This window comes from Ammospiza nelsoni, chromosome 2 (genome assembly GCF_027579445.1).
Source record: "Ammospiza nelsoni isolate bAmmNel1 chromosome 2, bAmmNel1.pri, whole genome shotgun sequence".
Lineage (NCBI taxonomy): Eukaryota > Metazoa > Chordata > Aves > Passeriformes > Passerellidae > Ammospiza > Ammospiza nelsoni.
In genome coordinates, this window is record NC_080634.1 from 85,328,454 (window position 1) to 85,460,767 (window position 132,314).

The 132,314-nt window shown below is 39.1% G+C and overlaps 6 protein-coding genes across 11 annotated transcripts; 3 read left to right on the plus strand and 3 right to left on the minus strand.

Annotated features, from left to right (window-relative positions):
• Positions 1–1,001: 1,001 nt before the first annotated feature.
• Positions 1,002–26,370, plus strand: ASMTL (acetylserotonin O-methyltransferase like). 2 transcript variants are annotated; one of them, XM_059466868.1, is made up of 13 exons: positions 1,002–1,133; positions 2,108–2,239; positions 4,005–4,052; positions 4,683–4,747; positions 5,750–5,811; positions 7,720–7,828; positions 11,750–12,170; positions 15,066–15,228; positions 16,953–17,137; positions 18,839–18,968; positions 20,058–20,201; positions 20,702–20,824; positions 26,049–26,370. In XM_059466868.1, the coding sequence occupies exons 1-13, from the start codon at positions 1,041–1,043 to the stop codon at positions 26,261–26,263; spliced, it is 1,890 nt and encodes a 629-aa protein (XP_059322851.1). In that variant the 5' UTR covers positions 1,002–1,040; the 3' UTR covers positions 26,264–26,370. The 2 variants fall into 2 exon arrangements, with proteins under 2 accessions (XP_059322851.1, XP_059322849.1); XM_059466866.1 differs by lacking the exon at positions 26,049–26,370 and adding an exon at positions 22,950–26,042.
• A 3,156-nt stretch (positions 26,371–29,526) lies between these two features.
• On the plus strand, positions 29,527–33,241 carry SLC25A6 (solute carrier family 25 member 6). Its single transcript, XM_059493444.1, has 4 exons — positions 29,527–29,724; positions 30,888–31,374; positions 32,019–32,159; positions 32,571–33,241. Exons 1-4 carry the CDS (start codon positions 29,614–29,616, stop codon positions 32,726–32,728), a joined length of 897 nt encoding a protein of 298 aa, XP_059349427.1. The 5' UTR covers positions 29,527–29,613; the 3' UTR covers positions 32,729–33,241.
• Positions 33,242–35,150: 1,909 nt separating this feature from the next.
• LOC132087346 (granulocyte-macrophage colony-stimulating factor receptor subunit alpha-like) lies at positions 35,151–54,696 on the minus strand. 2 transcript variants are annotated; one of them, XM_059493439.1, is made up of 13 exons: positions 54,479–54,696; positions 51,269–51,399; positions 46,746–46,863; positions 46,438–46,574; positions 45,352–45,472; positions 43,982–44,111; positions 43,717–43,892; positions 42,718–42,857; positions 41,017–41,049; positions 40,008–40,137; positions 39,302–39,395; positions 38,585–38,666; positions 35,151–35,903 (listed from the first exon to the last, which is right to left on the minus strand). In XM_059493439.1, the coding sequence occupies exons 3-13, from the start codon at positions 46,831–46,833 to the stop codon at positions 35,844–35,846; spliced, it is 1,191 nt and encodes a 396-aa protein (XP_059349422.1). In that variant the 5' UTR covers positions 46,834–46,863; positions 51,269–51,399; positions 54,479–54,696; the 3' UTR covers positions 35,151–35,843. The 2 variants fall into 2 exon arrangements, with proteins under 2 accessions (XP_059349422.1, XP_059349421.1); XM_059493438.1 differs by lacking the exon at positions 54,479–54,696 and having other exon boundaries at positions 51,269–51,458.
• A 7,697-nt stretch (positions 54,697–62,393) lies between these two features.
• LOC132087350 (granulocyte-macrophage colony-stimulating factor receptor subunit alpha-like) lies at positions 62,394–64,793 on the minus strand. The gene is made up of 4 exons (XM_059493446.1): positions 64,650–64,793; positions 63,520–63,649; positions 63,253–63,428; positions 62,394–62,874 (listed from the first exon to the last, which is right to left on the minus strand). Exons 2-4 carry the CDS (start codon positions 63,645–63,647, stop codon positions 62,666–62,668), a joined length of 513 nt encoding a protein of 170 aa, XP_059349429.1. The 5' UTR covers positions 63,648–63,649; positions 64,650–64,793; the 3' UTR covers positions 62,394–62,665.
• Positions 64,794–68,047: 3,254 nt separating this feature from the next.
• LOC132087347 (granulocyte-macrophage colony-stimulating factor receptor subunit alpha-like) lies at positions 68,048–81,648 on the minus strand. 4 transcript variants are annotated; one of them, XM_059493440.1, is made up of 9 exons: positions 77,848–77,878; positions 75,282–75,411; positions 75,014–75,189; positions 74,113–74,252; positions 73,460–73,498; positions 72,589–72,730; positions 71,950–72,040; positions 71,291–71,372; positions 68,048–69,145 (listed from the first exon to the last, which is right to left on the minus strand). In XM_059493440.1, the coding sequence occupies exons 2-9, from the start codon at positions 75,407–75,409 to the stop codon at positions 68,927–68,929; spliced, it is 1,017 nt and encodes a 338-aa protein (XP_059349423.1). In that variant the 5' UTR covers positions 75,410–75,411; positions 77,848–77,878; the 3' UTR covers positions 68,048–68,926. The 4 variants fall into 4 exon arrangements, with proteins under 4 accessions (XP_059349423.1, XP_059349426.1, XP_059349425.1 ...); XM_059493443.1 differs by lacking the exons at positions 68,048–69,145; positions 77,848–77,878 and adding exons at positions 70,009–70,228; positions 81,584–81,648; XM_059493442.1 differs by lacking the exons at positions 68,048–69,145; positions 77,848–77,878 and adding exons at positions 70,009–70,231; positions 81,584–81,648.
• A 10,589-nt stretch (positions 81,649–92,237) lies between these two features.
• LOC132070067 (interleukin-5 receptor subunit alpha-like) lies at positions 92,238–106,513 on the plus strand. The gene is made up of 11 exons (XM_059466647.1): positions 92,238–92,405; positions 94,001–94,201; positions 94,528–94,682; positions 94,814–94,961; positions 95,498–95,606; positions 95,695–95,882; positions 97,917–98,053; positions 99,558–99,702; positions 102,795–102,882; positions 104,060–104,147; positions 106,355–106,513. Exons 2-11 carry the CDS (start codon positions 94,099–94,101, stop codon positions 106,475–106,477), a joined length of 1,284 nt encoding a protein of 427 aa, XP_059322630.1. The 5' UTR covers positions 92,238–92,405; positions 94,001–94,098; the 3' UTR covers positions 106,478–106,513.
• Positions 106,514–132,314: the final 25,801 nt, after the last annotated feature.

Sequence of the window (132,314 nt, forward strand, 5' to 3'; positions counted from 1 at the left end):
CATGCCATTGTGAAAAGTCTCTCTCTGACTTCCCTGTTTTTGGCCTTCAGGTGCTGAAAGGTTGTTTGAGATCTCCATGAAACCTTCTCCAGGCAGAACAGCCCCAGCTCTCCCAGCCCTCTTCATAGCAGAGGTCCTCCCACTCTGATCGACTTCATGGCCTCCTCTGGACTTGCTCCAAAACTTTCATGTCCTTATGTTAGGGCTCCTTCTGAGCTAAGAAGAAGTGATAACACCTCTTTTCCAAACACTTCATGCCAGCATTAGGGGAGCAAAGGGATGGGATGTTACACATTATGTGAGCACTGGTGAGGCCACCTCTTGAGTAGTGTCAGTTCTCTGCCCCTCCATTCAGGAAGGACATTGAGGTGATGGAGTGGATCCAGATAAGGGGAGTAGAGCTGATGAAGAGTCTGGAGCACAAGTCCTGTGAGGAGCGGCTAAGGGAGCTGGGATTGTTCAGCCTGGAGAAAAGGAGGCTCAGGGGGGACTTTATCACTCCCTGGAACCCCCTGAAAGGAGGCTGTAGCCAGGCAGTGGTTGGCCTCTTCTCCCGGGCAACCAGAAACAGGACAAGAGGAAATGGCCTAAAGCTGTGCCAGGGAAGGTTTAGGTTGGACACAGGGAGGAATCTCTTCACAGATGGGGTGATTGGACACTGGAATGGAATGCCCAAGGAGGAGGTGGAGTCACTATTCTTTGAGGTATTTAAGGAAAAACTGGACTAGTGTCATGGTCTATTGGACTCGATCTCAGAGGTCCTTTCCAATCTGACCGACTCTGCGTTTCAAGGCTGCTGTCAGCTGGTGGGCAGGGGATGACCGGGACACCTGCAACCCTTCCCTTACGGCAGGTTGGCCTCGGAGCCACTCTCCCCACACGCGGCCGCCCCGTGCCGCAGGGATCCGGCCCCGAGGTTCTCCGCCCCGGCCTGACCCGGCTCCGCCCCGCGGCCCCGCCGCCACATAAAGCCGCCGCCGCCTCCTCCCCGCCCCCGAGCAGCGCGGAGCGAAGGCTGAGAGTCGCTGTGCGCCGCCGCCATGGTGTTGAACCCGGTGCTGGGGAAGCTGGTCAGCAAGCGTGTGGTGCTGGCCAGCGCCTCGCCGCGCCGCCAGGAGATCCTCACCAACGTGGTGAGTGCGGCCCGCGGCCGCTGGCCTCGCACGGGCCGGGGGCTGCGGGCGGCGGCTGCTGCCAGCGCCGGCCGGGCCTGCGGGGCCCGACGCCTCCCGTGAGAGCAGTGGGAGGGGAGCGGGGCAGTAAAGGAGATGTGTCCTTTCTGAAATGCACTGGTTAGAGCAAAGGAGGCCATAACCTGTCATTGAGACTGTTCAGCCCCTGCGGAGCAACGTGTGAGCCTCGCTAGGTGGGCTGCGGGAGGCTTTTGAATAGCACTTGGGTATCACCTATCGAACTTAGCTTGCTTAGTATTACCATTCTTAATTCTCCCGATAAATTGAACTAAAGTGGAAGAAATAACTTCAAAATACGGATGTGTGGAGAAGCACCGAGGTTCAGTCATGCACCAAGCTATTAGAAACACAGCATGCCTGCTGAGTGCAGTAAATGTACAGGTGTAACCTAGAGCAAAAAGTTAGAAGAACAGCTGGGTATTGTTTGATTAAACCAATCAGAAACTGTCTGGTTTTGATTTTTGTTTATCATGTGTGTAAGGACACATAAAGTGCAGTAAAGCTCCTATAAGAATGTGCACTACTGTTGCATGAGTGAAGTGCTATTTGTGGATTCAGTTTAAAAAATCAAGTAATATAATCCTTTGTTTATGAAGTATCTAAGTTTATACTGTTAGTTTTTATATGAAAAGAATAATGAAATTACAAATGTGATTAGGTTCTAATAAATATGGGCAAAATCAAATATACACACCAGTTTAAGCTTTCTGCTTGTTTTGTTTTAGATTGCTTGTAAAAGATATGTATGCACTAGACACTGATAGAAGCACTGGGGAGTTTTTTTATGTGTGTTTGGGGGGGAGGTGTATTAACATGTAAAAAGCAGATGTCAAATTTGCTATTTGCTTAAGATGCCTTGGGAGTAGTGTTTAATAATGAGGTCAGATTGACTGCATCACTTTCCTGTGTTACAGGGCCTGCGGTTTGAGGTGGTTCCATCCTGGTTTAAGGAGACACTAGAAAAGTCATCTTTTACAGCCCCTTACGAGTATGCTGTGGAAACAGCAAAACAGAAAGCTCTTGAAGTAGCAAACAGAATGCATTTAGTAAGTTAGTAACTATTATGCAATGAGCTTTTTGTCTTTAGGTGGTGCATGTTACTGGGACTTAATTTACTTGCCCTGCTTAAGTGATCTCTGAGTCCTTTTTCTCCACTGAAGGCTAATGTATGTTTTCCTGTCATTTGTGAAAGATGGTGTCTTGAAATTGCCTAATCAGAAGTCTAATGCCTGCAGTTCAGGCTTTCCACAAAATGAAGTGGCCTGCATCTTTTGTCAGCACCATACCTACTCTTGTATGGGATACATATTCCATATTTTTTTGAACAGTCAGGTATGTGGCTGACCTCATTCCACGTATTTGATGTATTTGTTGGCTGTGGAAACAGACTCCACAGAAAAACACTGATGGGATTCCAGTGCTTTGCAGTAGCTTTCACTGAAGGAATGACAAGAATAGCTCAGGAGTTGAGTATAGTGGTACTGGATGAAAGCAGAAAAAAAATTACTCTTTCTTTGGCCAAAATGTTTTAAAACAGAATTTGTCTATCTAATTTTAAGAAGGCAGAAATTGATACTATTTCAGATTCTGTTAGGTAAGGCATCCATTTTGTATTGTAAATTTTATCAAAACCAGTGATGCAACTTACACTTGCAGTGGTGTTTGACTTATGCCCTTGGCTGTGATCATTGTTTGAACACATAAGGCTCACCAGAGGCTTGCTACATAAGGCTTGCTACCAGAACCTGTTTAAAAGTTGAGCAGATTAAATCTCACAAAATGGACCATAGTATTTTCTTAATAATATAGCTCTGAAAGAGAGGGGTGTTTGCTGATCCTATTCTAGCAGCAGAAAAGGAATGTTGAACACTTTAAATTAACAGTGTTGTCAGATGTCACCATTCTTCAAAGCAAATATTGCATGATCTCCAGTGTAAATTGTTACCCAGTTTTCTGTCAACTACCTTCCAGACAGTGGTACAGCATAGGAGAATGGATTTTAAACCCAACCTCAATAAATTACTTACTTTGGGCTTTCATTGCAAAACACTGTGCTGGTGATAATGCTGGTTCAGTGGATTTCAAAATGTTTCTTCATACAGGAATTAGTAGAACTAATTCTAGATATCATTAAACAGTTTAGAGCGCATCAAGTCTTTGTCTAGAAGAATTGCCTCCCTATAAATGTTTTATTGTAATGGTCACACAGACAGGCTTCATGTCATGCTGTGATAAGTAACAGCAGTATGCCTTGTAATATGCAGGTAAATCAAAACTTAGCTATAAGGACAGGTACTGTTTAAAATCAAGAAAGTTTTACAAGGAATTTTTATATATTGCTGCCTCTCATATGTAAAAAAAAATAGATTGTGTTCCCTTTTAAGGGAAAAACACAAAGTGTAGCTAAAAAATGGGGATTTATTTTTCAGTAAAATTTTGCTTGGAGAAATGATCCTCGAGGGCTGTATTCTCTGGTCTCCAAGTACTAGGCACTTCTTTAAAGGAATTGTTTGCCACCTTGAAGACCAGAATGACTTTTGAGAATGCGCTTTATTTCCTGGATGCTTTTATTCATCAGTAACGTATTTGGACAAATTTGTGGCTTGAGAATGGTGTGCTCAAGCCTCACTTTTATGGTGATACAAATGTGTACTATTTTGCAAAAAGTGCAAAAGGAGAAATAGTGTCTTGCTTACAGGTCAGTGTACAGCCTTGCTTCTAAACCAGTAAACTGCTATTTTCTCACCTTATATCTTAAAAAATTTTGTTCTCTTTCCATCTTCTGACAAATGCCTTCTTATGCTTTTGCAGAAGCATATGAGAACACCTGATGTTGTCATAGGAGCAGACACTATTGTGGTAAGAAGTCTTTAGTGATTTTGCATTATTTTCATTTATGACAAGTGTAGAAAATACTTGTATCTTTAGGTTTAAGTTTGAAAGCTGCCTTCACTGTGAAGTTATATGCATTATGATACCTCTTTTTGGGATGTGTTGATGTGGCTTTTAGGGCTTTTTTTCCCCAACAAGGTAATTTTTGAACTCTTGAGAGCTAGAAGCCTTGCTGTTGGTTTTGGGGACACTAATACTGCCATAAATATTGCCTTGGATCTCCTTATATATAATGGAAATTCTGTTCTCAGGTGGCTTGTCTGTCAGGAAATCCAGATCATGTGAACAGTCCTGTGCTGTGTCTTGTAGGAGGAGGTCACTTTGTATGTGACATCTTCACAGAGACAGTGAACTGTTAAGGACATAAAAAGTTGAATTATCCTTTTGTTTGAAAGGTGCAGCCATTGGAGGGTGGAGTATGGCACTCATGTGCTTGACTCTAAATTACCTGTTGTACCAAAGTATTTGTGCTTCTTGCTCTACTCAATAGACTCACGTTTGAAGCCCTGGCTGAAATCATGATATGAACATCATTTCTGATCTCAGTTTTTGAGAAGTGAGAAAAAGCAGCATACTCACTCTGTTTTTCTGTTTTAGTCTGTGGATGAGCAGATCCTGGAGAAACCAGTTGATAAGCAAGATGCCTACAGGATGCTATCCAGGTCTGTAGTTTTAAGTAAGATATGAAATTTGAAGATGCAGTTTCTCTCCATCACTTAGATTCTCAAAAGGGTTCCACAGAAGGGATACATGCAAATTTTTTGGGGTTTTGTTTGTTGTAAGTTTAGTAGGTCAATCTCTTAATTAGGGATATGAAAAGCACTTAAATATTTAGCTTTTTAGAACTCCAGGAAAAAAGGGAGACAAGATGATGCATCTTTGCATATATCCAAGGTGTCAAGTGAAAATTTTCACACAGTTTCATCTTACAATTTGGTGTGGAATCTCCTGGGGGACAGAGCATGTGAGATGCTTCTGATCTCATCCAGAAATATCCTGCTTAGTCTTTACAAGATTATTCCTTAAATAGTCTCTTCAAAGAGTCACATTCCCTTGCTATTATACATGTGTTGCTTACACAGCAGGTAATAAAGTCCTCACAACTAGTTGGCCACAGTGTGGCACTCTGGAGCCACTACAAGTGAGAGCCCGGGGTAAGGGAATCTGGGCTCTTCCTCTGCACTCTGGCTTGCCATGGGATCTCTGGGGACCAGTCTGGATGAAATGAGAACATATGCTCTAGTTCCCTATTACATGTTTAGTCTGGGTTACTTCACCCAGCTATTTATTGCCACCTTTCAGTGAAGATAGCCCTAACAGTAGAATTTATGCCAACTGGCCTTTTCTAATGCATTTGAAATAGTCACATTTCTGATGTACAGTGAATGAGCTGATACCATGGACTACTCTTATACAAGTGGTATTTCAGAGACTTGAAATGACTGCAGCTTTTGGTAGTTTATGTGATTTTTTCTTTTTTTTTTTTTTTTGTGTTTTGCCATTATCTTTTCAGGAATATTGAAATAAAATTTGTTTCTTTAGGATGCATGTCAGATCCATTGAGTGATACATTAATGAAATGGTCTGCTTCTCAGGCTGTAGCAATATAATCATGTAGAATATTTCATAAGACTGTTGCTTAATGGACATTTTTTGCCCAACAGATTAAATGGGAAAGAGCACAGTGTTTTCACAGGAGTGGCTATTATACACTGCCACAGTAAAGGTATGTGTCATTTTATTACAATTCAGTATTTGTATTAAAAACTACTCTCATGATAGCTTGTACAAGTAAAGAAATGGGATGAAAGTGTTTCATATACAGTCTGAATTGGTTTTGTACTCAAAAACTACCTTATCGAAATAAAAATTAAAGACTCCCCACAAAAGCCAGCCTTCTTCCTGTATTCAGTTTTCACACAGAAGGGAAAGTGACAAGACAATGGAGTTCAGAAGTACTGTCTCTCAAAGCTGTGAGACTAATTGAAAGGCCAGTGTAAGTGGTGGAATATTCTAAATTAAATTCAAGTAAGGTACTGTAAACCGTGAGACTAAGCTGCATGTGATCCATTTCAACTTCATTCTGTGTTGTGCTTAGACCAGTTGAGGCTTAGTACCTCATACTGTTAAGAAGCTGTAGGGAGCAATACTCCAATGTTCCTTATCACATAATGTATAGAGAAAGTGAGTCATTTTTATGGAAACTACCATAAATAGAATTTGAGGAGTGTTTGAAGGGCATTGTCTGTTAATTGTGCCAGTAGTCTTTTAGTAGAGCTTTTGCAGACATTTCACTGGACATAGGCTTTCTGTACACAAATCAACAGTTTTTGACTTTTTCTGGAATGGTTGCTCTTAACTCTTGTAAAACGGAATTAAAGTTAGTATTGCAGTACTGCTAATATGCTAGTACAGTAGAGGGAGAGCTGCTGCAAAAGAAATAAAACATGTTTTATTTCTTTTGCCCACAGCAAAGGGCATGTTCCTGTGAGCAACCCAGCAATGTAAATAACACCTTTAACTTTTTACTCTAGGAAGAAGGTTAAATGCACCCAGCTGTGGTAGTGATACTGTAACAGCACATCTCATTTGAAGTGTACAAATTTGAACTGCATCACAGTCAGATGAATAGCAATATACCTTTATATACCCCAAGAGATGCAATCAATAGAACAGTTTTGTGGAATTACTATAAACTGTATTTACAGTTTATAATTACAATGTGCTTTTTAACTTGCTAAAGATGAATTTTTTTTATTAGAATTTGTTATCAATACTGAAAAATGTGGTAATCTGTCTTCATATGCACCAATTTTCTTACTTTGTTTGAGCTTCACACTATCACTGTTAAAGATTGGTTGGCACTCTTCCTTTGGTCTGTACTGTAGATATTTTTTACTCCTCCTCAAGCATTTCTACTGCTACCAGAACTGTGGTAGCAGGAGATGCTTGGTGTTTATAGAAAAGAGTAGAGAGAGCTAATAATCTGCAATGTGCACACTCATCTGTGCAAGGCCGTTACCTTTTGAACATGTTTTGGAAAAGCCTCTGTCTGCAGTGACAGCAGGGCCACATGCAGCAGGGTCCATACCTAGGTCTGCAGTACTTTATTTCACCTTCCCTCATCCACTTCCAGCTACAGAAGTCTGAAATAATATTGTCATCTCTTCAGAGATGGTAGGAAGGTGACGGTGATGATTCCTGATGGGACTGCTGGATACCCAAGTCTGAAGTACACGTGCAGCTGCGTGTACCCACTTTAATGGCAGCTACATGTTGAACTCTGATATGTTGTTCAGAGTTCTTTGACAACACTCATAAAGTTGAAATGGTGGCTGTAACCTTCTTTGTACTCAGTGCTGGATGTGTGTGCCAGCATCCATAAATATCTTTGTGTAAGCATTGGTAATTTAAGAGTATATTCCACACAGGAAGAGCAGTCTGTTATCTCTGAGACAGGACTGCAGAGGCTGAAAATGCAAAGTCACTGTTTTGAGAAAGTTGAATCCGCTGTCCCTGAAGACATACATCTGTGCAATATATTTAATTTTTCTCAAGCAAAATTGTAAAATTATTAAGAAATACAACCTAGATTTTATGCTCTCTAAACTACAATTCCCGTTTCTTTCTGTAGACAATCAGTTAGAGATGGAAGTCACTGATTTCTATGAAGAGACTAAAGTAAAATTTTCTGAGCTGTCTGAAGAGCTCTTATGGGAGTACATTCACAGTGGAGAGCCAATGTAAGTAAGACCCTGATGCCACCACACAACACTTGAGAATAGTCCTTAGGGTACATTGTTAAGCCAGTGTAAAACATCATTCTGTGTTCTGTGAAATTTTGTTCTGTGTATATGAGAAATGATAGTATGGGTGATGCAAGGGCACTATTATTTTGTTCTTGTGTAAAGCTGTCATTTCTCCAGTGAAAGTGAGCTACCTTTTTAGAACCCTAATGATTTTGAAAAGTGAAGACTTTAAATACTCAGGATTAAGCAAGCACTTGTGCAATGTACAATTATCTTTCTGTTAGCAGAACCATTCAGGGATCTTCAATGCCCAAGACAATGCATAGTTCATTACAAACAGGTGAAAAGAGGTAGTGTTGGATAATCGGGGCATCATGGAACTGTATTGGGAGAAAGCTAGAACTTGGTGTATTTAGTTTATCAAAACCACTGCTCTAATGCAAGGAACACCAGCTTAGTTTTTACTAACCCTTGTGAAAAGTGAACACCCAGTTTGTGTGTGTTACTGTGTCAAAATTGTCCTTCAGTTTATGCGTTTCTGCTACACTGGTAGTATAGTTACTGATCTATATAGGCAACATTTACAAAGGCAATATACCAGACAACAGTTATTCCATGGAAAAAATAGGATGAGAATAGAATGCCTAATTACTGCTCCGAAGATGAAGTTCACTAGATTGCTTTAAAAAAAAAAGTACTTATTTGGAGACAATAAGGGAAAGGAATTTGTTTTCCCTTTGTGTTAGCTGGACCTGCCTGAAGGCATAGTTAGCACTATGGACTGCATATCAGGTGATCTGATGTGAACTTTTGTCCCTGTAGCTTCAATTTTGACCATGTAAGAAATTGTGGTGGTTGTTAAACTCATTTGTGCTATAAAACAATAAAGCCACGCTTTACTGGGGAAAAGAAAGCACTGTGGACTTTGGATATACTTCAATGCTTATGTGTAAATGAGGTGTACTTGGTGAACATGTAAGGTTGACAGCTTATTGAATAGACTGATTTTTTAATTTGATAATATGGAGGGAGTGTTTTGGCAGACTGTAGCTTGTAATAAATTCCTACATAAGTTTTTGGAAGGTGATGTTTGCTATGCTAGTTAGTATGATCTTTAGATTTAGTGAGCCATAAAGTTGCAGTTTGAAGGAGAAATGACCATGGAGTTTTAGGAAGACTGTGAAATTGAAAATTATTTTGGAATATTCAGAGTATTTCCTCTGGAAGCAAATATCTTTAGCAGTACTTTGCTGCACCAAAACGGCTCATGAGCAGTGCTGGGTTGTTCTGTTCATTCTCCTGGAAAAGGAGTGTGTCATCAAGGGTTTCTCAAGGACCACAGGTTCAGAGAATGTATTTTATTATTCTATGAGGCTGAAGCAAATTGATCTTTGTTTCTATAATCCTGTTTATATATGTTCCTATTATGTTTATATAATAGGAAGCAATTGTTCCAACTTTGCAAAGGAACTACTAAGCACAGTGTCCTATAAATTTTGCAAAATTCAGTAAGGAGAAGTATCTCACAGCACTGTTTTTTTGGTTATTTTTGTTCCCTTCTCCATGTCCACTCATACAGGTTACATGATTCTGTGGGTTTTTCTAAACACATAAAAAAACTATTCTATAGGTTTTTCTAAACAAAAAGTGACCATTCCTTTTTTTTTTTTTAATTTACATGGCAAAATAATTTTCTGAAATAATACAAGACTTAATAATCGCATGAAAAAATAAAACAAAAATTACTAGTTCTCTTTAAGGATTAAATTGAGTTATTTTTCTATCAAGAAAAAGTGTACCATATGCAGTAGGGTCCATACCCAGATGTGCAATACTTTATTGCACCTTCCTTCATCCACTTCCAGTTACAGGAGTCTGAAATAATCTAGTCCATCTCTTGAGAGGTGACAGGAAGATGACAGTGATGCTTCTTGATGGGACTGAAGAAGAAAATTGGCATATAATATTTAAGTCAATCACTGGTGACAGAGTAATACTAGAAATACATAGCTGATGTAAAGTATGGGTAAGGAAGGAGGAGAAATTGCTGTCTCAAGGTAGTCTGTGATGAGGCTATAAAACCCCTCAAATTTTGGCTTCAGAAAGATGTTTTGCTTTTTATTTTATTCCTGTTCCTCTTTCTAAGCAAGGATTTTCTCCTTGCAGGCAGTCTCTTTCCTTTTTTTCTGTGTATCTGTAGAAAGAAGGCTGTACCCCAGTAATCCTCACTGTTTTGGGCTTGTATAATGAGTAGACTTTGACCCAGCTTTTTGTTTTGTAATCTTTCCCTTATGAACAACTTTATCTGTCTCTGCTTACAACTGCTAGCCTGAAAACTGATGTGGTTTTAGTAGCTCTCCTCTAATGGCAGTGAAACTAAAGGACTCTACTCCATCTTGTAAGGAGGTGATGACTGAGCCTTCAACTCTACTGCTTCACATTTTACTGTGAAGGAATAAAATGTAGAATATAAAAGTACTTTTCAGGATCCATTCCAGAACATAGTGTTGTAGAAAAATAAATGTGTAGCCATTTCTGTTAATCTTCTTGCTGGGGGTATGATACTGCTGCTTTTGATGGTTATAATGTTTTTTGCCTACCTGTAGGCATATACCAAAATAACTATAACTTCATTGAAAAATGAGAAGGCATTTTAGTCATTATAATAGTCCTAATGAAGTTGATGTAAATCATAAGAACGTTATAAAAGAAAAAATAATTTAAACAATGACAAAGTTATAAGGTAGTGCTGACAATGCAAGATTAAAGGAAAATCCCTATTCCACAATTTATAGCAATTCAGAAAATCCTACTTGCTGGTATACTGATTCCTCTAATTGTTTTAGCATGCTATTTAGAAAGGGAATCCAGACATAAGTACTAAAAATAGAGATGTTTCTGATCAAATGTAAGATGAAAAAATTACTGATAATTTTTTTTGTGTAATGACCTTCTTTCTAAAGCAGTTTGTGTAATTCCATACTACCTTAAGTTAATAGATCTGAGACTGACTGACCTTTGGTTTCTAAGCTTGCTGATGTAGGTTTTCAGATTCTGCTATTATGTAGGAAACATAGTTTTAACTGCCTTGTTCCTTGTATTAGAACAGTAAAATTGTTGGGTCTCCTGCAGCTTATCTGACTTGTACATATTTCCATTCCAATCTGTGGAATTTGCATAATTACACCTAAAGACAAATTAGATTTCCAGGGTTAGTTTCTGTGCATGTACATTCTCGTGCCAAATTACCAGTATTACCATGACATCTGAGAGCAGAGTGTTGTGAACCACAACTCTGTTCTGTCTCAGATGGTTGCACAAGAGATGGATGGATAGGGCTAAATAGAGTAGTGGATCTTATTTGAGTAGGTTGCTCTTTTCCAAGGAAGTCTTGTCTTCCCAATCCTCATTTTAGGTATTCCTATGACTGAGATCTGCAAGATGCTTTCTGTAATAATTTGAGTTCTAAAAGGTCATCTTTATTCAGCTCCTTTGGGACCTAAAGGCTTTCCAGCCTCTTGTGGAATTGGGTGAGGGTCATTATGCATCTGGTGACCCAGTGGCAGTGCTGTTCTTGGTGACACTTTTTGGTTGTTACCTTTTTGGTGCCCACGACTTGGTAACCTATGGCAACACACTGACTGCAGTCACCTGCTGCTTAGGTGACTGTTTCACTTGCTCTGTCTGAAGCATCAAGACGTTTGGCTCCTCACCCTTAATAGAAATTCTGATCCTTATATTTATCTTGTTATTTACAAGTTGAAGTGTTGAGCCTACCTGGTAGATCCAGTCTGCCTGTAACTTAGGTACACTAAACTTCTAGCCTCTGTAGTCCTGGTGTATTATTAGTATTCTGTGATATCTCTGCTCTTAACCTTGATTAGATCTTTGTTGGTTTTGCCTTATCTTCCTCAGGGACAAGGCTGGTGGATATGGTATCCAGGCCCTTGGTGGAATGTTAGTTGAGTATGTCCATGGAGACTTCTTGAATGTGGTGGGATTTCCTCTGAATCACTTCTGCAAAAAGCTGGCAGAATTGTACTATCCACCCTCTAAACATAACATACAACATAAAAAGTATGACTCTATCCCTTCTGTGGACACTTTTGAGAACCTCAGTGATGGAGAATCTTCAAATTTCACAGAGCACAAAGTTGCTAGTAAGTTGGACCACAGTGGGATGCATTCCTCAGGAGCTGCTTACACTTCTGAAAACACTTCTGCTGTCAGAACTGGTTTTACAGTACCTTTGGAAAATCAGAATGGAGTGTCACAGAGTGCACCAAAACTTCCATCCAAAATTCTAGAGCTGATGGATGGTTTTAGAGCTTCAAAGGTAAGGGGGAAAAAAACCTACTCATTACATGGTTGTCTGATGCATTTGTTTCACTGGACTTCAGTATGCAGCAGGTATTGTGAAATATTTCAGCTGGAGAAGAAATGTATTAATAATTAGTAAAAAAGGACCACTGATATTCTGGAGAATCTTAAATAGCAGAAATTTCTGGTGCAGTGCAAACATTGCTGGGTTTGTCCCTTTGTATTTGCTTTTATGTGTTCTATGAAATTTCAGTTACCTATTGGATAATTTTATCCCTTGAGTTGAGAGGGAAAAGAATTTGCAGATTTTTCTTTTTTTACTGATCAGAAGAGCACAACCAAGCTGGAATTATATACTCTTAAAAAAAAAATTAATGTGATTAACTCACCTGACTTAACACTGTGACAAGAATTGTATATATTATATTTCCTTTGTAACTTTTAAGGCTTTGCATTAGAATTCTGTGGAAGATCTTAATTTTTTACTGCCTCTTCAGAATATTAATTTTAATAACGTGTTTCATGTTCTGGATGTGTTTAACTGATAATATCCATGCTGTATCTGATGGAGGCATACTCATAGCAGCTCACAAACAAGGTCACATGCTCTGTGTTTCAGCCAGGCCTGATGAGAAATGCATAGCTGGACATTTTAATTACTTCCAGATTTTCTACATAGTTCCAGTGTGGCAAAGACAATAGTGAAGAAGAGGAAGAAGAAATGAAGAGTGATCCTTCTAATAGGTCACTGGTCTCCAAGTTATTTGTGTTTTAGGAAGATGTGGGAAAAAAGTGCTCAAGTGGCAGTGAAATGCAAACTTGGAGCTAAAGATCCAGCAACTTGGAGATGAATGGAGGGGGGGCACACCAGACAGTGAACAATAGTTTTGCTGAAACAGTGGAGAGTTGTGCTCAGCTCTGGAGGAAGACTGTAGTGTGATCATGTGGTTCTGTGGGTGTGCTGCTTGTAGGCACACAAAACTGTCCTGAGAGGTTTGGAATAAAGTGGCTTTGAGGGTGCTGCATTTGTGAACTTCTTGTGTACCTATGGGGAGTGACATATTTGAATGGGTGAGATGATGCTTAGCATTTCTTCCATTTAAGTAAAAACAAATATGGATAATCATCAGAGTGTGGCTGTATATTACTTATACTGTTCACAGTGATGTGATGCTGAATAGTTTCGTGCAGTGAAAGACAGTGGAAGCTGGAAATAAAAGAAAGAACTTTACTTTCTCACTACTCCTGTGTAAAGTCATAGTGTGAAGTACTGAATCACATGTTGAACTTGTGGGATTTTTTTCCCACTAAATGGATCTTTGTAAAATTAATTACCAGTAGTGATGCATTGCAATCTGACAAAACTCATCATGTTTCCATTTGCAGAATAGGTATAAGTATACAAAAGCATTTATTTCCACCAAAACTCTCAAGTTTTTTTCATTTTGATTCTTGGGTGTCGCTTCAAGAACTTTATAAAGTGAGTAAAGTCTCCCACAGGTGAAGGCATTGCTGTCTATTTCCCTGTGAACCACTCTGTTTAGAACAGGAGGAGATCAGGGTTAAATACCTGCACGTTAAAAAACTTTGACGTTCCAAAATTTACATGGTCTGATCTGTACTCATATCTTTTACGTTTTTTCTTCTTTAATTCCTTTTTTATTTTTTTTTGACTGAGAATTACTGAATGGGTTGGTCAGCCAAGTTTTCTGCCTTATCTTCTCACCTTCTTTTTCCTGTTCTAATGGTTTCCAGTTGGTATGAGTCCAAAGACTGGGCAGGTCTCAGAAGCCATCTGGTTGTAAACTAGGTGTAATTGGCTCAGTATTGTGAAAGCCTGAATTATAATAAATCCCAGCAATATGTTCTTATTAAGGTTGTTATAAAATAGAATAAAAAGATGTGAAGGTTATAGAATATAAATACATGCAGTAGCAGACCTACCTCTCAAAGTTAATCTTTTTCTCCCTTTAATTTTTATTAAACAGAATGTCAAGGCCCTTCTTTCCTTAATTACCTTTAGATTTAAATTTCATTATAGTTGCTTGCAATTGTAAAGAAGTGGATTCTGTGATTGCTGCATTTGCCTCCACTATTGTGCTCTCCGCAAGTTCCTTGATTTTAGGTGTTTTACCTGCTTCAGAATACAGAACCTGTAGAATTGCAAATTAATTTTGAATGGAGAGCTATATATTACTATTTTTAATTAATTTTACTCTCTGGTTTGGTTAGCATATCTTGAAAAAAGTTCAGCTAAGGTTTTCAATTTAAGGCAGCCATTACCCATGACTTTTTCTTCACCATGAAGCACTAGCTGTTCTTTTGTCCCCATGTGTACACATCCTGGTAAGGTGTGCTTGTAGTACAGTCGTCCTATGAAGTCTTACTCTTTTTGTTCTTAATCTTTTAGAGTTTTTTCCTTAATTTTGATAAAATAAAGACTTGTATTGTAGCAACTGAAGCTGTTACACTATCTTGGTGGAGACTTTTGAGTTCCTTATGCTTTGGTATCAAATTTAATTTTTCATTTTTTAATAACAATTTTTATTATCAAATTTTGGTATTGGTTCATATGCTTAAGAATGTTCCATTACGTCAAACAGCCATACAGATGGGGAAGTGCTGAATATATAAATAAAGTGGGTCTTCATACACAATTTTTAGGCTGCATTCCAGAATACCGTGAGTTCCCTTCTCTCCCAAACATCATTGTTAAAAGTTCTGTTACTTAGCCAAGATACTGAAACCCTCTGAGAAGGAAGGGAGCAATTTTTAGGAGGTTTGTGAAATTGTGTTGCAGTAGTTTAACAGTAGTTGTGTAGAATAATTGTAGGCAAACAATATAATTCTTCTGTTTTCTGATTTCAGTCTTTTAAACACAGCATGATAACAATTTTTTACCTACACATAGGCTCTGTTTGTAGCCTCTAAGCTGAAGATATTTGATCATCTGAAACATAAAGGTCCAACGAAGGCTGTGGACATTGCAAAAGATGTTGGAGCCTCTGTATGTGGAACTGAAAGACTCCTTGATGCATGTGCTTCTCTTGGATTACTGGAGAAAACACCACAAGGTGATTAATTTACCCTCTGTGCAACTGTATATACTAAAAGACAGGACTGGAAGAGATGCTTTTAAGGTCACAGGTTCTGACTTGAATATTGTGGGTAACTTGGATTTGGGGCAGAGGGAATGGATTCCTTTGCTTCATTATTAGTAGCTGGAACTGTTTCATGTGGTGGAAGGCTTTATGTAATTAACACATTCAAGTCTCCCGTATGGAAACCTTAGATTGTTTTTGCTCTCTGTACATAATGCTGACCAGATTTCTAAGAAAAGATTGCATGGACAGTCCCAGGGAACAGTGTAATAGCTCAGATCTGTACTTGAGTCACAGCAACCCCATGCAGCACTACAGGCTGGGGGTAAGGTGGCTGGAAAGCTGCCCAGTGGAAAAGGACCTGGTGGTGTTGAAGAGCAGCTGAACATGAGCCAGCAGTGCCCAGGTGCCCAGTGAGCATCCTGGCCTCTATCAGCAGTGGTGTGGCCAGCAGGGGCAGGGCAGTGACTGCGCCCCTGTGCTCAGCACTGGTGAGGCCACAGCTTGAATCCTGTGCTCAGTTTTGAGCCCCTGATGACAAGAAAGACACTGAGGTGCTGCAGTGTGTCCAGAGAAGGGTAATGGAGCTGATGAAGGGTCTGCAGTGTAAGTCTGGTGAGGAGTGCCTGAGGAAGCTTAGGGAATGTTAAACATAAAGCAAAGGAGGGTCAGAAGAGACCTTATTGTTCTCCACAACTATGTGTGAGGATGTAGCCAGGTGGGAGATGGTCTCTTTTTACAAGTACCTAACAGCAGAATAAGAGGAAACAGCCTCAAGGTATGCCAGGGGAGATTTAGATTGAATATTAGGAAAAATTTCTTCCCTGAAAGGATGGCCAAGCATTGGAACAGGCTGCCCAGGGAAGTGGCTGCCTCACCATCCCTGGAGGTATTCAAAAGGTATGTAGATGTACTTGGGAACCTGGTTAAGTGGTGAACTTAACAGTGCTGGGTTAAAGGTTGTACTTGATAACCTTAGAAGGCTTTTCCATTGAAGTGATTCTGTGTTTCTATCTAAACTGATTGTCAAATTCCATTTCCTGCTGCAGCAGTGCCATCAGTCTTCAGCAGAGGATCAGGCTTTTAATGGGGAGAATTCTGCAATCTGTCCCTCTTTGTGGACAACAACTTACTGGAACAGTCCATGAATGTGTATGTAAATGAGGGAGTCAGTATTAGCATTAACTTTTTCAATCAACACTATGTGGTTCTAAGTTTGCATGTGTATCATTTACATAGTAAGACTTGAAATAATTAGGTGTAAAGAAAAGAAAATAAAGGAGTCTTTTTAACTCTGTTAGAGGACAAGACAAATGAAAAAGACCCAAAGACAAAATGGAGAAAGCTTAAATTCAGGAAAGAAGCAGTCATAATCTAAACAAAAATAGTCAATAATGAGCAACATCTAATACTGTCCCTTGAATATTAGGTATCTAACTGAGGTACTCTGGTTTAAAATAAAAAATAAATCAGTGTGTATCTACATTTTCCAGCATCTAAATTCTTTTTTGAAATAAAGTACTTGCTCCTTTAAAAATAACAAGATTTTCAGAATTAATTTTTGTGCAAAATTTTTAGTAATAGATCATAAAATCAGGATTACTAGTTATTTACGCAGGGAAACATGCCTTCAGATTTTAAACAAGAGTTGCAAAGTACTGAAACAAAGCTGGTTACAACTGTGTTCTTCCCATAAGGTTACAGTAATACAGACTCAGCAAATACCTACCTGACCTCAGATGGTAAATACTCACTTCATGGCTACATTATCCATTCTAATGACCACCTTTGGCCTCTCTTCACAAACTTGGAGTTTGCTGTCAAAGAAGGGAGCAGGCAGAATCATCGAGCCTTTGGAAAGAAAGCAGATGATCTATTTAAGGTAATATAAACTCTTACTACTATCAAAACTAGCTGTGAGGAGCCCAGAACTGCTCTAGGGACAAATGGAGATAGAGATGTCTGAAGAAAAATTGTCAGTCTCAGAAATGGTAGAGAAACAATGCAATTCACCAGTCCCAGGCTTCTGTTACCTTCAACTTTAGGCTGTGAAGTAGTGGAGCAATCACAGAATATATTGGGAGATTTGAGTGCTGACAAAAATTCTCCAGATGAAGTGTTGCCCATCCCACTGACACTTGGAACAACCTCTGGGCCTGATGAATTGACATTTGTGTCCCTTTTATAATACCAGATAGTACCTTACCACACATGTACTCCTTCCATATTGGATACCAGTCAGTTGATAGTGATGTGCATCCAGTTTAGGCTGTGCTGTGTAGTCAAAGCTGGTTCATGTTGATGCAGTGGAGAAGGGATCTAATCTCCTTTATGAAGTTTTTTAGTTTTGTATAAGCTTCAAGCTGATATCTATTACTGATAAAATTGTAATCCTTCTGCTTTCTGTTTCAATCTGTGGTAATCCTTTCCCAATGCTAGCCCAAGTGGATGTGATCAGGCTGGAGAATCACTTAGGGGTATTACTAGCCTAACTTGTCATTTACTCATCTGGTGAAGAGGTTGAGAGGCATAAATATTTGTGTCTGTGTAAGCAGAGAGCTGGTAGTGTGAGCAGGAGAATGTCTTGGACAGCACTGCTGGCTTAAATTGTACTTCAGACTACATCCTGAGGTCCTTGATTTGTATTAAACTTCAAGATGGTGATGAAGGCAGTCTCCTGAAGGAGATGTCTGCATCCCTCATGCATTGTCAATGGAACAAAATAAGGACTTCTGGAGACTTAAAAGCTCTGCCAGCTTCATGTTATTACTTAAATAACTGGAGGACAAAAATTCCATTGGAAATCATTCAAAGGATCTTTAAAGGGAATTAAGATACTTTGCTTTAAGATAGCTGTTGGAGTAGATTTCTAAATTTATATACAAATTAAGTGGTTTAATTAACCACTGGAGCTTATCCTTTGTTAAATCTGGGTTATCAACTTTGCTTGGGTGATGCTTGTGTTCAGTTTGGACCTGGGCTCCATATGTGTATAGGATGGTGTGCCTGAGCAGAATCTATGGGCTGCCTGTGGCACTATGCACACCACAGCCTGGAGATGCTGCCACTTCATGGTAGTTGCAAAGCCAGGAATAACTGGTGAAATCTGCATAAAGGTGAAAGGTAAAGGGATTTGTGTGTTTGTGTCCTTGAAAAGGTAAAGGCATGAGATTCTGCTACTGAATGCTTGTTTGTTCCCTAATAAAAAAAAAAAAAAAACCAGAATGATCTTTAGCATTTCTGATTTATGGTATGGCCCAATTATCTAGTTATTTTTCCATCATGGGAGAATACATGTTTGAGTGAAATGAAAGCAATTTGTGAGGGTATCAAGAAGGAGCACTTTTTCTTTCATTCTCCTAAATCTGTCCTTTCAAGGTGTCTGTGTGATCAGAATTCTCGAGAGGATGCAAAAATCTGCTTATCACTACAGCAAAGGATTTGGATGAGCAAATAGTCAGTGGCATTTTTAATGGACCTTTTCATTTTGGGAATTCTAATGTTCACCTACTGCCTTGGTTGTACATAGTTTTAATTAACCCTGAAAATAAACCTTAATTATGCTGCTTTTCCCCCTTTTTAGGACTATTATCACAGCCAGGAAGTAAAGCAACGTTTTATGGCTGCCATGCACAGCATTGCTCACCTGACAGCAAGAGATGTGGCTACAGCATTTGATCTTTCACAGTTTAAATCTGCTTGTGATTTAGGAGGTATTGCTTGTAATTGAACTTGTATACAATAAAGGGAAAAGTTTGATTTCAGTTCTGCATTTTATTACTTAAAAGACATGTATTTCTTCACTAGAGCAGTAGTAATATTATCTACTGTTGTTTTTCTGATACTGCAATGTCAGGATAAAAGAGCAGTGCAGGTAATTGAAAGCAGAGTTACCTAAATGATATTAGAATAGCTTAAGACAAGTAAATGTTTGTTTCAATCAGTTACATGGCTCAAGGCTGAAAGTAAGATAGTGGCTCAGGTGATACAGCATTGAGGTGAGAGTGCCATTTTCAGCAGTGTTGTTGCTCTCCTTAGGCACATCCAGGATCTCCAAAAGTAATGCAAGTAGTGAACCACCACTACTGGGGTGTCAGACTTGAAACACTGCACTGCTAAAACAAAAGTTTGATTCTTTTCTAATGGATTTGTTTTGTGTATTGTTGTAGTTATTAATATCTAATATGTCCATCAATATGTTGAAGACCAGTGATATACCTGAAGAAACTCTGCTTTTTAGCATTCCCTTTTTTTTATAGGAAACCCTGTGCTTGGAGCTGCACAGAGGAAGTGTTATTATATAGGGAAAGATCCATTGAAGGAAGAATAATTTATTAAGTGCCTGAGGAGGTGGACAGTATCTCAGAGGAATTAACCCAGTATTGGTACAGCTGTTGCCGCTTGTGTAGAGACTCCAGAACTTCACAATCTTTACTATGCTGGAGAGTGTCAAATTTCATATATCAGTGCTTTGTAAATGTTAAACAGTTACAGGTGTTCTTCTTCAGCAAATAGAAGTATTTGCCTTTTCATTTACATTTTGATACTCCCCAGAAAAACCCTGAGGTACTGATATCAAAGGTCACATTTGCAATTCTGTGTCAGTAAGGAGTCATGCCTGCATTCCACAACCTTTAAAACCTTGCTCTATCAACCAGGAAGTCTTGTTCGTTGTTGAGCTGTCTGTCTCTGGTTCTGATTGGATGCCTCTGTTTCACAATGTTATATACAGCCTTGTCTTTAAAAATGTCTGCAAATTCTGGGAGAAAATAACTGAATTAACTTCTTTAAACTCTTAACAGGTTGCACTGGAGCTCTGGCTTATGAATTAGTACAAGTATACCCAAATCTCAAGGTCACAGTATTCGACCTTCCAGAAGTCATTGCAAACACCTCTTACTTTCAGCCTTCAGGACAGCACACTGCTCCAGTAACATTTGTGTCAGGTAAATGTAGCACATGATCATTTTTCTGGTTTCTCTTGTCCTTGAGCACAAACAGGCTCTTTTGCTGCTGCTGCAACCCCAAACATATCTTAGTACAAGGCAGTATAGGTTCACCCAGGCTAAATGGGGACATAGTATTTTTCAAGACTGTGGGGATAAAAAAATGCTTGGAGAATGTGGCTAAGTAGGTATGAATTAGTAAGTTTTTTAATACCACTGGAAGCAAAAGCTACATGTGCTTGTCTGAGGTATTTAATTTCTAGACAAGTTCAAAATGGTGATTACAAAGAACTTTGTCTCCTTCCTTGCTTTATGTTTACTCTCCAGTGTTTTGTTAGAGAATTCTCGCCTATGATCTGCTCTTTAACTACACTTTCCTTATCTGCAAATCAGGGCATACTGTACCTGTTCATTCTTGTTACTTTTGTACTCTGCTGAAGTGCCTTGTTTTTGCAGTATGTACTCTGTGGTTTCTGTAGGAATGTACTGTTTTCCAACAGGTGACTTCTTCAAGGATAATCTTCCAGAAGCAGATCTTTACATCCTTTCACGTGTTCTTCATGACTGGCCTGATGAAAAGATACACGTGCTGTTAAGCAAGATATCAGCTGTTTGCAAACCAGGTATGTTTTATTATCTTGTGAACTTCAAGGTGCATGTTAATGTACCTTTAATGAGCACTGAGTAATGCTTTTCTAGTATGAACTTAGGATATTTTTTGTTCAGTCATAGTAGCTTTTGCCTGAATGTGTAGGCTTGCATTATGATACCTACTAATAAAAAGAAGGAAACAAACCTGCAAATAAAACTATATATAATAAGCTTTTACTATAGTTGCAGGCTTCACATGCAACTGTATCATATCCCCTGTCTCTGTCATGCCCAGACTTTCTTCCTAAGCCCTGTATCATCAATTAATTAAGCATGTGCTTATTTCTATACATAAAATTAGCCTAACTGAAGTTCCTTTGGGTAAATCAAGCAGCAGCAGTTTGTTTTGCTGTTGTTTTGCTATCTCAGTAGTGTCCAGAATATGGTAAACTGGCTGAAGTTCAGTACTACTTTATGCACACATACCCTGAGAAATATGCAGCCTTTTTGACTTTCTACTGCATTTGAATCATAGAATCATTAGAGTATCTCAAGTTGGAAGTGACCCATAAGGATTATCAAATTGAACTCCTTGCTTCTTGAAGGCTTAACTAAAACTAGTTCATATGACTAAGAACATCATCCAGATGGTCCTTGAACTCCAGCAGGTTTGGTGCTGTGACCAATTCCCTAGGGAGCCTGTTTAAGTGCCTGCCACCCTCTGGGTGGAAAATCTTTTCCAAATGTCCAGTCTGAACTTTTCCTGATGCTTCATTGCATTTCCTTGTGTGCTGTCACTGGTTCACCAGAGAGGGGAGATCAGTACCTTCCCCTCTATTGCTCCCTTTGAGGAAGTTGTCCATGGTGATGAAGTCACACTTCAGCCCTCTGTTCTCCAGTCTGAACAGATCAGGGGACCTCAGCTGCACCTCATGAATCTTGATCTCACGGCCCTTCACCATCGTGGTCGCATACACTGAGGCACCCAAAATTACACACAGAATCAAAGAATATGCTGGGTTGAAAGGGGCCCATCAGGATCCTCAAGTCCAACCTCTAGCCATATGCAGGATGCCCCAGGGGTCACACCGTGTGCCTGAGAACATTGCCCAAACACCCCTTGAACTCAGGCAGTCTTGGTGCTGTGATCACTTCCTGGGGAGCCTGTTCCAGTGCCCAGCCATCCTCTGGATGAAAACCCTTTTCCTGATACCCAAACTAAACCTCCCCTGACCCAGTTTCATGCTGTTTCCTTGAGTCATGTCACTGATCACAAGAGTGAAAAGATCAGTACTTGTCCTCCATTACCCCTTGTGAGGATGTTGAGGACCATCAATCTACTCCAGGCTGAACAAAGCAAGTGACCTCAGCTGCTCCTTATAAGGCTTGCCCTGGAGACCCTTCACCATCTTTGCAGCCCTCATTTGGATGGTCTCTAATAGCCTAATATGTGTGTGTGTATATATATATATATATGTATATATATACACACATATATATATATGTTTTATATTGTGGTGCCCAAAACTGCCCACAGTACTCAGGGCAAGGCTGTACCAGCACAGAGTAGAGTGAGACAATCACCTGTTTAGTGATCATCTGACTAAATCACAGAATTTAGTGATCCTGTGCTTGGATGCACCCCAGAACATGGCTGTCCCTTTAGACTGCCAAGGCACACTGCTGACTCATATTCAGGCAGCATTAAAGATCAAAGAAAACAAAAAGCAGAAAAGCCTGATTCCTTAATGCAAGTGTAGGTCTGACATTTGTTTCAGAGGAGAGGATGCAAAATAAGATCTAGCCCATTAGCTATAATCCTGATGATAAATTGTGAAAGAAAATTTTGGGTGACTGTCTTAATCTTATGCAAAGTTTGACAGATGCTTGCAGGAGTTCAGTTCAAATGAAAGCAAGGCTGAGTTTAAGAGCATAGGCAGGAAGTGATCTGAACTTCTGGAGACAGTGCTCTAAACACTCCCTTGTTTTTAACAATTAAATGGTAGCTTCCAGGAAGAGATAGCTGAAAGTAAATTTTCACTGATTTCCACTGAAGACCATTAAAATCAGTCTGAGGGAACCTCTGTAATTGTCTCTGAAAAAGCACTTTAAAGTTGAGCTGACACAGAACCACTTTTGGTTGTTTTGGAAATGCAGGAAGTGCCTTGCTAGTGGCAGAAACTGTGCTTGATGAACAGAAGACGCACCCTTCAATAGCTGTGCTACAATCCCTCAGTATGACTGAAGGCAAGCAGAGAAGCAGCTCAGAATATAAACAGCTACTGGAGAAATACGGATTCACAGACGTACAAATTAAGATCACAGGAAACTTACTAGATGCTGTTCTGTGCTTCAAGAAGAATCTGTCACTGTAGTGTGCCCACAACCAATCTGGAATGCTGAATTTTCTCCCCTTGTGCAATATACCCATTATCAACCAACTTGTTTTGGCAGCTGAGGATCATTTTGGCCCTTTGTCTGAAGCATAGCTGTTACAGCCCCTGGATACAAGCTGGAGTGCAGCTTCTGCCAGAGTGAATTCTGTGCATTTTAAAAAGTGTCTGGGGCAGGCTGAAACACCTGCATGTGAAATACCTTAATGTCCAGTTCTTCTGTATACTGTATTAAGCTTAGACTTGGCATAGCTGTGTATAGCATGTCAGGTTAAAACTGCAAACTAGTACTGAGCTACATCAATGTCTTAGTTTTCTTGGGCCATAAAATTAAAGAGAGTTCTCCTTCTGCAGTGTATTCAGTGGTTACTACTAATTTTTATCAAAAATAAAAAAATTAATATTGTACCATCTGCTTGAATTTGGGGATGATAGTCCTCTTTTTCACTGCTGTGTGGGACTTTGCTCAAAAACATCTCATATGTAGTCTTTTAAAGCACTTCTTCTACAAGCAAAAGTGAAAACGGAACAAACCTCAAACATGCTCCTACAATAGCTGTAGTGACACAGAGGAACTTCAGCAGCCTCTGGCCTCCAGCCACAGTATGTACCTGCACAGGGTGCAGCTGAGAGCTGTTCATATTTCATGCTGCCACTTCTGGGGTTTTCTGAATATGGTTGAATAGCCATATTTGCTTTCTGTCTCATTAACTGAGATGAGTTTTAGGATTTATATATAAAACCTTGTATGAAAATTTTAAAAAATAAAAGTTTCTTCATGCTTCAATCTTTAATTGGAGAACTGCATACTGTATCCCATCTCTTCAAGTAATTTGTCACAAATGTCACCTCTGCTAGTGTTTATTTCTTTCCTGATACTTCATTGATTTTTATTTTTTCTTTTCAAAGTGTAATGGAAGCCTTTCTGGAAACTAAAGTTACACTTTCAAACTAGCTTGCTTTCTATCATTTGTGAGGTTTTTGCCTGTTGCTTGTACAGCAGTAGTCCCAATAAACCAGTGTGCAAGAGGCTGTGCCAGTACTGAATTACCAACCTCAGCAACTTAGAGAGGGTTAATGAGGAAGGTTAAGTCATCTGCCCGGATGTTAATCAGGAGTTACTTTGCTCCTTGGCCAATGGGTAAAGAGAAAGTGCCACAGTGGCTGACCTCATTAGGAGAAACAGGCTTCCTACAGAGCATTTCAGGTGTACAAAATCAGGGAAATGTCAGACTTTGCCACATTGGGGTTTTTAATTCTTAGCAGAAGGTTTCTATGAATGGAATTTTGACTGATCTTATCTCTGCAGACATTAAAATAGATAATGCCAAATATTCAAATGAATAAATTTAAAATGTTTCTTTTCCACAATGACATGAAGCTTGCTTTCAGCTTAACAGGTTTGTATGTTGAGAGAGACTCATTCTGGCAATCAGATGTGTCTTATCTCATACTTACTCATGAAGTTCATAATGCTGTTCCTTAAGCTGCTTTAAGCTGTTTGAGTCAGAAACAATCAAATCCTAACATTGGTACACCTGTAACTGTTACAGACTTTAAAACTGTGCCCCTAAGTACTATGTCTCTGACTGTAAAATTAGAATAGAATGTGTTTGGCTACCACCCAGCCTTCATTTACTCTGTGATTAATGCACAGCACTAAGCATTAGTCCCTTGGGCATGCTGTCTGTGGTCATGTACCGCAGCTTTGCGCTCTCAGGATAATTAAGTGTTGGAGCAGATGATCCAGGGAGGTTGTGGAGTCTCTGTCCTTGGAGGCTTCCATGTGTGAAGCCAGTCCTGAAGAAGCTGAGCTGATTGCAGAGCTGCTCTGCTCTAAGTGGGAGGCTGGACTAGAGATCTCCTGTGGTCTGTTTCAGGCTCAGGTGCTCTACAATCATGTGATGCAGCCCAGTCACCTGAGGAATTATAAGCTCATCTTACTAATACACAAATTAAGTTTTTCAGCTCCTCTGAATATCTTTTGCTGACTGGTAGAAGGAGTGAATTTAATAGTCTAACACTGAAAAGATTCTAAGCAATGTACATAACTGAGGAAAATTTTCCTGACATGAAGAATGAGGGGGGTTAAGTTTTAAAATGTTATGATGATTATTGAATGTCTGAGCTGTACAAGTTGGAATGGCTCTGAGGAGATTGTCTTAAAGGTCAGAAAGGTATGAATGTTATGCTGCACTTCATAATAAAATCACTCTGAGCTTCTATTTTGATCTCAGTTGGTGTCAGGCCAAAGGCAAGTGTGTATCGCAATGATTTGGTCTGTAGCCCTCTCTTAGCTTCCCTTTCCCCTCACACATCTGAATATGGAGAAGAAGACTCTGTAAATCAGATCATTTAAGTTCTGCTTTCATCTTTAGATCAGTCCCACCACAAAGAATTCAGTTTCTACAGAAATAATGTACAGAATGTATTGAACAGAAACATTGACTTCTCCTCTGCTTCTGTAATGCTTGCCATCCACTCTTCTCTCTGCTTGGCATCATTTCAACATGAGTGTGAAGCAGCAGTAAATCCCAAAGAGATGCAACTCTATTCCTGTCTTACTGTTTCCTATAGTCCTCATGCCAAGTCTACAGAAGTCATCCCCTTTTCCCCTGAAAACAGACGTGACTTGACTTGTGAGTGTTTGATCACTCCATACTGAGAAAGGGAATTTCCTGGGGTTTGTGAGAAGAGTGGATTATTCCTTTAATAGTGGATTAGTCATTTAATAGGAGAGAAAATCCATAAATGATAAAGGAATTCACCCAGGTCTTGTAGTTTGCACCCTTCTGTATGGCAGCAGAAATTTTCTTGCCTGATAATGGATTAGAACTGTTGCATGTGTTTCTTTTTAAATTAGGCTGTGCAATTTTGCTGGCTGAAATGGTGTTGGATGATGAAAAGAAGAACAGGAGCACAGCTCTGCTGCAGTCTTTGAACATGCTTGTGCAGACAGAGGGAAAGGAGAGAAGTGGCTCTGAATATCAAGCTTTGCTGGAACAACATGGATTCAAAAATGTCAAAATCAGAATAACAGGAAATTTGTTAGATGTCATTCTCTGTGTTAAGACTTAGAAAAAAATGTAGTCTGGATGTCTTATACTTGTGTTTGATATTTTGTAATTATCCAAATACATTCTCAACTTCCCATCAATACCATAAAAAAGAAATGTATTAAGAAATGCCATCTTTGTGGTACTACTTTTTAAAAGTTTATTACATTTAGTTTAGACTTCAACAGAATGATGCCAGGAGATTCTGTTGCTGCACAACACGTGTAGGACACAAATGGTGTCATCAGCCCAAGGGCAGTATTCACACTGCTGAGAAGTCACTTTCTTCATACTTGGTGCAGTTAGAATAGCGGAGTTTTTAGACCAGCGCACATTGCTTTGCCGCTGTTCCAGGAGGTTAATGTTGGTATAATTTTAATGATCCATCACCATCCACTTTAGTCTCATTTTATATTGCACCCTCTACTGTAAATAAACACACTCTAATCAACTCTGGAAACTGCTACTGCAGTGGTGTAAGATTGGAAACAAGAACTGGAGCAGCAGCTTCCTGAGAGAGTCAAGATGGACTGCTCTGCTTTGAGAGAGGCTTCCAAAAAAAGGCAGTTATATAAAAGCACAAGTTTCCTCTGTGATTGTAATTTGATATTAAATCTGAGGGCACCAAGTTTGTTTCAAGAACATCATCCTACACCTTTTTAGACCTTCTTAATTTGTGAGTTCTTATAAAAGTGGATAGCAGAATATGAGATGAGGAAAAAAAAAGGTGAAGAAACAGAAGAAAAGCATGGTGATGGAGAAAAAAGGATTTCCCCCTGTCATGTGCAGGTGAGCTCCCAAGCTGAACAGAACATGACAACTACAGACTGAACAAGTTCCCCATTACAAATTATGTGCCTTTTACCTTCATTTTTTCACACTGATGATACTCGAGAGTCTTAGAATATGAAGTTCTTTTTAAATCAATAGAAAATTTTATGGTGAACAAAATCTCAGTCTTGGAGACAAGTATTGTGCTGAGAGAGTATTAACATTCAGTTATGAGCTTTTTAAAAAGGAAAAATTACCACACTGTGTGTGCCTCCCTGAATGAGTGAATGTACCACAGCATTTCATAAATTATGTTCAGAATATGGTCTTCTAACACCCTATGTGTTTAACCCTCTGTGAGCACAGGAGTCACTTCAGTCTCTCTGTATTATGCTTCAGAAGAGCACACAGTTTACTTTTGATCTACTGGTGTGCAAAAAAAAAGTATAGTGACATATCTTGTACTAGAGCAGAGACAAAGGCAATGCCTGTCACCTTTTCTCACAACATGCCCTCTTGAGAGACATGCTCATTTTGAAATCCTGCAAAGTACATACATGTGTAAGCAGTGGTTACTGGCACCTCAGCTACTGCAGCTTTGTGGTTCACCAGTCATCTGTTTAAAAAAAAGGTTTGGCCTTACTGACTTTGGTTGGGAACACCCACAAAAAGTGAAAGCAAGTGATGTGAACTAATGCCCTCCAGCTAGAATAATTTCAACACATTTTAGAAAGAATTCATATAATTTCAGACAGAAGTTTGATAGTTACGTTCAAAATATCAATTTCAGCATACAGTAAAATTAGCAAAGTTAGTGATGGAAACCAGGCCTGTCTTGGTAGGGCCTGAGTCCCTGCCATGAGTGCTTGCTGTGACAGCCTGCAGGGGAGGTTTTCACAACATCTAACTTTGAGTGCCCATACAAGAAGCTGGAACCACCCTGTCCTATTGTTCCTCTATTGTCCCACAGGAAACTGCAGCTAAGTCCATTGTCTTGGATCAGTTCAGTGACATACAGAAAAGCCCAGTGATGTGACCCTAGGCAGTGGCAGTGCTAAGGAGGAGGTGGGAACAGAATTTGGGAACAAGGATATGCCATGGATCAGCATTACCCAGAGTGTGGTGAGTGTGGAACAAAACTGACAGTGCCTGAAATCTGCTGCCCTCCACCTGACAGCTGCTGCCCCACAGGGACCCGATGCAGAAAGCTGTGTCTCCCTCCTAGACTGGCTTCCAGCAGAAAGAGCCTCCAGTTCACTTGCTTGTGCTGCTCATTGACTGCAGCCTGGGCCCACAGACCCACACCCCAAAGCCAGTGCTCCAGCAGCTCACACTCAGCTTCACAGAGTCAGAATCACAGAATCACTTATGTAGGAAATCTCAGATCATCAAGTACAAACTCTGACCCAAAACCAGGTCAGCAGATCATGGCACCGAGTGCCACATCTACTCTTTCCTTAGGTACACCAAGGGACTTTGACTACACCACTTCCCTGGACAGTCCATTCCATTGTCTCACCACTCCTGTGAAAAAATTCCTCCTAACGTTCAACCTAACCCTCCCCTGGCACAGCTTGTTTCCTCTTCTGTTGCTGGTTGCCTGGGAGAAGAGGCCAACTCTCACCTGGCTACAGCCTCCTTTTGGGTGGTTCTAGAGACCAATAAGGTCACCCCTGAGCCTTCTTTTCTCCAGGCTAACCAGCCCCAGCTCCCTCAGTCGCTTCTCACAGGACTTGTGCTTCAGACCCTTCACCAGCTCTATTGCCCTATCTGAATCCGCTCCAACACCTCAATATCCTTCCTGGATTAAAGGGCTCAGAACTGGGCACAGTACTCGAGGAGTGGCTTCAGCAGTACTGAGTGCAGGGGCAGGATTACTGCCCTGCTCCTCTTAGCCAGGATGCCACTGACTTTCCTGGCCTCCTGGGCACACACTGGCACATTTTCCGATGCTGTCACCAGCACCCCAGTCCCTTTTACACGGGGCAGTTTTCCAGCCAGTCGGCCACGGGGTTGTTGTCACCCAAGTGCATTTGGCGTTTGCTCTTGTAGAACCTCATACAAGTAGCGCCCATCGGTCCAGCCCGTGCAGACCCCTCCGCAGAGCCTGCGTGCCGGGCGGTACGGGGGCTGTGCAGGCGGCTGCGGGCGCTACTGGCAGCGGCACAAAGCGATCGCGGAGAGCGCTTGGGAAGGCGACCGTAGTGGTGTGGGCAGCGGCGGACCCGCAGGCTGCCCCGCGGGGGCCGGGCCGGGCCGGTGGCGGGGCCGGGTCGGTAGCGGTGACGGTGACGGTGACGGTGACGGTGACGGTGACGGTGACGGTGACGGTGACGGTGGCGGGGCGGTGGCGGCAGCGGGCCAGCCGGCCCGGGTGACGCGGCGCTGCGACACTGGCGCCGCAGCTGGGCGGAGGGCGAGGGGAGGGGCGGGGGCGGGGCCCTTTCTTCGCAAGCCCAGCCCCCGGGGCGGGCTGGCCAATGGGGAGGGGGGGCGTGTCCGGCGCGGCCCGGCATTAAGCCCATGCGCGGGGCCGCTCCCGCCCTTTCGGCTTGAGCGGCAGCGGCGTTTCCCTCCCGGCGGCTCCGGCGCGGCGCGAACATGGCGGACCAGGCCATCTCCTTCCTCAAGGACTTTCTGGCGGGCGGCGTCGCCGCCGCCATCAGCAAGACGGCGGTGGCGCCCATCGAGCGGGTCAAGCTCTTGCTCCAGGTCAGCGGCGTCGGCGAGAACGGGTGGCGTGGGCAGCGCCCCTCTCTGTCCCCGCGGGCGCCGGGCCGGGCGAGGACAGAGGGACGGGCGGGGGCGGGGGCCGCGGCCAGCGGGGACAAAGGGCGCGAGCCAGGGGGCGGCGGCGGCTGGCGGGGAGGTCACGTGAGCGGCGGCGGGGAAGCCGAAGCCGGTTCCGCCATGCGGGGCGGGGAGGGAGGGCCGAGCCGGGCCGAGGGGGGCGGCCGCCGCTGGTGTCACTTCCTGCCGCCCCCGCTGCCGGCGCCGAGGGCATGGCAGGGAGGGGAGGGCGGCCGCTCTCCGCCGCCATCTTGGCGGCCTTCACGTGATGCGCTCCCGGGCCGCGATTGGGCCGCGGGCGGGGCGGAGCCGGGGCGCGGCCGGCGCGCGCGGCCCGGCGTGACCCGGTGGCGCCCCAAGGTGACTCGAGTGACCTTCGCGCCGGCCCGGCTCTGGCCCCGCGGCTGGCCGCTCCTCACTCACCCTCAGCCCCTGTACCTCGGGCTGGCAGCTCTGTCGCCTAACGCGGCTCTCAGGCGATTCCCACCAAAGGCCCGTCTTTGTCAGTAAAGGCTCGCACCTCTATGTATGCCCTATGTATTTGTCTTATACTTGCCCTTGCACCTCACAGAGTCAGTTTGGTAAAGACCACAGGAAGATCATGGAGCCCAACCTAAAGCCACGTAGTCTAATTTAAAGTAGACTGTGGCACTAAGTGCCATGTCCCGTCTTAAACACCTCTAGGGATGGTTGCTTCACCAGTCCCTAGGCAGTCCATTCCGAAGTCCAATCACGTTTTGTCTGAAGAAATTCCTCCCCTAGTTACTCCTAAACCTTCCTTGGCACAGCTTGAGGCTGTATTCTCTTGTCCTGTCACTAGTTGCCTGGGAGAAGAGGCTGGCCCCCACCTTGCTGCAGTCTCCTTTCAGGAAGTTGTAGAGGAATTGCTTGCGGTTTTCTATTCTTAATTTGCCAAGTCCTGAATTCTGAGAAAGCTTGGAAGCAATTTTAAGTCTTTTTCTTTAAAATAACAACAATGGCCACTCAGAATTAACAACTTTGTTTTATAGTGGAAGCAGGTTTAAGCCCAGCTGCAGCATAGACCTGTCAGGACAAGTGATCAATATCTGTGTTTTTATTTGCAGGTGCAACATGCGAGCAAACAGATTGCTGCTGATAAGCAGTACAAGGGTATCATCGATTGTGTAGTGCGTATTCCAAAGGAACAAGGAGTGCTGTCCTTCTGGCGAGGAAACCTGGCAAATGTCATCAGATACTTCCCAACTCAAGCTCTTAATTTTGCCTTCAAGGATAAGTATAAGCAGGTGTTTTTGGGAGGTGTAGACAAGCACACTCAGTTCTGGAGGTATTTTGCTGGTAACCTGGCATCTGGTGGTGCAGCTGGAGCCACTTCCCTCTGCTTTGTCTACCCCCTGGATTTTGCAAGAACCCGTCTGGCTGCTGATGTCGGAAAAGCTGGTGCAGACAGAGAATTCTCTGGTCTCGGGGACTGTCTAGTCAAAATCACCAAGTCTGATGGTGTGCGTGGCTTGTACCAAGGGTTCAATGTCTCTGTCCAAGGCATCATCATCTATAGAGCTGCCTACTTTGGGATCTATGATACAGCAAAAGGTAATACTTCAGAGGAGATGTGGAAAGCCTGTTTTTAGAATTGTATTGTCTGGTTTTGGATATTTGAAGGTGAAGGGGGATATCAGTGCTACATCTGTGACACTGCTGTACACAAGGGAAAACTTGTGTTAATCACAGCAGCCTACCTGCAAGTACTGGTTTTGTACTTCAAGCAGTTGCTTCTTTTATGTTCAGTGCATAATGAAGTTACACTGGACCAGTCCAAGTGTGTGTGGCTGAATGGGATTGGACAGTGGTTTTGCAAAGTAATTTTTAAGCTTGACATTTGGGGAAATAAGCCATTGATACTAGTTTGTAATGCAATGTTACCCACAGGGACAGTGACTTAATTTAGTGATGGTTCTTTACTAAAAGCATAGTGAATAGTCAAGGCTTCTCATGCCAGTCTAAAAAGAATGCTTGTACTTAAGTTGTAACCTACTGTGATTACTGAGAAGAAAGCCTTGTAAATATGGCTTCAGTATGTTTAAAGTTTGTGAAGTGTTTTGCTGCAGTTTTATTTAGAGTATGGGTTCTACAGAGTTTTATACTAGTTTATCTAGTAAAATAGCTGTCATGCAGGGAGTGAGCCAGAGGAGGATGTGCAAGGTGAAAAGCTAATTGCTGTTTTTGTTTTACTGCAGGCATGCTCCCAGATCCCAGGAATACTCACATTGTTATCAGCTGGATGATTGCCCAGACAGTGACTGCTGTGGCTGGCGTGGTCTCCTATCCTTTTGACACAGTGCGGCGTCGCATGATGATGCAGTCAGGACGCAAAGGAGGTAGGCTGCAAATCCACACAGCTGTCAATGCTTTGTAAAACAGCATTAACAAGATGGAGTTGTTTTTTTACTAGTAGCCATCCTGAGTTACAGTTCGTTGTTCCATAAATCTGGCTTATTATATTGTACTCAAATGAGGAAATGCAGTAAGGCTCAACCTGAGATTATCAGGATTTATGCTGAGGATTTTTCATTATGGAACGTGAAATTAAAAATGATGGACTACCTGTTTGCATTGTTCGATTAAACAAAGATTAAAAAGGAGGCATAATAGTTTTAGTAAGTATTGTGTTGCATTTTTCAGTTGTGGTTTGGGACATCACAAAGCAGTTTAGTGAAACAAAGGGCAAATGTTAAAATTACCTGAGATGAAATAGGGATTAAGAATAACTCTTTGCTCTTTTCCTGCAGCTGATATCATGTACTCTGGAACAATTGACTGCTGGCGGAAGATTGCAAGGGATGAAGGAGGAAAGGCCTTCTTCAAGGGTGCATGGTCTAATGTTCTCAGAGGCATGGGGGGTGCTTTCGTGCTTGTGCTGTACGATGAATTCAAGAAAGTAATTTAAACAGCCTAAATAGAATTGGAAATCAAGTTGAGCAGATCATGTAGAATAACTACCATTATGGACCATTGACCTTCAAGAAATTCCTGTGAGTCTTATTTATGGGAGCCAGATGATACTTGTAGATGGGGCTGGAAACTGACATAGAGGGCTGATCCACTTCTCTGTAACATGCGTGAAAACACTGAATCTGGCAATTCAGTGTGACAGCTTTTCTTTACAGCAGTAAGGAATGAGTGGCGTTGGTTCTGGGTCCAAAGTTGTTAGGTCCAATTTAGGCAGAAAAACTATCATTTGCCTGTGGATCAGCCTTCAGTTTCAAGTCCTATCTTATAGGACCATAAAATTGTATTTGAAAGCGTTTGCTAACAAATCATGTTTTTTTCCACTTGTACTGAAGCACTATGTACCATTTTGCACAGCTGAACATCTAGCAACTTTGTTCTTAAATTGGGGCATTCTGCTGTAAAACAATAAACATACTTACTCGGTCTGTGTTGAAATTATTACATAAAAGCTTTGGAAAAGCCTCTTGTATTTCAAAACTTGTTTCAGATTATGGGTCCTCTGATACCTTTACACAAATAAGCTTTTTAAAAAAATAATTAAATGTGAGATATTTAGAGAGGAGGGGTGGGCAAGCATGGGTTATACTAATAGAAACCACTCCCATTCTTTGTGCCTGATAGTGTATGATGGGCTGCTGCAAGTGGCTTTTTGCATGATTCTTAAAAATTTATTTACAACTTCTATGATGTGAAATTATGGGGTGGGGGTTCAGTTGTAGTGCTAGGAAAACCCAAAGTACCAAGGACTGGTGAAAAGTAATGCTCTTGCCCTTGGTAAAACAGCCTAAAATAAATAATTTTTGGTCAAATCAGTATGGAAAGCATCATGGCATTCATGCAAAAACCCAGGAACCCAGTAAATGCCTTCAACTTCTGAGTGACTTATGTATTGTATTGTTGCTGCAGGTTGGAAATATTGATAGTGCCATTCAGGCACTGTTTGGCCTCATCTGTAGCAGTGGTCAGTGGCTCTGTGGAAGCTTGAATTTAATCTGAAATGAGTTGCAGTCCAATAGGTGAAGTTGAAGGGTTGTGGGGAGGGAATGTGTGTGCTTCTATGTAGCTGTAAAATAATAGATCAGAGTAGGTCAGCCTTCAGTATTAATTGATTGATGTTTAGGGATGGTCAGAAGACCAGATTGAGTAATTTCTCATAACTGCTCTTTGAGATATTGTAATACTTATGTGCTGTTCTTCATATGTATATAATCTTTTGTATTTTGTAATCTGCAAAGGCATCCTAGAGGGACCAGTAGAGGAAAACAAGGCGTTAATTTTCATGTTTAAGGAGCTCTCCCTATATCTTGAGAAAGAAAAAGTGTCACTGTATGACTCATTGAAGGCTGACTGAGCTGTCTTGAGTTCTTCTGTGTGCCTTCTGAGATTGCTATTCAAGATGGAGTATTTAAATTACCTGCTTGGCTTTGGCTGGTTATTACCTTCCTCCTGAGTGTACTTTTTTCCTTTCACTGTTGCACAAGCACTGCTTTCAACATCTGTATGAGAATGTAAGGACATTACACAGCTACTTTGTACACAGGCTACTGGCAGACTTCATGTACCTGCTGCAAGTGGTTCTTGCATCCTGTGGGGCAGTAGCAGCTCCCTCTCGTGCAGGCAGGGCATTTGGTGTTAACCCTGCCAGTCAGTTCTCTGAGGGAGCAGGGGAAGACATTTTGTCTATAAAAAAGCATTAATCAGGTTTCTTTCTGTATCAGTGCCTTGCAAGGGTAGAGATGATTATGGGATACCTCCTTGTGAGCGAGCCCAAGCTTTGTGAGAGAAGCCAAATGTGGTTTCTTCAGCAGCCCCTGACAGGGAAGGACTTTCACACCCAATCTCTCCTTCAGAACAAGGCTTAACCAAAAGAAATAGGAAAAGAAACAAAACCTCCCAAATTTGCTCTAAACCAGGACGCAGAGTTAAACTCGAACTGCAATTTCCTTATGCTGTACATTGAATATGAACTAATTTGTGGTGTTCAGATTTTTTTTATTTTTAATATACGGCTTCCCTTAGTCATGCAGCAGCAATTTCCAGTGTGTGATGCAGTTTAGGGATGTAAGAGGCAAACAATAAATGAGACTTTTAAAAAAAACATTTGTTCTCTGTCTTATTGAAACACTGGAATTCATTCATTTTGAATAGTATAAACAGGAAAACATCCAGCATTTCTAAAAGAAAATACTGGCATCTAAAGCCTATATTATTTTTAAAAGGTGTTGGAAGTAGCATTTGCACCCTTTGAAGGGAGAAACTAAAATGCATTTGTGAGGAAGTTTTACATTTAAGATCTAGCCATTAAATATTAGATTTTATTTCATTTCTCACAACTGTTAGATTTTTTTGAAGGCTTTCAATGCTATTTGTGTTACTGAAGTACGTACTAAAGCTGCACAGGATCACAGTGTTGTAGAGGTCTATTTACAGTTGCAATACTGAGCCGTGAAATGCCTGAATAAGACCAGTATAAATAATTACATTTGACAAGTATAATTTTATTTTTTGTTCTTGCATAAACTTAATTGCACATATTGGGACAGCTTGGTGGTACTGATTGGAAGACCAAAGAGCAAATTTTAACACATTCTAAATAGCTGGTTTGTGCTTTAGAAAATAACTGGGCATATAAAAATTACAGTATAATTGCTGTGGCATTATACAGCAAGGCTGTCAGCCTACAGGAAATCATTATAATGAGAGGCAAGAAGCTTCATAGCAATGACGATGAGTAGTAGCAGCTTCATTCTGGCTAAGAGGGCTTGTCTCACATTGTGAAAAACCTCTTAGCAAGGTTCAAGCATTTCTTCAAAGTAGGTGCTTGCAGAAAAGCTTAGTTGCCAGGCATTGTGGGTTTGAACAAAAGGAAAAGAACAAATTCCACTGGTTTTTCTCCCTTGTTTTAATCTGCTCCATTTAAGTGGATTTTAAGGAGGCAAACAGTTCTATAGGTGATTATATTCTTTTATTGACTGGTTTGAAGTACTTGTCAGCAGGATCCATAATTTTCTTTCATGTTGGGGAGTCAGGTGTGTTTTTGGAAAGTCGGATCACTCAATTGTAGTTATTTTCTCAGTATGACTTTTTGTTGGTAGATTTACATATTCTGTCTAAAGGGAAAGAAAATTTTGTATCATGCAGTAGACCATAAGTTGGTATCATTCTGAACATTAGTTTCAGCAGTACCAAAGGCATCCCATCTTGGTCTTTTATTACTTAATAAATGATTGCAAGGCAGGCGAAACCAGTTTCAAAAGAGTTAAAGAATGTTTCAATATGTCTGAGCAGTACTAGCTGTCAGCAGGAGAAAGAAGCTGGTTTAGACACTGGACAACCTTAGAGAAAATAGAAGGAATTTATTCAGCCAGTATTGGCTGAATTTTCCATATGTAGGAATTGGCTTGGCATGTAGATAAAGTATTTTGGTTGCTATCACACATTTTTACATTGGCTAACCTGGGGTTCTGGGAGAATGCCTGCTGCTAGGTAAGATTGTAGTACTCATAGAGCACTTGGAGTTTAAAGTTTTGAGGGAAGATAAATAACTAAAAAAAAAGAAAAAAGGGAGGGGTAGTACTGATGGGAAAAACAGGTTAAAAAAGCAAGCTTGCTCTTGTACTGAGAGTATGTTGTGGAACATCAAACCAGGGTGTTCTGGAAACTTCTTTTCTAGGAAAGCTGAAGAATGGGTAAAGCTCTGCAGGGCTTTGTGGTCATGGTGTTTTGGGCTACTTTACTGTTCTCCAAGGAAAGTGCACAGAGTGTATCTTGCAAGTTCTTGGACTATATTTAACTCCAAGCAAGAGATGATAAAACTCTGTAATGGTGAGGAAAGCAAATTAGGAGAGTGACTAGAAAATCATTGGTCTGTAGTAAAATGAGTAAAATAGAATGGATTAGAGGAGTGCAAGTTGTCTGATGCACTGAATGATTTGGTAGGATCTTAAAGCAAATAAAATTGGCAGTTCTTTAATGTGAATGTTTTAAGGATGCAGTGCAGAAAGTTAGGTTTTTTTAATCATGAGCTTTTCCAGCTATCTCAGAAAAAGTTGTGTAATAGGGGAAAAGAATTAGAAAATGTGAAAGGTCGTTGAGTAAATAGAGGGAAAATGAGGAAATGCAAAATTTAAAAAGGTGTGATTAGCAAAGGATACTTCACGTTTCAAAACAGCTCAAAAATCCATTAGCACTAAATGTCAGGGAGAGTGTTTGCTATTCAGTGGAGGAGAGCTTTTGAAAATGTACTTTTTGTACTGTGTTATTTTAATAACTTTAAAGAATTACAACATTCAATTAATGTTAGAGGTACTGACTTTGGAGAGAAGAGGTAAAATAAAATTAGATTTTAGGAGTAGATCAAACTGTTTAAACATGTCAAAATCGTATGAATTATCTTCACAGCGGTGGTTGGCAAGTGTTAGGTAATGTGAGGGCTTCATTTAACTCTGGCCGCTGCTGCTGCTGCATTGCTCCCTGCATGGAAGTGCCTGAGCCACAGATTGCAAACCTCATCCACAAAGGCCTCTGGGTTGTAGGGGAATGATTTGAGTGTGTTTGGTAGTGTCTATGCACAGGAATTTGGAAGCCACTCAAGTTCAGGAAAAGCAAGCAATCACTATGCAATTTTACAAAAAGGGCTTGTTACTTTCCCAGCTATATTATTTAATGTGATGGACTGTGGACTGCTGCTGCTGCTCTGTAGGCTTAGCTCTGGCTGCCTGGTAGGAAGTGAGAAACCAGGTATTTATGACTTAAGGTGTATGAGGAAACCTATCTAAGTCACAGTCCTACCTACTTTCTGTGAAAGCCAAAAGTGGTAGGGCCAAACACAAATTAATCAGGACAGCAAGCTGGTATATAGTTACCAAAACTGGAGAGTTTTAGTAATCAGAGATTTGGGGATTCTTTGTAAACAATTGAAGGCAAATATATGTGTCACTTTTGGAATCCTCATTGGAATGCATGGTGTTGCCCACTGAATTTTAGGCAATTAATGACTAACTTGATTTACTGACTTCAAGAATGTCTTTGCTTTAGCCAAGCAGGAATGGTTTGAAGCCTGGTTGTCATGATGTGTGCAGATGGACAAAAGAGTTACTTGCTGTTGACAGTGTGCAAGTGTGTAAGATACTGTAAACAGGAAAGGAATAAGGGTAAAAAGTAATGGATTTTAGGTGCATTAAACCAAGCTATTAAAAAGGCTTTTTTAAAGTAAGGCTAAATAAACATGCAGAATAGGCTGCACAGGGATACTACAGTAAATTGGTCAAATACAATTTACACAAAACCCTGAAATTGCAAATCCTGTGTTGAAGCAAGAGGAAGGTTAGTTTAACTCTTACGTCTTTCCAGCCTTGTTGATTTGCACTAAGTGTGACAGGATTTTTACATGGGTATAGGTCAGGATTATGAAATATATATTCACATTATATTATGACCATTGGTGTTTGAAAACTAATGGAAATACTAATGGAAAATGTATCCTCACTTTGGGTCTTTTTAAAGTATGAACAGCAACCTTGCAAAGCTGGTACACACAGAAATCACAATAAATTTACACTCAGTAAAGGCGTAAATTCTGATCTTAAAATATGTCTGCAAATATCTTCAGGACAATCTTTTGTTTCAGTGTTGGCATAGAGCATTTCAGGTTTCAAAGCAGAATAGCTTGCGTGACAGAAATTAGTTTTGGACCAAATGTTAACACTTCTTTTATAAGTCAGCTCTTCTAGTCTTTGGCCTGTTCTGGTTTGTAGTTAACAAATTTGACTGAATTGAGAAGAAATCATACCTGAATATCTTCATCAGTTAATGCATTGAATTTGTCTCTTGGTTGTGGTATGGGAGGAAATAGGTTCTTGAAACTGCAGTACCTTTGGGTAGAAAATGGGATTGTGGAGAAGTTGAAAATTCTGCTAATATAACTTATACAAACTTTTTGTGGTGTAACTTAAGGACATTTTTTACTTTCAAGTATTACTATCTATTGCTCTACAAATTAAATGAGAAAATATTTTCAGTGGGGTAACTGGTGGATAACTATTATTACACTTAGCATTTGGGTTATTAAAATTTATTTTGTGATTAGAATCACAGTAAATAAGTTATTAATAAATTACTTTGAATAAATCATGTGACATAACTTTCACCCCTGAGTGAGAAGTTTTCTCAAAATAAGAATATGTTAATTTGGATTCCCTCTTGTCTGGTACTGTATATAGCCAATGGCTTCAAAGCAACCTGGATGTTAAATGCTTAAACATAAGTACAAAAAAGCTTTTTTAGGATCTGGTAGAATCAATTACTTAATAACTTCAACATCCTTTCCCCCTTTTCCACTTAGTGATTTTGCATGCCAAAGGACCATCCACAGCAATCCTGGTGGTAATAGTTCATGACATTGACAGTCAGATTATTTTAATTTGCAGGTAGGAAAGTAGGAGGTTATAGGAATGTGTTTCATATAGATAATACTCTGTCAGTGTCTACAGAAAAAAAGTTGATTTACCTTTTGAAAAGACAATACAGGACAAGTGTAATTGAGATTGTTCCAAGTGCAATCAGAAATAAAATCACAAAAATAAAGTAATCTTTCCCTTGACCTGAAACAGGAAAGAGAGAGAAATATTTTAGCATGGTAAAAAGCTGCCTTTGTGACTGCATGATGCAATGAATGTAAATTTCACTACATTTCTTGGATGGTCTAAAAGACTTCAACTTGACTTCATTATAGAATTTTGTCCAAAAATGTAGATAGACTTGATACATTTTAAATATTTTCAAATGTTTTAAATTTAGAGAATAAAAATTTTGAGAATTTTTTTAAATTCTGGAAAGAGACAAGAATAAACAGACTTACAGAACAATTAATAGAGCAAAATTAGTGTAAAGGGTAAAAAGAAAGATGCAGAAGGAAGGGGATGATATTCATGTAAAAACTTAAGATAACAGAGAGGCAGCCTCATCACAGCAGACCAAAGACAAGGGTGGGTTTGTCTCTGTTTCTGTGGCCCTGGCATCTGAGCACTGCTGCCTTCACAATCCCAGCTAATCAAAGGCTCTCCTGCCAGACTATTGGAGCTACTCCGCCCATTAATAAAATCCATCCAGTTCCTTCCATGTAATTGGGTAAAAATTAAGATTTTATTCATTTCTGTGACTGTGAGGAAGAAAGGGAAGCAAAGTAATAGTGGAAAAAAAAATCATAGTCTTACCAAACTCGATGGGTTCACTCCATTCCCCCCAGTTTGAGCTGACAAGACAGTTTTTTCCACGTGCTCTGATTTTCAGAATGTATCTTTTTTTCTCATTGTAATTTTGGAATTCATATCTGTCATTCCTTACCTAAAAGGAAAGTGATCAGACTCTGCATTTCACCTCATAGGCAAACATTAACAAAGGTTTTGGGTAAATTTCCTGTTACAGTTTCTAAAAAAAATAATTTGTAAGATTTTTTTTTAGGTATGTACTATCTCGCCAGCAAAACTACCTGGTTTTTTAAGGTTATTTTTTTTAAAGTTTATTTTGTCTTTGATTTCTTTTATTATGCTTTATGGACACTTTTTATTTTTTTTTGGTATCCATGTTTGTGGATCCTAAAGAAATCTGAAGACACAAAGCAGAAGTTGGAGAAGTACCCTGTAAACTCCCCTTGCAACCTTCATGGAGATTAAACAGGCATGGATGGTGTTGGTCATTGCTAAAAAGATTTAATGTTCTTGAGAGAATACAATAACAGATAAGTTATATTTGGCCTCATAATACTTTATACAAAGTCTGGAATCTGTCAAGCCCTTCCAAGGCTTAGAAGACCACTCATTTGTTGAGGGCAGACTGACAGTATTTATTAAATTCCCCAGGTTTTGAAGATTGTTGTGCTCCCTTTGCCTAGCTGTCCTGAGCTATCAGTGATATTATTCCAATGAGAAAGAGTGTTTCAGGTTTTTAGCAAGCAAAATGTCACATCTGTCATTAACAAAATCTATTTGTGCAATGGATGGAATGTATGAAGTTTTGTGAAATGCATGGAAAAATTTGCCTACTCCATCCAAAATGGATATATTAGGTTTACACTTAAAGATATCACAGGAACATATTTTTCTGAATTCTCATTGCTACATTGATACAAAACCTGTAGTTCTATAAGTAAGTGTATTTTCTGTAATGGTATTTACATGCTTAAGTAGGCAAAAGTACAAATTTGTATGTGACAAGAATACTTACACGAGGAAGCTTTTTCTCTTCTGTGGGTTCATCCTGCAAAACAAAGACAAATCTTAATTTTTATTATTTTTTATCAATCAAATATTTCTCTAGATTGTTCTCATTTTCTTGCTTTTGAAGACCATAAGTTATTTTCAACTGAAAAATCAATCAGATAATATTCTCCAGTAATGTCCCTGAATTTTATTCAGTTTTGTCTTCCTACATTTCCTTTTAGAAAAGGAAGGAAATATTAATTATTTATCAGTAGATGTGAGAATCTGTATTTACTACTAAGGGTATTTTTATATACACTATGCGTTCTCATCCATATCCAAATTACACAAGCAATCACATCATCCTACAAACACAGCAGATCTGGAACCTGTGATTTCACAATAGTTTGTGAAAATTGATGTGAATAGTGAATTTGCCCTCCTTCCTGTCAAAGTCTCTGTTGGACTTATCCATGCTCAGGGGCTTTCTGTGAAGAGCTGCTTACATATCCTATGCAATCAAAACTTAATCAACTGGAACCAAACATTGACCTGGATCAAAGAACCTGAAAATTTTGAAGAAAAGGATAGGTTCAAAAATGAGTGAACAAATTCAACAGCAGTGACTTTTAGTCAGAAAGCATTGAAAAGCTGAGGTCCTGGAAACATCTATCCCATGTAATATCAGCATAGCCAACATTATGGAAAAGTCAGAAAGGTATAACTGGAAGGAATGTCTCATTACAGAAAACACACCCACAGTGTGTCTTTGACTGTAAAGCAGACTAGCATTTCCCCATCTCTCACTGTCACATGAGTGCTTTTAGCTTAGGATGTGATGGAACTCATCAGCCTGTGCTGGGAATGAGCAGGGTGCAAATGAGTTGCCTAAACCTTAGGTGTGTAGTGCTGCTTTAGCTGTCTTGCCTCTGTTGGTGCCTCCTGGAAGGTGTGAGCTGTAGCTGCCATCTCCATGTCAGTGCTGCTGGTACCTTCAGCACCTCAAGGGCTGTGAGGCACCTGGTGCTCCACAGCAGGGAGCCCCGGATGGGCACTGACCCTTAGGAGATATCCCTGCTCGTGTGCAGACACCTACATTAAGGTGTCTCAGCCTAGGAGATGAATTTCCTACTCAGATGTAGAAATCTACACTGAACCCCACCCATTCTGATTGTGGCGCAGGAAACAAGACTTAATACGTATTTCTTTCAAATAAATGTTTTGGCAATATTGCTATATTGTGATCTATATATTCATGTAGAACTTCATAAGCATTTCACACAAGATCTTACTGTCAATTATGCCAACCAGCTGGAAAGCAGCATTGCTTCAATTGCTCCTTGTACCAATAGGTACCAAGGTAAATACTATTAATGCGTGGAAGATACAGAATCCAGGTAATCCAAACAGCCTGCAAGCTGTTGGTCTTGTTTTTAATAAAAAAATGAGATTTATGATGTGGTGCTTTATTGCAGTTGTATATTTATGTTTAACCCTTAGCTGGTCTTTCCTGTAATGGTCTTGAGGCTGAGCAGTTGCTGCCATAGTAAGCCCCTGAGCTGCAGAAGTTCATGACAGGTGGGATATGAGACCAGGAAAACTAGCAGGAGGAAACTACAGCTTATGAGAGAAAAATTAACAAATAAAGAAGTCAGAAATGTACATATTATAGATATGCGTGAGCATTGGTACAGTACCAAATACAAACCAAGAAATTGTTTTTTACCTTATTTTGTATGCTAATTTCATACTGAAAACACTTTGTGTTTTCCACATGACTTGTAAGGGGTGGATGCCACATAATTATGCAACCCATAGGATCTCTGGTACAATGGGCAGTGACATTTAATGGAGCAGTGAGTATTTCTGGGGAAAAAATGGAATAATTAATATAAGCATGGTCAGTAAGCAGCTACAACTCATGCCTTCACAGCAAAATGCGTGTGAAGGTGAGGCAGCTGATGTACAGCTGTGGGCTCCTAGTGCTAACTGAAGTTATCTGGTAAACAGCAGTAAAATACCTAACCAAAACTTGAGTGTATATCACTGCAGTTTTTGGACATCTGAAGTAAATGAAGTTCATGTAAAGAAAAGGTATGAAAGATTTTGTGTAATTCACTAGTGCAATCAGCAGAGTGCCATTTTCTTCTACATCTGTTTTCCAACCTCACATTGACAATGCAAGTTTCCATGGGAAAAAGGAAGGAAGTATTTTTGTGTGTGGCATTATTCATGATGCATTCAAGACATCTGAATTGGAGTGCCTATAATATAGTTGACTCAGTGTGACCTGATTTCTCTTGGGGCTTAAACACCTAACTCAGAGAGGTACCCACATATTTAACTAACAGAGTCCTAATTTGGAAGCTGAACCTCACTCAGGTTTTAGGACATGTAGCTCTTGTGGCTCTCAGAGAGGTGTGAAATTATGGGATGGTAAAATAAGCACTTAGGAGAGGTGGCCTTAGAAATCTAACCATTGTGTTTCGTTACTTGGAATCCATGACTATGTGCACACCTCTTGTCTCAGCAGTTTTTTCAGGCTGCCTCTGCTTGTTTTAGTCAAGTTTTGGAGCTGTATTCTGTTAGCTGTTGGAAGCAAAGTCTGCCCTGCAGTGCAGATCCTGCAACAGCTACAGACTTCGTTTTAATATGCTTTTCAAGAAAAATTCCCCACTTCCTTATTTTATAAAAGAGTAATAAAGTAAAATGCTGAATTACTTACCAATGTTATACAGGTCAATGTACTCGTCATAGAACTGGATCAGGGAGTTGTTGCTAGACCCATTCACCAGGAAGTAAGCTTTTTCATCCCCTATGCTCACGTTTTGGAAGATGCATCCCACATTTCTGAAATTTTCATCTTTAATGTAAAGCTCACATTCCATCTCCTCTTCACCTCTGCATACATCAAAGTATTTTAGTTAAACATGAGCACTGATGTGTTGAGTGAGAATTCAGACTTCCCTGTCTCAAGCAGACCTACTTACCTTGACTGCTGCCAGTAGAGAAAATACTGTGTGTCTGCTGGAGCATCCCTTCCTGCCTGCCAAGTGCAGTTCATGAGGAAGATGTTATAAATCACACAGGAGAAGTTTTCAATGGCTGAGCCCTTCATGCCTGCAAACCCAGGAATATCCATGGTGAGGAAAATTCATGGGAGTCCTCCAAGCTGGAGGATCATGGCACACACTCAGCTATGTTAGACACCTGCTGCTATTGCTTGGGTTAGGAGTGACAACTGAGAGAAAACTCTCACTCCACTTTAACTGCCTCTGAACTGTGAAACCTGTCAGTGAAGCATTCCACAAGTAAAGGAAGGCACACTGCCTTTTAATACCATCCATGCTGCTACAAAGATAAGTATTTCTCCCTTTGCAAGTAACACCCAGGAAACTACTCCTGACATGTTTACACAGAGTATTTAAAAAGCTGAGACTTTTAAAGTGAGGTTGGACTTTTTCCTGCTCTCCAATCAAGCAGGCTCCTCCTTAGTTCTTTCCACCTTCATGTGGGTGACAGTGACTTGTTCTTTTGTTTTCTGGTGCACACTGAAACAGGAACCTCGCTGCTTTTGGAGGTTCCTCATGGCTGGGCTGAGCAGGCATGTTCAGCCTCTTCCTCTCTTCTTCAACCACTTTTCTGCTTCTTACTGTCCTATGTCCTAAATCCAGTGAGAGCATGGAGGCTTCCTGTGCTACTGACTCCATCCCTCTCCAGTGCCCAATAAAGAACAGGGGAATCCTCTGGGAAAGCTGCACACTTGGAAGGCAGGGGAGACACACTGAAGTTTTGGGTGTTCTGGCATGTATTTTGAGGGTCACCATGAATGTTTCTGCTGACAAATCCACAGGAAGAGAAGAGCAGTGAGCATTTTCCCTGCTCAGACATGAGAAAGCTGCTAATCTATCACTTCTGTCGTGTCTGAAATACCCCAGTTACACACAACTGCTGCACCCCTGGTGGCTGGGGAATTTTAATGGAGAACTCTGAGCTGAGAAGGAAGGCAAAAATGGGTCACAACAAACTCATCAACAGTCCAGTAAGTACTAACATTTTCATTTGTAACAGCCAGAAGGGTTATTTGACTCCACCCTTAAACCACTGTAATTTATTAGCATTTTGGAGCCTTAGTATAAAAGAGAATAATGCATTTATGGATACATTTGTTGTAATACATCTCTTGCAGAATGATGGAGACATTTATTACAGAGCAAATAATTTTAACAGATCTGGAAAAAAAAAGCTTTTAATAGAAAATATAGCAGTTGCCTACTATGTAAGTAACTGTTTTCTAAGGCAGTGTTTACCTTTAAAAGACTGCAAATACATAAAACCTTAGCCAGACCACATACATTACCTCCAGGGAGAAAGCTGCATTGTTTTGAGATGTTTGTGCTTGGCACTTCAATGACAAAGGTTAGCCCTTTGTGCATAGGCATGTGTAGTTCCAGTGGAAAGCTGCATAGTGGACTATCCACCTGTAAAGGGAACATGGTATTTTATTTCTCTGCTTTTTCTCTTCTGATGTTAAATGAGGCTGGCTATGCAAGTGCAACTCAGGACTGCAATTCCATGTATATGCATGTATTTGGTACAAAAACCAGCTCTCTCCTTTAGCACTCAAGGGTGATATAGAATGGAACTGAGGAATCAAAAACATAACTACACAAAAAGCTTTGCAGCTCAGGAGTTGGATGCTACACTAGTGTGTAAGTATTTTAGGAGTGGCATAAAGAAAATGGCAAATACATAGGGGAGCCACAAAGGAATTTAATTGAAGGATTAAGCAAAACAAAAGTCCTCATCTGACCTGCTCAGGGGTTAAAAACTGTCTGTGGTGTTATACATATAATCTTCCATAAAGATGTGATGTATTTTGTACTGTGTATTTCTAAGCCACCTGCTTTGCTAGGCTAAATAAACCATCTTTATCTCCATTGAGCTTCCTGTTTTACTCTTTTGATAATGTGGGTTTATAACATAGCCTGTGCTACAGGCAGGATCCAGTTTACTGGGAAACAAGTGAAGAATTTAAGATAACCATAATCCATGGCAGTGTTTCTGGGATTTTTTTTTTTTTTTTTGTGGGAGGTCTCTTGCTATGTCTCTTTAAAGTCTCTAGAAGTCTCACTTAATCTCACAGCCCCTTTTTTTCAGCAGCTACATCCCTACTCATGATTCAACATAGCTGCAGTTCAGGCTATCACTTTCTTCCTGTCAGAATTTCAATTCTTTAGTATGCATTGGGTGCTCATATCACAGTAAATACACCCAGGCAGTGCTGATGGCTTCCCACAGCCCCCAAGAGATCAAGCTGTAGACTGCAAACAGCCACATGTCAGATGTAATCTGCAACATTCATTTTTTTTCAATGTAAGTGAAATTGATAAAAGGACAATTATTGATAAAAACAATTATTTCTCTCAATGAATAGCAAGTTTACCTCTGTGTGCATATATTCCATGCCTCTGTCCATGATGATACATCTGTACTCAGAGAAGTTCCTGCTGCTCTGCCAGGACAGTTCCATTTTTCTCCACTCCATACTCACATTTGTAATAGGGGATTCCTGTGTGTCTGCTGAAAGTGTTGCAGCATAAGTTCATTAAGGATATGCTATTGCCTTGGTTGAATACAGAGGATGGTACCTGTCAGGCTTAAGATAGCAATTGCCAGTTTCATTGCAAGCATCTCTGATAAATGAAGAGTTAAACCTTGTTTCTCAGATTATATCTGCAAAAATGTACTTACACTCCATACACTGGATGTCAGCATGCAAGGGATGAAACAGCATCATATGCCACAAAATCATACAAACGAGTCCAGGAGTATCAAACATATTTCCTTCTCTGGAAAGAGACAATGAAACCTTCAGAAGGAAAAAGGAGAATATTAAAAAAAAAGAAAGGAAAATAATGTTGAAGTATTTTGGCTTTGCAAAACTTAATTTTTTAAAAATATTCTTTAGAAAAGCCAAGCAGAGGATGTGCTTCAGGCACCTCTTCTTTGAACTAACTGAATAGCCATGATACTGCCCATAACAAAGTAGTTTGAGATAAAGTGGCCATGGACTCTCATGATGATAAATACACTCACTGTATTCAGTGCAGAGACCATGACTGACAATTACTTTTTCCCACATATCTATCCCAACTGCACCATCAGAAAGTCAGGTTTTCTTGCTTTCTGATCATGAGAACATCACAATGCTGCGCTTTGCATTAGCAGCTAGGTTGGTGTTGACAACACAGCAGTGTTCTGGCTGCTGCTGAGCAGTGCTGGCACAGCACCAGGGCTGTCTCTCCAACCCCATCCCACCAACTCTGCAGAGGCCAGTGGGACAGGGGTGAGCCAGAGGCTGGGAGGGAACAGGGCCAGGACAGCTGACCCCAGCTGATAGGGATATCCCGTATTATAGGCATCATGTTCAGCAATAAAACCTGGGAGAAAGGAGGATTGGGATGGGATGAGGCATTCTTGTCCAGACATTTGACTTCCAAAGAAACTGCCATGTGTACTGCAGCCCCCTGTCCCAGGGAATGGCTAGATATTGTCTGCTGAGGGGAAGTAGAGAATAAGGAAGAGAGGGGAGTGAGAGAGCAGCTTGGTGGGCAGCTGGTGGCCAGCCAAGGTCAGGGCACCACAGTGTTTATTCCTGTCACAAATGGGTCTCCACTTTTCCAGCTACATAACTCCCACTGGTCTTAGAGGTTTCCATCCATACAAAATAGTCTACTTCAAATTTTATCTTGCTTCAGTGTCAGAAACCAAGGAGTCAGATGTTCCAGATCACTGTAGGCAATTTAAATTTCTAAGGAAGTGTGAGAACCTGCAAAGGATGACTCTACATTCGTTCATGTAGTATGGAGGACTGAGCAAAGCTAGTCTAACACTGGCATCAGCTCTTGTCAAACATTGCTCATCTTATGACAATTTTCCTTTCCTCCAAGGAGGTTAAAACTTTTTGGAAAAGATTTCTCTATTCCCAGCTTTTTTTCTTTTTTTTTCTACATGAAGAAGCAACTCTGGTTAAATTTTCATTTGCTTTAGCACTACCTAGCAGTGCAACTTTGTAGCAGCAATTTTCTTGATTACAGATAGTACTAAGGATAATTTTAAAACTGAATTAAATTCTTACAAACTGAAGAAAAAGAGAAACGTGGTAATATTTTGTTACTAATCAGCCCTTCTATATTAATTTTTATGGTTATGTCAGGATGCTGATTTCAAACTGACTCTACTTGTGGTGAAAGCAAAATCCACCCTGATGTTCCAAGTCATTCTGTAACCTTGAATATTTTCAGAAGGCGTGTCACATTTCCTGGAAATTGGCTTGATGTGACATTTCCATCACACCCCCAGGATTGAAGCTGGGCCTTGGGGTTGCAACAGAGACAGACTCTTCACTCTAACCTGCTTATCTCTTGCAGCATCCATATTTGTAAATCATCATTCTGCAGTAAGGATGTGGCCTAGGCTGCTGGGAAGCGATACTGAAGAATCTCAAGTACAAGCAGTATGGAGGACTGGCCATTGAATGCTCTGTGAGATATTGTCAACAGTTATTTCCACTTTCCTGTGCTCTCAGGGACCACCCCAGCAATGCACGTGAGAATCTTGAGACCTGTTGTCCTTCCAGTTAGCCTCTTAATCATATTTTCTCTGTTTTGGCCATTCTGTTCAGTCACTCAACATTTTCCCCTTCCTTTCCTCATATTCCTTTTCTAGGCATTTGTTTTCCTATTCTTTGGCAACTGTCTGCTCACCCTTCCTTTATTTTCTGTTTCATTTTTCTTGTGATCTCCCTCTCTGTTCTGATTACTCCTGTTCTTTAAAAATCTCCCTCAGGTTTTCTACACATGAGTGCAGCCCCATATTGCAGGTACCCTTCACGCTTTCTCATGGAAATGCTTATCTGGGACACTGCCATAGGAATCATCCACAGCCCTCTCTGCTTAGAGAAGTGTTTGCTGGCATCATTGTCTCCACACTCTGGACATTTCATTGGATATGCAGTGGGAATAGCAGGGCCTGTAAGCATTGCCTTTCCTCATAAGAAATGGCCATTCCAGCTGAATGCCCCAACACATAGCCAGGTGCTCTGTTTTTTCTCCGCTTGGAGGCAGGATGGGCCATGTAGGAGCAGTGGTGAGCCCTGAAACATTCAGCTGAGCAATCCAGACCTTCTGTACAGTGGCCAAACAGGTGGCTCCAATAATATTTTTAGGAATTTTCTGCATCAAAGACCTCCACTCTCTTCCAGACTGGTCTTCTTCAGACAGGTGTGGTAAAGCTCTCTCTGGACTGAAGTCACCTCAGTACTGAAGGTGCCAGAAAGAACCCTTATGTCAAAATGATTGTGAGTGTTATTTGGAGGATCAGACCAGAAAAACCATACATATTCTGCTGTAAGCTATATGTCCTCATATTTCATCAAAATAGAACTTATTGGGATGAAAATGCCCAAACTGGATGATTTTTTTCTGCCTTTCTTCTTTCCTCTTTCTCCCCTGGGTAGCCTCAGAAGTGTGTGTCTATCCTGCTACACAGGGGAGAGCCCCAGGGGTGCTCAAGCACCTGTTTTCCAGACACCTCAACTCTTAGCTCACTCCAGGGCAGTTTGTTATAAGCCCAGTCTATCCACCTTATCAATGTGTCAGAAATAAAATACTGTCAGGTAGCCTGTAGTGATTTCCACAGAAATCATGCACTAAATACTGACTTAAGCACTCTCAATTCTTATCCTCTCAGTCTATTGTCTTTGCTCTTAGGCTGTGAGTGCAGGATGGCACCAGAAAATGTCACCTGAGACCAGTGACTTATTTGCTTCAGTGTCTCTGGGAAAATTACTCCTGCCCATGACACTCTTCCAGAAATGAAACTTTATATTTTGCTCATATGGTAATGTGAGGATAAAGGGATACTTATACATTGCCGAGATATGGACAATATCATACACTGGCTAAACCTTCCTGGAAGCATTGAAATAGGAATAGAAATCTTACAATGCATGCCAAGAAATGTTATTATCAAATTGCTGCCTAAATACAACTATTTCAGTTTTTAGATCAGTATTCTGATTCCTGTGGATGATACAAAACTGGGAGAAGTGGGTGCTATGTGACTATCTTTGCTTCAGAGGGACCTGGAGAAGCCGGAGAAATGGGACAAGAACCTTTTGGAATTCAGCAAAGGAAGGTGCTGAGTCCTCTGCTTGGGGAGGAATACCCCCTGGCACCAGCAGAGGCTGAGATCCACCTGGAGAGCATCTTGCAAAGAGCACGGGCTGAGCCAGGGCCGATGGTGTGCCCTTGCAGAGCAGAAGACCAAAGGCACCCTGGGCTGCACGAGGCAGAGTGCTGCCAGCCGGTCAAGGGAGGGTTCCTGGGGTGCCCAGTCTTGTTCTGGGATCCCCAGGAGAAGAAAGACATGGAGCTGCAGGAAGGAGTCCAGCAAAAGGGCTCTGACACATGAGAAGAGGCTGAGAAATATGGGGTTGTTCATCCCAGAGAGATGAAGGCTCAGCAGGATGATATCCATGTGCCCAAATACCCAGCTGTGAGGAATGAGGAAGAGCCAGGCTCTGCTCAGTGGTGACAACAGACTGGACAAGAAGCGATGGGCAAAAACTGAAATAATGGAAATTCAATTTAAACACAAGAAAACACCCTTTACTGTGAGGTAGTCAACACCTTGAACAGGTTTTCCAGGATAGCTTTGAAGTCTCCAGTGTTGGAGATACTGACTGGACAAAGCCCTGAGCAACCTGCTGAGGCTGACCCTGCTCTAAGCAAGGATTGGGAAAGGACAATTTCCAGAAGTGCCTTCCTGCCTCATCCATCCCATGATTTTGTGATTTACTTTTTTCTCCTCCCAAGAAATAGAAATCTACCTATTTCTAGTTAATTTATAGAAAGGGTACAGAAAATAGCATTTCTTTCAGTTATTGAAAAATAGATGTCAGATAAAAAGTCAAATAGTGCAATATATATAACAGACATTTCATAGTCTTCCTTAGATCTTGCACAAATCTTTAGAAATTTTGTATTTACACATTTCTACTTTTAATCAAACAGGTAAAAGAATCCTTGAAATATTCTATAGAATTCCTTAAACTCGAAGGACACTAATTTGTACATGTGCAAATTTGTACATGTGCACATTTTGTACACGTGCAAATATGACTGTACCAACAATGCCTAGAAAATATTTGTATCCTGCAAAAAACCTTCTGTGGCACTAAAAAAATCAACACACAACATAGAGAGACTTACCTCCTCTTGAAAAACTCTCCTAATTTTTCTTGTTTGATTTTGGTTCACAGCAACAAGGACGTTTTAACGTGTAGTTGTAGTCACATGCAGGAATCTGGAAATGTTCTGCTCTCCCTGTTTGCTTTGCTTTACTGCATGACAGTATTAAGTAACAAATGCTGCAAGTTAGAAAGCTGGTCACTTTATCATTTCCCTTACTGCTTTTGAGCTTCCTTAAGTTTCCTGATTGGCAGATGTTAACAATTTCACACGAAGAGATCATGCAACTAACTCTTCCTTCCTGTTATATCTGATGAACTAAGCATTAATAGTCACAACATGCAAACACATTACCCAAAAATACATAAATACTCAGCAGGGTCACAGTATATCAACATGCTCATAGAAATACCACCTCTGTATATAAACAGATTTTCATAAATAATATGTTCTGGAAATAACAGTAGTGTTGGGTCATGTTTAAAGTGACTGCCTGTCTATGCTGGTTATGGCCCCTGCAGAGGCCCAGTTTCTCCTTTGAGGAAGATCAGTCTTTAGCAGGTATGTATAAACAGCCAAGAAAGTTCTGTCTTGCATATTTGCAGGCAAAGAAATGCCAAGGAAAATACCCGACCCAAATTTCTGAACTTTCTCACTGCTGACTATGGGTTGTTTTTGTTTGGTTCATCTTAGTCTACAGTATCATATTAGGTGAAAAGGTGCCTGACTGCAGAAATTAAAAGAAAATGTCCAAAGCATTTACTGAATAACATAATGCTACATTTGCAAAAATCTTTGCAGTCATGTAAGTATGAGAGGCACAATCCATTTTATTTGCTTTAACTTTCAGCAACTTCAGATGTGGCTCAAGGGACTGTTAGTCACTTCCCCATTTGTTTTACATGACATGTGACATGCAGTCATGTAATCTGCATATAATGGATTTTTTTTTTTTTAATTTTCCTGCTGTTCTTGGGTGCTTTTAGCAAACAGGGGTTCATTTAACCCCTGCCTTCCACTCCCAACACAGGCACAATAGCAGGAAGGTGAAGAATTCCGTAGGCTTCTAAGGTGTGAGGAAAGATCCTTAGTAGTTTGTCTGCTAAAGGAAGAACTATTCTTAACCCTGGTATCATTGAACCAAAATTGTAGAGTGGGTTTGTTTGTTTGTTTGTTTCTTTGTTTTGCTAGTGTACATGCCCAGATCCACCAATAGCAAACTACAGACTTCAAATTTTAAACTTCCTTGCCTTTCAGTTCATACTGCTCAAAGTTTTGCCCACCTTTGCCCAGTGGTTCCCACTAGAAGGACATGTTAATATTATTTTTCTTTTCAAATCCTTGGGTGAAAACACCTGAAATGAGTAACAGTTTAGTCACAGCATGTGTGAGGCAGAGCTCAGCTGCAGAATTATGTTTCTGGAACCACATACTGGCATTGGCTCAGTCCTTGTCAGCTTTTTCAGTACCTTGGGAAGAGGACATGTGTGTTTCAAATCTTCTACTCACAAAAGGATTTATTTTACTTATTTTATGCAGCCTAAAAGAAGCACATTCAGTACATGTGTAGTCCCAGTTCAGTGCGATCTGAAATTGTCTATTCATCAAATGTGCCCTACTTGGATACCACCACCCACCTCAATTACCACTGCCAACTTGAATAACTTTTCTAAAGCATCATCCTGCCATGTCACAAATATTTGTGATGCAAGGTGTGTATCTGTGTGCCTGCTTAATTTTGATGAGGGGATTTGCATGCTGTTGTGTCTGGTGAGGTTCTAGGTGATGTGAAGATGGTATTACAGTATCACCTGACCAGTGCCTTCAGGCTGCCCAAACAGTGGCTGAATTAGTTTTATCTGATCCATTTGTAAGCCATATGACGAGTGGTTCATCCTCCCTGGAAATGTTCAAGAAATGACTGGATGTAGCACTGAGTTGCATGGCTTTGTTGAAAAGGTGGTGGTGTTAGGTCAAGGGTTGGACTCAATGTTCTTGGAGGTCTTTTTCAACCTTCGTAATTCTATGATTCAGTGATTTTGCATTGTAGCCTGGACTACTTCATCAGGGTTCTGTCTGTAACACCTTTCCTGAATCAGTTGAATACATTGTCCTTCTCCAGGAGAAACAGAAAACAAATGAGCAGTTTGTTTAGGCTCTACTTAACAAGACCCCCATGCCATCTCTTGAGCGTCTTGATACTTTTAGTATACTTTACTATTCCCTTCCTCAGGCAGAGCCACTGAATGGTTGTTCATAGATCATGGCTAGGTTTTGGTGGACTGGAGCCAAACTATGCCTCACTCTGGCAATTTTGCCCAAGAGGAGAGTTGCTGTGCAAGGTTATATAAACCAGTGCAGCCTGTTACAGCCCCACTACCCTTTTAGCAAGTTATTGTGAGCATTTCCACTCTGACCACTGCTGCATACTGGGAAAAATACATAAATGGCTTGCAAGTGTGTCCAGCATGAACTCAGCCTCTTTTGGAAATTTGTTTTGTTGTTCTGACCTGCTGCAAAAAGCTTCCCAGGTGAGTCTTTGACCAGAATGTAATCATTAACTGTGTCAAAGGCAATAGGTGTGCCAAGAGCTGTTTGTGCTCAGCCACGGTATAAGCTGGAGAAAGCACAGCACTGGAAGGCTCCCCAGCACTGGAACATGTCCAGGAACAACTGTTCCCAGCATTAGTTCAGCCAGGATTTACAAGTAATGTCCTGAACAGCTCCTGGACATAGTCCAGAGGTTAGCTCAGGCCAGGGCTAATTTCTAAAGGTAGTTTGCATGTGTCCACTTCATTTAGGGGTTTAAGAGTGTGTGTGGACTCTTATACATAAATTGGCCCCTGTGCAATAAAATAGTCCCGGGAATGTTTAGTCTAATAATAAAACATCTAGTACCATTATAAAATTAGTCTAATAATCCAATAGCAATGCTCAAATGTCTCGTGTAAAAATCTGAATTAATCTCATTTTTCTAGTTGCCCATGTGTACTTGAAGAACTCCAAATAAATTTCTAGTATGAACTGACCTATTTTTGACAGTGAACAATGAAATTCAGGCATCAGAATTTAAAAAAATTTATTCATGTCAATAAATTAATAATTAATCTTTTTAATATGAGACAGAAAGACAATTATTTTTCCATAAGATTAAAACATAACTAAAACTTGTTGAATAAAATATTCCAATTATATTTACAAAATAGAAGATATTCAATAAGGACAACTTACCCAAACAGTTAAAATTAGCCAAAACTAAAAGCAAATACGATGGCATTTAAAAAGATTGTATATAAGGTATCATTCTCTCTTGGCTGCATTATGCTTTTATGCAAGAAAAAGAAGAAAGTAAAGAAAGCCTATATATTATGCCAGACTTTCCACAGGGATATACAGTTGTCTAAGAAATGCACTTTCAGACTCCTCCATTTTTCTTGGCTATCTCACGATGTCAGCAACTAATACTATCTCTTCATTTTCAGATGTTGTTGACTGTATTTTGGTCTCCATCAGCTGAAAGGAAAAAAAAACAAACTTCCATCAGTTTTATACCAAATGTTAGGTTAGCCTCTACTTGTGCACAATTCTGAGAGTATTTCACCTGTTTTCCCTGTGTGTCCACACAGTCTGTCCTGTTTCCTTACAAAACCCTATTTTGAACTGTTTTCTGTGTCACCTTCTTTTCTTTCCTGCATGTGTAACTTGCTAGTGGGTAAGTAGGTGGGGTGGGCATCTGGAGGGATTCAAGGGGACAGCTTGGAAGGAGTGACCTGGGGGGACACAGGGCTCAGACACTGGGATCAGGTGTGAGGTACTTTATGGTGGTTGTTTGTGGTGTTACATTCTTTTCTTTTCCTTTTCTTTTTCTTTTCTTTTCTTTTTTTTCTTTTCTTTTCTCTTTTCTTTTCTTTTCTTTTCTTTTCTTTTCTTTTCTTTTCTTTTCTTTTCTTTTCTTTTCTTTTCTTTTCTTTTCTTTTCTTTTCTTTTCTTTTCTTTTCTTTTCTTTTCTTTTCTTTTCTTTTCTTTTCTTTTCTTTTCTTTTCTTTTCTTTTCTTTTCTTTTCTTTTCTTTTCTTTTCTTTTCTTTTCTTTTCTTTTCTTTTCTTTTCTTTTCTTTTGCAGAGAGTGAGGAGATGTGCTAATCTCACTGGCCAATTCAGCCCTGCTCAGCTGGGAGTAGCAGGGGGACTGTGATGTCCAGGACCCTATTTTAGAGCCTGATGCTGATGAGGTGCTGGTAGAGGCAGCTGTGCTGGTTCTGCTTCTGGCTGCCTCTCTGTGCCCCGTTGTGTCATTGTCCATGTCCTTGTGTTGGGAAAGTGAACAGCCCTTCCTGCTGCCTGGATCTATCAATGGGAGCATCAGCCTGTGCACCTCTGAGACTGGAATGGGAGAAACCCCGTGGTTCTGGAAGAGCACTGACTTTGACATCCCTTAAAAAAACTCTCTGGCTGATTTTCTTTTCTTTTTCTTCAGAATATGGCAAAGAGAAGAGCCATCCTCTGTAATAAGTTCCTTATCACTAAAAAATTCAGCCAGTAGAGTCTTTTATGTATTTCACATATTTAATATAAAAATAGAAAGAGAACATACCTCTGGATTTGTATTAGCCAGTGTAAAAAAAGCAGGTTTTGGTCCTGGGATCTGTGGAAATGCTGCCTTCAAACAGCCAGTCCTGGAAATCAAAACATATTGAATACAAAATTAAAATTGAATAACCATAATGTGCCAACACCATTGCAGCCTTGAACCAGCCCTTATCTTCCTCTTCACTCTTGGAAGTAAACTGAAAAATACACATAATCTCAGTACAGAATGAACATATATCAGGAAAACATTAAGATTTTAGAAAGTAATAGATTAATTTTTGATTGAAGATTTACTAGTAGTAAATTTCCTTCTTAGACAGAGAAAGAAATTTGTCCTGCTATTTCATGACAAACAGTGAAAAGTGGGGGTAAAAGTTTTGACAAGCTGGGAGAGCAGTATCTTCTCTGAATTACTGCATACTTCTATGCAAAGTGCATCATACAATTTTCTTTCCATTTCTGTTTCGCTTATGGGGTTTATTTTACCTGTCCTACAGAGACACCTCCACCTTATTTGTTTAAAAACTTCAGGTCTTACATACACAGAGATAAAATAAAATAAATGCATAAATTAAGTTTACCTTTTGCAGAGAAAAATTGCGATGATTGCCATTAAGAGTGTTGCAACTCCTACCCCAAGTAAAATCCATACTGAAGAAGATATCATTTCCTCATTTCCTGAAAGAGAAACATTCATAAATTAGTAGCAATAGTAGAAATAGCAGTCATAATATGAGGCATAGATCATAGAATTACAGAACATTGAATAGTTTGGATTGGAAGTGACCTTTAGAGATCCTAATTCCAGCCACTCTGTCACAGGCAGGGATGCCTTCCACTAGAGCAGATTGCTTAGAGACCCAGCCTGGCTTTGGACACTTTTAGGGACGGGGCATCCACAACCTCTCTGGGCAACATGAGCCCATCAGTGCTTCATCATCCTCATGGTGAAGAATTTCTTCCTAAAATCTAACCTAAATCTACACTCTTTCAGTTTAAAGCCATTCCCCCTTAAACTATATGTCCTTGCACAGTCCCTCTGCAGCTCTCTTGTAGCCCCTGCTGGACAAGTGCAGCAGTGTGTCTCTGGAGCCTTCTCTTTTCCAGTTAGAGCAAACCAAACTTTCTCAGACTATGAGAGCTGCTCCAGCCCTCTGATCCATCTTGTGACCCTCCTCTGGACTTGCTCCAACAGGTCCATCTCCCTCCTGTGCTCAGGACCCCAGAGCTGGATGCATTACTGCAGGTGGGGTCTCGCCAGAGTGCAGGGGCACAATCCCCTCCCTGGTCCTGCTGCCCACGCTGCTCTGGATGGACACCAGGACACATTTGGCTTTCTGGGCTGTGAGTGCCCATGGCTGGGTCATGTCCAGCCTCTCATCCACCAACACCCCCGAGTCCTTCTCAGCAAAGCCTCTGTCAATTCCTCCATCCCCCAGACTGAATTGGCACCAGCAGCTGCCCTGAGCCAGGTGCAGCACCTTGAACTCGGTCTTGTTGAACTTCATGCTGTGTCAAACATCTGCTGTGGGGACTGACTGTGCTGAATGTCAGTCTGAAAGGTTTCACTTGGTATAAAAATTAATTCTGTCTTTTATCACTTTAGCAGAAATGTCTGATGGGAAGAATTAACATTGATCCTGTTTGTCCACCCCCTGGAGTAAGCAGGAGCTCACTACAGCCGCAAAGGTGTAATTTTGAATGTTATTTCCAGTGTTAGAATGTTAAGAAATCGATTAAGTCTCTTCCCACTCTTCTCTGTAGTGCAGTGTGAAACAAAACATTTGCCAACCCTTTTTACATGTGTGTGTGTCCACAGGTGTGTGACAATGCGTGAGGTAGATGGCACATCCCTGGGGAAGAGTAGCCCAGGGCTTGGGTTTGTTCTTACCAAACTCAACAGGTGCACTCCATTCCCCCCAGGCTGGGCTCACAAAGCAGGCACTGCCAGCTGCTCTCATTTTCAAGATGTACTTCTTTCTTGTATTTGATCTTAGAAATATGTTACTGTTTCCCCCTTCCTAAAAAACACCCAAAAAACTGAGTTGCTTTTCTTTGTTCCATGCCTTGAAAATATGCATATGCCATTTACCAGTGAAACTTTTAAGAGGTTATGAAAGCATTGCTTATTAAAGAAGACTGCTGTTACAGAGAAAAAAGAAATCATTATTATTATTTGTATAATATATACACAAATATGTATCTCAAAAATAACCTGACACTGATGCAACTTTTTACATTTAGAAGCATTTGATCTTTTACACTATAAAAGTATAATCTGTGATTTCTTATGATACGGTTTGATTTATTGATAACTTCCCATAGCACATAGAGAGGTAGAAAATTCTCTTTAACCATTTCATTTTACTACTGCTAGAACTGAGTGATTTGAGGAATGAGGCGTCTGTGCACCTGCCTCAGTCTCTGCATTATGAGTTTTCAGAAAAAGCTTAACTTTCCAGCCAAACCTGTAAAATAAGTAGATGACTGCAATACTCACTGTTACCAGAATTTAATATAATACTCTTGCTCTTGGTGGCTTTTGCATAGAGGTGGGATGTTCAAGCTGCACTGATTAAAAGCAGGTGCAGCATACCTGGATGACAGCCTCCATCCCAAAAGGACTTTTGTGGTCTATGTTTCTCATAAACAAAATTGAATTCCTAGGAGATACTTTATCTTTTCTCTGTAGTCAGTGATGTGTAACTTCAAAGTCTGCTCCAAATATTTAAGAAAGAGAGTGGACAATATAATGAAAAATGGGAGATTTTTCAAAATACTTAACAGAAAAGCAATAAAGTTCTGCCCCTGGATGTATAATAAATTACATATGCCATGATGATTTAGCAGTTTGATGCATTCATGAAATCCATAGAGAAGGTTCCCATAAAGCATAGGGCACTGAGCACATACTGATTTAAAGATATTTTCATGTATTTACTTTTCACAGTTTATAATGAAATGAACATGTATTGCTGATTAATAAACAAACAGACTCACTTGTATGGAAGTATATATGGGTTTTCCTTTAGGATTATCCTGTAAATTGAAAGCAAAAGAAAAGCAGATAACTTTATTTTTATCATTGCTTGTTTAATGTTACAAGAATAATTAATTTTTATCTAGTGTCCCATTTTTCTGCATTCTCTTTCTTATGTACTTCTTGGTTTGTTTGGAAGAACTAGCGATTTGTCTTAACATTTAGTATCTAAAATCTAATTCATCTACAATGCCAAGTTTACATAGTAATTAATTCTGCTATGGTAAGATATTTGTTTTCCTTGTCATCACAGTTGAGATTCAAATTTTATTTCAGATTGAAACACAAAGCAAACCAGACCTAAATGAAAACTATAAGTTTATCTTTATAGACACCAGGAAAAAAAAAACAAAGAAATAATCTGTGACATAAACCTTTACTTTTGCATCTAATGTTTTAATACTACAATAAATGTTGCTGTATGTAATTGCAAATATTATATAAATATTATTTGGTTTTCTTTTAGATAAAAATATTTGGGACTGGCATGGATTCACATATATTTTAGGTTGTCCTCCACTACATTTTTGATAGCTAGAATAAAATTTGCTCATGTTGTTTGAATAGTCATAATAACTACAACATAATGTACTGACCACACACAACTAATGACTGCAGACTATATCCTCTCCATTAGACAACTAGTTTGGTATTTTTGTAATTATTTTGCAATACATCATTTTAGAATACTAATTAATTAATTAATTAATCAAACAATCCAGACTTATTTTTTCAAATAATTGCATGCATGCTCATGTGGCATCTGGAAATGAGGCTGTTCAGCCTGGAGAAGAAAAGGCTCTGGGGAGAGCTTCTGGCACCTTCCAGCACCTAAAGGGTCCTACAGGAAGGCTGAAGAGGGAATTTTTCTCAAGGGTATGTACTGATAGCACATGGGGGATGGTCTTAAGGTGAAGGAGGGTAGGTTTAGATTAGATATCAGGAAGAAATTCTTTACTGTGCTGGTGGTGAGGCACTGGGACAGACTGCCCAGAGAAGGCGTGGATGTCCCTGGAAGAGTTCAGGGGGTTGAATGGGGCTCTGAGTAACTTGGTCCAGTGAAAGGTGTTCCTGCCATGGCAGGGGGATTGAATTAGATGGTCTTTGAGGTCACTTCCAACCCAAGCCATTCTAAGACTTTATAATGCAAGCTGCTGTCCAGGACACCTTCTAGTATCCGCAGTCAAGCTAAATTATGCACAGGGATCAATCTAGGACAAATATCTGGCCAATGAACCCCTTGTTCTTCTTTCTTGGTGCAGGGGTAACCTGAAAGTTTTCAGTGAAGTGATTACAGAGCACTGGGGGGGAAGGTGAAGGGCAGGAAGTCCCGATGGTGTCTCCTCAGGGCTTCCACTGAGAGAGAAAGGCTTGAGCAGAATTGCAGTCATTCAGCAGGTCAATGCCTGGCTGAATAGCTGCTGTCACAGGCAGGGCTTTGTCTTCTGTGACCTTGGGATCCTTTTTGAGAAAGAGGAGCTACTGGGCAGGAATGGGATACATCTCTCCAAAGAGGGTGATGGCATCCTTGTGAACAGATTTGAGCAACTGGGCCTTCTGCTGTGTATAAAGGAGTGCCTTGTATGCACAGAGCTCTGTCTCGGGATAAATAATGAACCAGTGAGAGAACTTGTGTGTAGGCATCAGAGGACAGATCAGCAGAGCTGTCAGTGATAAGGCAATAAGTTTGGCAGAAGAAATTTTTATGGGTAAATCTTCCAAAGATGTGATTATAGCTGCATCTGATAAGCGTCACAGGAGCCAGTGCTCAATTGCTGGAATAATTGCTGTACCTTGACATAATTAGCTTGGTGAAAGCTGCTAATGATGATGAAAAATAGCTAGAAAATTCAGACAAAGTATGAACTGAGTACTCTTTGTAAAATTAATGCTACATGTATTAAAAGTTATTAAAAAGTATGTATTGCTTTACTGCAGTAGATTTTATTCCAATGTCAAGCAGAGTTTTCAATTATGTTTCTTTGTTACAACAGCCAAGTGATTCAGAGAAGTAATGCTATTTCACGGCAGTTAAGCTAAGTTTGCAAAAAGATTTGTCTGTGAAATAGTAAACTCAACCCAGACTAAGAAATTCCAGAATGCCTTCAATTAACCGCTAAGTAGGTGGTCCAGACTACAAAGATTTTTCCTTTGTGGTCTCTGTCTGCCACCCTGTGGCGTTCCGGTGCAGTTCTGCCGCAGTGGTTGCATCTACCCTTGCCGCAGAGCACAGAAATCTCATTCCCTCCCTGGTGCTGCCAAAAAACTTGTAAAGCCGAGGTCACCCCCCACTATCCTGTCCTTAATCACACTGCCTTTCTGCTTTCTCTCACATTTATTTTCCTTTTGTTTAATCATTATAAACCCTCAACTTTTGGACCAACAGGTGTGATGCTTATATCTCAGTAAACTATTTGCATTTCATACATGGAGATATTCCATTCATTTCTATTAATTCAAAATTGTTAAGTAAATGCACATTTCCCTTTTCACTCTTTAAAGCTCAGCTCTGGACTTCCACAGAGATCCAGTTTCCACTGGAAATACTCCAATCCAGGGCAACTCCAACAAATTTTAGTGAAAGAAGTGTCTTTTCTAAGCACTGTCACTAAGTTGTGATGTGTTTGAATATTGTTTAACCATGCTTCTCCTCTGGGACTGTCCCAGACATCCAGTGTATCTCTAGCAGTGTCTTACTCAAGGAGGCAGGGATTAAAAAAACATAACAATGGGGCAGTATGGCAGAGCAGGATTTGGTATGGACCTGAAAAGTGCAGTCACAAAGGAATAAGGCACTATGTATGGGGAAGGCTACATCAGAGAAGAGAGACTTATTTATTTTTCACTCATGTGTATTGGTAAATGTAAATATATTAATTAATGTTAAGTGTAAGTGAGGACATTCTTACCTTATACTTTATGTTAATTTCATATTTAAAACACATGTCTTTGCTAGAATGACTTATTTGGGGTCGTTGCCATTGAATTATGCAATCATTTTTAAGTTCATCACAGGTGACTGTGATATTTGATGGAGGCATGAGCTTTTCTGAAATGATATAACCAAGAATTCAAATAATTAAAATCACTTGATCTCTTTTTAATTTGATGAAAGAGAGTGAAATTGCAAGTAACACTTCTATGAACAAAGATACTTGTTTATATCTATTTTTCTTAGGACCTGTTAGAAATAAAGACCAATGTTTTCTAAATCATGTACACAGGATCATAGAAAAAAAGAAAAGGGACTAAGACACAAAACATGATACAGGAGCATACAAAGAAACAATCCCCTCCATTTATTTTTCTAGAGGAGTAAGGTAAAATACTGTCTTCTTTTTAGGAGACTTTATTACTGTGGATGAACTAGCTGCTGCTATCTCTAAAGTAAGAAATTTAAAGATCTTTTTTTTCTCTAAGCCTCCTCATAATGCTTCTGTGACATGAAGGTTTTGCCTTCAATCTGTTGTGAACTATGCAGTTTATTCCCTCCTAGCAAAAGAAATAGCCATACAAAATTTAAGAAAGACACTAAATTTTTAATAGTCTAGCCAGCTTCTTCATGCATTGCCCCTCACTTCACAAATGTAAGCAGAAGTATGAGAACCTTTATATTTTGATTATTGGAACAGCAGAAAACAGTCACTCATGGCAGAAAGGGTGACAAAATGGAAGAAAGTTTAATATGAGCTAGAATACTACTTTACATCAGTCGTTAGGCACAGGCCTGACCTGTTTGTGATGGGCTACTTGGTTGAAGAGCAGGTTGTTTTATCAGCCAAGCGTGACATTACAGCTCAGTTTCTTCTTCTAGAACAAAACCTTTTCTGTTCAATCTTTTAGCACAATACCAGAACCAGTTTGACATTTTCAGTGAGATTTTGCTGCAGAAACAGTGACAGCGCAGGATGCTTTCAAGTACAGCAGCCATGCCTAAGGTATGTTGTACATGTCTTAATTCATTTACTCCAGGGTACAGTGTCCTGTATGTTATCTCCACTGGCAAAGAAAAGCAGAAATTAGTGCTCAGATAAACTTCTAAAATGTCTCCTCTCTCTTCTATTGAGAGGTGTTTGGCCATCACTGACAGGGCAGCAAGGAAAAGTACAGTTTTTTAAGACTTGTGGACTTTGCTTGAGAAAAACCTAAAACTTTTAAGGTAGATTGCCAAAGAACCTGGGACATAATGCAGCTGTGAGCTTTCCTGTTTGATTCCCCTCTTTGTCTTTTGCCTGGGGAATAGGTTTCCTTGAGGAAGCCACAGCCTCTTACTCTCAACTCTAGGTGAGACAGGGTACATAGCTTCTTCTCAGGGATAAATGCCCTACTATTTTCATACAGACATTGAAATAAAGATAAAATAAATCATTGACTTACCAATTTTATACAGGTCAATGTACTCATCATAGAACTGGATCAGGGAGTTGTTGCTAGACCCATTCACTAGGAAGTAAGCTTTTTCAATCCCTATGCTCACGTTTTGGAAGATGCATCCCACATTTCTGAAATTTTCATCTTTAATGTAAAGCTCACATTCCATCTCCTCTTCACCTCTGCATACAGCAAAGTATTTTAGTTAAACATGAGCACTGTGATGTGTTGAGTGAGAATTCAGACTTCCCTGTCTCAAGCAGACCTACTTACCTTGACTGCTGCCAGTAGAGAAAATACTGTGTGTCTGCTGGAGCATCCCTTCCTGCCTGCCAAGTGCAGTTCATGAGGAAGATGTTATAAATCACACAGGAGAAGTTTTCAATGGCTGAGCCCTTCATGCCTGCAAACCCAGGAATATCCATGGTGAGGAAAAATCATGTGACTCCTCCAAGCTGGAGGATCATGGCACACACTCAGCTATGTTAGACACCTGCTGCTATTGCTTGGTTTGAATGGAATGACTTGGTTTGAAAGGAATCACTCATTTCATTTTATTTTCTAACACTGAAAGATATTTGCCCTGATAGATGCAATGAAGAAATTTTTAGGGGTAAATCCCCCAAAGGTGTGATTATAGCTGCAATAAAACAATGTGTGTGGGAAAAAGAGCTGGTGATCTCAGGAGCACTGCATAAACTTTATAGACTTACATTGGATGGCTGCTATTTTAAGGTCTAAAGATTGTTTTTCTATCTGCTATATACAAAGTCAAGGGTGAATAGGGGTCAGGCACGTGGGTAAAAAGCTGCCAGCAGAAAATATCAAAATAGGTCACAGCAATATCTATCAACTCAAGTTGCTCAATGCTGAATGTGGTATGTTTGCTGAGGGTGTTAGTTCATGTTCTTTCAAGGATGTAGATCAGATACAAGGAAGAAAACATTTACTGTGAGGGCGGTGAGGCAATAGAACAAGTTGCCCAGAGAAGCTTGGATGCACCATCCTTGGAAGTATTCAAGACTGGGTTTGTTGGAACATTGAGCAATCAGGTGTACTGGAACTCATCCCTGAAGGGGCTGGAACTAAGTGATCTTCAAGGTCCTCTCCAACCCAAATCATTCTGTGAATATGATTCTGTGACTGAGGAACAGTCTCTCACTTCTAAAAATTCAGTATTAAACCCAGTAAAATTCAAAATTGTGTCTAGGATCTTTCTTAGCATGCAGCAGGTAGTTTATTTGTAAAAAAAAAAACTTCATTTAACTTAGTTCAGTATATTCCTCTGGCAGCTTTTTAGATTTTGTCTCTGACAACCAGACATCCCTCCAGTCTTGGACTTCCTAGAGACTCAGTAAATACCTCAGCAAACAAAACAGTTGGAAAGAAAAAGACGGACCTACCTTTTATTTCAAAATGTCTTTACCTCGTTTATCTTTCTATTACAATCTTCAGGTTCAGAGAAGATGGAAAGACTATATTTTAAAAGGCTGTATAACTATAAATAGGGCTGTCTCCCTTGCTGCTTGTGTTTTGGGGAACCATCTTAGCATCGGAAGTGTTGCAAAACAAATGTTCATCACTTCCCCCCTGATTCATAGCAAATTTTGTAATTGCCCAACTCAGGGTTTCTTATAATGTGAACAAGAAGTTAGCTGGTTAAATTTCCCCTTTTGTGGCACCAGAGTATGGTGGTGTTTGGGTATCCAGCAAGTGCTTAAATTTACAGGTGTTTCTCTCTAGCTCTAAACAATACTGAGGAGTACAAGGCATGTCTCCATACAAAACACCTCTGGGGGATGGAAGATGGAGATTCTCCATGGAGGCCATCAGGGTGAGGCCTGGCAGTCCCAGCCCACCCCACCTCCAGCCCAGATCAGGGCAGCTGTGGGCCCAGGGCAGCCTCGGCCCTGACCACCAGGCACCTCCTGGCGGACTGGGATGGGCCATGGGCCTGAGGGTGGGCCCGGCTTGGAGGGGCCGTGTCCAGGCAGGGCAGGGCTGGGGGAACCTGGAAAACGGCCCTGCTGTGGCACCACTGGGCTGGGGCTGATGGATCCGGGGGCTGATGTGGGGTCCTGGGCTCCGGGCATGGTGGGGGAAGCTCCAGGGACTGGGCAGGGAGAACCAGGTCTGTGGGGGTTCCCAGGGAAATGACAGTGTAAACTGTAAATGTTCTTTAAGCAGATGGAAAAAGGGGATTTCAAATCTTGGATATGATACCTTCAGATAAGATATATAACTACTAGAAAGTGTGATGTGCATTTGTCCTCATTTCATTTCTCCCGATGTGAAAATAGCCAAACTACAAACTGCCACTAAAGCAGAAAAAAATTGCAGGTAGTAAGCATCCAACTACAAACAGCCACTCCAGGCCCTGCTCTTGGGCATTTATTACCTTCTTGTGTCACAGTCATGCATTTTCTAAAGAGGAGAGTTATTATAAACAGCATAAAACATCAAAAGCTCCTTTAAACCCTGAAAGGCTTTGTTTCACAGAAGGCAATGAAATTTGCTTAATATGGAGATTTAAAATCCATGTAAAGTAATTTCATTTCTTCACATTGAAATTGAAGCATCACTAGAAAATATGACTGTTTTCAAACATCAAGATATGTCAACATTTCCCCTTAAAAACATGCAGATTCTTTCTTCTTGGAGTTAAAAACTTGCATGAAAGAGAATGGTCCATGTGCTTCTCTAACACTTCCATTCCTTGGCTACTATATATGGCCTTTATATTATATAATATATATAATATATTACAATTGTATATACAATTATATATATAATTATATTTATACACACACACACATATATATATATATATATAAAAAATTGCCTTTATCAAAATGCTGAGGTCATTCCAATCCTACAGCTTCTTTATTGACATATGGAATGATTTAACCACATCAGCAGTAGTTCTTATGTATCAGCTATTCACAGATGACTAGGAGGATATAGTTCTGTCCAAGAGAGGAAACCAAAGGCAGGTCAGTGCTGTCTTCCCTGGAGACAAAAAGGGCTTACCTTCCAGAGACCCAGAAATGCCCAGCTCATGAGTATTTCTTCTTTCTGGATTCTGGCTAGGGTGTGAGATTGGTGACTGATGAACTAGAAGTGGGCAGTCATTTTCTGGGTTCATGATCTCATGTTGATTGTAAATATTAGTTATAATGAGTTATTGCTGAGGCTAAGCAGCACCACAAAGAGGATATCTGACATGGTGTCTTCTCCTCAACACATGTAGTGTAAAGTGAACAGGTATAGTGAAGCAAGTCTACTCATCATGTTGGAAACTTTTTAACTGCAAAATTATTTTTTACCACAAAAAAAAAAAAAAAAAAAAAAAAAAAAAGAAAAAGAAAAAGAACCTACCTCACTTCTACCTGACTTCTGCTCACATGCAGTACTAAAAGCACAGAGCAAGGCATGAAAAAAGAACTGATGTGGCACTCTGATGCATTTAATCACATCTGTTAATAACTCGGTGTTAACTGAGGAGATGAATAGCTCACTTTGGATGTCCAGAACTTCAGTCATCCACAGAATCAAGAATCATGAGAGAATCAAGAGGGCCTTGCCTGGTCTTTTGTGGTTTGAGAGGTAATGATCTAAGGCAATGTTGGCTCTATAAGGACCTATTCATGGATGTTCACTCTCTTCATATGCTAGTAGAGAATAAAAATGTGACAAAGTTTTTCTGAAGCATATCTATAAGACAAAGGGTGGGACTGACAAGCATGTATGTATAGATGGATATTCTACCAAAAAAGCAGATTTAGTCAAATACACAGCTCATTTTGGTGAGAATCACTATTACTAGTCCTATCACATTATAGATGTCAACATACAAAGCAAGTGAAAGCTTGGACATCAGGTCTGAGCCCATAATAGTTGTTCAGAGGTAAAAGCTGCCCAGTTTCAGAAGTTTTCACTGTACTTCCAGGTTAAATAAATTCTATACATAACCATTTATGTACTTTTTTGAACACTGACTGTACTGTAAAGACAAAATAAAGAACTTTGGATCACAAAAAATGTAAAACCTCACAGTTTATTGTGTCCTCATCTTTGGAAGAAAACACTCAATTTTGTGGTGGTAACAGACTGCATTTTGTGGAGAAGGGGAGTGACAAGTACCCAAGTAGTAAAATCAGAGCCATAAGAAATGTCATGGAGAGTCAAATGGGACTCTGGAAAGTAAAGGAAGTCAGAATTTTTTGTTTGCCTGTTTGTCCATGCTCCCACTCCAAAGATCCCTTGAACCTGCAGAGAAGGCAGCAGGGAAGCAGTGTGCTTTTGCATGCTCTCAGATTATGTATCTCTGAAACACAGTGAGGAAGAGTGGAGTTTGAGGTTTTGATTTGGCTACTTTGTCTTTAAACTGGAATTACTGCCGCAGAACAATCCAAACAGCCCAGAGGGACAGTGGTGTTTTTGCAGAAAAGGGAACTGTTTTGCCCAGGGGATTTCTTTTCTTGTCTATATTTAAGCAAACTCCTTACCTAAGGCTTTCAAAAGTGCAAACAAATTAAACACATTTTAAAAATTCCCAAGAAAAAAAGGTGCTACTAAGGGTGCTACCAAAGTCTGTCATCTTTCAGAGACCAGACAGCTCGAGGGCCTTGATATCACCTAGGACTTAGAAGCAAAGTGAGAAGAAGAGAAAGAGGAAAAAGAATAAAGGGGAGAAGGAAAACGTGGGCAGAGACACTAGGGCTGTTTACAGACTTTTGGCTCCACAGGGAGTGAAGTCATTGCAGAAACAGTATCAAACCAAACATTTCTTAGAACTCAGAAAAACTTGAAGAATAATTTATTGCTCCAACAAAACCAGGAGTGTTCATAAGAGCTGTCTGGTGTTTTGCTGTACTGGTGTGTTGCAGCTTTTGCATATGTCACAAAAATACAAATGGTAGACAAGACCATTAATTTTTTCCTTGCATCAAGAACTTTCTATTTTTTAGCACAGAACAGAGGAATAGCCATAGGAGACCAGAATAAAAGACCAGAATAAAGGGCTTCTTCCTGTGTGAGCATCCAAGGCACTTAGTTAAAAGATTCTAAAGCCTGACCATCCTTTCCCACTGATTTTGGGGTCTTTGCCCAGGGATGGGAAGGTGATACCTTAGTTCCACACTTACTGCCACCTCCGCTGCTTCATGGATACGGTTTATGGTTTTCTTATTAGTGTGCTGGTAGTGAACGAGTTTTCTAAATGCCTTTTATGTCTCAGCAGCTTTCACAGTGAAAGCAGTGGGGATGTAAGGGGTGCACCAACAGCCATGATCAACTCTGTGTGAAGCAAGATGGAGAGAATACAGTAGAATCTGTTTAATTGTCCTTAGATTACAGTGAGTGTTGGCTTTAGTTTTCCCATTTAATTGCAGGTGCTTTTATCTTTTGGCAATTATAACTTAAGTAGAAGGATCATTTTCTGGTTCTGTTTTAAAAGGACATTAAAAATATTTTTTTATTGAAAGCTCATTTAGAAACACAGAACCATAAAAAAATTTAGTTCCAAAGATGGTCTCTTGACAGTAACCTGGTCTAGTGGAATTTTATCACTGATAAGACTTTATTTTCCATGACAGGATTTCAGTTACTTGAGATGACTTTAACCACCTTGAGACTTGATGGAATTATAGAATACCGAGTTGGAAATGACCCACAAAAGTCATTGACTTCGACTCTCAGCCCTGCTCAGGACAGCCCCAGGAGTCACACCGTGTGCCTGAGAGTGTTGTCCAAATGCTTCTTGAACTCTGCCGGGCTGCTGCTGTGACCACTGCCCTGGGGAGCTGTTCCAGTGCCCAAACATCCTCTGGGTGAGGAACATTTTCCTGATAACCAACATAAGCCTCTCCCAACACAGCTTCAGGCCATTCCCTGGGTCCTGTCACAGGTCACCAGAGAGAAGAGATCAGTGCCTGTCCTTCTGCTTTCTCTCACAAGGAAGTTGTGACTGCAATGAGGTCTCCCCTCAGTCTCCTCCAGGCTGAGCAGACCAAATGGCCTCAGCTTCTCCTTAAGGCCCTTCACCATCTTTGCAGCCCTTCTTTGGACCCTCTCTAATGGCTTTATATCTTTATTATGTTGTGGCACCCAAAACTGCCCCCAGCACTCGAGGTGAGGCTGCCCCAGTGCAGAGCAGAGCATAGCAGGACAATCCCCTCCTTTTCCTGGCTGGCCATGCTCCACCTGATGTAGCCCAGGACAAGGTTGGCCCTCCTGGCTGCCAGGACAGGACTGACTCCTATTCAATTTCATGCATATGGAAGGTCAAAATATGTGCCCAAATTGAGGGCTTTCTCCCATACCTCCTTATTAGCTGAAGGATTCAGTCTGTTATGCTTCTGTTTCATCCAAGTGTTATGAAAACACACAACTTGCCTGTACCACAATTAGCAAGTGGTAAGAAGACAGGCTTCTGCTGGAGAGTTCAAATGCTCTTTGAATTCCCCACTCAATACATATACATATGTACATCTGCTACCTGTTAGCAATCATATACTAAGTAATTTTTTCCTATCTAACACAGATAGGAAGGGATGAAAAACAGGAGGCAACACATGGGCTTATGGGAAGATTGTATCCAGAACTCTTTATAGTACTTCTTTGTATGAGCAAGTAATCTTAAGAGGTTTGATCTTGGCTTCATACAGCTAGCTTTCATACAGATGTCAAATTTCATTCCTGATCACAGTCTCAGTATGGCTGTACCTTTTTTGAGACACTGAACCAATGGAGATCCTTAAGTTTAGTTGTTCCGAATTTTTTTTTTTACATGTTGTTGAAAAACAGTAAAATAGCTTCCAAAGCAATACTGAAATATTTTTTCTGAAATACTGTAGTATTCATCATAATAAAAACCAGAAATAGTCCAAATTTTTCTGTTCATAGAAAATGCAACCAAATCCAAGGAGGCTTTTAGAGATAAGATCTTGGGGAATTGTCTTTACAGCTGATGCTCTTCTCCCTGCTTCCAGGAGTGAGAGAATGTGAAAAACCTCTTAATTTTTGCCAATAAGGTATATATGCTAGAAAAAAATCAAGTCTCTCATTTCACTTGCATTCCATCACTTCTTCAATATTTGTTATTTCTTCAGTTCCTTGTTTTTTTAATAGCTTAGTATATTCTGGCTATTAAAGGAAGAATATAACATTTTGTTAGTTTTTCATGCATGAGATTTGTCACAAGGTCAGGATTTATGAATCTCCTGCCATTAAAATTTATTATTTATTGTATAAAACCTGTAGCAGGTTTTGTACAATAAAATTAGAAGACCAAGATACACGTCTGGATGATCCCTCCATATAGCTCCCAAAGAGGAGCAAAGACTTTTCAACTAAACAGCTGGAAAAATCATCTTTTAAAATATAGAAAAGTTAACATGATAAAGGAAGAGAAAATAAAAGTATTTATAAAGGCTCAACAGTAATTCAGCGTATCACTGCAGACAAATTTTGTCTTCCGGACCTGTCTGCAGCCAACCTAAAGACTTTGCAAATTGCAGTAAACTGCAACATGCTCTCTAGAAGAGCAGTTCCTGCAGTGTTTTTCTGTTTGTTGCTTCTCACAAGCCAATTCCAGTGTTCCACATAAGTTAGCACCTCTCAACATTCTGCTCTACTTTCTTGCTTACCATACCCTAGAAACTTTTACCTCCTTCAGCATCATTGCCAAGTACTAGCATGGCAAAACTAATGAAGATTTCTTTGTCCCTTCTCTCCCTGCTTGCTGCTGCAGTATTATTGTGCTGAGAAACTTATGCTCAGCATTGTTTTAGTGATAGCACATGGCTTATAGGGACAGCAGGGTGAAACTGCATTTTCCCCAATGCTCCAGGTAGACAGATGACAATTATTTTGTAATGGAAAAGGTAACACAGACAAGTTATTTGTGTGTGGACTATCTTTGTCCATACCCCAAGAGCAAGAAGAAGAATGAAAATTGATTCTTGCTTGTGTGCATCTTTCTGAGAGGTCATACCCTTGACACTAAATTTTTAAATTTCAGGCAAATGGAAAGAAAGCATACCTGAAAGTCCATTAGAGAGGGCTCACGGAATGGGTCTCTTGGCTGTGGTACTGCAGCAGATGTTTTTTTGAAATAAGCCCTTCTGCAGTGACAAAAAGGTTTGGTAAAAAAAGACTTAGTTTGGAAACACATGAACACATACTATACAATCATGCTCCTGAGGTACTATTTTATTTCTCTGAGACATAAATAGTATTCTTCTAATTCGAAAGTAGCTAAAAATTACATAGGCTGAATAATACAATATTATAATTTTTTTTCAGAATTTGGATGACAATAACTTATTTTCTGACTTACTAAGGCATCATAGCAAGTTGTGTTTTAAGTATGTGAAAAGGAAATGTTGTCAAAACATGGAAAAAATTTCATGTACCACCCCTCAACATTGCAGGGTCTGATGGTAGGAAAGAGGTACCGATAAAAGGCCTTGGCCTAATATTGAAAAGCATTGTGTTATATTCACCAAGTGGATAAGAAAGTTGGGAATCAGAAGTATAGAGCATACTTGAGGAACATCCAGCAGATGATTCCTAGTATAGCTCAGTGTTGATTTTCTCCCTTCCTTGTCTCCTTTAAAAAGAAGCCAGAAATTTTCTGTTGGAGGAAGAAGTATTATTTTAACTATAGAATAAAAATTTTGCACAAGAAATAAGACTTACACTGTCATGCAAAGAAGAAATGTGAGACCTGCTGCCAGGCTTGGTATCAGAAACAGCATATATGATGAAGTAGACGTAAATTGTTGTGTTCCTGAAAACCAAGCAATCATCAAAGTGCTGGTTAGCATCACAGGGCATGAATGATTGCATGGCTATGTGCAATCTGCTTTGCATCAGGGTGTCAAACCCTCCATGAAGGGATGGATGACTTCTTTAGCTCAGACCTCATTGCCCTGTAGCATGCAAAGGAATAGAGTGGCTGAACAGTACGTGGGCTGTCCACAGGAACTGGAAACCTGAGGAACTGAGTCCTATAGAGTATTTAAATATCCAAGGTGGCAGAGAGCAACAGCAGGAAAAAGGAGATTGTCAAGTCAGGAGCAGAGATGGAAGAAGTAAAACAGCTGGTAACAGACTTCAAAAAGGTCTGCTTCATTCACTATCCCTGTGCAAGAAGCACTGTCTCCCACTATTATTGGAGAACCCTCTAATAGTAAGAGAAATGGCAATTCTTTGACTCTCTTTGTCCTAGCAAATTAATGTGCAATTATCAATGTGTTTCCATCTGTAAGCATGAAGTAAAAATAAGGTAGACAGGTAACAACTGAACAAGGTCAAGGAAAGGATTTTTATTCTTACCAAACTCCACAGGTGTACTCCACTCTCCCCAGTTTGAGCTTACTCTACAAAAGCCTGCATCTGTTGCTCTGATCTTGACGCTGTACCTTTTTCCTGAGCTGAAGCTTTCATATAGGTAGGAGTCATTTTCAGTGATTTCTGTCTAAATGCAAAATAAGTAGAATGAGATTTTTTTGCATTATTTTTCTATAATTACAATAAAATTTTATATTTTACATTTATATAATGTTTCTGTGAACAGACTAGAATGAAATAATTAGTAGAAAATATGACTTAGTAAGTTAGATTGTTTCATCTTAGCTCCCCTTGTTTGAATACTTTTGTTACTGGGTAATATGAAGATGAAATTTGCTGTATGTTTCCTTGGCTCCTTAGACTCTGCTAAGCAATGGGACTTTAGGAATAAAAATTCTTTAATGATCTGGCAGGGGTATTTTCAAAATTGAGGTAGAGTTCAATAGCCAGATTATATTTTTTTTCTGCCATCTTTATATTGGCCTAATCTTTGAGGTAATATTTTCTTGCCTTTTACATCTCAATTCTTTCCAGAAAGTATTATAAAAGAAAAAATCCCCACATTTTTTGTGTTACACAGAACCAAGATCCATATTTTTACATTTATATGAATCTGTTAGGGAGTAAAAAAGAATGTAAAATGGAAGATTTTTGTGGAGTAATATCAAAGTTCACATGTGCCGGTGTTTTCATATCAACTTTTATAAACAATAGTTTAAAACTTCAGATTTAGAAAACTTATCAAAAACAAGCATATGCAGTACTTTGAAACAGATAGTGTAAAACCAAACCAATTTGTTTGGGGGATGCTCTGATACAGAAGAAATTTCAATATTTTAGATTAATACAGACTTACTGTTTTAGATGCAGTTTTGGGGTTTTTCTCAGCATCAGCCTAGCAAAAAGGGAAAAGTTTAATTGTTAAGATTATTCTTTTGTTACTATATAATAAAGGGTCTTCTCTCATGGATGTTTGATTTTCAGAAAGAAAAATTGTATGTAGTATTTTAAGTGCCTTCTTTTAAAGAAGGCATTTAAACTGTGAAATTTAGGCTGTTCTTCCACTAAGTGGTTTTTCCTCTCCATTGATGTCCTGAAATGTTGCACCATTTCACTATGATTATAGAATTGAGCATCAAAGCACTAAACAAAAGAAAAAAAGGCTCAGGTTGAGAAAATGTTTACATTTTAATTGTTAAAACAAAGTATCTAAAATTTACAAACCAACTCAGACAATGTTTTTTCCATTGGTTTTTTGCCTGTGTATCTTTTGCATTCTTAAACATTTAATTTAGCTAAGTTATGTTTCCTTTCTTTTTTTTTTTTAATTTTTCACTGTTGGAACACAATAAGCTCACAAATATTTTGAACTTTATTTTTGAAGTATACAATATTACTTTCCATATTCATTCAAGCTTTCAAAAGGAGAGGATGAGAACAGGGTTGCATGGTGTTAGGTGTAGAAATAGGGAGAAAGAAAATGCTGCTAAATGTCACAATTATTCTTACCTTGTTTTCTATGACAATTTCATATTTGAAACAACTCATGTTCTCCACGTGACTTGTGCGAGGTGGCTGCCACCAAATTCTACATCTACGAGAAGCTTCTGTACAGTTCACTGTGACATTTAGTGGAGGGGTGAGTTTTTCTACAATGATATAACCAGAAATACTATTGATTAGTAATACTCTCTTCACTCTGTCATTTTAAAAATATAGGTAGATGTTCAAGCAACTGATCTAAAAAAATGCAACTTTAGCAGAATTTCTATATTGTTCCCATATTCTGAAGCGGGACTCCTGATTTAACATTTCAATTGAGAAGCCTGGAGCAAGAGCTGCAACAGTAAGGAAAACTAAAAACACAAGCCATTTATTACATTTTACTGAATTCAGCATATGATTTCTGAAGGTTTAGTTTTATTTCTTGGATTTAAGGGTTTTTTTTAAATACTATATTCAAATTAAACAGATTTTTTTTTTTATTAACATTCTTACATTAAAAATGGGAGTTTTGCTCACAGCATTAAGGTAACTGTTTCTTTTCACTATGTGGATGAATAGCATTGCTATCCATATTAAGCAATAATAAGAGATAATAAGAGATAATAAGACCAACATCTAGATAGTCCCCCTCAGGGATCCTTAGCTAGTTAATTCTAAAAGATGACACTTTTCTCTCAGAATAAATATTTGATAGAAATGTTCAAAATTTTCTGACCTATGATTCCAGATTGTTTCTCTATTCATTAGTTTTTGTCCATTCTTATACTTTAGGGCTGAGAAAAAGTGAAAAAAAGTCAAAACTATTATGGGGAGAAATATTTTTTTAAATGTATGCTTTTTCCCAGAGATTAATTCTTCATTCTTTTAAGATATAACTGGAAATTAAATTTAAAAAAATGCTTACCAATTTTGTATAGCTTTATGTAATCCTCATATGACTGAATGCTTTGTCTGCTTCTGGACCCATTTACCAGGAAATAAGGACGGTTATCTTTTATTGTCACATTTTGAAATCGACATCCTATGTGCCTTCCATGGGTATCTGTGATGTAATTTTGGCATTCTGTGACATTTTCATTCCTTTACAAGAAATATTGAATCAATAAAACATTGACAATGTCACATGTCCAACCACAAATCAAAATTCCCAATATTCAAGCAGACCTACTTACTTAAAGGACCCCCAGTACAGGAAATATTGGGTGTCTTCTGTAGCAGTCCTGCCTACATGCCAGGTGCAATTCATGAAGGAAACATTAAAAATGACACAGGCAAAGTTTGAAATGGCTGTTCCATTCATGCCTGCAAACACAGAAAGAATATATATTTGTCACTTGCATATGGTTATTTGCTTAAAAAATGGTAGGACCATATTCTTATTAGACTTTTCTGTGAACACTGATGCAAAAACCATTTTCGTTTCTCTATATTGTACTTATCCTTCTGAACTGCCTCCTGTATTATCTGATGATGATAGTGAAATACATCTGCAAGTATGTTAATGTCCTCTGAAGCATACTTTATTTCAGACACAAATAACTCGTTTTCACATATTTTACTATCTTTAGATATATTTTAAATGTTTGAAATTCTTTTCATGAATGAGGTAAGATACTTAACTGAAATGTGACAATTATGATTGCATGCAAATGCATAACAATCCACTGTTTCAAATACCTAGAGTGTTTTCATTTATTTGTTTGTTTGTTTATGTCTATTTTGCCAACTTAGATTATCTCCATCTCTTGGGCAGACATCAGAAAAATGTAGGCACCTGAGCTTCAGAAAAATATCAGAGAGAAGAAAATTTGGCTCTGCAACCATTTGTAGTTACCAACATTACTAGCAGGGAAGGACAAGATCTCACCTTTGGGTCCTGAGCCCAAGAGAATTTTTACTTTGATTCAGTCATTCTTCAGTTAAAAAATGCATAAACTGTTGAATCTTAGACATAATTGACCAGATACTTTATAAAAGATGTTAAATAACAAACTTGATGTTGGAAATAAAAAATATTAAAATTTTTTAAAGAGTAATTAAATTACTTTAACCTTTCCATCTAAGTCTGAAGATGCTGTTAGGTGTGAGGTGGAGTTTGTCTTTCCTAAACCTACCAAAAAGCTGTATAGATGCTCACAGGGGAACCAGTAATTCTATACTGCCTTAACACTGCCTAGAAAAAACCCCAAAAAACAGCTACTTTAGGCCAGTTTATGCAATCTAGTCTGGGACAAGATGAATGAAGGCTTCACCATATTTACTTTTTGCAATGCACCAAAAATATAGCCCAGAGTAACCTCTCTAATTCTGAGCTATCCACCTTTGTCAGCTAAATCCAAGAGGATCCATTCCTTTCCTTTCTTACATCATCTGGAATTCACATGTAATTACTAAACAAAAAAACTGCCTGTATTATTTTTCTCAACTGAAAATTTATTATTAAAATGTCTTTTTCTCCTCATTCTTATATCTGTGCAAATATCAGAGCTGCTTATCTTTAGAAAAACAGTTACAGCAGACCAGTACTATTTTCCCCATAGAAATGTTTCAAACTTCCTTCCACAGCTCAAATAGATCCTGTGCAGATAATTGATGAAACTCTTTAGGAAAGTCAAAGTATTTCTACGTGAAGTTGTTTCCTTTCTGTACTGTAGTTTATAAAGTTTCTATGAAAATTGGCTACTGCTAGACTCTGTGCTACAGCACAAGTTGTTTCTTGGAGAAGCCTGAACCCTAACACCCTTCCACAGGGGACAGTCATGTCAGGGATTCAAAAGCTGAAATGCTGTTGCAGTGTCTACTCTCATCTAGATTGATTGGAAAGGTGATTAGATGAGAATAAAAACTGTCCAGTAACCTGCTGATTATGAGTAATGCAAAGCCATATATTTTATCATATTTTGATCCCACTATGATTTTTATAGCCAATGAGAAGGAAGGTTTGTAACTTAAAAAAAAAAAAAAAAAAAAAACCCAAAGCTTATACTTTGTTTTAATATGACTCTATTTTGTTAAGGGAAAATCTGTGTTGAGTATAGTACATTAAACTAGACCTCTGAGGTTCATTTCCCAGCTTTGCTCCTAAAAGATTTTGAAAGACATTACTGCCAGTTGGAAAATATGAAATGGAATTCCTGCTTCCATGTTGGATGTGATATGAGGGTAAGATTATGTCTGCATTCCTGCAGCTTTTTCAGGAAATTGTGTATGTGAAATCTAAAGTATTAAAATCATGAAAGAGAAAAGACACTTCCATTCTACTGGTGCCTAAATGCAGTATTTCTAAAAGAGTTCACTCTGTTTAGTAATTTTACTCTATGGATGAAAAGACCTAAAATCAAAACATTTCCAATGTGACTGTGTTTTCAAGAGACAGTAAAACAGGCTCTCCTCACAGTAACTCAGGCTCTCTCTCACAGTAATTCAGATTTAACTTAACAAACAAAATACTACTATGTGGATTGCTAGAAACAGCAAATTTTAAGTTATAACCGCACAAATATTTTCACATTGTAGAAAAAATATGCCATCAAAATATTGGCTAAGACATTCATCAGAGGAAAGCAGGCATTTGCTATCAGGTAGTTTCTATCCATCCCTCACAGTTATTTAACATTAAAACTAGCAGAAATGACAAAACTCCGTATTCTCCGTATTTCTTTCCTAGCTTCTTTGGAGTACAATAAAGGAGAAATAGAAAAGAAAATAGAAGAGAAAACCAGACAATACTAAACCTACCTTGTCCTTGAAAACCTGTTTCCTGTGGTGCTTACAGTAATAGAGAACAAGAAGGATAGAAACTATGACTTTGCCTTGGTGTATTTCTGCATGTTTTGACAGTGTGATCTCATTGCCTCATTTCCCTTACCCTCATTTCCGTTAAACCATGGGGAGCAGCAGGATCCCTCCTGGCCTTGGGACAAAAGTCAGCATAGAGGGACAGTCTCTTCATTACTTGATTCACATAATTTCCAGTAATTTGTCACACATTTTTCATATAAATGTTTGCACAAGGCACCACCTGAAAGATAGATGAACCTGGGTCTTCCTTCTGGCTCGGGTGCAAGTCAGCTATGATTGCTTCAAGCCATGCCTCTGTTTTCTGCTTCTTGCCCAGGGATGCTGCCTGGTGCAGGAGTATCAGCCCTCTGCTCAGGTCTGCAGAAGGGCTGCTCCCAGCTTCGCGCTAGCCAGCCTCATTCCCTCTAGGTGGGTAACAAACCATGTCACCGGGCTTGACAGCCTTCCTGCTTTGCATCCACATTTTTCTGGCTTGGGTGAATTCAATGCACAGATCAAGAAAAGTTTCTGTGTGTATGAAATGTCCTGAGTGTAATAAGCAACAGTATGTCACTTGTCTGTGCTGGTGTCCTGGAAATGAGAAGCACAGAACCTGCCTCTTCATGTACCCCATAGTACAGTCTGAGTACAGAGCCCCATCTTCTTCATCTTTAATATTTTTTACAGAAAAATGAAGTTATTAAAGTAGAAAACATTTAAATCTCATTATTTATAATGTTCACTGAGTGCACTGCTTTTCAGTGTTATATATCACTGCAAGACTGGTAAATCCTATCAAATCTGTCCTCCTTCTGTTTGTCTGTGTGTTGTACATCTTCACTCCTATCAGTCTTTGTTCTTGTTGTTTTTCTGGGCAGAGAAGGAATAGGTAGGGGATGGTTATTGAGATATTTCCTCTTCTTTACGTCTCAATTCCTCAATTTTATTCACAGAGTAAGCAGCAAGACACTATCGTGTACCCTGCTATGACATTTCATTTCAGGACCTGCAGAAGTAAGGACTTCTGATTGCTGCTCTGTAGAGGAATTGAAAGAAGTCTGCTGGAGCACTGTAATAATGCCGAGACTTTTGTAACTACTCAGTTTCTCTAATTCTTGAAACTGGACCCTCTTCTGTTCTCAGAACAGAATTATTCTTGGAACTCTGAGTCCTAGTACTAGAGAAGCTGGGTGATGGTGTAACTGCTACAGTGAATTAGGTTACTGGAAGCTGAGCTGGAATGAAAGTCTTAATTAATTTTCAAGTAATTTTTCTTAATAAATTCTTTCATACAGATTGAAAAAGTTGGAATCTTCAATATTTATACAGAGGAAACAACATTCTATCAGTTTCAGGGTTGGCAATTTAATTAATTGTATGGAACGTAAGACTTCATGACTATACCCAAGATCACCTCTGCAGAGGATTTGGGGTACTACACGGGCATCCCAGTCTTGTCCATTAGAGTTTCATAGCAATGTTTGACCTAGACATGGATGACTTCACCTAGCCAGGCAACCTCATGATGAAGTTCTCCTTAGCTGCCATGCAGTCTGAAGGATGATTTGATTTGGTCAATGAAAAGGAGGGGAGTTGCACGTCAGGGTAATCTAAACGCCTCCTTTTCAAGACCAGCACATTTTACCACAGACTTTTTGGGTCAATCTGTATTCTTTTAAAAACCAGAATAACTGTACAACTTTTATATTAATAGCTTTGTAGCCTTTAATTTAAAACATAAGAATTCCACAATTTGCATTTAGTCTTTTTTCATAGCTAATGCCAAGAGTGAATATTGCAGTTATAGTAATCAAGAGGTTAATAATCAAAATAGTATATTTGCTTAATTTCTGATTTCTTTGCTCTGGTTTAATCTATTTTAAACCACTCACCTTTTATGTGAGGTATCTAGAAACAGGAAGGAAAGTGCAAGCAGAAGTTTGTTAGATATGAATTTGTCTATAAAAGGACCAAAGAGCTCCAAACACAGCACCTCTCAGGACAGGGCTATCCAGTAGATACGCTTGGCAGCTCTGTTCTGGATATTACAATACCTGAAAGCTGAATTAAAGCTCAGGTCCTCACTGTGTGGGGATGATGCATCCAGACATTTGTTTTAGTTGACAAGTATTAGTTTTTCTCCCTGCTTCCTTTACTTTCTTGATTTAGCATGCTTGTACTAGATCCTAGGCTACCATCATGTGGCCACTTTGAGAATTTTCCCAAGTAACAGAAACAAAGGCTGATTACTCACTGAGCCTGGAAAGCAGCAAGGCACTGCCTGCACACAAGATGAAAGCCACTTGCCTATTTCTGAGGGCATAATTTTCCTTCTTGATGGCATTCAGTCATCCTTTATTTAGAAATTCTGTTCTTTGTTTTGTGTCTGTTTTACTCTGCTTTTATTCTCCCCCCCTCCCCGTAAACACTGAAAAAACACACTCTAATTTCAGAAGGAAAATTTTTCTGTAAGTAGCAGCCTTGGGTCAATCCATGCCTTAAACTCTAAATCACATTTCTACCCACACATTTCATAAACTCAGTTTCAGATCATCCCCATGTAAATCCCTTCTGTAAGTCCTCTGATATGGTCCCCCTCAACAGCCTTGCCTCTAGGTTGGAGGGACATCAGTTTGACACATGGATGGTTAGATGGCTGGATGGGCTCATCCGAAGAGTCAGAGTCAGTGCCGCAATGCCCAAGATGAAATCAGTAACAAGTGCTGTCCCAAAAAGGTCCATGCTTGGTTGAGCACTATTTCACCTCTTCAGCAGCACCACAGCCAGTGGGATCAAGGGCACCCCTCAGTGAGTTTGTGGATGGCACCAGGCTGAGTGGTGCAGTTGTTGCGTTAGAAGGAAGAGATGTTGTCCAGAGGGAGACTTGAGGCTTGACAGTCTTGAGGAGTAGGCTCATGTAAACCTCATGGAATTAATAATATCCTGCTCCTGAGCTGGGGCAATCCCCAGCTCTGTGAACAGTTTGCTTAGAGAAGCTGTGGATGCTCCTTCATTGGAGGTGTTCAAGATCAGGTTGGGGGCAGGGTTGGACTAGACAGTGTTTGAATATCTCTTCTAATTGAAACCATTCTTAGATTTTGGTATTTTATAAAATATGATTGCAGTAAACACTCTCCAAAGCATCTGAGTTAGTATTTCAGACTGAGACTCAGATATGGAAACATCTGTTTCTATATATTTGCAGCCGTCAGGGTAGGAACAGATGTCCAGGTCACCCAAGGCTATACTGTGAAGGAAAAGTTTGCACCAAGTAAAGGTACTTAGAGTAGACTCATTTTTATTCATGCAATAATAGAAATAGTAATTTTAAAGAAACAACGTGGCTGATATATTCATTGCAGAACCAAACTGGTTTATTTGTCAGAGCACTTTATCAGGCAATAATCCACATTGGAGTTGGAGTCTACCACAATTTGAAACACAAATCCAGTCTCCAGCCAAAGTGGATATTTATTGTGGTGTTAACATTTCACCTTAGGCTTTTTCTTGATGTACAACAAATTGTCTAAAAAGTGGAATACTGGAAATAGTTTTGATAAGGACAGTGGGGCAGAACAGCACTTTCCTCACTTGATAAGGACAGTAGAAGAGAATAACCGTTGTTACCTTGTTGTTGTATTTCATATGTCTAAAGTCCCATACTGTTGCAAATCATATTTCTAAAGTCCCATACCTTCTCAGCAATATTTCTTGGTGGCAGTTCTTCACAGCTTCTGCTTGTTGCTGCTTCTTGGCAAGGGCTCCTTCCAGGCTCTCCCTGACTAGCCAAGCCCAGCCCCTTTTATCCCAGTTATCTTCATTAGCTACAGCTGCTGCCCAGTTAAGGACATCACTGCTGCAGCTCATCAAGAACAACTGAGGCTTATCAGGGCAAGGCCTGTATACAGATATTCAAATACAATACAGATATTTTACTAGGACTCCTACTATAAATAACATCTTACTCTTATCAAGGACAGTAGAACAGAAAAACACAGCCTTGAAGAAATAGATAAAGGGTATAACTTAAGCAGACAGAAATCATGCAAAACGCAAGGAGGATGCCAGCTCAGCTCTGCAAGGCTGACAAAGCAGAAGTTATGCAAGGCAATGATATTGTGCTTACTCAAACGTGGGGACTGAGGAGCAGCCACCTACAAAGGACACCAGGCATTGAAGACAGAGCCCAAAGAACAACATTAGGGGTGTGATTATATAAAATAAAATCAAGGAGGTGGGGATATCTAATGAATACGGAATCAGTGTGCATGGTACAATCTCTGTTCACCTGATGCTCTGCATACTTGATTAGAGGAAATATCCTCGGGGTGACCAGTATGCTGCAATAAAGAATGGCTGCTTTCTAATACTCAAAACTGTGCTAGAAAGTTTCTATCCAGCCAATTTCTGTATCAGATTAAATAAAGGTTTTTAGCTACAGATATTGTTAGTTCCTAGTCCTAGATTCTATTTTAGTAATTTATTTAATTTTAATATTTAGTATTTTTTCCAGAATTAAAGCTCCATACAGTGGATGGTAAACAAGACTTCAAAGATGGGATTAATTTCTAAAGTGTAGATTAAAACTGCATATTGTATTCACTTATAATTTAGTTACAAGATTCCATGCTAATTTTAAACTCTGTGAAGAGAAATGGATTCTTTCTGGGTGAAAATGAACAGGGTGAGGAGCGTGCTGTTTTATCAGAGTGTATTTATTTTAATTGAAAATAATGATAGCTGAATTTGTGTAGATAAAAATATCCTAGACTGAAAATTCTTTATTACAGAATTCCTTTGCCTTTCAAGTTACAGTGACATTTACTGGATTGTTCCTAGAAAGATGATATGCATCAGTCTGAAACTGTGGTTCTACAGCACATAAGTTCTTGCATTTCTTTCCCACACAGTATTGTACTCTCTCTCAGAGAGAATTGTGCTAAAGTCACTTCCAGTCTAGGCTACTCTGAGTTTTGTGTGCGAAAATATTAAGGAAGTAAATAAATTATGTGCTTCCTCTGCCTTTCTGTATTTCGTAGCAGACTTGGGCTAATCATGTTCTAGTAGTGAAGATTTGCATTTGAGCTATTTTATTCTTAGATGTACCTCATTCATTGATTCATTGTCGAAGTTTGTGAGATACACTATCCAAGAAAATTCTGCTTTTCTTTTTTTTCAAGTCTTTTAAACAACTATTTGCCCTGCATTTTTCAATTTGTTGTAATTCCTATGAGATTTTTAGAAAATATACAGTGCTCTTAAAACCCTAAATATTGAATAGCTCTTAGCATGCTTTCCACCCATATTGAGAGCAGCCACTCTATTAAAGCATCTCGGGTTTTAGCTGTAAAGGAAGCAGAAAAGATCCCTGTCTGCAATCAATCTTTGCCACATTGACATGTCCTTTTCAGGGTTAGCAGCCTTCTTTACTGACCTGTTGATCACAATTTTTCCTAATTTGGCTAGTCTCTTTGTTCAAAGGACAGGTACAAAACTCAGCCATGTAATCAGAGGTCTGATCTAATGGGAGATAATCAATGTTAGTATCTCACCCAGCAGAAGGGATGGCTCTGAGAGAAAAACACCTCTTTAGCAAGTTCTGCTGAAGGTATTGGTAAACCTACATGAGATAAGGCAATGGCTTTAAATTGAAAGATGGCAGATTTAGATTGGATAGGTTTGAAGAAATTCTTTCCTGAGAGAGTGGTGATCACTGAACAGGCTGTCCATAGAGGTTGTGGGCTCACCACTCCTGGAAGCGTTCAAGGCCAGTTCGGTTGGGCCTTGAAGCAAGCTGGTGTAGGGGAAGGTGTTCCTGCCCATGGCAGGGGGAGGAACAAGATGGTCTTTGAGGTCCTTTCCAACCCAAACCATCCTATGATTCTGTGATTCCTCAGAAACAAAACCTTGTTAAAATAAGGAGCAATGGTTTAAAAGGAAGATAAACATTTAGCCACACACACTTGCCAGATAAAAATGAAGTGGAAGTGGCTAAATTAGTGTGACTCAGCCTAATGCAGGGAACAGTTTAAAGAGTGATGACAATCCTGAATCAGCAGCGCAAACATGTGAACTCTGATGTCAATAGAGCTGGTGGAACTACCAGCATGATGAAGTGCACTGGTAAGGATTGGGGGAATAAAAAGTGATCTCTGCCCTTTAAGCCCCATTGATCAGTCAGATCTCCGTGACTGAAGGGGCAGAATCTGACTGATTTACCAGTTAGCTGATCTGACTGCAAGCAGGGAGGTGAGTAAGCTGATCTGTGGGAAAAGGGAAGTAACACTGGACAGAATGTGGGAAAGGATTTGAAAATGTTAAGGCAAGCTTGATCCATAGTGGAAGCTAGAGTTTTGAGAAATCATCTCAGAATGAAGAGTATGTCACACTGGGACTCCCCAGAACACTAAATGGGGAATTATATATATAAGCTTCACAGTTGAAGCAGCATCACAGAGGGTTGCATTCTCTCATCTTCTCCATCAGAAAAGCATGTGTCCTTCCTGGGGCACTGAAAACCATGGATGGACTGAAACCACTGTGAACCTCTGCCATAGGTAAGTCCTAACAACATTCCTTTTTAAAATGTCAGCACAATTCACTCCCTTCTCTCAATTTTCCAGAGGCAGGAACCCTCCCTCATTTCTCTGTGCTGGACCAGCCTTCCTCTGTCTGACAGATTTAAACCCAGGTTCTCCTCCACCTTCATTGTTTTTTTTTCAATCCTCAAGCAAAAAATTTTATTTTAGTCAGAAAAATCAAGTACCCTCCACTGAGATACTGAAAAATAACTTCCACTCTGCACTCACAAGTTATTTTGAAGCACAGGTGCAGATTTCAGATGGCTCTCAAATATTTCTAAAATGTAGAATAAAACAGATTTATTAACTGTGTAACATTTTAGGACTTTATCAAAACATTTCCTGGCTATTGTTTTAGTGATGACAAGCAACAGTGTCTTTAGATAGGTCAATCTTTTCAGTGAGAATATAGTTGTTTCAAAGCTCATTGCTGTTACAACCCACCCCAGAAGAGATGAGGGTAAACCAGTTTTTTTTGAGGGGGCAGATAAGAGTAAAGTGACACTGACTGGTAGATTAATAAAAATAGAAATAGAAATAGAAATAGAAATAGAAATAGAAATAGAAATAGAAATAGAAATAGAAATAGGGAGGGTTTATTTTAGAACAGTTTGTGTTAGGGAGGGCACAGGACGTGGTAAGAGCACTATCCCACCTCACACCATCTGCTTCTTATAGGCCTCTTCCCTTACCTGGCTCAAACCCCAGCTTGCAGCCTCTGGTGGTGCTAGTGCACCCTCTCTGCACCTGGATGATTACCTTGAGCATGGTCAAGGTAATCAAAGCCCCTGAAGCTTTTGCGAATGGCCCATTGTTTTGAGTCATTAACCATTTTAACATTCCAGACTCTCAAATCTGCCTTTCAGTGGGCTTTCTTTCTCAGTGTGTTGGCCCTGAGCAGAGGCTGAGGTACCACAAGACCTCAATGGAAGAATTTGTATTAATGAGCTTCAGATTAGTAATAAGGAGTTTGAACAAGCACAATTATCAATGTTGACCAATAATTAGTACTGATGAGTGTGCCTAGAAATGTATCTTTCTGTAAAACAGAATGAATTTCTGAATATCTCTCTGGGTGAAGTGACCAAGAGAAATTATTTTCTTAGATGGTTCAGTTGTGAGGAAGCTGACATGTTTTGAAACTGAGCAAAAGCTGTTCCACAAACAAGCAGTTTACTTACTTTCACTTGGCAGATGGATAGACGTTTTCCCTCTGCCTCTCTCTGATGAATTTTACATCACCAGACTGTTTGGCTGAGAGTCAGTTTTCTTTCAACTGAGTGTTAAATGCTGCTCTTCACTGCTGTGCTCTTGGGCAGATAGAGTTTGGTAGGGAGGAATGTTGCAAGGGTAAGGGAATTCTTCCTAGAATGATGGCTATGGCAGGTGGACAGCCTTTTTTCTTCGCCATGTTTGGTTCTATAATGGACATTGACATCCTTGTCTTCACTGAGAATGCCATCTGCTCATATAAGTTGTTGTATTTGGTTAGGCCATAAGCACCCTATATGAGCACTAGATGTTTTATTTAATATCACAAATCTAGACAGGAAGCAGATTTTTAGTGACTACTTGTAAATTAATAGACACTTTGCCAGTGCCAGTCCTAGTTCTTGATGGTGGCATTATTAGGAAAATTGAGACCTAAAGTTTAAAAATGTTGTAGGGAGTTTTTTTGAGTACCTGAAATGTTTTCTGCATACCAGCAGGGGAGGGAAATAGAATGAATAATTTGGAAAGAAATTCTTATATTAATTGTATAGAAGCAGCATGGAGACAACATTGATTCATGAAAGGAGTAGAATGGAGAAATTTTTTCTTGTTTAGCATCTCTTTTTGTTTTTTTTTTTTTTTTTTTTTTTTTTTTTAAATTTGCGTGGTTTTAAAGGTTTTATCCTAACAGGAAGAGCAGACATTAACTATTCTGCTGTCAGCACTTGAATATCTGATCAGGAATAGTTGCACAAATTAATAATCAGGTGATGATATATATGTTCTGAAGTGCCTAGGAATTTTCTCTGTATTAGGCTATGTTTCACCAGTTCTCTTGAAATAATACAGAAGGATCTCTTCCTAGAAATATTCAGGATGCATAGCTATTGTTCTAATGATAAAAGATAAATCATTCTTTCAAGCCTTATTGTCTTAGGCTGCTTGTAGTCACAACTATTGTGATGCATCAGTAGTCTGACCATCACCCCAGAGGAAATTTGTGTGCATAATGAGACATCAGCTTCTGACCAGTGTTGAGTTTTTTTATGTAGTTCATTAAATTTAAAATGGAAATGACAGAATAATAGCAATTAGCTATTTCAGATATATCTGGTGTGATTTGAAAACTTGTACAATCTTTCTGTGCCTCAATTCTTCACTCAAGAAAGATTAGGGATCTGATTTTTTGCGTTCATGCCTTCCCCCATCTCTCCCATTAAATGCAGTGCATATCCTAAGGCAGGTGTTAAATGGTCTAGTCTGATGGTTTTGTACTCACAAACCTTACAGCACTATTCTTATAATTAAAATATTTCACTGATTCCTCTAGATTAACCAAGGCCAAACATGGCTGTATAGTATTGCACTCCTTTATAGGACTCTTTCTCACCCCAATGCAAATGATGAACTAAGAAATACCCTACAGCGAACCTGAAACCTGCACATTCTCTCATAAATCTCTGCCTGTAACATTCAACAGAAACTGGAACAGAGGCATTGGATCTAAGGCTGACTTTCACTGTCAACAGCTGGCTACTTGTTGCAGTTGATAATTTTCAGAAAACAAAGAGATGTCTCCTCCAGGAGATCTCAAGCCTCACTGTGGTGTATGTACATACACATAGTTTGAAAAGTATTACAAAATAATCCATGACAAAAGAAATGTTACATTTTGAGACTGAAAGGCAGAGCAGAAGGCTGAATGACAATTGCCATCCCTATTATATGAAACAGAAACATGAGATCAGATTTAAAGCAGAACTAAGATACCCAGATGGTGGAAATTTAGCCACTGCAGTAGAAAGCTGTGATTTCAAAATTCCCTTCTGTTAACAAGCAGTATCACTTTCAGGACACCCCCTGCTATCCTTCAAGCCTGCCTCACTAATCCTTTGCAGGGAAACATGTTAATAACAGCCCAAATTTCTGAAACTTCATTTTCACTTCAGTACAAAGCAAACTATGAGTTTTTCCCTCTTCCTCTCTTGGTGTAAACAGAGGTGGAACCCAAGAGCCCCCCAAATATCCCCAGCACATGATTGCAAATGCTAGTTCTGTTGACATAACAAACTAGACTGCAGGGACTGTGACAAGGGAAAGACCTTGTCCTTTAGTCACAAGCTTGAGACTTCTCTGGCCCCACACAGGGTTCAGAGGACTGAGACAGAAGGGGCTGTCAAGTACTGAGCACTGCTCAGAGCGCAGGCTTTATGGAGTGTGAGCAGTCCTTCCTTTCCACAGGCACCTAAACCCTGCTGAGGTAACTGCAGAGTGCACTGGCTTTATGGATATTTTTAATTACATGACTTGCTGTTTTGATCAGCCCAAATCCACACGTGATTCCAATGCATTCCTCTGATGGACTGAAACTGTAACACAACTCACTGTGAGAGTCTATTAAGGATGGAAAAAAGGTGCTGAGTTTCTGCCATTCCTGCTTTCCTGAATAAATCAACAACATATGAAGATTTGAAAAATAAAATAAAAATATTTATTTACTTAAAATTTTAAGAGAGCTCCAAAAAATGTGTGCAAAGTAATTAACTTCTTTTCTCTGAAGTCAGTAATGGCAGTGAGTTATGGTGTAAAAGAAGAGGAAGAAACATATTGCAATTGTTGAGGTGCTACCTGTACTTAATTCAAAGTACAAACCACACCTTAACCAGACAAAATCTTCATGTTTTTCTAATAAACAGCAGACACAGGGGAATAAAGTTTTCTACATTTTAAAAATTGAGTACTGGGCTTTTGGTCAGGTTTGCCACTATTAGCATTGGATTTGAGATTCCAAGTCACACTCTTCTCACTTAAATAAAACACACTTCTAAATATAGTCAGAGTTCTCCAGAAACATTTACCTTCCTTTATCTTAGTTCATCATTAGAAAAATGTGGGTTTTGTACATCCCCACCATAAGATCATGTCTGATTAACACCAGAATAAGGAAGCAATTGGCTTAAAGCACTTGAGGTAAAGTTGGTTTAGCTTTACCTTGAATTTTACTATCTAGCTTTAACAAAAAAACCCAAACCAAACAAAAAAAACCCCAAAACAAACCCCACAAAAACAAAAAAGAAACAAAAAAAACCCACCAAAAAAAAAAAAAAAAACCAAAAAAACCCCCCAAAACATGGACCTAAACATATCACCTTCTAATCTAAGATCAAGATTAGCTTATTGAATCTATATATGACATCTTCAGTGTCATGCTTTTTATAAGCTACAAGAACATAAAATTTGGTGGGTGATTGGTTGATGATTTATGATCATGGTTTGTATTTTTGTTTGGTTTTTTGGGGGGGTCAGTTCTGGAGTTAATTCTATGTTTGTTTGGGGGGTGGTTATGGAGTGATGATGACAGTTGGTTATTGTTTTTGATACTAGGAAATATAGAGAAATATCTGACTAGATATAAGTCAGAGTAATCACTGTCAAAAATATTTTATTGAAACAAAGAGGCACCCAAAAAACAAAGCAGCTGTTTTTAAGACTTTACTATTAACAACCAAAAAAATTTAGTTGATCTTCTCTACAACATTTCTATAGCTGGATTTTTTGTTTGTTCATTTGTTTGTGTTTTCTTTGAAACATACATTTTTAACACACATACTGAAAAAAATAAAACTATTTCCATACATAACCGTAACAGCCTCTGCCTGGGATGAGAGTGAAGATATTCAGGTTCCTAGCACTTCACTGAACAAGCACTGAAGGTGTTTTATGGGATTCTTCCATTTTCAGCATTTCTCTGCTGTGTCCAGTACCTAAAGATGGGGAAAAGCAAAGAAGAAGAGCTGGTTTCCGTGCTCTGGAAAGGATCACACCAGCTAACAAATGATAAAAAATATTTTACTTGATCTCTCAGCCCTTTATAGAAAGGATTGTGAAATATTTTGTCCAAATTTGGCAGTTTTTGAAAAGGTAATAAATAATGCAGTCTTGACACCTTAAGTTCATTTTTGCATCAAAACCTGGGGTCAGATCCTTAGTGAATAAACTTTTTGATGTGAACAAGGTGTCATATCTGTTCCAAGCCAAAATACAAAAACAAAAATCCCCCCCAAAAAAACCAAAAAACCCAAACAAAAAAAAAAAAAAACAAAATCACCACATTTTTTATCCATTATTGCCCCTCCAAATTCAGCTTAACATGGAAAGCTGGAATGCAAAATATCAGTGTGTATGAACAAAATTGTTGATTTCAAGCCCACTTATTATCAAGTCAGTCAACTCCACCAAAAATGACATTCATAAATTGTCGGTGTGCCTTGCAATTGCAATTTGCAACTGCAAATTAACTTACTTTATAACAAAGCCAGTTAAAAGGAAAATTTCAGAGACCAGGCTGGGCAAACCTTCAGACATGAAGAGTTAAACATACAGTCCTACCTCTTCAAGATGCAACATTTATTTGTTCTTTTTCCTGATTAGTTCTGTGACTTTTATTTTTTTTTAATTTGCTACAAGCTAAAAGATACATATCAGCCACTAAAAACCAGCAGAACAATGGCAGGTAGGGTAGGATCTTTCTGGGATTTTAATTTCATAGGTCACACTTGAACTGTGTGATTTAATTTCTTCTTTAATCTGACTTCTTCTTAAAAGATAAAAGGTTATTAAAATACATTAAAAAGTTTTGAAACCTTTCTCTTCCATATACAAAAAGGGGAAAGTAGTGGCAGCTTTGACTTCTGGGTTGGTCATGCAGAGATGTGTCTCCTTAGAGGTCCGAAGGCCTCGGGGAAGGTTCCAGGCAGTGTTTGCTTTATTCAGAGGTGTGCTCCAGCCCCTCAGTGGGAAGTGGCCCTTGCAATGGGCTTTTCTGAGGGAGTGCCTTGTGAAAAGGGAAGTCTCCTAAATCAATTTCTCGCTGTAGTCCTAAACCAAGACGTTCTCCAGTGCTGATCTGTCCCACTTCTCAGACCAAGATGCATAGGTACCCAGGGTTTAACAAGCATTAAAATTGAGGTAAGTTTTGAAAAAAATAATGTAAATGGTACATTTGACTCTTCAGCTACCAAGAGATTTAAACTTTATTTGACCTATATTGCTTATTTCATCATTCATCGATCAATTTCTACATTTTTTACTATAAAATACGGGATAGGGGTGGGGAGTGTTGAAAACCTGACAACCTTTAATTAAGTCTAAGTTTTAGGTAATCTTAATCAGGCAAACAGTCACAGTGATTCCCTTCATCTAAAACTGTGCATTAGAACAATGAATAAAAGATTTCATTGTTTAATTGTTGAATTTACTTTCCAAATATGGCATAATACAATTTTCAAGACCACCTGAAATTGTCTTTTTTTGAAAATTTTACAATTTATTTTTCAAAGAAAACATATTTATATAAAAACTATTTCTTAAAAAATTAACTTTTACATTTAGGAAGATCTAATAATCAGCCCCAGAAACTTTTCAAAAATAGCTTTATTCAAACACACATATAATGCAGATTTAAAATTTAATAGTTTCATGTTCTGCCACTTGAACTAACAGCTCTTAAGTTTTATGAAACTTGTTTTAGCTATTTTAATTTTCCTTTCTCTGTCTGCTTCCCAAATTCAGCAGGTGGGTTTTGTACAAACAGCCTCTGCAGCTGCAGTGGTGGATGAGCTGGCAGCTCCTGTCAGTTCTATTCCCTTTCTCTTACTCCAGCAATGCACTACTGTACACCAGACATTGCTGGGCATCATATTAGCTGTAGCTGAAGCTCAGAAGTAAAAGAGATGGAACAAATTTAAAAAAAAAGGTAAAATACATATAGTATTTTTTTTTAAGCCCCATTTTGGACAGGACATGGCTTGAAAAGAATTTGGGGTTTCCTGTTTGTTTGTTTTTTTGCATTATTGTTGTTTTTCTAGAAGATTTAGATTGTTGAGATAATTTCTGTCCCACTAGATTAACTGGACTGTCTGCAGTTTTGGCTAGTTTTGGCATATTTGGCTAGTATGCATTTTTTCAGAGACAAAAGAGCCAGACAATATTATTAGAAAAAAATTGTCAGGCAATGAATTTTATTTTGCACATCATGGACTGATTTCAGAACCATATGCTAACTCAAACCTCTTTGTAACACAGGATGAGGAGCACAAAGTCCTGTCTGCATATGTCTGAGAAGAAATGTTCTGCCTTTCAACTCATCTATGCTGGCATAAATGAAAATACTTGTTCTTTGACAAGTTGTGAATCAAAAGCTTTTTTTATATGGACAGGTTTTGTTCCCTCCTGGTCACTTTGGGTGCAATTATGCTGCAGCGCTTTCACTTTACTGTTTTTTGTGGACTAATTAATTGTATATAAACATAAGAAATACCCTGTGGGGTCAGCCCAGCTGTTCTTCTGCCGTTCTGCCTGCAGCAGTGAGAACAGGAGAGGTTACTCAGAAATAATCCCCAACTCTGGCCACCTCCTGCAGCCCATTCCATAAGCATTCCCCCAGCACCTAGAGCTGCTGAATTAGGGCTGTGAGCTTGTGCATGCACCTCTAATAGTTTTTCTGGTAGCTTTCCATGTACCTGTTTTCCACGCCTGTCCCTGGCGCTGTTTGCAGCCTGCTCTCCCGGTCCAGCCTCGCAGCGCCGGTGGGACAAGGTGCCCGTGTTCACTGCACACTGAGGGCAGAGGCGCCTCTTAGTCCTGCACTAAAGGCACTCCTGGGAGCAGCTCACCTTGGGGAAACAGCACTGCTCTCACCTGAAATGCCTTTCTTTGACTCAGGTTGGTTGGCTTTTTTCTAAGTTTTTTCAGACCTTAAAAGTCTTGATTGTCTGCCCCTGTGTGTCCTGTCTCAAACCATAAATGCATTTATATTGCTGCACAAATTATGTCTATTTTTGTTTCCAACACCAACAGTTGTTGCTACTGTAAGATTTATTTTGTTCCTTTTCCTGTTCCACATCCCCTTTTGACGTGTGTTTTTTAAAAAAAATCCACAGGTATTTTAATTTGCGTAGTGTTTTCCATCCTCATTTTCCATTTCTGCTAATTTAAATAAAGTACTTACATGTTCCTGGGACTGTTTTTGATTTCTCCATTCCATGGAGAGGGATGAGCCACTATGTGTTGAATAGTAAACCATCAAAATTTCCTTGTTTTTATTTTATATTTTTCCTGACTTTTTCCTCTTACCACACACCATACTGTTCTAGAAGCACAATTAATGGCACAGCTCACCGCTTCCCTCTCCAGACAATTAGAATTTTTTGAATTGGCTTCTTACCTGGGCACACCAAGGAGGAGAATTCACTCTTTTTTGTCTGGCCATGTGCATAGTGTGACTGGCACAGTAGAGCTGCTGCTGGTGCTACAGCTGAGATCACTCCAGAATGAACAGAATGGGGAAACCTCTGCCTCACAGCTTTCTGTTATGGTTTTTTCACAGTCCTTCATAAACAAGGGCAGAATTCCTTAAGTGGTCTCTTTTTCACTGCATTGTGATAAAATAGCATTATAAATTAATCTGTATATGTATGTAATTTTAAGTGTATGTGTATTTCTTTTTTTTCCAGGAAACCTCATTTTAGATTTTCCTCATGTGCTGAACATTCACACATTTTCCTCTACCTGACCAGTGCCACTTATTAGTCAACGTATTGTGAACCTTTTGATATGGCTCCAGGTGCTGATCCCTGGACACAATATGTCTAAGAATTTAAAAGTTAAAACTGTCAGAGCCAAGATAAGTCAGTGAGTGAAAGTCTCTGAACATGGAGGCTTATGAACACAGAGAGTATCAAATGTTGTTTTACATTAAAGCAACCTCTGAAGGAGACCCTTCAGAGAAATAACAATGCTGTCTTGCTAAAACCAACTTTGATCAGTCTGAATCTGTTTGCTCACTGAATTACAAATTTAGCAAACACCTGAAATTCTCTTGCTGATACTTTTTCAAATGGCAGGATTAATCTCTAATGGTTCATATCCTCCTAAACCAGTAACACAAGTCGCAGTCTAGAAATGACAGCTCTCTGTGGTCACAAGAGGCCAGATAACACACACAAGGAGAGCTGCTGGGCTTAAATCTAGTCATGGTTATGTCAGGTGGGCCCAGCCTAAACTCTTGCAGTGTCAGCAGTGTCATATCTGTGCTGCTGGCTTGCAATCAAAGCTGTGCTGTCACTCAGGACCAGTGCTCTAGGGCACACGTTCTCTCTGGCCCTGGCCCCCAGTCAAAGAGTGGGCTCAGTACAAACATCCTGGCAACAGCAGGCACCAGTCAACAAGAACTGTCAAAGAAATGCCATTTCATATTTACTTTTTGTACTTTAGACACCTTTTAAGCATCTAGGTGACCCTTTCCTAATATTTCACAGGTGCAAAATGAAAACAGCATGTTCTAACTACTTTTTCAACCAAGCTTGGAACTAAAGAGTCTCCAGTTCCTTCAGACCTGTGGCCCAAAACATTTGCTATGGCATGGGTGACAGTCATTCATGTCCTGCTGATATTGAGCTTTTTCCGACATAAGAAACTGTTTTCCACAGTCCTGGCAAGTGGAAAAGAAGACGTAAAGGGTAAGTAGCCTATTAACAGTTCATCCTATGCTAACCTTCCCAGATCTCTAATCTGAACTTGTCAAGGCACTTTCTACGGCCCATAGGGAGAAACAGAGACCTGCAGTAGGGGAGGTGTCCAAGACAGGCAAAAGTGAATCAATTAATTTTGAGAGCTGCAAAGAGCAGCATGATTCCCATTGCTGAAAGTCATATTCAGCAAAGCTCAGAAATTCCTGCTCCACACAAGAGCAGAGGTCCTGACAGAGCTACTGGGCATGCAAGCCTTGCTGAGAGACAATTCCTTAGTGTACACAGTGGGTGATCCTCTCTCTATGTAATTACAGATGCACTTAGGCTGCATAATGTTATGTGGGCCACCAAGGATGATTCAAGAGTCATTTTGTCCTGGAACAACAACCTGACAAAAGAAGAAACCAAGAAATACACCGTGAAGTATATTTTGAGTTATAAGTTCTTCAATACCACTAAGGAGAGGAAAGTAAGTTCTTCAGAGGTTGCACATAGTGTAAAGTGAAATAATATATTGTATTATTCAGTAGATGAGTTTGCATAATTTCCCTTTCAATACTTAGAACTGTCTACCTTCATGGAGTTTCTTCCTCCTTCTAGGAAAGACTGCAGGAGAAGGAAAAGATAATACATCTTCAATTACACTCTGGTTTTAATGCTAAAGTTAAGACACAACTTTTTGCAAAAGAAACAGAAGACATAATTAAGGAGAGTGACTGGACAGAACTTACTTACAAGGCACCTCCAGGTCAGCTATTTCCTGCTTGTTGTTAGGACATCCAAGCATTTATGATAATTTCCTGTCTTGGAGAATTTCTGAAATCTCATTATTATATTCTGCTACTTTTTTTTTTTTTGGAAAAGACATGTTAAGAATATGGTTCATAATACCTTGAGATATTGCAGAATTATTTCCTTTATTAGATGTGTTCAGATTCAGAAAACTCCAGCTCTGCTGAGCAAGATGTCAGTATGACCCAAACTCTCTTTTCATTTTCCCTAGGAACTCATGTATCATAAAGATTGCCTTCTGTATCATATGATTTCAGCAATTCTTAAAAGATCAGAGATTTTAATTTATTTTGAAGTGGGTTAGTAAGGCTTTGGTGTCAGTAGTAAATATGCATCCCAATTTTCACAGTCTACAAAGCAAAAAGACCTATTTTTTCATGCTTCTAGAAATAAGCCAATATAATGGGTTTGTAAAGGCAACCATCATGTTGTTATTAGGAAACCAATGTACAATCAACATGACTCTTTCTTTTTACCATTTCTTTGTTGCAGTTTACATTCAGAATCTTTCATGCATCATATATAACATTTCTTTTTTCAATTGCACCTGGCACATCAAAGCAGAAGCTCCCGAAGATATCCAGATCTTTACCTCATACAGGTAAAGGATGTTTAGCAAAATAAGTATGAAACCATGATTTTGGACCTAAGTCTTGGATTTAAAAAAACCTTCTATTTCCTTCTCACAGACATGTAGGAAAGGTTTTTGCATGCCAGCAATACATAAAAAATGCAAGGAAGAAAAATATTGGATGCTATATGAAAGAAATACATTTCCAACCATCAAGGAAAATAAATTTAAACATAACTGTGAGAAATTTGAGAAATAGTTCAAGAATACTGTCTTATTTCAAAGCTTTCACACCTCAGAAAATAGGTAAGTATTGTCTATTACTGTATATTATGAAAATTTTATTTATTGGTTACTTCATGAAAAGCAAAAAAGGTGTGACATAGTCATAATATTAATTCCAACTATTTAGGCGTTCATCTTAGTGTGAATGTTGCACAAAGATTAAACAAAATGGATTAGGGATGTAGACTTTTTAATTTTTTTTCTGATTTAAAAACCTTGTTTATCTATAATTTTAATTAAAAGATAAGATAGGCTAATGTGAGGAAACTATTTATAACCATTATACCCTTGTTTCTACAGTTTTTTCTTTTCTATCCTTTTTTGATAGTGCTGAGCAAGTGTGATTAAGAAAAAAGAACATAAATAGTCACAAGTCTCACTTATAACCTGAATTTAAGAATATGAATGTTCTCAAACATTAGTAGAATTTTTATTTATTTTTTAAGTTAAAAATATCTTGGCAGTTATTTTTAATTATCAACAGTTTTGAATGATCATATAAAATTACTTTTCTTAACTTCTCTGGGAAGTTTGAATTAATCTCATGGGTAAGAAATTCACCTGAAATTTAGCAAAGATTGCAGATTCAAATGCCTTTTAAGTCTTTAACATGTTGATTGTCTTCCAGACCTGTAACCTGGGAATTAGTCATAGCTCAAGGGATCATAAAAATATAATTTAAAACTCTAAATATTTATTCTGAGTTAGATCTTATCTAACCTTTTCTAAGACATTAAAATTGTTTGCTTTACCTAAAGCATTACACTGCAATCAGAGGCAACTATAATCTGATATATGACAAAAGGAAGAAATGAAATTGCTGCCTATGCTTGACATCCTTACAGAGGGGAGAGTGGTCTGGCAGCAGTATTTTAGAGACTAAAACCTCTGCTTCTTCCTCTTGTCATGGCTCATGTCTCTTCAGGGCTCATGGTGTGCCCCCACCCTCGAAGGCTGCTGGAGCAGCTGCAGGGACCCGTCCTGCTGCCACTCACCCTCTCTGGCTTCTCTCACAGTGCAGCCCTGCCATCCCCAGACCTCACTGACCCCGTCTGCAGAAACTTGCCAGGCACTTCTGCCTCTGCTGGCAGGGATTTTTCAGAAAACTCCAGCTGGAGATCTTCCTTTCATAGAAATGCAGCAGCAGCTGAGAAGGACTGAGGATGCCTGGGTACTGAGCACACACTCAGCAGCAGTGTTTTAACACTTGCCATGCTAAAAAATAACTATAGGCTTGCTTATATGAGTCCAGATATAAGCTGAATATATATATGAGTCCAGATATAAGCTGAATATATATATATGAGCTGAAATCCTGGGGCCTCAAATGTCCAACACTGTACTTCCTCCATAGCAAGTGCTTGCTTGCTCCTCTGTAGGAGAGAGAAAGAGAGATATTTCTTAAGCATCTGCAGAAATCTTCACATATTGAATCTGACAATTCTCTGGGCAACAGGCTGTTGTGGGAAATTGTGGATGCCCCACCCCTGGAAGTGTTCAAGGACATGTTCAATGGAGGTTTGAGCAACCTGCTCTAATGGGAGGTGGCCCTGCCCATGCAGGGGATTTGGAACTAGGTGATCCTTAAGGCCCCTTAAAACCCAAACCCTTTTAAGATTGTATGAAGACTTTATAAGTGTCCCCACTGCAACCCCTCTCTGAGAGAAGAAATTCCATTTTTTAAAAGTACTAATACCAGGACTGAGGGTAGACAAAACACATGTATCCTACACGACATGGAGCCAGTAGCAGACTCAAGGTCTCCTCTACACCAACACTGACTCTGGAGAGGGCCTTCTTCTCCTTCCCTCTTTCTGCCTTTCCTAGAAAGATACATGGGAAACCCCAACTACGTCTCTTTATTTTGAGGTACTTACTGAACAGCAATTTCAAAGAAAATGTGTCACTCACTAGAATGTTTTTGAGTGTGGCAAACTCCAAAACACTCAGCTGTGTATTTTAAGGACTGATGTATTTTCATTTGTTTTACATCTGTTTAAATACAAGAAAGAGCATGAGGTACAGAAGGTCTCTCTGCACTCTTTTATTTTTCAGAGAAGCTGAACCCGCCAATCAACGTCTCAGTTTCCCTCGAAAACAAAAGTATTAAAATTCATTGGAAACCTCCACCTACTATTGGTTCAGCAAGGAAAAAGTGTTTTTTGTACCAGGTGAAAATAACAGATCATAAGGTAATAAGCTTCCCTGGTAGTACACTTAGTTTGTACAACATAACTTCCACAAAAACAAGACATCCCTCAAACTTAACAGAATTTAATCTCAAACAAACTTGAAAGAAATCCCTTTGTCTTTAATAAATAATACAACTTGTCTTTCTGATAAAAATGAAAAATCAATATATTTTATGAAATCTTTCAGAGTCAGGCTTGCATTGAATGAAGTTGAAGGTTTTGTCTTCTATATTAAATTTGAATCATACATTATTATCACATAGACTGTATTGACTTTTTTTGTTATAGAAAAAGAATATTGTCTCAAAGTTAGGAAAGATTGTCAAGTACCATGGAAAACAAGATTAGAACTTGAAATTCTGTTTAAGTCTGAAATCAACAAGCCAAAACTCGGTAATAAGGAAAATCCTATGATTAGGAAATTCAGGTCAAATATGTCAACACAAAATAAGGAATTAAAATATAGGAGTCATCACAGAAGAAAGAAGGCCTGTGGATTGCATTGACCCACAAACTGAGTCAATCATTCTGTGTTAGGCAAAGGTCAAATGTTATTTAAGTGTATATGACCAGCATGTCACATGTAAGATGCAGGTTGTGACTAACTTGCCCATTTAGATGCTGAGTTTCCCCTGAAGTTTCATATTGTGCTTTGGGTGCCACAAAATATTAATAGACACCAGAACTGGAAAAGCCTTAAAGGGAACAGAAAGAACTGACATGGTGCACAGAGTCAAATCCACACCACATCAGCCAGTATGAAGAGAACAAATCGTGCTTTCCTAACACCAAGGAAGCAAAGATTCCATGTTTCTCCATGTATGAGATTCATACTTTCTACTTCTTTGCAGTCTTTTAACATCACTTTTAACTTCTACAAGCAAGAGTTTTCTCTCTTTCTTATTACTTCTAAAATTTCCAACATTGTTTATTTATAGAAGTTTGCTTCAATATTTAAAAGTGGTTAGGGATTATTTAAAGATCCATCTTCTTTAAATTCCACCACTCCATGTTTGGGCTTGATCTTTTGAAGTGATGTTCTTTTTTTTTTTTTCATAGGCACAATTAAAGATATTTCAGGATAGCCACAAAAACAATGGATATCCTTCAGGTGAAAAATGAAAGATTTTATTCTAACAGAGAAGCAAGTGTAGCGGACTACCCACACCAAAATCTTGAAACTTGCAGTTCCATAGTTACAGTGTTCATCCTATATGTGGTGTGATAAAAATTGAAAGGGGAATCAGTGTTTTCAAATTCCTAATGTCCTGACATAAATGATACCTCCTCACATCTTGTCAATTCCAGTCTCTTTTCATGTTCAGTTCTGAGTTTTAACACACATCAGATGAGAGTCAATTGTATCTAGACATAAGAACTTGTTCTGAAAATCTCTTTCTACTAGTTAGAGATGTAAATAGTAGTATTTGACATCCCTAGTTTACATCTGTTTGAACTGCGATGCAAAATATTTTAAAACAATCCCCCAAACCTCTCTTGATAGATTGCAAATGTCACTGCAGAGAACTATAAGTATCCATTTCATAAGCCAGCAAAAAGATGTGCAGCACAAGTGAGGGTAAAGAAAGAGATTTGCATAGCAAACAAGATCTGGAGTGAATGGAGCGAACCAGTGTTTATTCATGATGGTAAGTTATGTACTTGCTACTCATTGCTGTTTTCATGAGCTATGTTATTGCCATTCAGGATATTTACTTCATTATTGCCTCTCTTTTGCTCCAGGCTGGTATTGGGGCATAACTGTACCTGGGGGTCCATGGCACGGCTCACACAGCTCTGCTGTAGGGAACCAGAGTCCTTAGTCTGAGCTCTAATTCCCTGCTTCTTACAGAACTGCTGTCCTGACTCTTGACAGCCTTTAGGAAAGAATAATGGTCAGCAGCTGACTAGGTCCTTACACCATCATCCCTCCACCCTGTTGCCTTGCCCTGCAAAGGACAGCCCACACATCTCTAAAAATACTTTCAACTGGAGTTAGTAAGCCAAGAAATCCACAAAAGTCCTACCATTCATCAAACCATATAGTCTTTAAGGACTAAGTCCAAAATGTCACTTATTACACTGGTGGAATAATTTCTTATCTGACAGAGATAGGAAATGGTTTAGCTCTTATTTAAATTTATGTGCTCTGGCCCCAGCATCTCACTTGAGCACAAAGTAAACAAGAGCATTGCAAAGGCAAAGTAAACAAAAGTACTACAATACTTTTCCTTCAACCTCTATAAAGAAAACCCCTAACACTGGTGTGCTTTCCATGATGAGAAAAATGTCTCCACATGCAGAAGCTTTCTCCATCAGCTTAGGCAGAGGGGAAGCATTACAGTGGTTTGAGGCTGTATTTATAGAGAAAAACTTGTGTGTCAGCATGCAAAAAAAAGCACAGTACTATGGGTAGTAAAACAAAACAAGGTGAGTGTCATTATTTAATAAAACAGACTGTATTTTGGAATAGGTCCTATTGATCTTTGAGCTTCAAATCCCTATTTATCTGAGGACAGGAAATGCCAGGTGAGATGTTATATTTTTGCACATGTGGTGCAGCAGTTTCCCTCCTTCCTACTCAGGAAGAATCAGTGGTTTTTATAAATTAATATATGGAGTTATTCCATTGGAGGGTCAGGTGCTCAGCCAAATCTCTTTACATACTTCCTTTCATGCTGAGACAAATCTTTCTGTCCACTTTACTTTGGATTCTGTGGATATTATTCTATCTGCTTCTAATTGGAAGCATGTATAAATGGACACTATGCAAGTAACCTGAATAAAAACCATCCATTCAATATTTTTTTAATGTGTCAATTTTTCTGGAGTTACAGGATCTCTTTCTACTGAAATTCTTGAAGAAGCATAGCATGACCTGCTTTCTGTTTGCTTCTCCTTGACATTCCACTGTTTCATCTAGGAAATCTGCAACATTTCTTTAAGAATGCATTTTAAAAAGGCATTTTAGCCTTAATTAAAAAAAAAAAAAGCTGAAGCATCAAAATGAAATAACATAATTCAAAACATAACTAAAATATTTGTTCTGAAATGTTCCTTTGACATGAAAAGAATTTGCTAATTTTCTCATGAGGAAAACATTAATTCTCCTTTGGAATTAGCATATGCCCTCAAAAAAAATCTTCACAATTTAACCTGAACTGAGCTGTTTACTATAAAAACCTTCTGCTAAAAAAAGAAATGTTTAATCAGCTTTATTCATATGTAGAAACTTGAAATAATTGGTCTAATTTTTAGAGCTGATGAGCATTCACAGATCACTTTGAAGTTTGTAGTAATTCAGAAGTGTTCTGCATTTTTGCAAACCAAGCCACTAGTTTTGGTTTCAAAGTTCTGTTATTTCTGTCAAACTTAAATCATTTGCATCTGAAAAAAAACAAACCCACCATGAAATGGTCTACCCAAAAGAATTTATGTGCTTCTTTTTCTTGCTGCTCTCCAAAATGCAAGAAGTAAGAAAGCAGGAGAAGCAAACCCCTTTGTGGTTCAGCTGATGATAAGAACAGGACTTCCTCTTCTCCTGGGTGTGTGCACAATGTAGGGTTAGCAGAATGATGCAGAGAAATTACCACAAACTCAAAAAAATTCTACTACACAGTCCAGAGGTGGTTCAGAATAAGTTTTCCGAGCCCTCATCTCAGACAGCAAGAGGAAAGTAACTTCCTTTTCATCTTAAAGTGAATAAAGAGTAGTTTTGTACTTTAAAGAAGATAAGACATGTTCTTATAAGTTCTACCCACAAGTTTCTGAGTTTTTTTCTTGGTTTCATATGAAATTTGTGGAAATAAATGGGTTCAAACTCAGAACTTTTATTCTTTTATACTTTTATTTTTAATCTAGATTGATCCTAACACCACTGGTTAACTGGCCTCAGACTATGAATATTTTAAGAGCTGTCCTTGTCTGTTTTTCTTCAAAATACTTAGTTAAAACTGGTCCAAACTATTTGTGGTTCTGAAGCTAGATATTAAACAAGAAATAAAATTTCCCAGAAAATATTTCTGAGTCAACCAAATACATTGCTATTTTGGGTATTTTGGAGGAAGAAATGCAAGGTGCAGAGTAGTAGTATTTGTTGAACAATATAAATATGTAGTGATGCCATTTCTTTAGGACTATGCCAAGCAGGGTTAAAAGGGTAAGTATAATAGAAACCAAATGCTGCTTCCTGAATCAAAAAGAATATTTTGCTTGACAAAATGTTTTTATTTTTATCTTGCCTTAAATCAGTTACAGCTGTGAAGTGGTGAGGAGGCAGAAGAGGGGGACCCATGGCGTGTGGAGATGGGAGCAGCAGCAGAGGTACCAAGAGCAGATGGACAGAGGGTTTCATATCCAGAGGGATCAAGGCTGTGTGGAAATATCCAGTGGCAGGACAGGCCATGCCCAGGATATGAGAGCAGAATTCTAGGAAAAGAAGGGAATGGAATGAAGCAAGAGGAAGTACTGGACAAAGACAGCAGCAAGGCTGAGGGCTAGAAGGAGGAAGGGGAGGAAGGAACAGTGCTGAAGTCAGAAGCCCCTTTCCCCTAAAAAAATCTCCAGGAAATGTTTCTTTAAATCTGTGACAGTTCAGGAATAGAGCAATATTTATGGGTCCATGTGCAATTCATCAATTTATTAACTATTCTAGCCTCTCCCATTTAATTAACGTTACTTTTCCTTTTTTTTTTATTTTTTCTTTTTTCTTTTTCCTTTTTCTTTTTTTTTTTTTTTTAAGAAAAGACAGTGGATATCCTACTGCTAAGCCTCACATTGTTTTGTTCTCTGGTTTTCCTTGGAGGTCTGCTGATATATGCATGTAGAAGGTAGTGTACATTTTTGATGATTGTATAAATTTCTCGTGGAAGAGGGGTCAGGATGAGAGTAAACCATACAATGGAAACAAGACAGACACAGATTTTCTCAAGAAGCAGTAAATTGCTCCTTTCCAACTATTGTTCTAGCAAACTAGTGCTTGATGTTATGACCTAGTGTAAGACACTGACACCTGTAATTCTTCTCTCTCAGCTCCTACCACAGTCCCCCACAGATCCAGTCTCACACCCTACTCTCTGATGTATTTCTGCCACTATAAATGACATTTTTTAATCTTACTCTGACAGCTGCCTCTCTATCTTCAGTGTGACTCTGCCCCATGCTTTCACAGATTCTGCATCAAGGCCACCTCTATTAATCAGACCAGAGATGAACTGCATGTCATGCTGTCCAATTTCATTTCATAATCCATGGGTGTTATGACAGTAGTTTTTCACTCTAAATGGGAGACTTTGCTAGAAATAAAAGGGGAAGTCAGTCTGGTGGAATGAATTTCCTTGGCTGTACTATTAATACCATTAGTAGAGCAAAGTAGAATAGTGGCCCTGCAGCCCCCAGCAGTTAATGCTGCTAACTCTCTCTATGCCACTGCTTTTCTGCCTGGCAACACAGCTTCCCTATTGGCAGCTGCCTATGGCAGCAAAGGCTTTCTTGAACTGAGAAATAAACTTGTCCAGGATAGGAGGATGACTCAAGATACCTTAGTATTTGGAAGGTGCAGTATGTAAGTGGAGCCTCTATTAAAAGTAAACTTACTATTTAATTAGTGACTAATCATTATTCCTGATTCGTATAAAAGAAATTATCAATTTTTAATTATGGAAAGAGTACATAGGAATAATTTTTTAAGCTACAGACAGAGTAGCATGCCACAAGTTCTCATTTTGCTTGGAAATATTATTTGTGTAGAAATGATAAGTTTTTTAATATGCATCCAGTCCTTTCAAAACTCTTGCAGGTTAGAAACCAGTTAGGCTAAAGAAGAGCTAGTGAAAATGTTGAAAAAAGTGTCTCCAGTGAAAAGAAAGAAAAAAAAATTTAAATGGCTTTAGAAATAGTAGATGTCTGCCTTGGAACTGGAATATATATTACAAATACATATTATATTAATGTCTTATCTGTTCCTGCAGACAAGAATAGTAGCGTGCCTGTATCACTGTCTTGCAGGTACAGATGCCTGGAAGTTTTAACCACACCTGTTCCACATCCTTCAAACAAAATCAAAACATGGTTAGCAGATGAGACTCACCACCAGGTAGTGTGTCTTGTTTCTCTTTTTTCTCTCACCACACAGACATGCATGAATGCATGACATTACTTGCAATTGGATGGAACAGCACTGCATTTGGAGCAGCATCTAATTAAAACAAAACAAAAAAAAAAACCCCAAAAAAACAAAACAAAACAAAAAAAAAAAAAAAAAAAAAAAAGAGGGAAAATGTATGTACAGCATTTGTTGTGAGAACAGAATACCTTGTGGGGGTTACAGGACTGATGTCAGTAGACAGGATGGAGCAAATCCTCAGGGGACTAAAATGTCCCGTGTGCTCCAAGGTTTTTCAGCATATCTCCCTCAGTGGGCCAACATTTTAAGGAGTGATCACCCTGAGTCCCTGAGGAATAGTCAGTTATGGGATGTTATACATGTAAGCATGTCAGCCAGCTATCAAGGGGAACTTTTTGTGGCTATCTGCGAGTCATTGGCTCTGCAGCAGCAAATGTGCACATTCTTCTAGCAGGAAGGAGGAGGCTGCACAATGCTTGCAATGTAACCTACCACAGCTGTGCCCCTGCTTCAGGACAAAGCCACAAGCAGAGCTGTTAGCTTTGGAAGAGCTGAGGCACTATGAGCTCGGGTGCTTGCTTATCTCATGCCACATTACAGGTCTTTAGTCAACTTGGCAAAACAAGGACTAAATATGTACAGTATTTGGAGACTGCTGTTAATGGAGCTCCTTAGCTTGCACATTCAGTGTTCCTTATTGCTGTCATTGTGTGACTTGCAAGGAAAAATGTGCTAGTCAGGCAGTAGTTTAGATCTGCCTGTAACTCCAGAAAAGCTGAACAGTGAACTGTGTGCTAGAAGGGACAGTAAGATTGCTTCTTACCTGGTTCTGCAACACATGAGAAGGCACAGGTCATTTCCACCATTATGATTTTTTGGTGGAAAGCACCATTGAAAAAGGAGACTGTAATGAGGATTTTCTCTGATCTGTGTGCTCAAAATATTTGTTCAGAGCCTCAGCAGGATTTCTGTAAATTTTACTCTATCCTGCCATATATCAAAATATCAAGATCTAGTAGAGCATTCAGCAATTTAACTAGTAATTTCCATTGTGTTTCCTTATGCTGCTTTCTTTCCCAGGAGAAAGATGTATGCCTTCCAATATTGTGTTTTGGGGCATTTTTTAATAATATACCTACATCATTGATAGAAATCTCAGTCCAGGAATCATAATTTGAGTTGTGAGACATGAGGAATGGGTTGTTTTGTTTAATCTTATCTTCTCAAAATGAATTTATGGGGAAAATTATGTGCACATTCTATATAATCAAATGACAAATTAAAAGATTGAAGTGTTTTAAACTTGCGCCTGGAGCTCATTCCACAAACCTTGGGCTGGGTCCCAGAGCAGACTGTGCTCCTCCTCTTCACTGCACTCATCTCAGAAAAGCTCAAGAGGTCCAGAACTGGCCTGAGGCCTAGTCTCATATTCTCAGGATTCAGAACAATTTCTATGACACTTCTGGTCAATATAATTTGACCAAACTGGATGCTAAAAGTACCATGTTGACCCTGAGCTCAGCTGGTTAAAGAGTATATTTATCACCTCTTCTGTGCTGAAGTCCTTCTCACCCATTTTTACCAGTAATTGTGAGCAAATTAATTGATAATACCCATTGTGGCTATGAATATGGGCTAGCAGAATAAAGAATCATAACCATCAGCTTTATATTCTGTATCTCCCTTTGTGTTAGAACTGTGTAAACTGCTATGTAGAGGTCTTTGTATTCAAAATATAATCACAAAAAACCTATATTTAATGTTACTGACAGTAAAAGAATTTATTTCTGTCCCTTAACTATTACAAACACTGAATAAACCTTTGACAGAAGACTTCAGCACAGCTGGGGAGTTACTGTCTACATGATAGCAACAAATTTCTGAGACACACTGTGGTCTTTGGATTCAAGTGATTGTTGATGGCACAATGATCATATCAGCCTGGAGAGTGACAAGAAATAAAATTAAGGCTCAGAACAACAAAGTAAATTTGTCTGTGAGTAACTTGTAGATTGAAAGAGTAATTAACATAATCTTTGTATTCCAGTTGCAACAGAGTAAGCAATATATCCTAATCCCAGGTATATGCCAAATAAGTTGAGTGCTTGTAGAAATGCACAGAATTTTGAATACCAGTGAATGTGCACTTTATGCATAATGTAATTTTTATCCAACAGCAACATATGTCAATGCAAATGGAGATGAACTCAGAGGTTACTCTGGGAACAGCAGAAGAGAACAGAGATGAGAACATTCGACCACAGAAATGTTTGAAGGAATTCGTGTTAGAAGACCTATAGAGATGACATGCCTTTTTTATCTGCATGCAAGTGTACTTTCCCATAAGGTGGACAATATTCCAACAGATCAAACAGCTGATATGGGGGTTTGTCTAAGCCAAATAACTTCTGCTCTGACAACATGCAACTCTTAAAATTAGCTTTGGATCACAGACACAAAGCAGTATCTTGTAGTTTGTCTCTAAAAAACTGATCTTCAGACCAGTAAAATTAGAGTATCTCAGAAAACATGAACTAATTTCAAGATACACTTGGGTTAAAATGAAATTAGAGTTAATGTTTCATAACTCTACAATGGCTTCAAAGCACTGTCTGCTAGATCAAGACTTTTTGAAGATTGGCTGTTCATACAAATCTCATACTAGCTATTCAACATCTGATTGAAGTGGTCATGAGAAATGGTGGAAGCAGTAAATGTTTCTGGAAACAGCAAGAGAATCTCACAAGTGATCTCTAAACTCAAAACAAAACAAAACAAAATATTCCTTTCTGAGTCACTGCATTGTGTAAACACACATCAACCAGAAAGGAGAGATATGTGTGAAGACAAGGTCTTTTAATGCTGTGGACTTTGCAGTTGGTAAAATAAGTAAAGTAAGTAAAACAAGAAAACTTTAGACAAGACAAAGAAAACAAAGTTTTCTGCTATAATGTGATTTTTAATGTAAGTTTAATTCAGAGAAGTTGTAAGTTCAGAACTGACCATTTTTGCTATTTATTTTTCCCTGTCCTATCAAAGAATATTTCCTACTGATTCCATGAGGTGATGAGCTATACTAGTCCATTTTCATGTATACAATCAGGGCAGATTATCCCAACTCTTAGCTGGGAGTGTGTTTATTTGACTAGAAGAGAATGAAGTGATTTTGCAAGGAAGGTGTTTCTTTTCTGAAAGTGGGAAATACAAATCAATGATGGACATAATTTTCTGGAAGGTTTGAAAGATACCTAAAAATTACTTGCTTTCATTACTGGTAATATTTTTCCATGTCAGAATAATATTGATTGGAACAAATAACAATATAAAAATTTTGTTTGTGCTTTTGAAATATAAAGTTTCTAAGATATACTTTGGTGCTGAGTCTTGATTCACCTAAATGTGCTTTTTGTTTTGGTAAAAAGTCCACAATGGAGAAGATTACACTGTTTCTCCTTTATTATTAAGAATGGCTGGTGACAAGTGGAAAGCTCAATTTAGAAATGTCTGAACAATAAAAGGATTATAAATGACTTTTTTTGCTCTCTCTCAATTATGAGATCAATTTGCTCTCTCTCTCATAATTTGAGATCAATTAATGATCTCAAAAGAAAAATCAGCTTTAGAAGGTAATGTGACATTTCCTCTTGCATTGTACTTTTCACAGAAGGTAAGGGTGTTCTTATCTTTGGACACCAGTGCTCTCCCGTCCACACCCGTCAGTCTGATGCCCACACAAATCATCAGGCAGAAGTAAATTGTGGATATCAGGTACTGAGTCAAGTTTCAGAGAGATAACTCCTGGAGTGTCTCCTCTGTCTTGAGTGCTGAGGGGAAAAACCTCAGCCAACATAGCAACTTTTCTTTTGGATGATCAGACAGCATCTCTGTGGGTAGACAATACAAATTATCCCATGATCCAATGTTCAGACATGTCTTCTCAAGAAGAGGGGAAAGAATTCCTTCTTTCTTATAAAAATCATTAGAGGAGGCACTTAGAAAGCATCATGAACTTATTGATTCCTTTCTTGGTGAGGATATAGAATGCATAAAATGAAAAAAATCACAATATAAGTGAGGTAAGAGGGGTAGATGAGAACTGCACTGGTCACTCACATCTGGAACACAGACTTTATAGAATGAAATCAGGCCACAGTGAATATTATATTGTTCATTATAATATATATTTTTATACATATATTTTATATAGTTTTAGCTTGCAGTGCTCTAAGTCCTAAAGCAGTGCCAGGATTTAAAATAAGACAGAGAATATAAAGATGAAAGGAATTTTATTATTTTATCTGAAAATACAAGAATTAAATAGAATTTTTTCTGATTAAAATTGCTTTTTTCTAGAGACCTTGGTCAATACACAGAGCTTGCCCACATGAACATGACAGCCTCCAGAGACACATCGCATTAAACATTATGATAGTATCAGTTGTATTGAAAATTAATCCCAAAGTGCAAATTTGATAAAATAAAATCCTTGATCTGGAACGTTCCAAGAAATGTTTGACCAATGTATTCCCAAATGGTATAACTTTTCCTTAAAATAAAATATTATTCTAAACAAATCCAACGCGTCTTGTCCAATAGTGGATTAATCTGCAACACATATTAAAAGAAAGACAATGATCTGAGAGCAAAAATTATATATTTCTGGCATTAAACACCTCAGTCTATACAAAATACTCAGCAAGTTTGCTGATGACACTAAGGGAAGAGGTATGGTTGACACATCTGAGGGACAGGATGCCATCCAGAAGGACTTGGTCAAGCTCTAGCACTTGGCCTATGGGAATGTCATGAGGCTTAAGAAGGCCAACTACAGCAGGGATGTGATTTTCCCCCTCCACTCCATTCCTATGAGACCCTACCTGAAGTCCTATGATCACTTCTGAAGCCCTCAGCACAGGAAAAACACGAATCTGTTGGAGCAGGCCCAGAGGAGAGCCACCAAAATGATCAGGGAGCTGAAGAACCTCTCCTAAGGAAGACAAGCTGAGAGGGTTTGACTTGTTCAGCCTGGGGAAGAGATGATTTCAGGGAAACCTTTTAGCACTTTCCAATATCTAAAGAGGGTGACCAGAGAGCTGAGGAGGGGCTTTTCACAAGAGCATACTGTGGTAGGACAAGGGGGAATGGAGGTAGATTTAGATTAGCAATTAGGAGAAAATCCCTGTGAGCATGGTGGGGCAGTGGAACAGGCTGCCCAGAGAGGTTGAGGATGCCTCATCCCTAGTGGTGTTCAAGTCCAGGTGGAATGTGGCTTCGAGCAACCTGGTCTAGTGGAATGTGTCCTTGTCCATGATCGGGAGGTTGGAAGAAGATGATCTTTAGGGGTTCCTTCCAATCCAAATTATTCTATGATTATCTGAAAACTCTACTCAGCTTCACTTGCTTTCTCCTGTCAATGAAACTCTTGCTCCAGGTGAATGACACTCCTGTGTATAAGATTTCACCTTCTGGATCTGAAGTGGGACCCGATGAGACACTTGGCAGTGCATTGCACATAGATTGCTCTTAATCTCCACTTATGCATGCACAGAGTCAAAAGCCCTTTGCTGAGGCCATAAAACCTGGTTATGTGTCATGGCTGTCTGGTTTTATGCTTTCAATTCCAAGTCCCCACTTCAGTAAAGGACACATAGCATGCAGGAACTCAGGGCTAGGAGCATTATTTAGTGTTCATGTTTCTTCCTGAACATCAGCAACTATGTAGATATCAGACACACCTTACTGAAGCTCCTTGAGGAAAAATAGCCCCTTCTCTTTGCTTATAAAGGAGAATAGTTTGAAGAAGATGATGGGAGTCAGCAAAGCAGCCTTCAGCCTCGGGATTCAGCACAAAGTCTCCTCTGGTTACCCAAGGCTGCTACCTGCTCTACAAACAACCTACTTCCAGTCAGAAATGTTCCTCAAGTTTTCAAAGCAAGTTTTTGGAGCAAGTCTGTTGCTTTAACTGCACTGAGAGAATTAAAGGAATAATACACCTCTTGCTCTAACTTGAAGACCTGTCCTTTATTAGGGACAAGATGCACTACAAGATACAAGATTCTAATTTTTGCTTCCTTAAGTTTGGGTATCTAATCAAACAGAACCAGCCATGGCTCTGGGATCTTGAGAGAAGATCTCCAGTAATCCCAGTCTAGAAGAGGTGTCCAAGACAGGATGACCACCTCTTTCTTATTAGACACCAGATGATGATCAGACTCAGAGTACCTGCCCACATTTTCTTGACATAATTATTCTGCCTTTCTCTGCCCTAGTGAAATGTGATATTTTGGCCAAAGAAGAGCTTGGCAGTTACAGCCTTTGCATTTGGCTGTACAGCCAGCACAGTTTCCAGCACAGTTAAAGATGTCATATCTCATAATGTTTCAGACCAGCATTATTTAGCCAGCAATAGCTGTTTTGATCAGAAACATTCTTGTTCATGAGCAAGGGCAGAGAAACTTGGGCCACAGTATTTAATTTGAAGCCTGGGTTCACAATTTTATTCTTATCACTATCAAGTAGAGAAGCTGGAGGATGCCATACTTAAATGTATCAAACACATGAAAAGCATGGGAATGTGAGGGTGTATGTATGGGGATACACATGCATGGCCAAGGAAATGCTGTTTGTATGGAAAACAGCACCAATATTCCTTAGGATTAAGTGTATGGTCCATGTGGTGCTCTTACCATTCTGCCCTGTATTTCTCCATTGCAGGTGAGCAAGTTATCTGCTGGCATTTGATTAGCCAGTGCCTGCTGACTGATACAACTTGATCTACCCACATTGAAAAGAACCAGATGGCTCCTACAAAGTAACTTTAAAGATAAAGGTGACATTGGGAGATAAAAATGCTTTGGTGACTGATGCAGCACAGGGTTGTGCTTAGAGCTGCATTACTGCATCTTGTCGGAATATATACATCAGCCTATTTTTGTTAATCTCAGAAAAAATTGCAGGTCACAGCTTTGAATGCCAATTGGATATAAACCCTGTCACCATGCTCTGGTTCTCCTGAAACCTGGCAGGTAATCAAATCCCTACCCATTGGATAAATAGTTAGAGAATATGACTTTGGTATTTAGTTCAGAAAGACACTTAGAGCAACACAGAACCAGCAAAGCAATTGGCGTCTTTGAGTAAAAACTACCATAGCTTTACTCAGCTTTCCTCTTAATATTCTCTAATTTTGTAAAAGTTTCTAAAGAAACCACAATCATATGTGTCTAGCTCCAGTGAAATCAAAACGTGCAAGAATTAAAAAATACAAAGTGTAATAGATAGGCAAAGCAAGACATTCACAAAGAAGGAGAGAAGAGATGAAAGTAAGGGGGAAGAATGAAAAGAATTAGTATTTGAGACCATACAGCACTATTATTATGTTTTTATTAACTCACAAAATTAGTTTGGATTCAGCAAGCTGTCACTTTGCATTCATACAGATGAAAAATAATTGCATTTTAAAGCTTGTTTTGGCTTCTGGCTGTCATTTGTTTTTTTAAGCAATGACAAAAATGAGAAATAGGGTGATTATGTAAATATTCCAGACCACAATAGCTAACAAATATTTCATGCTTGATTTTGTGCAGAAGGCTACTATGCAGGAAAGCTTTTCTCCAGTTTTAAACTACTTGCTACAGGATATTGAAAATGTACATGTACTCAAAAGGAAACTTGACAAAACCATGAAAAAATATCCATCAAAGACTTTTTAGATACAATATCAGCTCATGTGGTTCTGACTCATGTGGTTATTTGTTCAAAACTTGCAAGACACAGGGAGCATACTGCTGTGCTCTTGTTGCTTTCTCCCTGGGCTCCTGCTACAGGCACTACCTGGAAGAAAATGGGCTCCTGGTCAAGGTTGGACATGTCTTGGAGCAGTTGGAGGAATGGCTGAGGCACTGTGTGTGTTTCCAGACTGAGGGATTAATGAGCTCACTGCTAATGTTGGAACCAAATATGCAACCTCTGTCTGCAGGAGAATAGCAAAACTTGCCACTCAGCTAACACCAGAACCCCAAAAACAGCAGAACTTTGTGGCTTCATAAAGTCTTCCAGTCCATCTTCACTAATGAACTTCATCTTCCAGGCAAACTTTATTTGCCTGGAGTTTCAGTGATAGTTTGGCAAGGGTCGTTATACACTTGCATAGTTTCAGTAGCATCTTGACTCACAAGGTGCATTTTATAGGAAAAAAAAAAGTTTTATTTAAAAACACAGGATGGAAAAGCTTTATCCCTGATCCCTTTTGGACATTTAATAAAAAGAAATAGTGATGTGTATATCATGGCCTGTTTCGACATCTGGCAACAATAGAAAGAGATGGACACAAGCAAAATTGTGCCCACTGTCTGCAGGTGGGGAGAATTTACAGCAACATATACTCATAATACTGTTAATGCAGTCAGCTTTGATTCATTGTAAACCTGCTCTACTTGGCTGAAGGATTTGGAAAGTATGAGGTCTTGAGGGTTATATAGAAATTGTAAATTATTTATATCCTTACATCTTTCAATTTATTTTTTTGTGAAAACCAATGAAAAAATAAAATAAGAGAAATGTGTCTCATACATTGCACATATTTTGGGTTCCTTGAAATTGAAGAAAGTGTCTGCTATAGGAAAAGGCTGTGCTTGGTGAGAAGGCTAGTGCTGGTAATTTGAACCTAAGAGTCTTCAAGATAATTTGTTTGGGGATTTTTTCTTGTTCTCCTGCCCTATTTCTATCCCAGGGACTTGTAATAAAAGTGTTGATGAAACCACTTTCCTGCAGTGGAAAGCAGAGCACTGCTGGGCTTTGTGGGAGCATGGACTTGGCAGGGCCGCTGCACCAGTGAACGATAGGTTGCTTCCCTCCCAGCTCGAGAGCAATGGGTGAGATGTACCAGCACAGGGAGATTTGGGGTAGAGGCAGCACACTTCAGATGATTCAATTAGTGGAAACATGATGATTGTCAGACCATGGTGATTGTGGACTTTTGTGATTGTGGATGTTGCTTTTTGGAACATCTCAGGCCTTGACTTGTAGCAATGCTGATGAGGTGGTACTTTGAAACAAATGGGAGCCCTTCTTGCTAGAAATAAACCTTTTTGACTGCTTTTTGTGTGTGTATGTGTACATTTCTTTTTTAAGTGTGACTGGATTTTAAACACTAGGTGTCAGTCAGTCACCTCTCAAAGGCAAGCTCTCAAGCTCTGGCACATACATCTTTGGCAGAAAAAACTTTTAAAGAGATAATGTACAATAATGTACACTTTAAATAATTACAATTGTGCCAAAGTCAGGTAAAACTATTCCATAGGGCTGTTTAGACAGATGCCAGAGCCTGGAAATATAAAGAAAACCCTTTTGTAGAAAGAGCCTTGCACACTCTAGCCTTGAATACTCTGTTGTATTTGCACTGTCATGATAAAATACTTGTTAATCTGTTGTCTAATGTTACAGGTGACCAATAAATTCCTCTTTCATTCATTCATTCTACTTCAGCTTCTGTACCATTTCTAAAAAACTTGTGTTTGAAGAGAAAGCACACCCATCCTGACCTGTGGAGGTTGCTCCCCACAGGGCATCATTGGTGTATACAAACTTATGCCTGCAGCAAAGCTGTTGTGACAGACGAGGGCTCTTTAAGAAAAATGCTTATGTTAACAATAGTTTGAGTATTGCTCCTTTTGCCAGCAAAACAAACATAAAATTTTCACAGTGTCACACTGCAGCAAGAGCCACTGGACTTAATAGATCAGGTCTCTAGGGCACCTCCACACTGAGAATCTCCAGTTTTGTGGGTCTGGAATTCAGTGTTCTGGTACCTCAAGAGATGCTGATAACAGAGCTGCTCTGTAGAATGATGATATACAAGAGGAGCTGGTTGCTTAATCAGTGCTGTGTGACTGCAGACATACTGCCTCAGGACCCAAACTCATATGTCCTCACTCTGCTCCCAGCACGGATACCCAGGATATCTCTGCTGTGTGACTTGGGCACACATCCCTTTGGATTGCATCATGGACCTGTCCCAGATGCTCACAGCTCCACTAGATGTCAGGACACATATATCCTCTGGGTCATTTAAACAGTTTCTGTAATTTGAAGGTATTGAGGTTTCTTATTAATCTCTTCAGCTACAGTTTGAGTCAGTAATCTCAATAGTCCTCCAAAAATCTATTACCTATTCTTGAAACACATTTACATGTCTTTCTTTCCTGGAATCATGTATGTGTGTCATTTCAAATAGTGAACTATTAAGACAATGCCACTGTGTAACTTGAATGGAAACCTACTCTAGTGTGCATGAAGAAATGTATTTTAAAATTATGATCTTTATTCTTTTACACATATATTTAAAATTACTGCATCTCTGCCATAAGCCTCTGAGGAGGAATGTCTTTTATGATATGCTGACTCTATAATACACAATTTTCTTCACTCAACCTGTGATATTCCAGGTGGCTAGGCTTATACTGCTCTTGACTGTCTGATCCTGGAGTACTAAATGTTGGATTAGTGTAGCCCTCTCTATGTGTCAGTCCACAGATTCAGGGAGCACTGGGGGCATTACATTAGAGAAGACAGGTAACAACCTTGAGGCTAAAAGAACTGAGCTGGATTTTTCAGTACTCTGTATTTTGTGAGAGAGTAAATCCATATTCAGGGCTCCTCCAAGAGAGCAGTTGCCTTTCAACCCACTCTTCACTCATCCTGACTGAGCATAGGTCACTGCAGAAGGCAAGGGGAATGGAGAACCAGTCACTTTGATGTCTAGATCCCTATGTTGGGTCTTTTTCATTTTATTTAGTTTATTTGATCTCACATCAGGGCTTTAGTAATTTTTTTTCCTGGTGATAGAAAGAAACAGCAACAAATGAGTTCCCCATCTCTGTGCCTCTCTTCCTACTGTGATCCCTTTCTTGTTCCCTTTACTTCAGGGTATTTTTGCAGCTGCACATCATCATGATGGCCACAGCAGCTCCTCAAATCAATGGAAGTTAGACATGTTTGTACGACAACTTTCTACCAAGATAAGAGCTTGTTTGGCAGTTGTTACCTGCCCTGTGTGGAGTAACAAGGAAACACCTACACCCAGATTCATTCCACTTAAGCAAGGTGAATCTGTTAGAAAATCAGAACACCCCCATATCCCATGGAGAAATACAGACACCACCAAAGGACGGCTCATGGCACATGAGGATGGCTCTTTTCTTCTCCTTTTCTCCCTGGATTTGCAAGACTTCACTCTTGCTCCCACTCTTACTGCAAGAGCTCTAGTTCAACACATAAACTCAGTTGAAAATAAATAAGGGAAAGGCACTAGTTATTATATCAAACAGCATAAATAAAAAGCATATTTAAAGTGTAGAAAATACAAAGATGGAGGAAACATTATAGTGATGAAGAAGGAAATGGCTCTCAGGTGCTCTCTGTCTTCAGACCTGTCTTCTTACCATATATACCCACCAGTTTTCCAGTACTGTTATTTTTATAATTCTTTTGTGAACTTGCAAGGCTGATAACCAAAAGCAAAAATGTCCTCCTGAGTGCTTCAAATGGTCATTTATTCTGAAGTCAGTCCAGAAAAGTGGGTGAATTTTGATCTCATTTTCTACTTGAAGCCTGAGACTGACCTGGTGCCACAAGGGTTGCCTTTGCCTCACTTGGAACCAGAGCATGTGCTACTAAGATGATTTGATCTATGAGATCCAGTCATAAGCAAAAATTATATCCTTTCAAACTATCATTTGGATCTTTTGTTCCAAAATGGCTATGAAATGCTCAATTTGGTGTTTTACTGCTGAAGTAGAGCAAAAGAACTCTTCCATAACAAAAGAGCTCTGCATTCTTCGCCTATGAGGACCCTCTCATGGCTATGAAGGTTGAAAGAATTGGACTGTCACAGTCTGCCCCATCCTTTGATGACTACTCCTTTAATGTTTGTGAACACTGAATATTTATCAGTCTTTTACTTTCAGTCAAACTGGAGCTGAATCTGGCAAGTAAGACTAAGAAAAAAGAGGTGCCTGAGAGACATAGATCTGTATACACACAGAGCAGGATCAATCCAACTTCATTTACCAAATAAATCAGGCTCAAAGTTCTTGAGGACAAACTACTATTCTGAAAAATAAATTATCCAAATACTAAACACATGCACATGATTCGACCTGTAAATAGGTTGGTTATATTTATTTAACTCAATTAAATCAGTTTCATGCATACTAAGCAATCTCCAGCTAATGAGCTGATTGGTATATTTCATACTTTATAGCTTTGAAGAGTAAATTTTACTTTTGTAATCAGTAAAGAATGAAATAATTTGCTGATTTTTTTTCACTCTGTATAAGGGCTTTCCTTAAGTGATGCTGAGTGAAAGGGCTCTCTGAAAAACAAAATCAATTTTTTACAAGGCATCTAAAATCAGGAAATTGTCAAGGAAACCAAATGAGATAAACACTGAACTGCTTCGAAATAACATGTTTTTTTAAAATATCTGCTTTAAAGAGCATGTAACTCATTACTGTGGTTCCACACATCCTAAAGATGTGTTCATATCTGTCATTAAAATATAATTTTTGCACTTGTGCTGAATGCAAATCAAACAATTATGAAATCTTTATGAGGGCACACCAGCCTTGCTCTCAAAGAAATTGATAGCAAAATTCTCACTGAGTGCATGGAATTTCTTTATTCCATTGAAACACTGGGAAGTACATATAGTTCTTGAAGCAAGTCTGGCTGTTTAGCACAGCAAGGTAGAAATTGATATCAGAATCCAGTCTCATCCACAGGAGGAGGGACAGGTAGGTGCCACCGGAGCATGACATCAGAATGAAGATATTTTTTTTTTTCTAAAAAAGCCAGTATAATTGTGTAAGCAGGAACTACTTCAAAACAAATCTGAAACTCTTGAAACAAATTTTAAATAATGCAGAATCACATAGTAGAATAGATTAAAGTATAGAAGTTTTAGTTATCTGGCTGAGGTTGGTTGTCTGGGGTTTTATTTGTGTTTTGTTGCTTTTTTCCCCCCTTTTTTTCCAAAGCCAGATGATATGTGATAAAAAGTAGCAATTTGATTTGTTGAATCATACACAAACATCCTGTCATGACAAACTGATGGTCTATCTGCTTTTTTCTGATGTTGTTGTATGGGTACGCTTTATTTTCTAGTTTTGAAGAATTCTTGGAATTACTGAGGTAAAAAACAGCAAACCAGAATACATCATAATAGCATTGTAAAACTTCAGGGTGTAACAGTGGCTCAAAAGCTGCCTGCAGGTTTGTTTGTCCAACTTAGAAGCATAAATTACATCTAGAAATTGAAAGGCAACAGAGGTAAAAGGTGTGAGGCAGCTCGCACCGAGAAAGAACTATGTGGCCTAGGATCCTTCAGCCTAGAACAGAATAAGTGGAAGGATGCTTATACTGGTTATAAACTAAACAACTGGTTATAAACCAAGCAAATCAGATACTTCTCTTCCAACAAAATGCATTGCTGATCATTAAAAACCTTTTCCAAGGAGTGCTATGGATGTTGATGGGCATGGGTTCAAAGGGTGATTCAAAAATCTTCTACAGTAAGCGTTAATTCATCAAGAACTGTCAAACACACCTCTGTAACCCAACAAGGCACTGAGCTACTGTCCTGGTTTTGGCTGGGATAGGTTTATTTTTCTTCTTAGCCAACCAGAGAGGAGGAGGTGGCATGCTACATTTCTTACATCTTTGCTTTGGCTTTTCCAGGTATTTTTCCAGGTAGGCCAGCTGGTTCAGCAGTGCCAGATGTGTTCCTCACCTGTTCTGGGACCTTGGCTTTGGCATGGAGTTTTCCAGACTGGATATGGAGGGGCTAAGGATCTGCCCCATCTGCCTGGGGAGGAGTGGGCTTTTGGGAGACAAAGCCATGGTTTCCCTGGGAGGGAACAGAGGAGAGATTTGGAACAGAGATCCTACCTCTCTTTGCTTGTACAACTCTTGGCAAGAGATAGAAAATATACAGTTTTTGAAGTGTAAATAGGCTTATCACTTTTGATAGGAGTGTGAGTAGGTGTGGACTGTATGTTCTTCCTGGAACCTGTGCAATGAAAGGATGTGGAAAGTTCCTAAAAATGGTGATCATTAAAATATAACCTGGCACAGTAACAAAGAGCAGCCATCCGTGATTTTGGGCAGGGACACTTGACCTTCTGTGGCCCTTTTCAATGGCCAACCAGGGCTACTACTGCTGGGTTGTGAGTGCAGGCACATCCCTGGCTGCAACATCTTCCATCTCTGTGTGTGAACTCAGAGATGTATCACCCAAAAACAGTGGGCACATTTCTTCTTTTGACTCCCTCCTCTACCTTCTTCCTTTCCCCTTGAAAAGAAAAGTGCTGCCTGAGCATGAATGCGGTACAGACAGAATCCATTTTGTTCAAAACAAAACTTTAAATTTGCTCAATGTGTTCTGCTTTCTCTGTTTTGCTGATTGATAAGGAAGATAATAAAATTGGAGATAAGAGAAAAAAGAAAAAAGTTCTATCTTGATCTGTTTGGTTTTTTCCCTGTACGTAGTTTTTATTGCATGTCACTAAACTTTGCTTCTCTTTCTTAATGTGACATTGATTTCAACAGAATTTATTAGTTTCACTTCTTATTGTCCAGTTTATCATCCCTACTAATCTGAATGTATTCATCCCTAATTTATGGCTGCACTTCAGCACAGAACTGAGATAGATCACGAGCCTGACTGACAAGATGTTTGCTATCCATGGTGAGTGGAGTGGCAGAGATGGGTTGCAGCCACCCTCAGCTCTCCTTGCAGCACAAGGTGGGCTTCTTTAATCAGAAAAATGAAAATATTGTGAAAACATTGATGAAAATATTGTGTTTCATAGTTTCATGGTTGATAACTTGAAGGATGGTGAGAAAATCAGAAAAATCTCACTTCATAGGCTTGCACCAAAGGCCACAACTTACACCCGGGTAAGGTAAGACAAAAGTGAAGCAATTCCATTATAGTATTGTTTTCCACTCATGCAGAAGTGCAGGGAATGAATGCCTGTGCTGAAACACACTGAGCATTCAGCCTGACCCTTCCTTATCTGTGAGCTTTGGTCCTCTTGCCACATAAGTGAACCAAGAAAGCCTCTGTTCTGAAAGCCACTCTGTTAAAGCAACATAAATGGGTTTATATGGGAGAGGGGCAGAGGTGGGAAGCCCGCACTTATAACATCTAAATCTCTTACAGATAGAACTTAGAAGTGCTTCTTAATTAGCTTTAGAAGTGCTTTCAATTGGCAATGCAACTGACAGACATGTGACATTCCAGCCTTTTGTGAGTGTGTGATCCCCGGAAGCCCTTTTCAGTTAGAATCTCCGAAATTAGCCTTTGTGTCTACTCCACATCACTGAAGCACCTTCTACAGTACGGGACTGGGATTGGGCAAAGGGTTGGGTCAAACACTATTTCTGTTATCCATAGATTCATTAAATTCTCTGTAGCTGAATGGGTTTCAGAAAAGAAAATCATGGAATATAATAATGAAATATCTAATTATGAAATATCAATGTAGCATAGAAATTACTTTGTCTCCTTTCATGTGCACAGGGAATTCTGTCAGACCCAAACACCAAGTCAAAAGAGAAAATTTTCAGGAAAAGCAGATACGAATTTTCAGCCTGATTTTCCATACCAGTACTACATTTTAAACAGAAGTAAATAGAAAGTATAATCTTGGAAAGATGTTCTTCAACAAAAGCAGAATTCTTTTTTCCAGCTCCAAAACATATGATCTTTCTATGAGCCCTCCCAGCCTCTACTTGCCCTTTCCAGATTTCCTTCTAAAAAAATACTAAGGGAAAAAAAAGACCCTAAATGCATGTTCTTCCTCTTTAGATCTAATTTGATAAAAGACCGCCACCCTCCATTTTCCATATGCCTGCTGGTCATGGCCATCAGAAAGTTAATATTGTTACCAGAAATGAGCTCAACTTAACTCAAAACATGTGTTTGCCTGCACAAGAGCATTTTAGAAAACTTTGCTTATATTTCCCCATCTTCAACTTTTCTATGGTTTGTTTGTTTGAAAACAACATTTTAAATTCAATTATATTTGCTACAATTCTGAGAAGGGCCCCTGCTTCCTTTTTAAAATAACTCACAGAGAAAATAAAATGGGAGTTATTGAGAAAAAAAAAAAAAAAACAAGCTGCTACTAGTGCAAAAGACTGTAGAGGCTCTTTCTCCTTCCTTCTTTAAGCAGATTTACCCATTTAAGAACATTGTTTTGTGCTCATTTACAGTTAGTTTTGTACTGAAGGTTCTTCTAAGCAGTCACTAGACACTGAAGCTGGATCAGAAGATTACAAAGCAAGAAAATTTCCAGGCTGAAGAGTCCCCCTCCAGCCCAAAAAAGTGGTATTTGTGAAAAAAATTGGACAAAGACTCTACCTAGACACAGTGGCCTAAGATATTGCCTTGCTTTGAGTATTTTTCTATCCTCACTCTTCTCATGCCTTTTAATGACTGACTACACTGAAAATTCAGGTAGTCTTCAGTGTAGTCAGTCATTAAAAAGCATGAGAACATCTTGTTGTTATTATTAGTTCAGATAACAAAAGATGAACACCATGGACCTCATTCCTGGATACAAAATTATCCTCCCTGAAGGCAGAAGATTGCCAGATCTCCAGAGAGATGGATGGCATCTCCATCCTCTTTACTCCCCTTTACTGTAGGATCACCTATGGAGTGTATAAATAGTTCACTTGACTCATGCCTCCACACCTGAGCAGCTCTTCCCTCCAGACCTGCTTTAAATCTTCAGTACTACTTGGAGCACAAATAACCTAAGAGTAACTGAACAAGTGCCTTCTGAAATTCAAGATTCTAATGCAATTTTTCTGAACTTTGCAACACTTGCAAAGAAACCAAACTCTCCCCAGGCCACTATATCCCATTCTGCTACAATAGACTAAGATAATTGTAGGCAGGATAGAAAGCTCTCACAAAGTGTCCAGCACCATCTGTTGAGTGTTGAGACAGAATCATTTTTTGGGGAACCCAAAACCCTGGACGAATATGACATGGGACTTCTTAGAAAGTCTTGGCGGATAGATGTGAGGACTTTATACTAGAAATTCACTTCTAACCAACATGAAAAAGAAAACAAATATAAAAATCTTATTAAATGACACATGCACATAAAAAACCAATCATGATTACACCCATAGTCATAAAATAAAAATATTGAATTCCAGTATGGACTTTTAAAAAATAAATAGGATTACTATGTAATCCACTCTTCATGACAATGCAAGAAAAAATATGTATTAAATAAGCTATGGTGTTGAATTTTCATCACAGTTTTAATCTTCTAAAAATGTTGCATTTTGATATCATGGTCTGAAACAAAGGGAAACAGTTCAGGTTACAGTTGGTTGGGATTTCTTAGTTCCAAATACAAACCAGAGGTTAAGATGGAATGCATGAAGTTAACTTTCCCTTCCAATCTTATGTTCATAAACTTTTACATATATGGGTTCACTTGAGAACAGATGAAAGAAGTTGTAAAACACCACAAGACTGACATGAATCAACATAATTCTGCAGCAACCAATAGTATGCAAAGCAGAAGTCTCGGGTTTTTGAAACCTTATGACACTGACGTGTTTCACTAAAAATTTCAATTTTTGCTGGTCTATTACACTAAATTATACTTTCTAGAAATATAGAACTAATTAAAATATGACACAGATTAAAAGCAACACTAATCATAGCTCTTCAACAAGCAAGACACATATGTTTATGTGCTATTCTTGCATATTTTTATGAAGGCAGCACTGCTTGGTAAACATAGATGCCTGAACTTCTCCAGCCAAAACCCAGTCTGGAAAAGCTGCCAAATGACAAACCCAAACACTATATACTGCATACACACACTTACCAGAGTGGCACTTTACAAGAGTTCAGAAAGTTTACCTGAAATCAGATCTTTCTGATTTGAAACATTTCTGTCTTTGTGAAAACCACAACAATGCAAAGCACTTTCAAAAAAAAAAAAATTTTCTACAAGAGAAGTAAGAAAATGGTAGTTACCCATTAAAAAATATTTCTGTCTTATTCTCATTTTTAACAGGTAGAATTTTATACTAAAAAGCATTTTTTAAGTCTGTGTAGGAATATGTAGTGACAAAGTGTCAGGAAAGGCAAAGTCACAGACCTGGAAAAAAATCACAGAGAACCTTTTACACACTGCAACCTTTTGCTAACTTGAAGTGGACACAGGAAAACTGAGGCTTCACAGAGGCTGCAAACAATTGCTGTGGGTTTAACGTAAGTATGTTCTTCAGAATGCTGTAGTGAACAGACAGGAGGAAGTGATAAGGTCTTAAATCTTGCCACACAGAGAGGGAACTGATGTTAAATATGAGCTTGTATGAATAAAATGGACTGACTCTTGGAGAAACAAAACAAATTATTAGCATTTTCTGAAACAATTGTAAGACAGGGGGACTCCTTTGCGTACAAATGAAATTAGAATTTAGGTTGATCAGATCCACCATGTTTGCCTTGGAGGACAGGGGAAGGGAGACGAGGGGAAGGAAGAGAGGGTATGACAAGGAAATTTGGGATTTTGTTTTGGTTTGCTTTGTTTTGTTAAAAAGAGACAACTAGACTGTTTCCACATCTTTGCAAGCCCACTGTATTAAAAAAATAATGGTGCAACATGAATGTCTGGTGCTGAAATGTGGGAATCTATGGTGTCAACACCAGGGGCCAAAAGCAGGACAGCTTAGGTGATATACTTCAGGTTTCTTCTGAGCTTTTTATGAGGGTTAAAAGATTGATCCCAAATCCATACACTTTGTTAGATATTCCAGGGACTTAGTTCTTGTCAACATATTCTCTTGGTTTTACAAACCACAAAAAATATAAACTTCCAATAGCTGAAACAGTTCGGCTATAATCTGGACCCCCAGGCAATTTCCTGTTACCAGAAATGATAAGCCAAATACTTGGCTTATCCTCAAGATTGGAACACATAGTCTACACATGCAAACAGCTCAGTTGAAAGAACCACCATATTCTCAGTGGGGAAAAAACAAATTTGTGATATTGGGTCTGGAAGAGGTATTTTGCTAGTTCTGTGGCCTTCATTTGTGGGTCCTTTAAAGAGTACTAAATTATTGATTTTATCACTTGGAATAAACATAAATGCTTATAAAATATCTTGTTTGTAATTTGAAAAGCATGTGAAACACTCATTTTAAAAAATGAAAATAGAAATAGGCCATAAAGTATAAAATAAGTTTTCCTGAATTTTCTCTTTATATTGATATCTTTGAATTATAATAATCAACACCTAGTTAGAATTGAGACTACACAAAAAAAAGAAAACACCACCAGGAACAATTAAATGCAAGCTTTTGCTTTTCAAGTTGACAAATGCATATTACCGCTTCATTTATAATAAATTCTATAAGAGAAGTGAGTTTTCAGATATGTGTGACATTTTGAGACTTGGAGACCTCCAATGAATCTATCTGGATCAGCCAGTGGCCAAAGCACTCAGAAAGACTCTGGATGATCCAAGAGTTATCACCGCTCTGTGAGTGATGTTGTGGGGTTGTCTGACAGCACATCTCAGACTGGGTATAAAAATGACAATTTAAGGATGCCAAGAATCCAAAGGTAAAAAGCATCAGACTAAAAATTTGGTTGTAGTGTGTTGGCTCTTCAGCCCCTCCTCTGCCAGGCAGAATGTGGGACTGTTTAATCTGCCAGGGGTGCACCACAGCTCAGCAGAAAATTAAAATCTCTTCACAGATAACTCCACTTCTGCAAGGTTTGCATTAAAATTTGAGGGGTGCCAACGTAATAGGAATGACCCTTCATATGCTTAGCTAGGCATTGTGTCTAATTTTACTGAGCTTGTTTCTTTTCTAAATCACTTTTGGCCATAGGCTGGTATAAATGCAAGAAATTCATATAATGAAACTAAAATTTTTATGTCTAGGAAAAATGCCAAGATTCATAACCATTCCCCCAGCTAAATTCTACTTTGCCTGATTTTCTGAATTAAGTGGTGGTAATTTTGTGCCTAATATGCATTCCTAGTTAACATGCTTGTCTCTATAAATTCTGTAATTGCTTATTTAAACAAGGCAACAGGCATATTGCACATAATTGGAGTGCACAATTACCTAATTTGCATCAGCAGTCACTGTAATTTCATGTCACACTGATTATGCATGAAATCATGAGTATATTTTGGAAGACATTTGAAACCCAAATGCAAAACAGAGGCATAACATAAGCTTCTAAAGCAATAATCCTTTTCTTTCACCTTTAAAAATGTTCTCCTTCTGAGATGCTGTTCTGAATTCTTGTGTGTTTACTTCTGTTTGTCTATTTATTTTTGCTTTTATTAGCTCACTGTCCTTTAATCAGGTCTGTAAAAGATTGTTAATTATTCCCATGAATAATTCTTGCAGTGCTCCTGTGTCAGCTAAATGGTGCTTGTGTACCTCCATGTGTGTTCAAGGAAATCTAGCATTTTCAATAAGCAAATGCTGCAGTGTTTTCATCCAGGCATGGCTACATTCTGCAGAAGAAGGTTTTCTCTAAACACAGTTGAAATTTTTGAGGTCTATGTACTGGGCTCTCCAAACTACTGACATTCTTACTACTATCTCTTTTAATAAAAAGCATTAAAATCTGTTATTGCCCTTATAATTTAATTTTTTTCATTTAATGAAATCAGAAATTTGGAGAAATTAACATTTTAACACTTGAAACCTTTACAGGTGGTGATTTAAATGCTTTAAAATTTAAAATTTATAAGTTTAAATAATGTTTTGTGTATGAATTTTGTTTGCTAATTCAACATATAGAATAAAATGTTAAAAAAAAAAATTGAACCCCTTATTGATGGAATGAGTTAAAGGAAGCTGTGCTTCATTTCATCCTGAAATAAAATACAGGACTAAAACAGAGCACAAGAGTAATTTAACAAGGTGAAATACAGATAACTGTGGCTTTGCTGATGTTGCTAAACTGGGAGAGCTGGAGTTGATTCTGCTTTTTCAATGCCTGTGCCTGGCTGTGTCACACTTTTCAGCTCAGCTCTGCATGAAATCAAATGTTTATTTTTAAAATTTATCTTAAAAGTTTTCAACTTTTCACTACTCAGACATTCATAGCCATCTTATTTCCCTGTATTCCCCAGAGCATCCACACTTGAGATCTATGAAGTTGCTACTCATTAATCCAACACCTTAAGTAGTGACAGCAGAGTATTAATTTAAGTAGATTCTGTGTTCTCTTGAGGAGTTTGTGGAGGACTTTATCCCCACGCAGCTCATCCCAATTCTGTCACTCGAAAATGTGTGTTCCATGGCATTATCCTCCCGTGGAAGAGGCTGAGTCTGAAGCCTGAGTGCAGAGCTGGAGCTGCCATCCAGGCAGAGCTGCCCCTGACCCCGCACTGGCTGTGGTCTCAAGGCACGGAGGTGGTGTCAGTGGCCAGCACTGCCTTCCTAAGACTTGGCACAGCCAGTGAGTCAGGACTTTTGTCAGTTAATGCTTCACATCTGGTCAAACCCAAGAAAAAAACCCCAGTTTTTGATCCAATTTGTGATGCGTATGGTATAGAGTCCATCATCTGAAGGCACTTGAGCATGGATAGTGATTCCAACTGCTATGAGAGCTTTTTCACTTGATGTGTGTGTATAATTTACAAATGCAAACCAACACGTTTGGTTGTGTTCAACACTCCCACATCACAAGTGGGAGTGAGCCAGGAGGGCAGACAACCATATTAGACAACATATAGGACAGAGGAGGGTATAATATATGAGGAGTGTGCTGAAATCACATTTGAAATCTGATTTCATTGGATCCAGAAATATGAACTATTAGTATCTGATTGATCCCAGGGTAAAATAATATAATACATGAGTATGTTCATATGTCTATATAACAATAATCTGTCATGGAATATGATTACACATGTATTTATGTATTTATTTATATAGAAGCTATACATACAGATGTGTGTGTGAGTGCACACACAGACACACATAATCAAGAACATAAAAACACTAGGGAAGAGGAAAGAACTCAGTCTCAGAACTCAGTTCAGGAAAGAACTCAGAAAGATGTAAAGACAACCAGCCCCTGTAACCAGCCCCTGAGCTGAAAGAAAGAAACAGGGTGCAGAATGAAGCCTTCATAATCCAGCAGGAAATGGTCAGTGGGAATCCAGCCCAAAGCCAGGGGGCACAGTTGGCCTGTCTTCCCTCTTCTGTTGTCTGTAAGACACAAATAATTTTATTATGTGCGCTTGCAAATTAAAAACTGGCTTGACCTTGATACAATGTGGAAAGACAGGTGTGTTGTTCAGGATGCCTTAAAAGATCCTGTTTTTAGCATATAAGGGACAATTTCTTGGGTATGTTATAAAAAGTAGTCATTTCATGTTTCTTTTGTGAATATTAGAAAACCTCACTTTTGATATTTTAGTTAGTTTATATCACACCTGGCAAATTTTCAGTAGTTCTCATTTATTAAAGCCCCACTGAGACCCATCAGAGTCCAAACCTGCTAGCATTTATCCTGCCAAATGCTGGAGGCTTTCCCAGCTACTGCTCATCGTTGGAAGACGTGATTTCCCTTGATCCCCCCAGCAATGACAGCTCTCACACCAGCCTGCTGCTGCAGAAGAAGCTCTGCTCCTTCCTGGACAGCCTTAAGCAGCACTTCAGAGAGCTGGGCACTTGCTAGGGTGTCTCGACTGCTTCTTTTAGGAATCACAGCAGGCTCTCATGAAAAATCCTTGCTGTTAGATTGAAACCACCCTTCTCAAAACACAGGGAAGGTTAAAGTGGAAATGTGCCTGTTCTAGAGGGCACATTCAAAATAGTTGGTGCTAAAATAATTGGGTGAGGAAGTGAAGAAAATAAACAATATGACCTTCCTAGAGCAAGAACAAAACTTGTTTCTCTTTTCAGATGTCTCCTTGGTTTGCAAGGTTAGGGATCTCTGCTCCCTGCTTGCTGCTCAGTGCAGATAACAATACTCAGAGCAAACTCGTTCTAGTTAAACTTTAACAGATAATCTGTAGCTCTTCTGAGGGTCCTCCAGAGTTTTAGTACCATTAAATAGCCCTTCCCAGGTGTTATACTCTGGCAAAACCCACGAATCTTCAACACCCTGGAAAATTGAGGATTTTTGCCACCTGTGGCAAATACTTCTTGTGCAGCACATTGCACTGTTTGCACAAAAGGATCTGTTTGTATTTCCTTGATTCAGTCAGGGGTACAGATCCACTGAGGTGACTGAGGAGTATTTTTTCCTGCGAGCAACATCAGCATAAGGACATTCTGTTCCCTGTATATTTGTCCTTCACAGTTCCTTGCTCTCATATTCTGATTCCTGCACTACCCTGTGACTGATCTAAAATATTTGTGGATTTTAATCTTAATTAAATTAATTCAATACCTGATTTCAAGGGAACACTGTTCAAAATATCTTTGATTTTATCATATTTTGAGCAAGAATTAAACTTGAGAGCACTAAAATATATTTAAACAGTAATTGCAGTCTGGAATATTTTTAGGACAGTGCCAACAACAGTGGTGGAATGAATGAGGGGGTTTTCAGGAGTAGAAATTTCATGAGAGGTTTAATCCCTTATCAAAATGAGAATAAACTGTTCAGTATATCACAGGTTCACAGGACTCATTTCCAAGTACCAGCAATGAAGATCTTTCTGTGATAGAATTTAGTCATGTTAGAGGTGAAAAGGGATGATCCTAAGTCAAAGTCCATGTGGGATAAGAATTGCAATGATATGAGAAAACAAATAATAATTTTCAATAAGAAAACACCAAGAAAGGTCAGGTCCAGTTCAAAAATTAAAATCCTATGTTTCCAAAATTCCTTGCTCAGTAGTTTCAAAAAAATGGAATTTTTAGTATTCTGTAATTTTTGGGCAGCTTTTTCTTATTGAAAAAAATATATAGAAGTCAACACAATGAACTGTGTGAGGAATGAAATGAGTGCGGTACCTGTGTCTTTCTAAACAAATACCTGAGACAAGGATTTAAATGCTTTTCACAGATAAGAATCTGCAGTCATCTCAGCACATCCTGAGATTATTTACTACTCAATCTAGCATCATTTCATGCTGTTATGTTCTTTAAAAACAGGGAAAAATGTTCCAGATGCCACAAGATTGTGCTATTAAGTTCAGCATAGACATAAAGTGTGGAAAGCATTTAGCCTGTGTCAACACATCCTCCACCTGGCAAGCTTCTGAAATACCAACATATCATCAGTGGGTAAAATCTGGTGGTGTTTGGCTTTTTCAAGGCTCTGTCAGTGTATGTTGAAATTAACATCTTGCATTGGTTTGCTGGTGCTGTAGCTTGCATGACTGCAGCCATACAAGAGGTTGCAGGAACAGTCTGTCACTTGTCCTTTTCCAAGGAATATCCCGAACAGCTGTAAACAGCAAAATAGTTTTGCTTCAATAACCTGACTCACAATGTCAACTTTGGCACTCAGCAGCAGAAAATCCAACAACAGCATTTAGTCATAATATATGAAAGTAACTGCATTCATAAGAAATTGAAAGTACTGTGGAAAAAAATAATTCTTAATGTCCTTATCTTACTTTAGTATCTCCTATATAGCTGCATGTGCAGATGCTGCTCCGGAAGAGCTCTTAAACTGAATCCTTATCTGCTCCCCATCACTGTCTGCAGCAGCTGGGGGAGGAGGGGGAGGGAAGCCAGCTGGAAATCCCAGGGTGCATTTCATGGGGTTTCCTGACCATTTGGGACTCAGCAGTATGTGCAGGAGCCTTTGACACCTTCAGAGAATATAAGCATGAAATCAGTGCCTGCCTGGTGTCCCATCTTCTTTGTGCCCTAGAGATGCTTACCTGTTGCAGGCAAAACCCTTTTGGCTGTCAATTGCTTTCCTTGTAGTCTTTTCCCTCCCATGTCACCCTTGGGCACAGTATCTATTCTCTACAAACACAGAAGTAAATAAAGACCAAATATTGTTCTTCTCCTCCCATACCCTTTCTAACATCCTAGCTTCCACTAGAGTCAAGTTTCATGTGAGCTTGCTAAGTCAGAACAGAATGCCACTGTGGACTCCAGGAGGTGAAAAGGTGACAGTGATAGCCGCGAATCTCTGCAATAGATAGGTCAGTGCATGGTGTGTGGGACACAAAAGTTTATTGTCAGAAACAATGCTATTTCTCTCATGATTTGAAAGACAGGCTAGAATTTCCGCAGCACATCCCCAGTTGCTAAGTAACTTATGGGAGAGGCTATTATCCAGTTTTGAAATTGTTATTTAACCACCAGATCTCCATTCATGCTGTGATATCTAAGAGGTGTTTCACCACTTTGCGTTGCATGTTTTGTTGTATGTATTCCAAAGGAGTTCAAACTCAGGAAGATTAAATAATGCCCTGTCCTAGGGTGACATTATGATGCTTGTATCCCCATTTGTGTGTTCTGTTTATGCTGGATATTATGTTCTGTGCCTTCGAAACTGGCTCTGAAGAGTGAATGTTTTGTTTTGGTTTTGCTATCAGCCGTTCCCCCACACACTGGCAGGGCAGTACATAGTGCTGCTTTGGCTTTTTGCTTAGCTTTTCGGTTTGCCCTTGCTTCTGCTTTGCTCCTGCTTGCTCTTGCTTTTTGCTTCTCCTCATTAGTTAGTTTAGCTTAGCAGTCCGAATTTTTCCCTGGACTGTTTTTCCTTTCCCTTTTTTGGACCTACTTGAGCCTGCTCCTGACTGGGACTTGGGAACCCCGAGAGTTTGCACCGTGTGGCCTAGCACGGCCTACTCTGCCCCAGCGCCGGAGGGACCGACAACAGAGCAACCACCCCCAAGAGAGACTTTCTGAATTTGTCATCTTTCTCAGAGTGGTGTCATCTGGTATTGCTCATTTTGTGTGCTGGGGGGTGCTGTGCCTGTTAAATAAACAGGTTCTTTCCACTTCTCTCCGAGCAATTCTTCCCAAACCAGTTGCGGGGAGGAGCCGTGTGGGTTTGCTTTCTGGAAGGGCCCCCTTTTGGAGGTTTTCTCCCAAATTTACCCTAAATCAGGACACACCCAGACATATTCCTGATGTGCCCTCCTGCCCACTGCACTCAGAAACTGAGGGCTCATGGAGAAATGAGGTACAAGGATCAAGTAGCTTTATGGCAGGAGAAGGAAGGATTACTGGCTTTATACTGCCTGTATTACTTGCTCTTTCTTTTTAGCAATGGAAACACCAGTGACTAGTTTGAAGTTTCTTGTTGTCTTCTGTTTTTATTTAGGTGTGGGAAAGGTAGCTGGATAGAAGGATGTACTTTAGTGAAATATGTTTTCTTCCAGAAATGCATTCCAAAATGAGTATTTAGGTTTTGTCTTCTTCCATGTGATCTACCATCATTTCCTACCTATTACAGCTTATATATTCTTTAATAACTCAGATTTTTTTCCCGTATATATGTTCACTACCAGTTCCTGTTGCATCCCTCTCAGCTTCTTTACCATTTTAGGGAACATGAATAAAGCCCGTCACCTGCAAAATTATTCCAGGACAACAGGAATAAAGGCCCCACCTTTTCCCAGGAAAGACCAAGGGCAGCTGTGTTAGGTGTTTTGAAAAGGAATGTGCCAGATGATTGGAAATCTCAAAAATAGGTTAAAATACTCCATCGTGGCAGATGGAAACAGCAGACTTCTTCAAAGAAGAGTAATTGAAACAGAAATTATATTTGGCCTCTAATCTTTCCTAGCATTACATGACTGTAATAATGCAGTTACGTAATTACATAGTCTTATTAATGCATATTAAAGTATATTAAATCATGAGAATCCTAACCTTACATAGTCTTAAGGATTATGCAATCAAGAGGTCTCCATAAATTTACTTGTACACAACTACTCTGTCTTCTACAGATTATTTTATAGACTATATGGCAAAATTTACTGTTGCCATTTTGACTTTTAACTTTTTACATCTTTTCAACATGTAACCTTGACATGAATAGGTGGGAGAAGAGAAACATAATGGAAGTGTAAATGACTGTTGGGTTTCCTTTTGACGCAAAATACCCCCAAAATTGAGGATGCATCCCTTAATTTATAATTTCATTATTTCCTTCCCCAGAAAACAAAAGCACAACTTAAAGAAAAAAATTTATTACTTGTTACAAGTATTTTTAAGGGTACATACAACAAAGATAAAATTCAACATAGCCATGTATTAAAAAATGGAACATGCACCATTAAATGGACTAATAAAAGATTTTTTTTAAATTGAACAAGTTATCCCATCCAATAAACAAATGGTTGTATAGTATCCAATAATTTTTTTCAATTACGTTTCAGTGCTATATAACTTCAGCTATTCAATTATTAGTTTTGTTGAGGTTCTTGCTTGTTTCTGATTTTTAAAAAGATGCTTAACCCCGTCCAACAGATTTCTGTTGTTTATTTTTAATTTCAGAGTTGACATTCAGAAATATTTCTTTGCTGAGAGGGAAGTCAAACACTTAACAGACTCTTCCTACAAGAGATGGTCAATGCCCCAAGCCTGTCAGTGTTTAGGAGGCATTTGGACAATGCCTTAAATACCAGACTTTAATTTCTGGTGGGGCCTAAAGTGGTTGGGCAGTTAAACTTGATGATGATTCTAACTATGTAGGTCCCTTCCAACCAGAATATTCTATTCTATTCTATTCTATTCTATTCTATTCTATTCTATTCTATTCTATTCTATTCTATTCTATTCTAGTCTAGTCTAGTCTAGTCTAGTCTAGTCTATTTTTTAAAGACTACTTTTTTTTAGTTGTTGATGGACCATTTATGTTGATACATTTTTTTGTAATAACCAAGCATGCTTAGTCATTTAGGTAAGGATTTGAAATGCATATGGGAACAGTTAATGTCAATACCAGACATCAACAAAGAGAAGAACTTCCATTGTGTAGACAAAGGCCCTGCACAGCATTAGGTTCGTTCAGCAGCAGGTCTTTCTTCCTTAGCCCTCCTTTTTATGTTTAAGCACTTGTGGATCCTTTCTTGTTTCCTTTCACATCCCTTAACAGATTTAACTCCATGCTGGCCTTGACTTCTCTAA

Bases quoted from the DNA above. Each gene is read 5' to 3' on its own strand.
- LOC132087346 (XM_059493439.1), bottom strand. From the start codon at position 46,833: ATGTTTGATACTCCTGGACTCGTTTGTATGATTTTGTGGCATATGATG. The intron at 43,893-43,981 runs GTAAGTAGGTCT...TGATGTATGCAG, and splicing joins CTCTACTGGCAGCAGTCAAG to AGGTGAAGAGGAGATGGAAT. The intron at 35,904-38,584 runs GTATGATTTCTT...CTTTCCCTTTAG, and splicing joins TAACTGATGAAGATATTCAG to ACAGAATATGTAAATCTACC.
- LOC132070067 (XM_059466647.1), top strand. From the start codon at position 94,099: ATGGCATGGGTGACAGTCATTCATGTCCTGCTGATATTGAGCTTTTTC. The intron at 95,607-95,694 runs GTAAAGGATGTT...TCCTTCTCACAG, and splicing joins CAGATCTTTACCTCATACAG to ACATGTAGGAAAGGTTTTTG. The intron at 104,148-106,354 runs GTAGTGTGTCTT...TTTATCCAACAG, and splicing joins CAGATGAGACTCACCACCAG to CAACATATGTCAATGCAAAT.
- ASMTL (XM_059466866.1), top strand. From the start codon at position 1,041: ATGGTGTTGAACCCGGTGCTGGGGAAGCTGGTCAGCAAGCGTGTGGTG. The intron at 2,240-4,004 runs GTAAGTTAGTAA...ATGCTTTTGCAG, and splicing joins TAGCAAACAGAATGCATTTA to AAGCATATGAGAACACCTGA. The intron at 15,229-16,952 runs GTGATTAATTTA...TCTTCCCATAAG, and splicing joins ACTGGAGAAAACACCACAAG to GTTACAGTAATACAGACTCA.
- LOC132087350 (XM_059493446.1), bottom strand. From the start codon at position 63,647: ATGAAGGGCTCAGCCATTGAAAACTTCTCCTGTGTGATTTATAACATC. The intron at 63,429-63,519 runs GTAAGTAGGTCT...TGCTGTATGCAG, and splicing joins CTCTACTGGCAGCAGTCAAG to AGGTGAAGAGGAGATGGAAT. The intron at 62,875-63,252 runs GTAAGTCAATGA...TTTCTTTGCCAG, and splicing joins CATTGACCTGTATAAAATTG to TGGAGATAACATACAGGACA.
- LOC132087347 (XM_059493440.1), bottom strand. From the start codon at position 75,409: ATGAATGGAACAGCCATTTCAAACTTTGCCTGTGTCATTTTTAATGTT. The intron at 72,731-73,459 runs GTAAGTCTGTAT...TTTTGCATTTAG, and splicing joins CCAAAACTGCATCTAAAACA to ACAGAAATCACTGAAAATGA. The intron at 71,373-71,949 runs GTAAGTCTTATT...TTGTCACTGCAG, and splicing joins TTTCTTCTTTGCATGACAGT to AAGGGCTTATTTCAAAAAAA.
- SLC25A6 (XM_059493444.1), top strand. From the start codon at position 29,614: ATGGCGGACCAGGCCATCTCCTTCCTCAAGGACTTTCTGGCGGGCGGC. The intron at 29,725-30,887 runs GTCAGCGGCGTC...TTTTATTTGCAG, and splicing joins GGGTCAAGCTCTTGCTCCAG to GTGCAACATGCGAGCAAACA. The intron at 32,160-32,570 runs GTAGGCTGCAAA...CTTTTCCTGCAG, and splicing joins GCAGTCAGGACGCAAAGGAG to CTGATATCATGTACTCTGGA.